This window comes from Natrix helvetica (genome assembly GCF_964273705.1).
Source record: "Natrix helvetica genome assembly, chromosome: 1".
Taxonomy (NCBI): Eukaryota; Metazoa; Chordata; class Lepidosauria; order Squamata; family Natricidae; genus Natrix; species Natrix helvetica.
The window spans coordinates 15606476-15729324 of record NC_138548.1 but is presented as its reverse complement, the minus strand read 5'-3'; the positions used below and the strand labels follow the sequence as shown (position 1 = coordinate 15729324).

At 44.2% G+C, this 122849-nt stretch overlaps 4 protein-coding genes across 6 annotated transcripts in view; 2 read left to right on the top strand and 2 right to left on the bottom strand.

The window, feature by feature from the left end:
- Window positions 1-1407: 1407 nt before the first annotated feature.
- AMH (anti-Mullerian hormone) lies at window positions 1408-21789 on the top strand. The gene is made up of 5 exons (XM_081938356.1): window positions 1408-3126; window positions 9050-9228; window positions 11695-11818; window positions 13288-13471; window positions 20379-21789. Exons 1-5 carry the CDS (start codon window positions 2529-2531, stop codon window positions 21322-21324), a joined length of 2031 nt encoding a protein of 676 aa, XP_081794482.1. The 5' UTR covers window positions 1408-2528; the 3' UTR covers window positions 21325-21789.
- A 4407-nt stretch (window positions 21790-26196) lies between these two features.
- Window positions 26197-62620, bottom strand: JSRP1 (junctional sarcoplasmic reticulum protein 1). 3 transcript variants are annotated; one of them, XM_081959464.1, is made up of 8 exons: window positions 62504-62620; window positions 47556-47803; window positions 39610-39748; window positions 37580-37626; window positions 32751-33090; window positions 31654-31797; window positions 29947-30026; window positions 26197-28635 (listed from the first exon to the last, which is right to left on the bottom strand). In XM_081959464.1, the coding sequence occupies exons 3-8, from the start codon at window positions 39725-39727 to the stop codon at window positions 27961-27963; spliced, it is 1404 nt and encodes a 467-aa protein (XP_081815590.1). In that variant the 5' UTR covers window positions 39728-39748; window positions 47556-47803; window positions 62504-62620; the 3' UTR covers window positions 26197-27960. The 3 variants fall into 3 exon arrangements, with proteins under 3 accessions (XP_081815590.1, XP_081815592.1, XP_081815591.1); XM_081959466.1 differs by having other exon boundaries at window positions 39610-39744; XM_081959465.1 differs by lacking the exons at window positions 47556-47803; window positions 62504-62620 and adding an exon at window positions 47249-47334.
- A 3863-nt stretch (window positions 62621-66483) lies between these two features.
- OAZ1 (ornithine decarboxylase antizyme 1) lies at window positions 66484-76029 on the top strand. The gene is given in 6 exon segments (XM_081937082.1): window positions 66484-66759; window positions 73427-73484; window positions 73486-73572; window positions 73836-74008; window positions 75346-75431; window positions 75561-76029. Coding segments are annotated over 6 exon segments (657 nt in total). The 5' UTR covers window positions 66484-66637; the 3' UTR covers window positions 75692-76029.
- Window positions 76030-77173: 1144 nt separating this feature from the next.
- MYO1F (myosin IF) overlaps window positions 77174-122849 on the bottom strand; it is a 93821-nt gene continuing 48145 nt past the window's right edge. The window contains exons 7-28 of the mRNA XM_081958333.1: window positions 122099-122230; window positions 121122-121256; window positions 120619-120751; window positions 119359-119555; window positions 117900-117980; window positions 115437-115523; window positions 113929-114015; window positions 112417-112584; window positions 109804-109889; window positions 106647-106728; window positions 105261-105367; window positions 104539-104637; window positions 101754-101898; window positions 99128-99242; window positions 98746-98915; window positions 94831-94976; window positions 91880-92026; window positions 86261-86409; window positions 84890-84976; window positions 81701-81914; window positions 79888-80057; window positions 77174-77619 (exon numbers count right to left, since the gene is read on the bottom strand). Coding sequence (XP_081814459.1) covers window positions 77543-77619; window positions 79888-80057; window positions 81701-81914; window positions 84890-84976; window positions 86261-86409; window positions 91880-92026; window positions 94831-94976; window positions 98746-98915; window positions 99128-99242; window positions 101754-101898; window positions 104539-104637; window positions 105261-105367; window positions 106647-106728; window positions 109804-109889; window positions 112417-112584; window positions 113929-114015; window positions 115437-115523; window positions 117900-117980; window positions 119359-119555; window positions 120619-120751; window positions 121122-121256; window positions 122099-122230 — 2814 coding nt within the window. The 3' untranslated portion in view covers window positions 77174-77542. The remainder of the gene's footprint in view (window positions 77620-79887; window positions 80058-81700; window positions 81915-84889; window positions 84977-86260; window positions 86410-91879; window positions 92027-94830; window positions 94977-98745; window positions 98916-99127; window positions 99243-101753; window positions 101899-104538; window positions 104638-105260; window positions 105368-106646; window positions 106729-109803; window positions 109890-112416; window positions 112585-113928; window positions 114016-115436; window positions 115524-117899; window positions 117981-119358; window positions 119556-120618; window positions 120752-121121; window positions 121257-122098; window positions 122231-122849) is intronic.

The following is a 122849-nucleotide window of genomic DNA, read 5'->3' as shown; positions in this document are numbered from 1 at the left end:
CAAAGCTGAATCAACAAACCAGCCCAGCATTTGCCTGAAGGAGACTGTTGAGAAAACTCAGATAGTCGATAGGAAATATCCCTGCCTTGCCCTTAAAGGGATTATCCCCAAAAGAACAGAAATCATGTAGTCACAGGAACACACTGCCTTGCCCTTGAGAGGATTATCTCCCAAAAATAGAAACTGGACAAAGGAAGTACCTCTTTAGGCAGTCTTCAAATCTTTTGTTGGCTTCACCAAGCTGGAAGGAACCGGGAAATTTTTCCAACAGTACGCTGCAGTAAAAATAGTCGAAGCTTTTTTTCAGCCCTAATGAGGTGCTAACAAGTGAAGCATCTCACTCCTTCATTGGGGCTGAAAAAAAAGCTTCCAAAAAGCTACATTTGGAGTATAAGAATCACCCAAATTTTCAGCCTCTTTTGGGGTGGGTGAGTGGGTGGGCAGTGCGTCTTATACTCCGAAGAATACAGTAATCTTAAAACATTCATCTCTAGAGAACTGTTTCTCAACCATGGCAACTTTTAAGATGTGTGGACTTCAACTCCCAGAATTCTACACGTTAGCATTCTGGAAATTGAAGTCCACACATCTTAAAAGCTGCTAAGTTTGATAAACTCTGCTCTAGGCCAAGGCAACTTTAAGGCTTGTGGATTTTAACTCCCAGAACTCTGGGAGTTGAAGTCCATAAGTCTTAAAAGTTACCAAGGTTGGAGACCCCTGTGATAGACTACTTTTAAGTCAAAGAATCTGTTTTACATTGGGGGTTTGCTTTTTTAAGATAGTTCTTTGTGGGAAACAAATACTAACCACCAAGATCCTGGTTCCTTCTCCGCCTAACTGGACTTGCCATTAGCCTCAGATGTGTGCCCAGAGCTAATCAAATGCAGACGGCAGCTTCAAGCTTCCTTGAAATCAGTTGCCAGAAATCTTAGAAGAGCCCAGCTGGATTTTTAGGTTTATAGTTTGTGTTGGGTACTGCTGTAATCAGCAAGGATTCCTGGCAATTAACACCACGATCACATAAACACTAAACCTACAAGACCACAGGGTGGCATTACTAACTCCTGGTGCCATATTCTCCAAAGTAATTTGGCTTGACCAGTTTCCACAAATTCGGTTGGAGTGGAATTGTAGCCCCAGGTGAGGTTCTTCTCCAGAACGGTCCAGATGCTGTCTTTTATACCTTCCCTAAACAATCCCTATTATAGAATTTGGTTTTGTTTGTGTTTTCATGACTGTCAGGGGTTGATATTTTCATTGGCTGTTTGCAACAGTGATCCTTTTTTATGTTCCCCAAAATGATTCTGAAAACGAAGTAAAAAGTAATTTTTCAAGTCAGAGTAATGCAGAATTTGTTCAGGAACTGTGTTTCCCCGAAAATAAGGCAGTGTCTTATTTTCTTTCCCCCCGCCAAAATAAGCACTTGGCCTTATTTTCGGGGAGGTCTTATTATTTTTGAGATGGAGGCAGCGAATGTGGTCACCTCATAGCTGCTGCTGTTCACCCCTGAGGCAATGCACTCGCTTCCAGCCATGCTTCCCAGACTCTGCGCCGTGCTGTTGGCCACTGCGACCGGATATCCCATCACCACCGTCGCCTCCCTGTTCTTCGTTAATGGCTTTTGCAGCAGCCATTAGCATGGCAGAAGGGGCATGGTGGCTAAGGTTGCTTGAGCGGCCGTTAGGTAAGCCCGTTTGGGTTGCATCAGCTCAGCCTTCTCATGAAGCATTGGAGGCAACCACTAAAAGACAGACAAAATGCCTCGAAACATTTCCTTCCCAGATTATTTTAATGGTGTTTGCAAAATCATAGAATAGAATTAGAACAGAATTGAACAGAATAACAGAGTTGCAAGGGACCTTGGAGGTCTTCTAGTCCAACCCCCTGCCTACGCAGGAAACCCTACAACACTTCAGACAAATGGTTATCCAAATTCTTTCACTCCTTAAGATTTTTTTTCCCTCCCATTATGTCCGATTCTCTGATCCTTTAACATACTTCAAGGTATTAATTTTTAGGTGATAAATATTTAAAGGGAGAAATACTTTTCTGCTGATTAAAAAAAACAGCCTTTATATAAGATGATTAAGGGGGGGAAATACATGATAAGCGGACTCCGATACAATGTAAAGACTGAGAGGTACAAATTGTGTGTGAATGTGGGTTTTGCTTTGATCTCTTCGATGGAGGGGGGGGGCTTGAAAAATGATAAAAAGTGTTTACATCAAGGTTGAGCCGGCTCGAATGCCTTGCATTTGCTAAAGCATCCAGACTGAAAAGATATCAAAAACCTGCAAATAGAACAGGACAGTTTCCTTTGAGCCAGCTTGTTGCAAGAATTCTTCCAGATTGGTGTGATCACTCAAGGTCAAATGGTTTAAAGGAGAAAAACTCAGGCCATCTCGCTCTGTGTCTGTGTGATTGTGTGTGTGTGTGTGTATGTGTGTGTTATCCGATGCCTTCACTCCCTTCTGAATTTTCCCTGGGGAATCCTGCAGCGGTGGCTTTAGTTCATCAGGGAAGCAACCATGGAGCTTGGCCTGGCCAGCATCCTCCTCGGTCTCTGGCTAACAGCCGAGTCCCTCTCCTCACCTACAAAGGGAAACCTGCTAGAAGAAAACCCTCCGAGACAACGGGAGAGTCCCAATTTAGGGGAACTGAAATCCCCAGAAGAAGAAGAAGAAGAACACATCAAGGTTGCATTGGATTTCGAGGAAGCCTCTTCAAAAGTCCTGGTGGCTTCCTTGGAGTCCGAAGACACCCCTGGACATCTCCTGCCCCACCTGCCCTTGGCTGAGAAGGAAGTGAGGCCCTTGAGCTTATGGCCCCAACCCAGTTCTCAGCCATGGCTATACGAAAGCTCAGAGGAATCGGTGTGTCACGTGAGGCTGGATGGAGGCAGCTTCTGGGGTCCTAACCATCTGGAGGTGGGGGGCCTTCTCAGCCGTTACGACAGTGGGTTCCTGAAGGCCCTGAGCAGATCTGACTGGAGCAGAGAGGACCTGGAGACCTTTGGCATATGTCCCTCAAGCCCACCTCACAGCCTCCTCGGGTCACTCCAGCGTGTGGCTGATTCTCTGGGTAGGCCTGCTGGACACCGTTTCTTCATGCTGCATTTGGAAGAAGGTAAGTGCAGACAGGGAAGGGTGGAAAAAGACATTGTTATTACCACTATTCCCTCTGTTCTTTTAGAAATATAGAATAACAGAGTTGGAAGGGACCTTGGAGATCTTCTAGTCCAAGCCCCTGCTTAGGCAGGAAACCCTACACCACTTCAGACAAATGGTTATCCAATATCTTCTTAAAAACTTACAATGTTGGAGCATTCACAACTTCAGGAGGCGAGTTGTTCCACTGATGAATTGTTCTAACTGTCAAGAAACTTCTCCTAGATTGCTTCTCCTTGATTAGTTTCCACTCATTGCTTCTTGTCCTGCCCTCAGGTGCTTTGGAGAATAGCTTGACTCCCTCTTCTTTGGGGCAGCCCCTGAGATATTGGAACCCTGCTATCATGTCACTTTTAGTCCTTCTTTTCATTAAACTAGACCCAGTTCCTGCAACCGTTCTTCATATGTTTTAGCCTCTAGTCCTCTAATCATCTTACAATACAATACAATAGCTGGAAAAAGACATCGTTATTACCACTATTCCCTCTATTCTCATTTAGAAATATAGAATAACAGAGTTGGAAGGGAACTTGGAGGTCTTCTAGTCTAACCCTCTGCTTAGGCAGGAAACCCTATACTGTTCCACACAAATGGCTATCCAACATCTTAAATACATCCAGTGTTTGGGCATTCACAACTTCTGGAGGCAAGCTGTTCCACTGATTAATTGTTCTAACTGTCAGGAAATTTCTCCTCAGTTCTAAGTTGCTTCTCTCCTTGACTAGTTTCCACCCATTGCTTCTTGTTCTACCCTCAGGTGCCTTGGATGATAGTTTGACTCCCTCTTCTTTGTGGCAACCCCTGAGATATTGGAACACTGCTATCATGTCTCCCCTAGTCCTTCTTTCTATTAAACTAGACATACCCAGTTCCTGCAACCGTTCTTCATATGTTTTAGCCTCCAGTCCCCTCATCATCTTTGTTGCTCTTCTCTGCACTCTTTCTAGAGTCTCCACATCTTTTCTACATCGTGGCGACCAAAACTAAATGCAGTATTCCAAGTGTGGCCTTACCAAGGCATTATAAAATGATATTAACACTTCACGTGATCTTGATTCTATCCCTCTATTTATGCAGCCTAGAACTGTGTTGGCTTTTTTGGCAGCTGCTGCACACTGCTGGCTCCTATTTAAATGGTTGTCCACTAGGACTCCAAGATCCCTTTCACAGTTACTACTACTGAGCAAGGTACCACCTATACTGTACCTGTGCATTCCGTTTTTGATGCCTAAATGTAGAACCTTACTCTTTTCACCGTTGAATTTCATTTTATTAGATAGTGCCCAATGTTCAAGTTTGTCAAGATCCTTCTGTATCTTAAGCCTATCTTCTGGAGTGTTGGCTATTCCTGCCAGCTTGGTGTCATCTGCAAATTTGATGAGTTCCCCATTTATTCCCTCATCCAAATCATTGATCTTTGTTGCTCTTCTCTGCACTCTTTTTCTAGAAAGCTTTGTTTAGAATTTCTAAAACATCAATGAAGTTTTAGAAATTGGCCTTGAACAGTGATAATGCTTAGTATAAAATGATGAAATAGTACCAAGCGATAGTAATAGTATAAAATGCTATAAAATGATGAAGTGCTTATATAAAGCATCTAGCGCTTTTTCTAAAATTCCTCCTCCTTTCCCTCTCCCTCTCCCAATGTATAGTCCTCTGCTTCAGCAATTCTACAAAATACCCAATTTGAATCCAAAGTATATTAAATCTAAGCCAATTGTTTTGTAACACCATCACTTAGGTAAATATGCAAGCAGAAGATATCAGTATCGATGGGTGGCAAAGGAAAAGGGGAAAATCCTTTTTTTTTTAAAGAAAAAGAGAAAACAATCTGAAAAAAATAGGAAAAGAAGGAAAAATGGTCAGTCTCTTAACTAGGACTGAAATAGCTTCAAGGTACAAAAAAAATCAGATTTCTTGTGGGCACGGAGTTCTTTGGATCAGACCAAATATATTGACTGGCCAGCAGTCTGAATCAGATCCGTCATAGGATTGCTCTTGTCTTACATCTCTCTTTTGGTGGTGGTGGTGGGGATTTTTCAGAAAGGATCAGCTGCCCTTCTGGAAAGTAAATAGGGATCAGCTGCAGAGATTACAAAGAATAAAATATCCATTTCCAGCAGTTGCAAATAGTTTGGGAGAGGGAAACGGAAATGGATCGTCCCAATCACTCTGATGTTCATGAAAGCTTCAGCTGCAACTTTAAATTATTGCCTTCCGATAAAAGAAAATGACCCCTCAAGTTAGATCTATGAAGGCATTAAACAAATCAAGTCTTTTTTTTAAAAAAAAAAGCAATTCTTAATATTTATACATCGGGATGACACAAGACACAGACTTCTTTTCATGAGCAAATGTGAAAGGAAACCTTGTAGGATGGAGCAGACAAGAGTTCTGCTTTTCCAAAAGGTGGGCATAGCAAAAGAGGTGGACTAGATGGCCACTAGATCCCTCTTTTTTAAAAAGTTATGTCTTTTTTTTATAAAAAGTTTTTTTTTAAATTCTCTTACATACAGTTACAGGTATACATTCACAAAATTATTCTTATTTATCTTTATCACTTTTACATATTTATTTTTCCATATAAAAGGTTAAAATATACATTTTGGGATGCTTTGCTTACCATCCCGTACATCTATTATGTATTTTCACAACCCAATATTTCCTTCTTTTCGCCCTCCCTCCCTTCTCTACTTTCTTCCTTCCTCCTCTCCTTTCCCTTTCTTCTTCCCTTGCCTCTCCCCTGCTTCTCTCTTCCCCCTCCTACCCTCTCTCCTTCTCTTTCTATCCCTTCCCTCCTTCCTCTCCTTTCCTCTTCCTTCCTTCCTCCCCTCCCCTTTCCTCTCTTCTCCTCTCCTCCTCTCTTCCTTCCCTTTTCTGTTGTTGTGGTTATCTCTTTTCAACTCTCAACTGGTGTATTTTCAGGATGAAAGTCCCGCAAACCCGGTTATAATTTTATGCTTATCCTTTCCTGTTCCCTTTTCTTCGTTATCATGTCCTAACTATTTCCCCCCCTCTGTTTTATGTCTTTTTCAAACTCTTTGGTATAGTCCACATCTTGCTCTTAGCCAGAGACTTAACAAATCCAATTTGCTACAACATGGGTACAACATGAGGTAAAGCACCCAAATGCACCAAATTACAAATAGTCCTCGATTTATAACAGTTTGTTAGTGACCAAAGTTACAATGGCACTGAAAAAAGTAACTTTTAACCATTTTCCACACATACAACCTAGCAGCATTCCCATGGTCACATGATCAAAATTCAGATGCCTGGTAAGTGACTCATATTTACGACGGTTGCATTGTCCTGGGGTCATGTGATCCCCTTTTGCGACTTTCTGACATGTCAAATCAATGGGGAAACCCGATTCACTTAACCTTGTTACTAACTTAACAACTGCAGTGATTCACTTAACATCCATGGCAAGAAAGCTCATAAAATGGAGCAAAACTCCATTTTGTTAAGGGTGACATTAACAAATGTCTCACTTAGCAACAGAAGTGTTGGGCTCAATTGGGTCGTAAGTTGAGGACTACCCGTATGGCATCTTTGAGGACTTGGACTTGTTCATACAATTGGCTAAGTCAGTGACTGGATTCCCACAATGTGCTGAGTCTATCCTGCTCAGGGGTGGGTTCCTGCCAGTTCTAAGCTCTTCTATAGAAGAGGTTCCACAAATCTTCCGTGCCATTTAGAACCAGTTCCAGCTCCCTCCCTCCACCCATCCGCACATCATCAAGATGAAGAGCGAGAGGAGGAATTCTGGGAGTTGAAGTCCACAAGTCTTAAAGCTGTCAAGTTTGAACACCCCTGGGTTTTTTTTTCTAAAGGGTTAGGGGTTCAAGGGTCTTGTAACTTGACAGCTTTTAGACTTGCACACTTCAGTTCCAGAGTTCCTGAGCCAACATGACTGGTGGAGGAATTCTGGGAGTTGAAGTCCACAAGTCTTAAAGCTGTCAAGTTTGAACACCCCTGGGGTTTTTTTCCTAAAGGGTTAGGGGAGCAAGGGTCTTGTAACTTGACAGCTTTAAGACTTGCGTGCTTCAAATGCCAGAGTTTCTGAGCCAACATTTTGGTTGCTAAGCAAGAGCGTTATTAAGTGAGTTTCACCACATTTTACAAGCTGGCCATGCCCACCCAGTCACATGGCTGGCAAGCCACTCCCACCCGGTCACATGGCTGGCAAGCCACTCCCACCCGGTCACATGGCCAGCAAGCCACTCACACAAAGCAGGCCACACCTACAGAAGAGGTTCTAAAAAAAATTTGAAACCCACCACTGATCCTGCTCCACCTCAGTCTCCCCAAATATCCTGTGTGAATCCACCAGTGTCAGGCTAAACACTCCTCTCAATCTATCTCTTGTTAAGAAGAACATACCATTTTTCCTTGAGATGTAAACTTGGGTCAATGGTTTATTGAACCCAGGAACACCTGCAGGATACGGCCAAAAAAAGCCAACATAGCAGCCACAGTACGCTGACTGAATTTCTGTCCATACCCTGTGGATGCCCAATTCAACTGTTTTCCATTTTTAAAATAAAGCCAATACAACTATTCATTCAGCAACCATTAGAAGCTACTATGATGCTGAAAAAAGTGAGTGAGGACCATTCCTCACACTTATGACTATTGCAGCATCCTCACGGTCGTGTGATTAAAATGTGTATGCTGGTCATATAATAATCCAGAGTTTACATGATTAACATTTGCAACCTTCCCAACCTGGATTCCAATAAGCAAAGTCAGTGGAGGAAGCTGCATTAGCTTCAGGACCACATGGTTCGCTTAAGGACCAGATAATTCACTTAACGACTACAGCAAAAAAAGGTGGCAAAATCAGGCATGCTTCACTTAACAACCCCCTTGCTAACAATGGCACTTCTGGTCTCAGTTGTGGTCACAAACTGAGGCATACCCGTATGAAAAATATTTTAAATGTCAATCAAGGAAGAGCTCAAATGACTGGTTGAAACTCCGATGAGGAAAGCAGGCAGAGAAGAGAGTTGGACAATAGGAGACAGCATAGCTAGCATTTCAGATGGCTTTTTTTAAGAGAATGGATGAATGATGGATGGAAACGAAACAAGGAACGATTCAACCTAGAAATAAGGAGAAAATTTCATTTTTTAAAAAGTTTTTTTATTTTTTCATATTCATAACAAATAACCACATGTATACTGTTACATAACCAACATTTTTTATATTATTAAATATTTACATCAATTCATCTTACCATCAACCCCCAAAAACAATTATTGGCTCTTCTGATCTCCATATACTATATTTGTACCCTATCCATCACTTTCTTCTCCCTCTCTCCTCCTCCTCCCTACCTCCTTTCTTCCCTCTGTCATCTTTCCCTTCTCTACTTCCCCTTCCTCTCTCCTTCTCCTCTCTCCCCTTTCCACTCCTTCTTTCTCTCCTTCTCCCCCCTCCCCAGCACCCTCTCTCCTTTCTCTCTCTTCTTCCCTTACCTCTCTCCTCTACTCCACACTCTTCATCTCATTTACTTGGTGTATTTCAGCCTCTGAGCAAGCTCCATTTTATGTTGATGGTATTTATAATTTCATTTCGATAAACATCTTTAGTTTTAACATATATCCAAGGAGACATTTTCTGACAGTGAGAACAATCAACCCATGGAGCAGAAGTTGCCTTCGGACGTTGTGGGAGCTTCATCACTGGAGGCTTTCAAGAAGAGACTGGACTGCCAGTTGTCAAAAATAGTACAGTCTCCTGCTTGGGGGAAGGGGGGTTGGACTAGATGACCTACATGGTCCCTTCCAACTCTGTTCATCTGTTATCTGTTAAGAAATGGGGGTGTCCCTGCTTTGTATCCGTTTTTTAAAAAATTTCTTCGTCTGTTTTGGTAGTGAAATGGGAAGTCGAGACCAAACTCAGGTTTAAACTGACCTTTCAGAAGGATGTGGAAGAGCCTCTCAGCTCCTTGCAGCTGGTCCTCCTAGTCTTCTATCAAGGAGAAAAGGAACTGGTGCATCACGGGGTCCCAAAGAGATTTCTGGTGGGAGGGACAGGATTACATCAAAAGCAGGTATGTGGGACAATTTCCCTCTCCCTGTGTTATTCCTAATAGCACTCGTTTCCTCCAAGGAGATCAACGTGGCATACACTCCTCCACCCACAATTTCAAGTGTATTTATTTGTTTATTTATATTGATTTATTTCTATATTTATATCCCACCTTTATTATTTTTACAAATAACTCCAGGCAAACATATCCAACACAGACCTATTTTACCTGTGACAACAACCCTGTTTGGTGGGCTGAGAAAGAGGGACTGGCCCTAAGTCACTCAGATGGCTTTTATGTCTAAGATAGGACTACAACTCACAGTCTTCTGGTGATTGGTCCTAAGTCACCCTGCTGTCCTCCATGCCTAAGGCGGGACTAGAACTTACAGTCTTCTAGTGATTGACCCTAAGGCACCCTGCTGTCCTCCATGCCTAAGGCAGGACTAGAACTCACAGTCTTCTAGTGATTGGCCCTAAGTCACCCTGCTGTCCTCCATGCCTAAGGCGGGACTCGAACTCACAGTCTTCTGGTGATTGACCCTAAGGCACCCTGCTGTCCTCCATGCCTAAGGCGGGACTCGAACTCACAGTCTTCTGGTGATTGACCCTAAGGCACCCTGCTGTCCTCCATGCCTAAGGCGGGACTAGAACTCACAGTCTTCTGGTGATTGGCCCTAAGTCACCCTGCTGGCTTCCATGCCTAAGGCGGGACTAGAACTCACAGTCTTCTGGTGATTGGCCCTAAGTCACCCTGCTGGCTTCCATGCCTAAGGCGGGACTAGAACTCACAGTCTTCTGGTGATTGGCCCTAAGGCACCCTGCTGTCCTCCATGCCTAAGGCGGGACTCGAACTCACAGTCTTCTGGTGATTGACCCTAAGGCACCCTGCTGTCCTCCATGCCTAAGGCGGGACTAGAACTCACAGTCTTCTGGTGATTGGCCCTAAGTCACCCTGCTGGCTTCCATGCCTAAGGCGGGACTAGAACTCACAGTCTTCTGGTGATTGGCCCTAAGTCACCCTGCTGGCTTCCATGCCTAAGGCGGGACTAGAACTCACAGTCTTCTGGTGATTGGCCCTAAGGCACCCTGCTGGCCTCCATGCCTAAGGCGGGACTAGAACTCACAGTCTTCTGGTGATTGGCCCTAAGGCACCCTGCTGGTTTCCATGCCTAAGGCGGGACTAGAACTCACAGTCTTCTGGTGATTGGTCCAAAGTTACCCTGCTGGCTTCCATGCCTAAGGCAGGACTAGAACTCACACTCTCCTGGTTTGTAGCTATGTGTCTTAACCACTAGACCATACTGGCCCTCAGTTCTATTTATTTCTCTCTGCTTATATCCAAGCTGTCTGATTTTTATAAACAACTCAAGGTGTGAACATACCTAATATGCTCTCTCTGACCTCAGCCTACCTTGTAGGGTTGTTGTGGGGAAAATAGGGGGCAGGAATATTAAGTATGTTTGCCACCTTCATTTGACCAAAAAGCATGTATGATGATGATATCCTACATTGGATGACTCCAGGACCTCTTTTGCTTCTTTACGTCACATTAAGGCAAGTTAAGATAAACACTCTACAAAATACCAAAAATGCTACATCAAAGAACTCAAGGTAGTGACCCCAATTGTTAAAAGCCCCATATCTTTTAAAATACCATTTACACTTGATTTGACACCCTTTCAGTTCATAGAATGCCCTCACCATCACTCCTGCTACCTAATTTTCCCTCTGTTGAAACCAAGGGCCTGGTCTGAAATTTAAAGAAGTAAAATTCACTCCGAACATGAGTGAATGTTTGGCAGTGGGAGATCCTAGTGGTTGGAGCAGGCAATCATTAAGAGACATGGATTCCACTTCACTGGGATTTTTAAATGGAGACTGGCCTGCCAGCTTTTCGCGGATAATTTAGTAGATTTCTAGAGTTGGTAGAGGGTTGGACTAGATCAGGGGTCGGGAACCTTAAATACACAAAGAGCCTCCTAACCAGAAGCCCCCCACTCAATTCTGGAGCTAATCGGAAGTCCAGTTCCCCCACCACAGAGTTTCCTCCTAGCGTGGCGTCTTTTTTCTTCTACCCATCCTAACTAAAAGCCCTATCAATTGTGGAGCCGACCGGTGACAGGGAGCCACAACAGAGGGATAAAAGAGCCACATGTGGCTCCAGAGCCACAGGTTGCCGATCCCTGGACTGGATAAATATTACTTAACTTGAAGATGTATGTATGGAGTTCAGTTCCCAGAATTCCCCAGCCGGCATGCTGGCTAGGGAATTCTGGGATTTGAAGTCCACACGTCTTAAAATTGCCTGCCAAGGCTGAGCAGGTGCTTTTAGCAGGCCGCAGGAACTAAATAATTCTTGACCTAAGAATGAAGCCTCAAGGGAGTTTCTGCATTTCATGATGGAAAGAAAAGCTTTGAGGTGGGGACTTCAATCAACTAGATGGATGTTGGAGTATGTTTATTTTTTAAATTTTTCCCATCTCAGGTTGTTTGCCTTTCCAGAGAAACCCGCTACCTTGTCCTCCAAGGCGCTGTGATGTCTGGGAAACATTCGCCTGGTGAATTAAGCTACGAACTTTCCTTGGAAATCAGGCATCAAAACAATACAGGTAGGGCAGAGTTCCATGGCGGGTGGGGGCCCTGGGGTGAAATAGCCATAGCACTTAGACTTACCGTATTTTTCGGACTATAAGACGCACCAGTGTATAAGACTCACCAATATTTCGAAGAGGTAAGTAAGAAAAAAAAAAGTTTTTGCCTTCCCTCAGCCCCCAGCAGCCCTCTGCAGAAGCCTGCAGAGTGCTGCTGGGGGCTGAGAGAAAGCAAAAAAGCTTGAGTTTTTGCAAAAAATGCCCTGTTTTTTGCAAAAATGGGATGCGGGGGCAGGGCTTCGGGAGGCCAAAAATGGCTGTATTCGGTGTATAAGATGCACCAACATTTCCACGCTTATTAGGGGGGGAAAGGTGCGTCTTATACTCCGAAAAATACAGTACATACCGCTTCACAGTGCTATACAGCCCCCTCTAAGCGGTTTACAGTGTCAGCCTATTTGCCCCCAACAATCTGGGTCCTCATTTTACTGACCTCGGAAGGATGGAAGGCTGAGTCAACCTTGAGCCTGGTGAGATTTGAACTGCCAATTTTCAGGCAGTCGGCAGTCAGCAGAAGTAGCCTGCAATACTGCACTCTAATCACCTCTTAAATCTCCCGTTCCTCTGTTTGAAAAATACAAATTCTAAACAACTGATCAAAATGCAGTGATTTTTCTCTGGTATAAAATGGAGCCCTTTGAAAGCATCACAGGCAAGAATGTTGGGGACCTCCAAAAGTACTAAACTACAATTCCCAGCAACTTTTTCATTATGTGGCCAATAGTGAGGGATGCTAGGAATTGCAGTTTAATAACATTTGGCATGTACGTTTCCTTGTGTTTATGTGCAGATGGTCCTTGAGTTACGACTATTTGTTTAGTGACCACTCAAAATTATAACAGGGTTGAAAAACGTATGACCAGTCCTTCTACTTACGACCATCGCAGTCATGGTCACATCATCATTCCTTGACATGAAATGGAAATTTAACTTTTCGGTCTAACTTTTAACTCGGGATTTTCCCCCCCAACTTTTCATGAAAGATTTGAGAGCTGCTGTAGGATTAAAGGCCTTGAGCCACATGTAAGATGACAACCCTGACGTACAACATCTGTGTTATACAGAGGTGGGTTCCGGCTTTTTCTACTACTGGTTTGTTCAGGTATGTGCTTTGGGCATGGGCGCACCCTTGATGCGCACTATGCCGCACACGTAGTAGGTTAAAAAATGTTTGTGCATGTGCAGAAGCAAAAAACAAGATGGCACCGCCGATAGAAACGGTTTGGGGGTGTGGCCGGCCAAATTACTACCTACTTAGTCGGACCAGTCCGAATCAGTAGCAACCCACCTCTGGTGTTATATTTATGACCTTTTAATTCATTTTCATTGTTTCTCAGTCCTCAGAAACCTACAACAATAAGAGGGAGGATCTCGTTGCTGGTCCAATAAGTCATTTTCTTTTCTTTTTTTGTATCCTTGCCTCCCAGATGCTGCTGTCTCCTCTGATGAAGCCCAGGATCTTCTGTTTGGCTTTGATGCCAAGTGTTTCACCCGCAGGACCCCGGCTGTCTTGCTGTTGGTGAAACAAAACTTCGGCCTTGGCTCCCACCCACCCTCTTCTTTCCTCTCTGCGGATGGCAAGTTAGATGTATTACCATACCTGAAACCCAGGTAAATAGCATCCTCTAAACTTTGCATCCCATTCCCCGCCTGTAGACAGGAACTGGTAGCCATGAAATCCCAGGCCTGCATGAGAGAACAATTGCACCAATGCTCCCAGGCTTTGCCTCTCTCGGGGTTTGAAGTTTCCTTTGATTGTGTGGGCTTTTTCCTTGCATTTATGTAGAACCTGCCTTTACAGGGAGTTCTCAACTTACGACTGATCACTTAGCGACAGCGCCAAGTTGCAATGGACACACACACACACACACACTGCCAAAAAAAACTTATGACCCAGTTGCAAAGTTTTGAAGGAATGAAAGGTCAGAAAATCATGATGAGCTGCTTTACGACTGATGACTTACGACTGCAATAGGCTCACAAGTTGAGGATTACCTATTATTTTTATGAATAATTTAAGACAGAGAACATACCTAATACTCCTTATTATTATTATTTCCCCCAAAACAGCAACGCTATGAGATGAATTAAACTGAGAAAGAGTGACTGGTCCAAAGTCGCCCAGCTGGCTTTCATACCTAAGGCAGAACTAGAATTCATGGTCTCCTGGTGATTGACTCAAAATCACCCAGCTGGCTTTCATGCCTAAAGCAGAACTAGAACTCATGGTCTCCTGGTGATTGACTCAAAATCACCTAGCTGGCTTTCATGCCTAAGGCAGAACTAGAATTCATGGTCTCCTGGTGATTGACTCAAAATCACCCAGCTGGCTTTCATGCCTAAAGCAGAACTAGAACTCATGGTCTCCTGGTGATTGACTCAAAATCACCTAGCTGGCTTTCATGCCTAAGGCAGGACTAGAACTCATGGTCTCCTGATTCCTAGCCTGGTACCTTACACAAGTCATGTGTAAGCCTGCACATTCTCTACCACTGCCTTTTACACCCAATTTTGTCTGAAAAACAATTACAAGATAAATGGAGATTTTTTTCCCCCAATCAGAATAGCACTGGAAGGGAACTTCTAGTCCAACCCCTGCTTAAGCAGGAAATCCTACCATTTCAGACAGATGGCTATCCAGTCTCTTAAAAACTTCCAGTGCCAGCACCCATAACTTCTAAAGGCAAGCTGTTCCACTGGTTAATTGTTCTCACTGTTAGGAAATTTCCCTTTAATTCCAGGTTGCCTCTCTCCTTGATTCGTTTCCACCCATTGCTTCTTGTCTTGCGTTCTGGTGCTTTGGAGAATAAATTGACCCCCTCCTCTTTGGACCCCCTTCAAATACTGGAATTCTGCTGGGTCAGATGGAATCACTATTCAATCCAGCACCCAGTTTCCAATAATGGCCAGAGAAGTTACTTCTTACATGCTTATGTTTTAAAATGGCCAGATTCTATCATATAGGTCAGGGGCCCAAACTTGGCAACTTTAAGACTTGTGGACTTCAACTCCCAGAATTCTCCAGCCAGCTATGTCAAGTTTGAAGACCTCTGATATAGGTAGTCTTCAACCACAAAGGGCACCAGAATTTCCATTGCTAAATAAGGTAGTTGTTAAGTGAGTTATGCCGGATTTTGTGATCTTTTTTTTTTGCTACAGTTGTTAAGCAATTCATTGCAGTGGTTCAGTGAATCACACAGTCCTTAAGCAAATCTGGTTTGCTCCCTAGGTCTTGCGCAAGGGGGCAGCAACCTGTAGCTCTGGAGCCGCATGTGGCTCTTTTATCCCTCTGCTGCAGCTCCCTGTCGCCGGTCGGCACCACAATTTTGACAGGAGCTTCCAGTGGGGGTGGGGAATTCTGGGAGTTGAAGTCCACAAGTCTTAAAGTTACCAAGTTTGGACACCCCTGCTCTAAGGCAAGGAGCAGGTTTTCCAGCTTGCTCCACAATTGATAGGGCTTTCGGTTAGGACAGGTAGAGGAAAAAGGACGTCGCGTTAGGAGAAGACTTTATGGTGGGGGAACCAAACTTCGGGTCAGCTACAGAATTGAACGGGGGGCTTCCAGTTAGGACCTTTGTGGCTCCCGGTGTTTTCTTTTCTGTGGGAAATGGCTCTTTTGAGTGTTTAAGATTGCCGACCCCTGGTCTTGCTTGTCAGACGCCAGGTGAGAAGATTGCAAATGCTGATCACTCGATTCCAGGATGCTGCAACCATTGTAAATACAGGTTGGTTTCCAAGCACCCAAATTCTGACTACGTGATCGTACTGGGGATGCTATGATAGTCATAAGTGCGAGGCATAGCCGTAGGTCTGGACTGTTGCTAAACGAATGGTTATAAGCCGAGGACGATCTGTGTCTGTTGCCCCAAACAGAGACAGGTAGAAAGGAAGCTACCTGCCCCAAAGGGAGGGCTATCCAGAATATTGCAGAGTTCAAGCAAGGCATTTAGACACTGGTGGGATCCTGCCAGTTTAACCACCAGTTCAGTGATCACGTGCTTCATGCGTGTCAGCAGTTTTAACGAAACTTACCTTCCACGTTACTTCTGGGGAGTAACACAGCTGAGGTGCCGCAATCCGTTCTGCTGCTCGAATCAGCTGAGAGGATATATACAGGCACCGTATTTTTGGGAGTATAAGACGCACCTGAGTATAAGACGCACCAAGATTTTGAAGAGGCAAATTTAAAAAAAAAATGTTTTTCCATTCCGCATACCTCCCAAAAATGGTCCATTTTTCACCAAAACGGGCCTGTTTTTTTTTCCTCCAAAAAAAGGGCATGCATAGCCTTTAGGAGGTTTGTAGAGTGCTTGGGGGGGAGGGGCTCACCAAAAATGAGCAAAAAAGGCCTGTTTTTTTTTTTTTTTTTTAAAAAGGGGGCATGAATAGCTTTTAGGAGGCTTGTAGAGTGCTCCTGGGGGCTGGGGGTGGTGGTGGCAAAATTGAGCAAAAATCAGCCTGTTCTTTGTTCATTTCTGCCATCCCCGGTCCCCAGGAGCACCATGAAAGCTTCCTAAAGGCTATGCACGGCCATTTTGGTGAAGGGGGCAGGGTTTGGGGAAGCAAAAAATGCTGTATTCAGTGTATAAGATACACCCAGATTTTCAGCCTCTTTTTTGAGGGAAAAAGGTGCGTCTTATACTCCCAAAAATATGGTAAGTAAAACACAGGGGCCGGGGGAGGGGGGAAAACTGATCGTCAGAGCGAACTGGTTCGCCCAAACTGGTCTGAACCGACTGAATCCCACCCCTGCATTTAGATCTCAGCGCTAGCTAGAACTGTCTGAATACCCAGCACTTGCTAGAAATATTTTGTAAAGGCCTTTTGACTTTCCTGAAATAAATTGGACTTCTCAGAAGATCTCAGATTCCTGTGGGCCTCTTTAATTGCTTCCAATCTGGCCTGCCCAGAAGTCCGATAAGGACTTCGGGAAACCCTCGAAAGGAACATTGTGTTGCTTTTGAGGGCAGCGACAGCGTAAATAAAGCAGATAAGAGCTGTTTCATCACCATTTGTTTCCAAAATCTACTCCGAGAAACACTGGAATCTTGTCTGTTGGTTTTTTTTTTTTTTTTCCAAAGTTGGAAGAGCAGGAAGTGTCAGGGGTCTTGCTTGCTTAGGGTTCGTGCAGGAAGATGACCATGCTAAAATGTTTGCATAAATGTAATGTGAATATAATTAATTCAGGTAATGACTCTTCATTTAATGTTTGAGGTCTGTGGGCTGAATGCTATCTTGCATTGTCTTGATGTTTTCATCTGTGAAATCAGCTTTGTTTCCTCTTTCTTCTCCTTGAAATGCTTGAGAATTTCTTTCACGTTTCTCTTTATGCACTAAAATTATTTATTATTAGATTTTTAAATCCCTTTTTATTTTATGAGTAACTCAAGGCAGTTAACATACCTAATAGTCCTTCCCCCTCCTATTTTACAATACAATACAATAGTAGAGTTGGAAGGGACCTTGGAGGTCTTCTAGTCCAACCCCCTGCCTAGGCAGGAAACCCTATACCGTTTCAGACAAATAGCTATCCAACATCTTCTTAAAGACTTCCAGTGTTGGGGCAATCACAACTTCTGGAGGCAAGCTGTTCCACTGATTAATTGTTCTCACTGTCAGGAAGTTTCTCCTCAGTTCTAAGTTGCTTCTCTCCTTGATTAGTTTCCATCCATTGCTTCTTGTTCTGCCCTCAGGTGCCTTGGAGAATAGTTTGACTCCCTCTTCTTTGGGGCAACACCTGAGATATTGGAACACTGCTATCATGTCTCCCCTAGTCCTTCTTTCTCTTAAGCTAAACATACCCAGTTCCTGCAACCGTTCTTCATATGTTTTAGTCTCCAGTCCCCTAATTTTCCCCACAACAACCATCCTGTGAGATAGGTTGCGCTGAGAGAAACCCGAAGTCAACAAGCTCCCTTTCGTACCTCAGCTGAAAGTAGAACTCACCATCTCCTGGTGATTGTCCCAAAATTATCCAGCCAGATTTATACTGCAGGTGGGACTAGAACTCACCATCTCCTGGTGATTGCCCCAAAATTACCCAGCCAGCTTTCATACCTCAGGTGAGACTAGAACTCACTGTCTCCTGGTTTCTCTCTTGATGCCTCAACCACTAGACCAAACTGGCTCCATTGGAGATTACAACTGATGCCACTGCTAATATTGTTGCTCTATATAACAATTACCACCCCTCTGTTTGCCACATTTCCCAAAATAAAAAAAGGCCCCACAAGTGGGATCCCTTTGGGATGTTTTTGATTTAATTGAGGGGTTGGGTGCCAGTAACTTTGTCAACCATTGAGGGCATAGAAAGTTTCACAAACTCCTCTTCTTATTTGTATGTCAAGTCCACTGCCCTCTACCTCCGAGAGTTTCAATGAAATCCTTTGTTTGGAAAAAAAAAATGCAAAAGCATTGCTTCCGTTAAGTTTAATGAGAACTGATAGAACTACAGACCCCTCTCACTTAGTAGAAACATACGTAAATAGTTTCTACTTCTACCCTCAAAACGACGCTGGAGGGCACTGCACATCAGAACAACTACACTAGACACAAGAACAGTTTTTCTCCCGAACGCCATCACTCTGCTAAACAACTAATTCCCTCAACACTGTCAAATAATTTACTAAGGCGGCCTGCACTGGTTGCCGGTTGTTTTCCGGGTGCGATTCAAGGTACTAATTATGACCTTTAAAGCACTCCATGGCTTAGGCCCAGGGTACCTGCGAGACCACCTACTGCCACCGGTAGCCTCCCACCGTCCAGTACGATCCCACAGAGTTGGCCTCCTCAGGGTGCCGTCGGCCAGGCAGTGTCGGCTGGTGACCCCGAGGGGGGGAGCCTTCTCTGTGGGAGCGCCTTCCCTCTGGAATGAGCTGCCCCCGGAGCTTCGCATAATCCCTGACCTCCGGTCCTTCCGACGCGCCCTAAAAAGTTGGCTTTTCCAGCAAGCCGGCCTGGCCTGTTAATGTTAATTTTATCTCATTTTTTAAAATGTTGTTGTCCTATTAATTGGGTTTGTTTTTGGGATATGTATCTAATTTCTTTTTAACTTTCGTGATGTGTGTTTTTTAATGTTGTACGCCGCCCTGAGTCCTTTGGGAGAAGAGCGGCATATAAATCCAATAAAACTCAAACTCAAACTAAGACTGTATTACTATTATTATTCTCTTCCTGCCTAATATCTATCTCTTCCCACTTAAGACTATAACCATGTTGCTTGTATCTTTATAACTTATATTTTTTTATTTGTTTTCTAGTATGATTTGATAGCTTATTAGTAATCTTGACTATCACTGAGTGTTGTATCTTATGGTTCTTGATGAATGTATTTTATTCTCCTTATGTACACTGAGAGCATTTGCACCAAAGACAAATTCCTTGTGTATCCAATCTCACTTGGGCAATAAAGAATTCTATTCTATTCTATTCTATTCTATTCTATTCTATTCTTATTCTATTCTTATTCTATTCTTATTCTATTCTTATTCTATTCTTATTCTATTCTATTCAGAAAATACCGACATATTTTTCTATGTAGCGTTATTTCAAGCCAGTCTAATGTAGTTGTGAAGGGTTCCATGGGTAAGATTTGAATTTCGCTTTCCCCTTTCTAATCGGGGTCTCAGTTGCAGAGCTCAGTGGGTTGCTCTCTCTCAGCCTAATGAATTTCATAGTGATATTTTATTGTGGGGATAAAAGAAAGGGAGACCACCCAGTGTAGCCCAAGAAAAGGTAGTGATCAGTAATAAGTAAAGAAACGTGGTTTTATAGCTTAGCATGAAGCGTGAATCTAACTTATTTGTGAGCAATTTGCCATTTGACCTAGGTATCTGTTGTGGCCTGCCAGTGGCCAGCAAAGCTGGTGGCAGATTCGGACAGTGAGGAGGTTGGGGAGGAACATGGGCCAGTCCTGGAGTCTGGGGAAGGCTCTGATGAAGGCTCTGTGTCGGAGGCAGAGAGGGGGCCAGGGCCATCTGACAGTTATCAGCTGCCTTCACAGTCAGATATCAGTGGGGCAGACGAACAGCTGGAGCCTGTTCCCAGTGTGCGCATGCTCAGAGTTACCAGACAAAGTGAACAGTGAAAAAACAGGGGTCGACTTGGGAGTATCCACAGGTGGATGATGAATGGTCCCTCCCAGAGGAAATAAAAGAGGAGCGAAAGGGAAGTGGAGTTTGCAGGAGACAATTAGTTTGCTTAACTGGTTTGTGACTCTCCGAGACTCCTTGCCAAGTTTTGCAGATATCGGCCTGGCAGCTCTCCAAGCCAGATAAGGTCTGTGACTGTAAATCCTCCCTTGAAAGACTTTGCTGGATGTGAATGAGCAGAATTCACAGTCAATTAATAAAAGGGATTGTTGTCAGGACCAGAAGTTTGCTTCATGCTCTTGGGAAGCCTTGGTCAGAACAGTATCCTTGAATGTCTGCAAAATGCATGAACTCAGTGATGAGTTGGGCATATGCAGAACAAGGAGACAGTCAAATAATTTTTAAAATTCTTTCTCTCTCTTCACCAGCTTGCTGAGCTCCGGCGTAGCCCACATGTCCTCGGAGGCTGCTGCCATCACTAACCAAACCAATGCCACTGTGTCAGTGCTCACAAACCCTGGATATTTTTTGGAGACCCTCTCCCAATTTGTCAACAAAGTCCTCAACCCCTCTGGTGAGCCTCCTGTTGCCCAGGGGCACCTCCTGCTGGATTTCGACACAATGGAGGCCCTTCCTCACGAACTGCTCAACTTGTCAGAGAAAGTGGCTTTTGAGCGGCTGGTGCAGTCTGAAAATCACCTCGTGGTCCTTTTCCCCGAGAACAGCCAAGCTTTCATGGAGCGCCAGCTCGGCCAGTGGTACCTCGAGGGAAAGTTGCTTCGGCAACTGTTGGAGAAGCTGCATTCCGTGATCCAAGAGCTGAAAGCCATGCCGTCCTTCCAAGCCAACGCCAACCTCTTCCATACTCTGCTAGCTCTGTGCTACTATCCTTCGAGGGGCTCCGGAAAGTTTCCCACTGGCGATTCTGCAGAGACGGAGGAAACGCAGACCCGCAGAAAAATCCACAGCCTTCTGCTGCTCAAGGCTCTCCAGGTGGTGCGCACTCGTTGGCGAGAGGCCAGGAAGGTGTCCTTACGTGCTAACCGTAGCGCTCAAGTCCAGGATGACTACTGCCGGCTGCGAGAGCTCAGGATAAACCTGGTCTCCACCAGGTACATCATTTTACCGGAGTCATACAATGCCAACAATTGCGTGGGCCCCTGCCAGAGCCCGCTCTCCACCCGCATCCCGGACTACTATTCCCACACCATTTTCCTGCTGCGTATGCACGAACAGGGCATGCCGCTCCAGCGAGCCCCTTGCTGCGTCCCGGTGAAATATTCCAAAAGCCTCATGGTTACCTTTACCAGTGATCAAGGGATGATAGTGAAGGCCTATCCAGATATGGTGGCGGAGTCCTGTGGGTGCAGGTAGAGAAGGGCAGGAGAGTCCTCCTCATCAGGAGGATGGGATATTGGACAGTGTCCTGCTGTCCTGGCCAGTATGGGGTACCATTTTAAACCACAGCACTACAGTAATCCCTGTTCTACCGATGAAATTTATGTCGCTGTGTACATAGCAAGCTTGCAACGTTGTTCTTGCTTTTTATGATGGTAGGGAAAATTGGACTCCTCCAGTTTATTTACAGAGAATCCTAATGAACAAAGTGTAGGATGAGAATTGTCACTCCCCCATCCAGAATCATTTAGAATAGCAGAGTTGGAAGGGACCTTGGTGGTCTTCTAGTCCAACCCCCTGCTCAGGCAGGAAACCCTAAACCACTTCAGACAAATGGCTATCCAACGTCTTCTTAAAAACTTCCAGTGTTGGAGCATTCATAACTTCTGGAGGCAAATTGTTCCACTGATTAATTGTTCTAACTGTCAGGAAATTTCTCAATGGTTCTAAGTTGCTTCTCTCCTTGATTAGTTTCCACCCATTGCTTCTTGTTCTGCCCTCAGGTGTTTTGGAGAATAGTTTGACTCCCTCTTCTTTGTGGCAACCCCTGAGATATCAGAACTCTGCTATCATGTCTCTTTTCTTTTCTCTTCTCTTCTTTTCATTAAACTAGACATACCCAGTTCCTGCAACCGTTCTTCATATATTTTAGCCTCCAGTCCCTTAATTATCTTTGTTGCCCCTCTCTGCACTCTTTCTAGTCTCCATATCCTTTTTACATCCTGGCAACCAAAACTGAATGCACTATTCCAAGTGTGGCCTTACCAAGGCATTATAAAGTGGTATTAACACTTCACGTGATCTTGATTCTATCCCTCTGTTTATGCAGCTTAGAAGAGGATCTTGAGATGGATGTTTATAAGGTCCGAAGGGACAAGTAATGTTTATTAACTGATATGCCCCAACAGGAAGTGTGCATCTCTTGAGTTTTTAAGTCTTCTGGTGGGAAGAAGTAGAAACCTCACTACAGGCGGTCCTCAGTGCAATGGGACTGGGAACTCTTGTTCCTAAGCAACGCAGCCATAAAAAGGAAAGATCAGGTTTCAGCACTGACTTGACAGCAGTTCTGGCTGCCGTTTTAAGTGAATCATGATTGGTGGCTAAGTGTGATGTCACATGGCTGCGACTTGCGACTTGTTTCTGACTTCCTTGTCCACTTCCCTTGTGGGAAGGTTGCAAATGGAGATTGGATGACAGCAGTTGCCATAATCGCAGTGCCAAAACATAGGGATGCTGTAATGGCCAAAACTTCAAGGACCAGCCTAAGTCTCTTCATTCCGCACCATCGGAACTTTGAGTGGTCGCTGAATGAGTGGTCACTAAGTGAGGAATACCTGTATTCTTCCTTTAGGAAGTCAGCTGTGCAGAGCAGTCTCCCAATTAGAGAAATAGAGGAATGAGACAACGAGAGGAACGAAGAGCTAATGCGCGCTGTTAATACCTCTAGTGATCAAGAAAATGAGAATTTCTGGTACAGGTAGTCCTCGAATTATGACCAAAATTGAGCCCAACATTGCTGTTGCTAACCAAGACAGTTGTTAAGGGAGTTTTGGCCCATTTTATGTTCTTTTTTGCTACAGTTGTTAAGGGAATCATTGCAGCTGATGTCCCAACAACAGCTGTCCCAAAGTTGTTTTTTCAGGAGGCCACTCTTTTCTTTTGAAGACGTTTCGCTTCTCGTCCAAGAAGCTTCTTCAGCTCTGACAGGATAGTGGGGGATGGAAGCTTCTTCAGAGCTTCCTGAAACTCCTGTCAGAGCTGAAGAAGCTTCTTGGATGAGAAGCGAAACGTCTTCAAAAGAAAAAAAGAAAGAAAGTCCAGTTGCCTCCTGAAAAAAGCACCTTTGGGATAACCATGACCTGGATGACTGAGAATCTCTACAGACACCGCAGCTGTTAAATGAGTAACACGGTTGTTAAATGAATCTGGCTTCCCCATTGACTTTGCTTGTCAGAAGGTCGCCACATGACTCCGGGACACTGCAACTGTCTTAAATACATGCCAGTTGCCAAGCATCCAAACTTTGATCACGTGACCAGGGGATGCTGCAATGGTGTGGAAAATGGACATAAGTCACCTTTTTCAGTGCTGCTGTAACTTCAAACGGTCACTGAAACGAAGGGTTGTTAAGGACTATCTAAAGTTGCATTTTCAGCAATAGCTACTATTCACCCACATTATTCTGAAGTGGCCCAATTTACATGTTAAGGAGATTGAAATCTTACTCATCTTCTCACCCTCTCTATGCATTGGGAAGCTTATCCAGATATGTTCTTAATACCCTAATATTTTACCCAACAAATTCTCTAATGTATCTTATTCAACACAAGATAAGACCTCAGATCTTAGAGAACCTTCCTACCTTGGACCAAATCGCTCCTTCTTTGATGCCTTTTTAAAAGAAGCTTTGAAGATTTATTTATTCTTAAATAAATAAATCTAAAACATATGAAGAACGGTTGCAGGAACTGGGTATGTTTAGCTTAAGAGAAAGAAGGACTAAGGGGGACATGATAGCATTATTCCAATATCTCAGAGGTTGCCACAAAGAAGAGGGAGTCAAACTATTCTCCAAAGCACCTGAGGGTAGAACAAGAAGCAATGGGTGGAAACTAATCAAGGAGAGAAGCAACTTAGAACTGAGGAGAAATTTCCTGACAGTGAGAACAATTAATCAGTGGAACAGATTGCCTCCAGAAGTGTGAATGCCCCAACACTGGAAGTATTTAAGAAGATGTTGGATAGCTATTTGTCTGAAACGGTATAGGGTTTCCTGCCTAGGCAGGGGGTTGGACTAGAAGACCTCCAAGGTCCCTTCCAACTCTACTATTGTATTGTATTGTATTATTCCAAACTACTGTTTGCTGATATGTATATTTAGCTACTTGTAATGCTAGTTGCTATTTCTTAACTTTGTTTGCAATGGCTTTCTGTATTTTTCCTGTTGTATTCTGATGCTGTTATTATATTTTTCTGCCGCAACGAAAATATTTCAGAGAGTCCTATATTCTACGGGATAATGCTATACGATGTGTAATATTGTTCAGTGAACTGAATAGGCTTTGAAAGAATCACCACAACAAAGCTTCCTCGAAGAAGAAATTGTAGGAAATTGACCCCAGGGATGGGATCAAACATGTCATCAGTCTCAAGTCCCTTCGTACCCACAAGGGATCTCAGTCCAGCCCATCTTGAATTCCATTGATTCTTATCTACCGCCAATTTGCTTTAGCTGTTAGTCGTTCAGATTCTTGTAGATAGCATAATCTTGAAATAAATCCTTACATTCATTTGAACTGCCTCAACTTCCTGATTTCCCCGTGTTTGGCAGAAATAAAGCTTAACAATTTATCTCATTTCAAACGACTTCACTACTACGTATATATTCTTCACATTTTAAAAATACATTTACTAGCTAGCATCACTGGTGGGACTCTTGTCAATTTGGGCCAGTTCAGGTGCACCAGTTGTTAAATTGCTGGCTGGCCCTAGCCCTTCCTGCCCCGCCCCTTTCAGGAATCCCCACACGCCCCATTTTGGCTCCCAGGTAAGTGTAGGGAGGCCTACGAGGCCCAGAATGGAGTGTGGGGCCCGTTCTTGCTCCCAGGGGGGTGCAGGAGGCTGAGTGCTGCCTGTCACACACCCTAGCCTAGGGGTGTCCAAACTTGGCAACTTTAAGATTTGTGGACTTCAACTCCCAGAATTCCCCAGCCAGCTCTGCTGGCTGGGGAATTCTGGGAGTTGAAGTCCACAAGTCTTAAAGTTGCCAAGTTTGGACATCCCTGCCCTAGCCATACCGTATTTCCCCCAAAATAAGACAGTCTTATTTTCTTTTGACCCCTGAAATAAGCGCTTGGCCTTATTTTCAGGGAGGTCTTATTATTTTTGAGGTGCAGGAGGCAGAGAGCGTGGTCACCTCATGGCTGCTGCTGTGTTGCAATATTTTCAGGGAGGACTTATTTTCAAGGGAGGGTTTATTTTAGTGCATGTGCTCAAAAGCCCAATTGGGCTTATTATCCGGGGAGGTCTTATTTTCAGGGAAACAGGGTACCCACCCTGGCCACGCCCATCCAGCTGGTCATTAGGGCAGAGAACCAGTTGTTAAATTATTTGAATCTCACCACTGACTAGCGCCATCCTTTTTGCCGTAAGCTAGTGTTTCTCAACCTTAGGAACTTCCACATATGTGGACTTCAATTTCCAGAATTCCCCAGCCAGCTATGATTTCCCAGGCTTGGGGAAATGGCTACAGCCACATTCGGGGTTCTACAGGGAGAGTCAACAGCTTAGAAAACAGAAACAAAATCTTGAGTACAAAGCAGGAATGTGGGGTGAGAAAACATCTCGGAAATTACCTTTCCTAATCTCAGGATTGACCCTCCCTAGTTCTGGAATGGGACAATTCACCGCAGCCATTCCACCACGGCTGTCTCACTCCGGCTAACTCACCCCGGCTAACTTGACGCGGCACAACTCGAAGTGTCCAATGCTATTCCATCATTTCTTTGATATTAGTGTAACTCTTCTATAGATGTAGAAGAAATGCAATTTTTCCAGAGGTGGTATTCAGCAGGTTCTGACCAGTTCTGGAGAACCGGTAGCGGAAATTTTGAGTAGTTCGGAGAACCGGTAAATACCACTTCTGACTGGCCCCGCCCCCATCTATTCTCTGCCTCACGAGCCCCAGATGATCGGGAAGGAATGGGAATCTTGCAATAACCTTCCCCTGGAGTGGGGAGGGAAGGGAGATTTTACAGTATCCTTCCCCTGCTACGCCCACCAAGCCACGCCCACAGAACCGGTAATTAAAAAATTGAATTCCACCACTGAAATTTTCTTGGACAAATTGTTTCAGTTCAAAGTGTAAAAGTTGCTTTTTACAGCTCAAAAATCCAAAATAATAGCCCAAGCACCTTGGAAAACCAAAGACTGTATTGTGGTCTGTGAATTCCATTTCTTCCTTATGTTAAAACATGAACATATTTAAGCAGTCCACAGCCGACATTTATTTCTGAAATTATCACAACTTTTCCTCAATCTGGCTGATTACTTGCTACGATATCTCTATGGTAACATTGGTATCCTAAGAAGAATCAGAGCTGGTTTAGCTTCACATTGATAGGCTTCATTTTGTGTAACACAGGAAAAAAGTCCATTTCCCCCACAAAATAGGAAAGAAGCAAACTCTGAGGAGCAGTCTTGCTTTTCTCTTGAAAAGTGACCAAAAATAAAATTGAGAAGTCTATTAATCGAGGTATGGGAGTTGCTAAAAACATCTAAGGTCCATTCCAGCATACAATTCTTTTGTTGCACTTCTGAATGAAGAATTCTAGATTTAAACACACAGCTTTGGTATCAGCTCAAAAAAGAAAAGAAAAGAAAACACACCGTTGTGTACAAGAGAGGCAGTTCACACATTCCTGCTGCAAATCTGTGTATAATGAGAGATTAGGCAATAACAACAGTTATTGTGTGTGAAGTTGGCTTGAAACTCAACATTAAGATAATTAAAATCATGGCATCTGGCCCTCTCAATTCCTGGCAAATAGATGGGGAAGAAATGGAGGTAGTGACTTTTTTTTTTCCTGGGCTCCAAGATCACCGCAGATAGGAACTGCAGCCAAGAAATTAAAAGACGCTTGCTCCTGGAGAGGAAAGCTATAGCAAATCTAGACAGCATACTAAAAAGCAGAGATATCACCCTGACAACAAAAGTGTCTCTAGTCAAGGCTATGGTTTTCCTAGTTGCAACGTATGGCTATGAATGTTGGACCATAAGAAAGGCTGAGCGCCAAAGAATTGAGGCCTTTGAACTCTGGTGCTGGAGAAGACTCCTGCGAGTCCCTTGGACTGCAAGGCGATCAAACCGGTCAGTCCTAGAGAAGATCAACCCTGACTGCTCTTTAGGAGGCCAGATCCTGAAGAGGAAACTCAAGTACTTTGGCCACTGAATGAGAAGGAAGGACTCCCTGGAGAAGAGCCTCATGCTGGGAAAGATTGAGGGTAAAAGGAGGAGGGGAGGACAGAGAATGAGGTGACTGGATGGAGTTACTGAAGCCGTAGGTATGAGCTTGAATGGACGCCAGAGGATGGTAGCAGACAGGAAGGTCTGGAGGAACGTTGTCCACGGGGTCGCGATGGGTCAGACACGACTTCGCAACTAACAACAATTTTGTGTGAGGCTCTCACAAATCAGGGACTGAGATAAAGGTTAAGGCTTCCTCTTTGTTATAAAACCAACATTAGCACTTCATTTGGAGATAACTGGTAAAGCACAAATGAAGGAAGGAGGTGCTTTTTTTTTTGAGGTTCTTCAAGGACTCTGAGGGAGTGGTGGAGCAGGTAAGGCTGATCCAGCTAAGTGACTCCTGTTCCCCTCCTGAGAATGGTTGCCAGTGCCACCCCTACCAAAGGGTCACAGCAAGGCATAGAAAAGGCATCTCTTGCTTCCAATCTGGAAGGCGTCAAACCTGCCTCTCAACAGGAGTAATCCCAGCTTCAAATCCGGGTGTCTTTGTGTCCCCGCACTTTCAGAGAAAGGATGCGCCAGGAGAGCGAGAGAGCGCAGCATGTTGCTTGCCACAGGGACCTCAGATCAGCCACTTTTAAATCTCAGTCGTGCCTTTTCCACTCCTGAGATTTGTGCCGCCCAAATGTCTTGGCACTGTCCTTGGGTGGGGGGAAGAAAGGCTTCTGGATCTGCCAGGGCTTCCTGTCCTTCGCCTCCTTCTGCTGCTTGAGGTGGTCTTTCCCTTTGCCACGCTCATCCTTGGGGTGCCCCCTTCTTTTCTCCTGTGAGGGATGGTCTCCCTTATGCTCTTTCAGTGGATGGGCTGTTTCACCGTGTTTGTGGCGATGGGTTTTCTTCCTGTCCTCCTCTTGCTTCTTCTTCCCCTTCCCTTCCCAGAGATGCCTCTTGTCCTGAAGGTGCTTTTTCTCTTCGTCCTCATCCTGAGCTTTGCGTTCTTTCCGGCTTTTATTCTTGGAAGGTGTCTCTCGTTGGATTTTCTTCTGGGTTTTTCTGAGGTCCACCTTTGGGACCGGTTTTTCCTCTGTTTCCTCCTCTTCTTCTTCCTCTTCCTCTTCAATTTCTACTGGTTCGGTCTCTTCTCCATCTTCCCCATCCTCTAAAGGGCCTTCTTCTTCTTCTTCCTCCTCTTCCTCTTTTTCTTCTTCCTCGACTTCTAAAAGTTCCTCTTCTACTTCCAGGAGTTCGTCCTCCTCTATCTCAGGAGGTTCATCCATGTCCGACCAATCAAACCACCGTTCGTAAAACCACAGCTCCTCCTGGAAAGAAAGAAAGAAAGAAAGAAAGAAAGAAAGAAAGAAAGAAAGAAAGAAAGAAAGAAAGAAAGAAAGAAAGAAAGAAAGAAAGAAAGAAAGAAAGAAAGAAAGATTCAACCGTCTTCATAATGGTACGGTGGCTTCAAAACTATCTCCTGGCCTGGGATAGTTTAATCTTAAGAGTAATACAAGAGGACTCTTCACATGCTCTTTGAGTCCTCCTGGAGCCATTTTACTCTAGTTTAAAGAAAAGAAGGACTAGGGGAGACATGATAGCAGTCTTCCAATATCTCAGGGGTTGCCACAATGAAGAGGGAGTCAAACTATTCTCCAAGGCACCTGAGGGTAGAAGAAGAAGCAATGGGTGGAAACTAATCAAGGAGAGAAGCAACCTAGAACTAAGGAGAAATTTCCTGACAGTTAGAACAATTAATCAGTGGAACAGCTTGCCTCCAGAAGTTGTGAATGCTCCAACACTGGAAGTCTTTCAGAAGATGTTGGATAGCTATTTGTCTGAAGTGGTGTAGGGTTTCCTGCCTGAGCAGGGGGTTGGACTGGAAGACCTCCAAGGTCCCTTCCAACTCTGCTATTGTACTCTATCCTATCCTATCCTACCCTATCCCGTGTCTTGTTTCCTATAGTAGTCAGGTCAATGTTTCTGGAAAAGCCAAATTCTACGAAAATCTGCCTACTCAAAAAGCATTGTCTTACTGAAAGCAAGTGTGAAAAGCAACCATTTGTATTTGGCACTGACACTCTACTGCTGGAACACGGAGGGTTCTGTAAATTCATGGTTACTTTAATAGCACAGGCTGTTGAAGGCGGGCAGGAGAGAGGGGAAAACAGGTTCAAGGGGAAAACCTTAGCATTCTCAGGACTATCTCTGCCTCTAAAGGATACGGGCAGAGGTGGGATTCAGCTGGTTTTCTCCGGTTCGGGTGAACCGGTAGCAGCGGCTGCAAGAGGCACCGCTCACCCGCCCCGATGTAATGCGCGAGCACTACACATGCGCAGAAGCAGTGTGCATGCGCCTATGAACATGTGCATGCTCACATTTGTGAACCGGTAGGGAAGGTAAGTGTATCCCACCTCTGGATACGGGGGAAATGAGGTGGGGGGGGGGGAGAAAATGTTAAGCAAAGATTGCCCATCACAAAACAGCTCAACAAAGAATGAATTCAAGTGTGTGTCTCTTAAGCAATTCCAGATGTATATAAACCTAAGGCTAACTTTTTAAAGTAGGTGGGGTTTTTTTGCCCTCTGATGAAATGAGTTTTACTGTGGACTATTTTGCTCTTCCCACTTTTAACTCACCTGTTCCCCAGGACTGCTTTCTTGTGTGGTCCAGGCACTCAGCTCGGCCTCAAGAACAGCCCCACCGTATTCTATTACCTCTGCAAAGAAGACGAGATGGTGAATGAACAAGCTTTTCTTCCCTGCATATGTTTCTGGGCTTGATTTTATCCTGTCTTTATTAATTTTATAAACAAGGCAGCAAGCATGCTTCGTACTCCTTCCTCCTCCTGTTCTCCCCACAACGACAGCCCTGCCAGGGGAGTTGGGCTGAGATAAAATGACTGGCCCAAGGTCATCCAGCTGGCTTTCATGCCTAAGGCAGACTAGAACTCATTGTCTCCTGGCCTCCAACCTGACGCTTTAACCACTAGGCCAAACTGCCCCCTACATGGTCAAGATGCAGTGTGGAAGGCTATCCCATACTTTGAGGATGGAACTCTGGAAGATCCAAAGGCACAGTGGCAGTGGGGTAGCCTAATAATTTTAGATGTTGGAATTATAGTCAACGACCGTTATCTTTATTTGCAACTAGCAGATAACCTGGTGTTGCTCAGGTATTGAATTATAGGGGGGAAATGTCCTGACCAAATGTAATTTCTAATGTTGGATTTTCCCTCTTATCAGAGGGAACCACTTGTGGAGTACTTGAAGCCGTTACTAAGGCAACTCCACTGCACTGCACAGCAGAAGCTATTTTATGGCACAACAGGCTGTATCTTAACAGAACCTGAATCCAAAATGCACACTATCACGGTCAAAAGTACCCAGCCACAAGTCTTAAAGTTCCCAAGTCTGGACACCCCTGCTATAGATGGTTACACATTCTCTTTGCCAGCTTAGGAGGTTTCCTTTTAACCCTAAGGCAGAGGTGTCAAACTCCGTCCCGTGGGATGCTTAGATCTGGCCCATGGGGCTGATCTGAAAACAGCAAAAGCCTGGCCCGCGGACCTCCTGAGCTCCGTTTTCACTGGCAGAGGGTTGCAGGAGACCGTTACAGCCAAAAATAGAGCTTGGGAGCCCATTTTCGCTGGCAGAGCACTCAGGCCTCCACAGGCGCCCCCGACATGAGCTAGAAATGCCCCCCCCCCCAGGTCAAATACAATCCTGCATTCAGTTTTGGTCGCCATGATGTAGAAAAGATGTGGAGACTCTAGAAGGAGTGCAGAGAAGAGCAACAAAGAAGATAAGGGGACTGGAGGCTAAAACATATGAAGAATGGTTGCAGGAACTGGATATGTCTAGTTTAATAGAAAGAAGGACCAGGGGAGATATGATAGCAGTGTTCCAGTATGTCAGGGGTTGCCACAAAGAAGAAGGAGTCAAACTATTCTCCAAAGCACCTGAGGGCAGGACAAGAAGCAATGGGTGGAAACTAATCAAGCAACTTAGAACTAAGGAGACATTTCCTGACACTTAGGACAATTAATCAGTGGAACAACTTGCCTCCAGAAGTTGTGAATTCTTCAACACTGGAAGTTTTGAAGAAGATGTTGGATAACAATTTGTCAGAAGTGGTGTAGGGTTAGCAGTCTAAGGAGCGGGTTGGACTAGAAGACCTCCAAAGTCCCTTCCAATTCTGTCATTCTAATCCTGATGCGGCCCTCAATGAAATTGAGTTTGACAACCCTGCCCTAAGGCATGATCTCCAATGGAGGCAGCAGCTAGAAGAGGTGTGAAGGAGGGTGGGCTTTGTTGGATCCATGAGAAAGTGCTCTTCTCTCTTACCTTTGACCACCTGGCAGCTCACACTGAGGAGAGCCAGGAAAGTTGCCACCAGAATGCATTTGTTCAAAGACAGATTTTCCCAAGGCAGCGTGTCCTTAGCAGCTCGGCTTTCTGTCTTTCGCTTCACAGAGACAAACTTCGGTGCTTCAAGCAGAGAAAAGGGAGAGCATTAGCAGACCAAATTGGCTTTCCCCACAATAAGGCTTTTGCCACCAGTGTTTTGAAGTTATCTTTGCAACAAACACAGGATTGGAATTCAGGCCAGAGCTATGGAAAGATACATCAATTCCCACCATGGAAAAAAACAATGGAAACAGTAACGGAGCTGAGAGAGTGGGCAAAATTAACTACTCTAATTAAGGAAAAGAACGTACCCAGCTTTGTTTCTACTTGGAAATCACTTCTGGACTTTATGCTTGAGAGGGAGGAAGAGAGAGAGGTAGAAGAAGAGAGGGAGGGAGAGAGAGGGAGAGGAAGAGAGGGAGGGAGAGAGAAAAAGAGAGAGAGAGAGAGAGAGAAAGAGAAATAGAGAAAGAGAAAAGGAAAGGGAGAGTGAGAGAGAGATATGAATTTCTTTCTTTTTCTCTCTCTGTCCCCCCATACAATACATCATTTTATAAACCTCCTATCATCAGTACTTACCTTTGTCCCTACAAATTGTCTCCTACAAATCAATCTTCCCAAGTAAAGCCTCCCGCAAATCTTTAGCCTTCAACTCCTAGAAATCCTGCCTGTGATGAAAATTGTTGAGAATTCTGGGAGTTTCCCCCAGGTCTGCAAAGTTGTCCAGATCTGGAAAAACTGCTCTAAACCAAAAAAAAAAAAAAAATCCTGGAGATGGAAATCCCCACCCTACAAAAAAACCAGGGTTAAGCCTGTTCTTTCTCTTTTGCCCTTGGCACCTCCATGGCCTCTCCAACTGTAGAATCCTGGCAGTGACGTCAGGAGTTTCCCCTGTATCTGCCGGCAACAGCCAAGCCGCGTCTGATTGGTTAAGACGCGGCTTGGCTAAACGCGGGCAATCCCTGCCTTCTGATTGGCCTCTCTGCCTATTCTACACCAACCTAATGCTTTATTGGCTCAGAGAAAAGGCATACCTGCTAGGTGTGGTTTCTCGGCTGTCTTTTCTACCCGGCCCGCTTTCTCCACCTGCGGTGCCTTTTCGACCCTTGGCCCTTTCTCTGCCGCCTTTTCCAATACTGGTGGTTTTTCTACCCGTTGGGCTCTCTCCACCACCCTCTCAGCCCTCAGGACTTTTGCGGCAACTTGCTCGGCCCGAGGCAACTTGGCAGTGGCCATTTCAGTCAACAGATGCTTCTCCGCTTCGGGTGATTTCTTAGGAAGCCCAGATGGGGTGGCTTCGCTCATGCTATCCACAAATTCATCAAGATCTTGCTCAACCACGTGGAGCGTGTCTTTTTGTTCCTCCTTTAGACCCTGAAAGAGAATAGAGACAATGAAGAGGGAGTCAAACTATTCTCCAAGGCACCTGAGGGTAGAACAAGAAGCAATGGGTGGAAACTAATCAAGGAGAGAAGCAACTTAGAATTGAGGAGAAACTTTCTGACAGTGAGAACAATTAATCAGTGGAACAGAAGTTGCTTCCAGAAGTTGTGAATGCTCCAACACTGGAAGTCTTTAAGAAGATGTTGGATAGCCATAGCAACTGAATAACAGAGCTGGAAGTCTACCCCCCACCCCCCGATTCAAGCAAGAGATACTATACCCTTGTGGCACGCGTGCCATAGGTGGCACACAGAGCCCTCTCTGCGGGCCCACCAGCTGTTGCCCAAGCTCCCCTCCACCGCACATGTGCTCGTGCCTCCCACCGGCCAGCTGATTTTCGGGTCTCTGCCACGCATGCGCAGGGAACGACCCGTTATTGGTCCCACGAGGCCGCAGGGAGGCCAGTAGGCCCAAAATAGGGATGTGTGTGTGTGTTTGCATGTGCATGCATGGGGGAGGGCACGAGAGTTGCGCACACATGTGCAGGGGGGCAGGGAGCGGGGTATCTTGCACGCATTGCAATATGGATGTGGGCCCGTGCTTACGGCACGTGACGACTAAAAGGTTAGCCATCAGTGCTCTATACCAGGGGTCAGCAAACTGCGGCTCTAAAGCCGCATGTGGCTCTTTCCTCCCTCTGCTGCGGCTCCATCACTGGGCGGCGCCACAATTTTGAGAGGAGCTTCCGGTGGGTGGGGTGGGGAGAAAAGCGCAGTGTGCCAGGAGGAGACTCTATGGCAAGGGGAGGGTTTTCCAGTTGTCTCCACAATTGATAGGGCTTTCGGTTCTGACAGGTAGAGGAAAAAGTACGCCGCGCTAGGAAGAGACTCTATGGTGGGGGAACTGAACTTCCGGTCAGCTCCAGAATTGAACGGGGGGCTTCCGTGAGGACCTTTGTGGCTCCCGGTGTTTTCTTTTCTGTGGGAAACGGGTCCAAATGGCTCTTTGAGTGTTTAGGTTTGCCGACCCCTGTACTAGATACAATACAATAGCAGAGTTGGAAGGGACCCTGGAGGTCTTCTAGTCCAACCCCCTGCCTAGGCAGGAAACCCTACACCACTTCAGACAAATGGCTATCCAACATCTTCTTAAAGACTTCCAGTTGTTCCACTGATTAATTGTTCAAACTGTCAGGAAGTTTCTCCTCAGTTCTAAGTTGCTTCTCTCCTTGATTAGTTTCCATCCATTGCATCTTGTCCTGCCCTCAGGTCCTTTGGAGAATTGCTTGACTCCGTCTTCTTTGTGGCAGCTCCTGAAATATGTAAACACTAGCTTCTCTCCCTCCACTCCCCCCCCCCCCCCACCGGAAGCTCCTCTCCAAAATTGGACTCCTCCAGTTTATTTACAGAGAATCCTAATGAACAAAGTGTAGGATGAGAATTGTCACTCCCCCATTCAGAATCATTTAGAATAGCAGCGTTGGAATTCTTCCAAGACTCTTTGAGTGTTTAAGTTTGCCGACCTCTGGCCTATGCCATTTCCGGCAAGTGGTAGTCCAATCTCTTCTTAAACCCTCCAGTAATGGAGTACCCAGAGCTTTGGGAGGCTAGCCATTCCACTGATCGTTTTCACTGATAGGAAATTTCTCCTTATTTCTAAGTTGATCCTCTCCTTGACTAGTTTCCATCCACTGCTTCTTGTTCTACCTTCAGGTTGCATGAATTCAGTTAGAGAGCCACCCAGCTTTATAGCTGAGTACGCATTTGAACCCTTGTATTTCCAAATCCAATCCCACAATCCAGTTCTGTGCAGTTTCTTTCAGTGAAGAAAATAATAGAAGAGTACTTTAGTGTAACAGGTATGCAGGAAATTATCATTATTAATGCTACGTATTATTATTATTAGTACAGGACAAAGTGATCTTGCATGAGAGATTCCGAGAGAAGGTCATGCTTTGGTTAAGCATTTTCAAATTCAAGAAGTCAAGGAATAGGTTTTCTTTGTATATTATGGATTGGACAATAAGGATCTTTTTATGTGAATTTGTTGGTGGATCTGCTTCGTTGGAATGCCAGTGTCCTTGGCTACTTTTTCTGTCTCAGATAAAATTCTCTGCCTTGTGAGCTCTTCTCTATTTCGACTGCCTAGTGTGTAAGAATTGAAATGTTTGGTGTTCTGACCATCACCGAGTCCAATATTTAAAGTCAGGTCAAGGAAGGTCGGCAGTTTGGCGGTTCGAATCCCTAGCACCGTGTAACGGAGTGAGCTCACGTTACTTGTCCCAGCTTCTGCCAACCTAGCAGTTCGAAAGCATGTAAAAATGCAAGTAGAAAAATAGGAACTGCCTTTGGTGGGAAGGTAACAACAGTTCCGTGAGCCTTCGGCATTTAGTCATGCGGCCACATGATCACGGAGACGTCTTTGGACAGTGCTGGCTCTTTGACACTGAAACGGAGATGGGCACCGCCCCCTAGAATCGGAGAGGACTAGCACATATGTGCGAGGGGAACCTTTACCTAAGGAAGTTACTATCAGCTCCTGTTAACACTGACTGCTGTACTCTGTTAAATTCCTGTGTTTACCTCAACTTTAAATGCTTAACTTTTCTTCATTGTGAAGAAAACTGATATCTGGATCATCAAGTAAAATGCACCATGAGAGTTAATTCTTCGTTGCCCACAGTGGAAGGAAAAATACATACATTTTGCACCTCACCAGGCAGTGGTGGGATTCAGCCAGTTCGTACCTATTCGGGAGAACCGTTGTTAACTTTCTATGCAGTTTGGAGAACCGCTTGTTGGAAGAAATTTGTTTTTATTTTTTTCCACTTTACAGGGCTAATCTTGTAAGGAAGGCAGGAAGGAAAGATGCTGGGTGTTGTTTCTAGCCTAATCTTTATTGTCCTGCTTACAGAAACTGCCTCTCCGGTTAACCGTGATTACATTGCAACAGCTAAGGCGAAGCGCCTATTGACGTGAGTGTCGTTGAGTTGGCCACACCCAGCAAGTCACATGACCATTGAGTCACGCCTATGCAGCTGGTCATTAAGGCAGAGAACCGGTTGTTAAATTATTTGAATCCCACCACTGTCACCAGGTCTCCTGTCTATTTAAGTTTTAAATATTGGACAAGTTGGGTTCTCTCCCAAACTTTCCTACGGCAAGTACCTTTAGGAAATGCTTTAAATGTTCATAAAAATACACCCAGTAAACATTTTAAAAAGAGACAAAGAGGGGCTTTTTCAAGATTTCTATAACCAGTACAAGAAGAAAGACAAAGTTGCAAATGACTTGGTCAAATGACTGCAGTTGGTCTGTATGTGTCCATCAGCACTCAGCTCGGGAGGACGGTTTGTCCCCAGCTGGCCTGGAGATTTAGGAGTTCGCTTGGCAACAATATTTGGACCAACTGACAATGGTTCCTGTCTTTTTCAGAAGTTTAGAGTGAAGGTCCTGAACCAAACACAAATGATCCACTTGTGCTAGCCAGAGATGCAAAAAACCAGAGTCACTCAACAATGAGATGGGTGGCATATAAATGTAAAAATTACATAAATAATTTAAAAAGCTTTGGCGGCTCAGAATCGCTGGGAGGGATACCAACTGACTCCCGTGTCTTAGCAAGAGGTTGTTCTGATCTAGCTTTTCCCAAAAAGCACGGAGAAGATTCCTGGTCCCGACAAAACCCCTTTTATTAAACGAATGTGAATTCCTCTCATTCACATTCAGCAAAGGCCTGGCAAACAATCTTTCAAAGGCGAATTTATGACCACAGACCTTATCTAGCTTGGGAAGCTGCCATGTAAATATTTTCCAAACGCAGTGCTATGCAAGGAAAGACTGGGCACAGAGTCTCTGAGATTCACGGACAGATCTTCACACTCCTGAAACGAATCTAACGAATTGTTTCCCGCAAAAGCCCTTTTGCTCCTCTTTTATTTCCTATGGGAGGGGCCATTCACCGTCCACCTGTGGCTTTACTCCCAAGCCGACCCTGGTTTCTTAGCTGTTCTTTTCTTCTGGCAGCTCTGTGCATGCGCACACTGGGAACAAGCTCCAGCTGTTCCTCTGCCTCACTGCTGTCTAGCTCCGAAGGCAGCTGAGAACTGCCAGATGACCCTGGCCCCATCTCCCTCCAATGCAGAGCCCTCGTCGGAGCCTTCCCCAGACTCCAGGACTGGCCCATGCTCCTCCCCAACCTCCTTACTGCCCAACTCTACTGCCAGCTCTGCTGGCCGTTGGTGGGCCACAACAGAGGTCAAATTCTCTTGCTCTCATACTCTTTCCCAGCTGTTTTATTTGGATAGAGTTAGTTGCCCATCGCAAAAACGCTGTAATAATCATTCAGTCTGGAAGCAAATATCAGGAGTTGGAAGCAAACATGTCTGGTTCAGAGTCTTGAAGAGATACCTCAGGGCCTAGAGACAGATGTGTCCCGTGAAGCAACTTTTAAAACATGCTCCCAATGCTCTGCTACTTACGTTTGGGCTGCCGTTCACTTCTTCTTGACTGGCAGGTACCTTGGCATCTGTTAAAACACACCCATCCCTGCATTTATTCATGGTTTTCATTTATTGTGCTTATATTTCACTTTTCTATTGTGAGCTCAGAGCACTTTTCATTGTGTTTCTTCATGCAAGCATGAAGAGGCTGTGTTTTTGTACCCTCTCAATAAAGGGATGTTTATATAAACACACTGATAACAGACTGGTTTACATTCTCCTTGGGTTCTGATATCTTAGAACTTAGCCTCATAGCACCTGAAGGACCTTGGAGGTCTTCTAGTCCCATCTGCTGCCCAAGCAGGAGACCTTATACTAGGGGTGTCAAACTGGATTTCTTCGAGGGCTGGATCAGCATTGTAGTTCTCCTCTGCAGGGGGAGAGAGAGGCAGTATTCTGCTGGTTCGGAATGGTTCGCCCAAACCGGTAGCAGAAATCGCGGCCGGCTCTGCCCACCCACCCCGGTTACATGGCGTCCCATTTAAGCACTTTTTTTTTAGCCAAAGCACCTGCTGAGCGCATGTGCAGATGTGCTCACATTTACAAACTGGTAGGGGAGGTAAGTGAATACCACCCCTGGGCAGGAGGGGCCTCCTGCAGCACCCTGCCAGCCAAACGGGGCATGGGGAGTCCGTGCGCCCCCCCCCCTGCACCTCGTTTTCATCTTCCATGGCCGCCTGCAGCACTCTCCCAGCTGTTTTCGTCCCTGTTTTCTGTCCATTTTTTTGGTCTGATTTTGGCCAGAAGAGTGTTGCAGGAGGCCATGGAGGGTGAAAATGAGGCACCGAGTCCCCACACGCAGCCTGTTTTAGCTGCCAGAGGCACCAGAGGCCGGTCCTTTAATATTTCCAGGCCGGCCCCACGGGCTGGATTTAAGCACCCTGCAGGCTGGATCCAGCCCATGGGCCTTGAGTTTGATACCCCTGCCCTATACCATTTAACTGGCTGTCCAATGTCTTCTTAAAAACCTCCAGTGATGAAGCACCCACAACTGGAGGAAAGCCTTCCCAATGATGAATTATTCTCACTATCAAGAAAATTGTCCTTAGTTCTATTTTGGATCTCTCTTTGATAGGTCTACCTTTTAAACTAATACCTACCTATTAGTTTTTGTTCTGACTTCAGGTGCTTTGGAGAATAGCTTGAGTCCCTATTCCTTGTGGCAGCCCCCGAGATATCGGAAGACTGTGATAGCCCCTCCAACAAAGGTTCTGATAAAGTTCAATGGGAGAAGCTGCATCTGCTTAATGACCACCTGCTTCGCTTAACGTCTGCAGTGATTCACTTAACAACCATAAAATCGGGCATAAGTCACTTAACAGCCACCTTGCAGAAGTTCTGATCCCAAATTGTGATTCTAAGTCAAGAACTACCTTGTCTGGAAAAAGAAACGTGCTGGGCCCTGTTCTAACTACGGTATTTTTCGGGCTATAAGACGCACCGGAGTATAAGACGCACCATGATTTTGAAGAGGTAAATTTAAAAAAAAAAGTTTTTGCACTCTGCAGGCCTCCCAAACCTTCTACACACCTCATTTTTTGGGAGAAAAAAAGGCATGCATAGGCTTTGGGAGGCTTGTAGAGTGCTCCTGGGGGCTGAAAGGGGCACAAATGAGCAAAAACCTTTTGCAAAAATGGGCCGGTTTTTGCAAAAAAGAGGGCGGGGCATGCAGAGGCTTTGGGAGGCTTGTAGAGTGCTCCTGGCGGCTGGGGGGCAAAAACAACCTGTTTTTGGCTCATTTTTGCCCTCCCCAGCCCTCAGAAGCACTTTGCAGGCCTCCCAAACCCTCTGCATATCCATTTTTGAAAAGGGGGCAGGGTTTTGGTAGGCCAAAAATGCTGTATTCAGTGTATAAGACGCACCCAGATTTTCACCCTCTTTTTTGAGGGAAAAAGCTCATTTTATACTCCAAAAAATGCAGTAAATACATTTGAGAAGTAAAGTTTTCCTTAACAGCCATGATAAAGCAACAAGGCAAACCTCAACCCACATGCCAAACACGGCTCTACCTTTTTTATTGCGTTCTTTCCGATGATTGTGAATGCCTTCCTCCTCGGTGAGAAGCTCTTTCACAAAATCTGGGCCTTCTTCACTTTGTTCCAACTGCTCCCAAGGACCTGTGGCCATATCACTCCCTTGGTATTCTGGCTGAGCAGATAGAAAAAATAACACTCTCAGGCCTTTTAGCATGATTAAGATCTATTCAGTTGATATTTTAAAGCCAACGCTACATAGTTTTGCTCATCTTAAAAAATACCTAGAGATGAAGTTCAGCCGCATGTTGGATGGCTTGAACACTTGCAATCTTTCCTACTGTCCATTGGAACATAGACAACAAGATAGCAAGACAACATTGAGACTTTGGGAACGGAGAATGGTGTGCCCAACATTTCTAGATAGTGCTGAGTGCTGGCCAATCACCAAATGTGTTGAGTACTCTTTACATGCCATGGAGATCTGCTTGCTTCATTGGTCAATAGGCATTTCCTTCCTTGACCGTGTCAGCAATGGCAAAGTTTGGAAGCGAATGGGCACTGTGTCAATATCAATGACAGAATAGGACAGGACAGGATAGAATTCAATTCTTTATTGGCCAAGTGCGATTGGACACACAAGGAATTTGTCTTTGCTGCAGATGCCTGCCGGAGAAAAGCAATTTGATATGATCATGTTCTACAAGCAGCACCCCACATTGTAACCTTCCATTTTAATATAAATAGCAAGCACCTGCGTGAAAGGCCAAAGCAAAGATGGCAAGTGTCAGGCCTGTAGTTATGTTCCTTTTAGGATCTTTGGCCTGCCACACTTTCTATTATTTCACTATGCTGTTTCATTAGTGTAGTAATTGGAAGGGGGGAATAGAAAGAAGTAGAGTTGTGGAATGTATTGTTGTCATTCCTTTATAGAAGCCCAAGGTCATCTTTTGTCTCCACACCTCTGCACCTGACCGGAACCAGCTGGGTGGAGATGCCAACGTGGCCGAGGAAGATTGGACCATGTGATGGATTTATGGGTGTGGGGAAAAGATCATGAACTTTCAACTGGGTGGAATCCCAGGAAGTTTTCAGATTTGGGATTCCACAGATGTGCCAACACGTCTGTCTTATTAAATTGGAACTTTAAGGATAGCTCTGCCTTGGACTCTGATTTAATTCTGCATGATATTTGGAATGCTGACAGCAAGATACAATAAATATATTTTTTTTTTTTACAATAAGCAATAATTAAACTTTGGGCATTGCCCTTTCTCTTTTTCTTCCATTTCTTTTTGTCTTTATTCAAAATCTAAAACTGCCTTTGGAAAAAAGGCTTTGGAGAAGAATTTTGTCAGGTTTTTAAATAGCAATTGAGTTTCCCTCCCTAGAAATGCTTCATTCACACTTGGATACATAAAACCCAAGCCTCGCCTGCACAGTCACCCTTAAAGCCTCCGCGCAGTTTTCTAAGAATAGGGATATGAAATCTAGTATGCTGGCTCGCTTCCAGTCTGGGAAATGCCATTCTGATTTGGCGATCTATCAAAACATTAATCAGCCCAGCACCGTTTAATAAAGACGAGGTTGTGTTTTTTCCCCTTTTCAATATTTAAGCTGTGCAACATAGGTGAATCTGAATGGCTCTTTAAATTTATTTTTAATCCCACCTTTATTATTTTTATAAATAACTCAAGGCGATGAACGTACCCAATACACCGCCCCCTAATATATTCCCCACAACAACCATCCTGTGAGGTAGGCTGGCCTGAGAGAAAGTGATTGACTCAAAGTCACGCACCTGGCTTTCATTCCTAAGGTGGGGCTAGAATTCACTGTCCTATGTTGATTGGTCCAAAGTTACCCAACCAGCTTTCATGCCTGAGACGGGACAAGAAGTCGGTATTCTGGTAATCGGCCAATAGTCACGCAGGGAGCTTTCATGCCTTAAATTGCAAACTAGAACTCACAATCTCCTGGTGCCTTAATTGCTAGGCCAAACTGACTTTCCGTTATTATTAGTCTTGGTACTTTGCTCAAGACTAGACAATAAATTCCAAATTTGCAACTACATCACGGTAGGTTGTAACCTTAGTCATCAAGAAGACTCATCCCCAGAAACATGTCACTCACACTTGCTAAGGCCTTGCCATCCAATTTAAAACTGCAAATATCCCTGGGTTCCAAAAACGCACCTGGGAAAGTTCTAGTATGAAAATGATATGTTAAAACTTTGGGTAAGCTAAGAACCATGTTCCTTAAAGACTAAGTCTGGCCAAGATTGTAAATACACAATCACACACTCCATGCTAAATCAGTATTATGTATTTCTCTATAACAATGGTGTGAAACTCGATTTTATTAAGGGCCGTATCAGGGTTGTGTTTGACCTCAGGGGGCTGGAGTGGGTGTGGCCAGGGTGGGTATGGCCATCTTGACATCACTTGTGTTGGGCAGGGGGGCGCCTGTGATAGCGTAAGTGTTCTGCCAGCAAAAACGTGCTCCCAAGCTCCATTTTCGGTCGCAACAGCCTGCAGCCCTTTCACTGGCAGAGGGCTGCAGAAGATGGTCGCAGCTGAAAGCAGAGTCTGGGAGGGCTGGGCATGGCCCTCCCGTGCTCCATTTTCACCATCAGAGGCACCACGGGCTGGTCCTTCACTGTTTCCAGATCCGGCCCACGGGCCTTGAGTTTGACACCCATGGTCTAGAACAGGAGTCTCCAACCTTGGCAACTTTACGACTTGCGGACTTCAACTCCCAGAGTTCCTCAGCCAGTGCAGTGAATCCTGTGAGTTGAAGTCACAAGTCGTAAAGTTGCCAAAGTTAGAGACCCCTGGTTAGTGGTGGGTTTCAAAATTTTTTAGAACCTCTTCTGTAGATGTAGACTGCTTTGTGGGAGTGGCTTGCTGGCCATGTGACTGGGTGGGAGTGGCTTGCCAGCCATGTGACTGGGTGGGAGTGGCTTGCCGGCCATGTGACTGGGTGGGAGTGGCTTGCCGGCCATGTGACTGAGTGGGCATGGCCAACTTGTAAAATGTGGTGAAATTCACTTGTTTAGCAACCAAAATGTTGGCTCAGAAACTCTGGCATTTGAAGCACGCAAATCTTAAAGCTGTCAAGTTACAAGACCCTCGCACCCCTAACCCTTTAGAAAAAAACCCCCAGGGTGTTCAAACTTGACAGCTTTAAGACTTGTGGACTTCAACTCCCAGATTTCCTCCTCTCGCTCTTCATCTTGATGATGTGCGGATGGGCGGGGGGAGGGAGCTGGAACCGGTTCTAAGCGGCACTGTAGATTTGTGGAACCTCTTCTACAGAAGAGGTTAGAACTGGCAGGAACCCACTCCTGTCCCTGGTGTAGACTGTCAAATCATAAAGTTGCCATGAATTGAGAAATATAGTACTGGTATAAGAGGAGCCTCCTGAGTGCAGTATTGCAGGCAAACTCTGCCCACAGTCAGGAGTTCAATTCTGACAGGGCTCAAGGTTGACTCAGCCTCCCATCCTTCCGGAGTCTTTAAAATGAGGACCCAGATTGTTGGGGGCAATATGCAAATAATACTTAATATTGTAAACTGCCCATAGAATGCTGTAAATGGGACTTTCCATATATGGGGACATATCTAAGTCCAAATGCTTTCTATGCTAGTATTAGGAAAGAGCTATTGCATTTCTGTCATTAGAATATCTCCGATCAGACCTGTCATATCTGAGGCGAAGGCTACAGAATTACACTGACTGAAAGCGGCCAAGGTCAAAACACTAGAAAACACAGAACTGCATCTATTCTGTATGTTGGCATACAGAATACAGAATAACAGAGTTGGAAGGGACATAGGTTATCTAGTCCAACCCCCTGATCAAGCAGGAAATCCGATACCATTTCTGACAGTCTCTTCAGATGAAGCACCCACCCACGTCTTCTGAAGACAAGCTGTTCCATTGGTTGATTGTTCTGTCAGAAAATTTCTCCTTATTTCTAGGCTTAATCCAGTGGCGGGATCCAGCCGGTTTAACAACCGTTTTGGCGATTGTCTGCTTCGCTCGCGCGCACGCTCTAAGCACACGCAGAGTTTTAACAAAACTTACCTTCCAGGTTACTTCTGGGGAGTAACACAGCTAAGGCGCGGCAATCACCTCTGCTGCTCAAATCAGCTGAGAGGATATAGGTAAATAAAGTGCAGGGGCGGGCAGGCAGACGGGCCCACCTGATTGTTGGAGTGAACTGGTTTGCTCCCCAGCTGATCGTTGGAGCTACCGGTTCGCCTGAACCGGTCTGAAACGGCTGAATCCCACTCCTGGCTGAATCTCTCCTTTTTTTTTATTGAAAAAGTTTTATACAAACAAATTTTCCCCCTTTTAACCCCCCCACCATACAATGTGAATCTCATACAGATGCTATGCCCCCTCCCCTCCCCCCAACCCCCCAAAAAATTTCTCATTCAAATATTATACTAAATACTTTACCCCCTCCCCTCCCCCATCTTAAAATAGATTACTCATTCACATATTATACCCCCTCACCTCCCAACTAAAATAATATAAGTTTCTCTTAAAGTAACAATAGCCCATTAATCCCATCTTCTAAGTTAATTAAACATATATAAATCATAATATAAATTTCTCTTAAAATAACAATATTTCATTAATCCCATCTTCTAGTTTAATTATGCATAGGCTGAATCTCTCCTTGATCAGTTTCCTTCCTTCCTTCCTTCCTTCCTTCCTTCCTTCCTTCCTTCCTTCCTTCCTTCCTTCCTTCCTTCCTTCCTTCCTTCCTTCCTAGCGAGGTCAAAGTTTTACTCCTCTCTGAGTCATGAAAACTGGGACAGTCATTCTTTCCCAGCTCTAGATTCTGAAGTCAAAAAGTATCTGTCCATCAACTCACCCTGGGCAAGAATGATAGATGACAGTCCATAAACTCCAAAGAAGAGGCTTCATCCTATAATGGATTGATATAGCTTTGTACATTTATTTGTCACATCTATCTGTCTGTCTGTCTGTCTTCAAGTCCTCTTAACTAATGTTTATCGGCTTTATTTGGGTGTCCTTTTCTTTTAAAGAACTTTAAGGCACTTCTACAGATTTCACATGCTTCTAAACTTCTGTAATATCTTTGGAACATTTTCCAAGCCACCCTGAAAATTCCGATTGAAAGATGAGAGGTAAACGTAATTCAATTAAATTAGCATTAAATTAACAAAACAGATAACTTTCCTCTCCTCCATGCCAGGGATTGTGTTGAGGAAAAAAATTACATAAAAACATTCTTTACGTATTTACCAAAACAAAACGCAGTATTTAGCTAATGTTCTAAATAAAAACTTGGAGCAAAACGTATTTTTTAAAAAAGAAAGATGGTGTTTTACACATGCCCAGACAAGAACTTTGGCAAACTTCTAATGTGAAGTAGTTCCAGAATGACGAAACAGCCAATGAGAATATCTCCAGGTACTCCAGATTAACAGAGTTGGAAAGGACCTTATAGGTCATCTAGTCCAACCCCCCGCTCAAGCAGGTGACCATACACCATTTCTGACAAATGGCAGTCCAATCTCTTCTTGAAAGCCTCCAGTGATGGAGCTCCCACAACTTCCTTCAGAAAAGATTTCTAGCAGACCGTAATGCATTTCATGTAAAGCTACTGTCTTTTTTGGGTTTACTATAACCGTAGACACCTCAAATTACTGGCTTTATATTTGCAGAACCAGTCATATTAGAGTGGGGTATCATAGAGAAGAAAGAGGGCGAGTTTCAGGTTTGGGAGAGGTTTTTTTTGCACCCTGGTGGGCTTATGGACTATCAGCCTAGAGCAATGCGTTGAGGATTCCTAGGGACGGGATCTAATTGCTTGTTAACACTTCGATAATGCTCTGGAATGATAATTCGTTGGCAGCCTCTTCTGTGAGAAATTAGTAATTAGGTCCTGTTTGGAGGATTAGGGAGGGAATTCGAGGGCAGGGAAGTCCAATCTCACCTCACCAGGACATTCGTCTTACAGAGTATAAGACAGAAAAAGAAGGTCCACGTCTAACCATCGTTGTGGTCCTTAATTGGAGCCAACCAATGAAGGATTTCAAAAGCACAGATTGAGTCTTGCTGATCCTCTCAGAAGAATGAAGATCCTTCTCACACAGGGGTGTCAAATTCAAGCCCCCCCCCGGGTATTTAGATCTGGCCCGCGAGGCTGCCCAGGAAAAAGCAAAGGACCGCCATGCGGGGCTTCTGCCGGCAAAAATGGAGCTTATCTGGGCTGTCCGCAGCCCTCCCAGGCTCTGTTTTTGGCCGCAACGGCCTCTTGCAGTGCTCTGCAAGCAAAAACGGAGCTCCCAGAGTGCTGCCGGAGACTGTCGTGGCCAAAAACGGGGCCTGAGGGACTGAGGCACCCCCTGAGCTCCGTTTTCACTGGCAGAGGATGGCAGGAGGCCATTGCGGCCGAAAACAGAGCTCGGCAGCCCATTTTCGCTAGCAGAGCGCTCGAGCCACTACAGCCACCCCCAACATGAGTGATGTCAAGCTGGCCACACCCCTCCTGGCCACGCCCCTCCTGGCCCACGATGTCAAACACAACCCTGATGCCCTCAACGAAATCGAGTTTGACACCCTATTTTAACACATCCCGAATAAGACCTGTCCACCATCTAAGAATTGCAATCAGGGGTGGGTTGCTGCCGGCATTACTGCTGGTTCGGTGTGTGCAAAAATTTTGCATGCGCGGGCACGCCAGAGGTGTGTTCCGTGCTTGTGCGCATTTGCAAATAAAAAAAGGTCTGTGCATGCGCAAAACCTTAAAAAACGGGGGGGAATAAAGGTTTGGAATGAAAATTGTCCTGCGCATACGCAGAACTGAAAAACAAGATGGCGCTGCCATAGGAGAACCAGTTCGGGGGCGTGGCAGGCCTGGGTCGCTGGGGCGGTTCCAGCGACCCAGGCTGCCAAGTTACTGCCTATTCAGCCGAACTGGTAGGAACCCCCCTCTGATTGCAACGCGTATACAGCTGTATGCTACTATATTGTCAGCACCAGTCATTCAAATTATATGTCTGGGAACTCTATGCAGTTCAGTTTCGGTGAAGAGGAATGTCACACAGCCACAGGTGAGAATCCTAAAAGGGGTAGAGGGTAGGCGTTTGGAAATATCAGAGGGACCGCTTTTCAAATCGGTTGAAATCAGCTGTATAGGGCAGCTTTGTCCAAGAGTAGATCTCTCTTGGCAGGGACACCTCTGTCTGCTAGAGCTACAACCAGTTGTAATTTACATTTAGGAAGCAGCTTTGTGAGTCTGGGGGTGGTGGGGAAGACACAGCTGCTTGGACTCAAAAAGTGAGTCTCTGCAAGTCTGCAGGCACTTTGTCTATGCAACAAATTGCTTTCAGGGGATTTGCAAGAGTCCCTGCGGACAATGGATCTCTATAGAAAGACATACAGCATGCCAGCAAGGCTCCCTGCTACACGCAAGTCCATGCACTGTCCATCATAACAATAGCCTTTGCTACTAAATATGAGTAAAATACCACCTGCCTTTTCTCTCAATCCATTAACTGGCTTGCAAACAGGCAGGTTTCCCCACCCATCCCCTCCCCGAACTGTTCGCCTGCTTCTTCACTTTTATCCAGCAAGGGAAAGCCCGCTAAAAGACCTACGGTTAGTGTATTTCAATAATAAAAGAAAATACCTTTCCACCTTCATCGCTGGGTTTAATTTCTCACATAAACCAGCAAAGGGTAGCTCTCAGGGAGACGAAGTGGGGGATTTTCAGAGGCTGCTGCTGACTCAACATCAAAGAGTCATCCAAAAATAGTTTCCTTTCCTATCCAGGCAAAACCATGCAAGGCAGCCGAATTGGACTACAGCCTAACGTTGCTCTCCGTCAGCCCCCCGGGGACTGCAGAGCCCAGCATGTAGATGGATCCAAACGGTCATCAGCAGTTGAGGCTATGAAGTTTTTCCCCTCCAAAACCTACATGCATAGGTAGAGGTACCTTTTTAAAGCCAGGATCCCGAATCTTAGAGGCAGGTGCTCGTCCGCGGCATACCAGGGTTCAAAATCGCACCGTCTAGTCTTCGACTTGTCGCCGGGATTAGTTGCCTTCTCCTTTCCCCCTCTTCAATCCACACAGCTGTAATATACAGCAACAGGTGTTGGATCCTTTCCGAAGAAAATATTAGCCAATCAAGGAGACGCTGCTGCTCTTTCTTTCGTATGCTAAGACCAGGAGGTTGCTTTGCCCTGTGGAGGAGGTAAGGACAGAAGGCAGAAATACTTAGGCACAAAGCAGGGGCCAATGCTTCTTAGTGGTGACAAATCTCAGGAATAATAACAGACTTGGAAGGGACCCTCGGAGGTCTTCCAGTCCAACCACCAGCTCAGGCGGGACATCCTATGCAAGTAGTCCTATGCAACTTTATTATTTATTTATTTATTTATTTATTTGTTTGTTTGTTTGTTTGTTTGTTTATTACATTTATATGGCCCCTATTTGCCGTGGCGACTCAAGCCGGCTTACAGAATATAAAAACCACATCTAGAAAGAGTAAAACTAATTTTAAAAAAAGCACATAAATTAATTTAACAAAATCACACACCACCCCAGCGATAGCCGATCACACAAGCCATTTAATGGGCTCCATCCCGTTCTGGGTTTCCCAGGCCCGCTGGCAGAACCAGGTCTTCAGCGCCTTCCGGAAGAGATTTAGAATGGGGGCTGTCCTATTCTCCAGGGAATGATGTTCCAGACAGAGGGGGCCACCACAGAGAAGGCCCTTCTTCTGGGTCCCACCCAGAGGTGGGTTTCAAATCCCGGGGCTACTGGTTTGCTCGTGCGCAGAAGCGTCCAGGCGGGTGGGCGGTTTTCCGAACTGGCCATAACATAACATTAGCTACGGGTTCTCTTGAACCCGGGCAAACCCGTTGCAGCCCACCCTTTGTTAAGATCTGAATTGGTGAGCAACGGGTATGTTCACTGTATGGTGATTTGCCTGCCTGCTGAGGAGATCATGGATATCCCATTCTGGTAGGGAGGAGCCAGCATTACCAATGATGTGAAGGAAAGGAGCCTAAAAGATGAAGATTGCTGGAGATAGAATAATGAACTTTAGGACTGCTAAACGTTCTATGCTTTCTAAACCAGATCGATAGGTAGATCAGAGCAGCCTTTGCAAGAGATGAGATGGAGGCATTAGAATAATGTTTCTCAAGCTCAGCAGCTTTTAATATGTGCACTCCAGAGGGTCAACGTCATTGCCCAGAGGATCATTGGTTGCCCTCTCCCCTCCTTGGAAGAGCTTCATAGCTCCCGCTGCCTTAAAAAAGTTCAAAACATTCTTAAAGATCCATCTCATCCTGGGCACCCTTTTTTTTTTTTGAACTATTACCATCTGGCAGACGGTACAGGATAATAAAAACAAGGACAAATAGGCTGAAAAACAGCTTCTATCCCAGGGCGGTAACTATATTGAATCTACTGCATAGTGCAATATTAATGCAGTATCGGGCGTTTTCAATTCAATTGAATAGAATGTGAAGGATGATATGTGGTTTTGTTTCATTTTTATAGTTTTCTTATGTATGCTGTACACTGAAGGTGGGGGGGGGGGGAAGCGGTGGCTCAGTGGCTAAGACACTGAGCTTGTCGATCAGAAAGATCGGCAGTTTGGCGGTTCGAATCCCTAGTGCCACCTAACAGAGTGAGCTCCTGTTTCTTGTCCCAGCTTCTGCCAACCTAGCAGTTTGAAAGCAGGTAAAAATGCAAGTAGAAAAATAGGGACCACCTTTGGTGGGAAGGTAACAACGTTCCGTGAGCCTTCAGCGTTTAGTCATGCCGGCCACATGACCACGGAGACGTCTTCAGATAGCGCTGGCTCTTTGGCTTTGAAATGGAGATGAGCACCGCCCCCTAGAGTCAGGAACAACTAAGCACATATGTGCGAGGGGAACCTTTACCTTTACACTGAAGATGGCATTTAATTTTGTTGTATGAGGTGCAATGACAATGAAGTAAACTAAACTAATTTCAGCTCCCAAACCCTCATCTTGTCCAAGCATGAAAATGCTGAACTAAATGAAAACAACAATTATAACCCTACTAAATTCATAGAACCAGTGTGTTAGATCAGGGTAATGAGAGGACTCCGACTGAAGGCAACAACAGCTCTTTATTATCAGACAAGTATGTACAATCCAGCAACTGTGAGGTCTGACAGCTCCCTTTTTATAGGGAGCTGTCAGGCCTCTCAACCAATCAGATCAAACAAGGTTTCCCGCCTAAATGGAGGACTGGAGTGGAAACCTCTGTAGTCAGTATGAATATCTAACACAGTGGGCCACAAAGCAGGAAAACGCCATCTCAGCCATTGGGTCCAACTCCTTGTCCTCTGTTGGCATCCACATGAAGGCATCCATAACAGAAGGCTGTTTGAACATATTCTAGGCCACCAGCTCCACTGTCAAACTGCTTTTGCTGTTAGGAAGTGGCTCAAATGGAATTTATTCCCAGTTTATGCTGTGTTTTATGTCCTGCCCAGCAGAGAAGGGCTCATACCTTTCACTAGGACATCTCATGGGTATTTAAAGCATGCTATCATATTCCTCCTCAGTTTCTTCTTCTCAGGGCTGAGGAAAACAGCCAGCAATCTTGATCTCTTCTCACAGGACTTGGTTCCCATTCCGTAATCATGCTTCTTGCTCTTTTATGAACCTGTTCTACTTTGACCACACTTTGTGAAATTGTGGAGGCCAGAACTTGATGTAGTCTTTAAGGAAAAATCTGACCGGGCTAAAACAGAAAAGAACTGTTAGTTCCCAATATTTGGAAATGAAATATATTTTTGCTGAAATACCCTGAAAATATCTTTGACTTGTTGAGATCCTTTTCATAAATTGAGCAATGTTCAATTTACATGCATATAAGTCACTTTGGTCTAGTGGTTAATACCTCAAGCTAGAAACCTGAAAACTATGAATTCTCGTCCTTCTTTAGGCATGAAAGCTGGCTAGGTGACTTTGTGCCAATCACCAGGAGACTGTGAGTTCTAGTCCCACCTCAGGCATGAAAGCCGGCTAGGTGACTGCCAATCACCAGGAGACTTTGAGTTCTGGTCCCATTTTAGGCATGAAAGTCTGCTGGGTGACTTTGTGTCAATCATCAGAAGACTATGAGTTCTAGTCCAGCTAGGTGACTGCCAATCACCAGGAGACTTTGTGTTCTAGTTCCGTCTCAGGTGTGAAAGTCTGCTGGGTGACTTTGTGCCAATGATCAGGAGACTGTGAGTTCTAGTCCAGCCTCAGGAGTGAAAGCTGGCTAGGTGACTGCCAATCACCAGGGACTGTGAGTTCTAGTCCCACCTCAAGCGTCAAAGCCAGCTAGGTGACTGCCAGTCACCAGGAGACTTTGAGTTCTGGTCCCATCTTAGGCATGAAGGTTTGCTGGGTGACTTTGTGTCAATCATCAGGAGACTATGAGTTCTAGTCTCGCCTTATGCATGAAAGCCAGCTCGATGACTTTGGGCCAGTCACACTCTCTCAATTCAACCCACCTCACAGGGTTGTTGTTGTGATAAAACCAGGAAGAAGAAACAGTATTATGTATGTTTGTCGCCTTGAGTTATTTATGATAGCAGTGTTCCAATATCTCAGGGGTTGCCACAAAGAAGAGGGAGTCAAACTATTCTCCAAGGTACCTGAGGGTAGAACAAGAAGCAATGGGTGGAAACTAATCAAGGAGAGAAGCAACTTAGAACTGAGGAGAAATTTCCTGACAGTTTGAACAATTAATCAGTGGAACAGAAGTTGCCTCCAGACGTTGTGAATGCCCCAACTCTGGAAGTTTTTAAGAAGATGTTGGATAGCCATTTGTCAGAAACGGTATAGGGTTTCCTGCCTAGGCAGGGGGTTGGACTAGAAGACCTCCAAGGTCCCTTCCAACTCTACTATTGTATTGTATTATTGTATAATAAAAACAATGAAGGTGGGATCAAAATTCAATCAATAAAAACAATAAAAGTCAGATGCAAGAAGCCTGCATGCAGCTCCACAGCACATCAAAGTCACTTTATGGATATCTGATGACAAAGGGCAAAACATTTCCATTCACTTTTGGGGGCTTTGGGGTAGTTTTACGCATAGAAATGAGATTGCTTTTGTGAGTCCTTATTCTTCCACCCTTCTCTTAAAATTTCCCCAGAGGTGATCATCACGCCAAAAAATGTGATCTGTGCCTTTTCCAATGATGTCAGAAAGCTGGGATACGACTTCCAACAGATCAAATATACTTGGCAATGGGAAACTAAGGCTTGGGATAGAAAAGGCCCTATCCCCTACTAACCGAGAATTGGTGCTTTCCTATGACGTTGAGCAGTTCTAGAAAGAATCATTTGCAGTTGCTTTAATCAACATTTACCAACTGAAATGCCTTCAGCCTCATAAAAGTCGTTGCCAAAGTTCTGGATCTTTTAATTATCTTTGTAATATTTAAAATAACTGGAAAATATTTTGACTACAGTATAGCCTTGCCCTTTTAATTTAATGATCATGTAGCGTCCCCTACTGGTGGGACTATGTCATTGGATTTTTCAAATATATTCCATAGGCTCTCCAAGTTGCTTGCCTAAAGGTAGCATCTGGATAACAAATACCGTATCAAGCAAAAAGGAAGATCATTTGGTCAGCCTTCTTGACCGCGGTGAGAATCATATTCCTAGAGGAATTATTGATTCTGTCATCTGCACCTCTCTGTCTGGTTTGGTTTAGCATCCCAACAAGACAGACTTGGACTTCAGAGGATAATCAGAACTGCAGAAAAAACAATTACTGCCAACCTGACTTCCATTGAGGACCTGTACACTGCAGGAGTCAAAAAGTGGGCCGTGAAAATATCTACAGACCCCTCGCATCCTGGACATAAATTCTTTCAACTCCTACGATTTATACTGCTATTGTTTCCTGATTGCTTATTTGTACTTTATGACTATCATTAAGTGTTGTACCTTAGGATTCTTGACGAATGTATCTTGTCTTTTTATGTACACCGAGAGCATCTGCACCACAGACAAATACCTTGTGAGTCCAATCACACTTGGCCAATAAAGGATTCTATTCTATTCTATTCTATTCTATTCTATTCTATTCTATAGCACTTAATTCGAAATTGTATCGATACGTAAAAGCATACACAAATATTATAGGCATCCGTGCTTTTGATGGCAGGGTATGCAACTGGGAACTTAGTTGCAGAGAGTAAAATAGCACTACGTCACTGTTTGATCCAATCCAGAATTGTTTATTGCTGACAATTGTTTTCCATGCCTCAGGCAAAAAGAGATTTCCCCCAGACTGGATATGGCACCACCATCTGTCTCAAAACGTGTGAACTGCTCTTGATCTACACTTCATTCTCTCCCTGGGAGGTATTTCATTTTTCATTTTTGCATTTAAATTCTCCAAAACCTAATAGGTGATTCCCACCCACCCCCCGTCTCCGATTTCCGGATCTTCTGGGATGCCGCTATTGGTACACCAAGTCCTCAACTTACGACCACAATTGAGCCCAACATTAGCATTGCTAAGCAAGGCAGTTATTAAGTGAATTGTGCCCCGTTTTATGACCTTTTTTACTACAGTTGCTAAGGGAATCATGTGTTGTTAAGTGAATCTGGCTTCCCCATTGACTGTCAGAAGCCATCTGAGAAGCTTACAAGCGGTGATCCTATGACCCCAGAATACGGCAACTGTCTTCAGTACATGCCAGTTGCCTGCTCCTGGATTTTAATCACATGACTGTAGGGATGCTGGAATGGTTGTAAATTCGACGACCAATCATAAGTCACTTTTTTCAGTGCCGTTCTAACACTGACTGGTTGCTAAACAAATGATTGTAAGTCAAGGGCTAATTGCACCACAGTGGAAAATAGCATGTAAAGTCACCCACATTTTTACAATTCATAAACCTTAGCATTCTCTGATTGGCCTAGATAGTTTTACTGTCTTTCAGGCCTCAATCTGGCCACAGGAACCGTGGTGGCGCAGTGGTTAGAATGCAGTATTGCGAGCTAACTCTGCTCACTGCCAGAAGTTCAATTTCAATTGGCTCAAGATTGAGTAAGCCTTCCATCCTTCCGAGGTTGGTAAAATGAGAACCCAGATTGTTGGGGGCAATATACCACTTTATAATAACAATAATACCACTTTATAATGCCTTGGTAAGGCCACACTTGGAATACTGCATTCAGTTTTGGTTGCCACGATGTAGAAAAGATGTGGAGACTCTAGAAAGATTGCAGAGAAGAGCAACAAAGATGATTAGGGCACTGGAGACTAAAACATATGAAGAACGGTTGCAGGAACTGGGTATGTCTAGTTTAATGAAAAGAAGGGCTAGGGGAGACATGATAGCAGTATTCCAATATCTCTGGGGTTGTTAATCTGTTAATCTATTTGCTGTTTATTCCCAAAAATATTTTTAAAACTTATTTTGCTAAAGATTGAAGGAGAGTCACTCAATACTATTATATATATATTTATGCAGGTCTTGGCGTATTTGGGTCTTTTCCCATGTAAGATTGAGAGTATCTTGGCGACATTTCGACGAGATCTCACTCGCCATCTTCAGGCTGATGTCTTCGGCTTCGTGCTTGTGCAAGCAAAGCGTGATCGGATACAATGCAAAGGCTCAGGATGTTACAACGCAGCCAACCCCCCAGGAGGTTTCAGCACAGGACTCAGGATATCACTACAATAGAGCTCAGGATGTCATCACACAGCCCATTACCCAGGTTGTTACAACACAACAGAACAATAGGCACACAGCCAGTACCTCAGTCACACAGGATGTTACGAAACATCTGACTAATCTGCAAACATCAACTTCATCAACTAATCAAGATGTTACAACACAGCCAACCAATCCGCCTACAGCAACTTGAAATAGATCTATAGGTCTCCCTTTATTTATTTATCAGCACAAATGCAACACAAATGTAACAAGGCAACATAAAAAATGGCTTTCTGCCTGGATGGCTCCTAGGGTGAGCCGAAAGTCAGAAAAGGGAAGCAGTATGCTCCCTCTCATATTTGGGCATGCCAGGGGTTGTGACACAATACATACCTATTTCCCTGGCTTAGCTGATAAAGGAGGAGAGCCTGTGGCTTAGTGGCTAATACAACTGCCTAATATGTAATACAGCCCAGGTTCAATTCCCAGTAAAGGTATGGCTAGCTGATGAGAGCTAAATAGCTTGAAATAGATCTATACTAGTGTCCCTTTATTTATTTATCAGCACAAATGCAATATATATATTCTTCTGAAGGTTTCTTATATATGAAAAGTAATTAATAAGCAATTTCAAAAAGTGCTCAGGGAAAAGAATGTGAATCCTGTGTCCATAATGGCTTTGAACACAGTTTGGGTGGAGAAGGAGTTCCCTCATCTTTCAGAGATCTAAACCCACTAGACACCTCTCTCTTGTGGCCTCTTCATGTGGAACAACTGCCTGGGCCACTTGTGGATAATTCCAAATCCTCTCCTTCTTCCGAGAGGAATTTCAAAGAACTGCTCTGTTCCCAGGTCTTCATTCCATCAGAGTCCTCAGTTTGTCATTTCTTCCCTGGAAGTCTAAAGTTCGCCTTAGCGCAGTAATGGCTAACCTTTTTGTTGTCGCGTGCCAAAAGCGTGCCCATGCACCCAAAATGCAATGTGTGCACCCCGCATGCCCCTGCATGTGACCCCTCTGTGAGAGCCCACCCTCCACGCATGCATGTGTGACCCCCACACTCCCCTTACCCTCCTGCGCATGCACGCACAACACCCCCCACATACGCCCCCCGCATGCACATGTGACCCCCCCACATGCGTGCACTCTTGCGCATGCACAGCAGAAACCCAAAAACCAGCTGGCCGCTGCAGAGAGAGCTCTGCCTGCCACCTGTGACATGCGTGCCATAGCTTCGCCATCACGGCCTTGAGGGATATGTATATAAACCGGGTGGGGTAGGGTTATATATATATCCCTCTTCACCCAAGTGCCTATTAAAGAAGCCTTGACAGCTATCCAAAACAAATACAACCCCCCCCCCTCCAAGCACATCCTGGACCTTACCAACCACTGCCTAGGCAGAGTTGGAAGGGACCTTGGAGGTCTTCTAGTCCAACCCCCTGCTTAGGCAGGAAACCCTATACCATTTCAGACAAATGGCTATCCAACATCTTCTTAAAGACTTCCAGTGTTGGGGCATTCAACAACTTCTGGTTTTCTGCGTTTTGAATTCTAAACAAAAGTATGATTTGGGAGGAAGGACTTTGAAGGTTGGACACTAGAGGGAACAAGAAAGAAAACTAAAGATTGAAATTGAAAGAGAACACTTCGGTTTGACTTACTAATACAGAATGGAGCACAGTATTTTAACACTGGAGGTTATTTGTGAACATTGGATCCGGAAGTTAATTATAAAGTTGTTTGCTATTATAGACAGACTGTGTTTAAAAGATTATGTGGAAGAGGAACAGGTTTTACTGGACGAAACCGAGACTGATTTGAAAGTGGATTTAAAAAGGACAGGATACAAGAAAGATAGAGAAAAAGATCCTATGCAGAATATACAAATGAAACCAGCTGATGTCTTAATTGACATTAAAAGATTGACCTGGATAACTTGCAAATCTTAGGAGATATGCGGATGCTATTATTAGCAAGCACTTAGGAACTTGCAATATGTGCAACTTGCAGATAACCCTTAGGTAGGCTTAGCATCAATCAAATGTTATTGAACTGAAGCTTTCAGGTTTTTTCATGGTATTACAGGTAGTCCTCGACTTACAATGGTTCATTTAGTGACTGTGCAAACTTACAACAGCAAAAAAGCGACTTGAGACCATTTATCACACTTACCACCTTGCAACATCCCCATGGTCATGTGATCAAAATTCAGACGCTTGGCAGCTGTCTCAGATTTATGACGGTTGCAGTGTCCCAGAGTCATGTGATCCGTTTTTGCGACCCTCTGACAAGCAAAGTCAATGGGGAAGCCAGATTTACTGAACACCCCTGTTACTAACGTAACAAGTACAGTGATTCAATGGACAACTGTGGCAAGAAAATCGTTAACAACTGCCTCACTTAGCAACAGAAATTTGGGGCCTCATTGTGTTCGTAAGTCGAGGACTACCTGTATATTTGTTGCTTTTCCACTGCTTCTCGATAGCAGATTTGCAGCACAGGAAATGTAGAATTCATTCCAATGCTTTATTACAAAGAAACCCACCACATCCTGTCCACATTTAAGACAAATCACAACAATATATGCATCCTGCCTTTTACATATTTGTTCTGTTTACTAGGGGTGGGCTTCAAAAATTTTAACAACAGGTTCTCTGCCCGGTTGCTGGGTAGGTGTGGCCATGGTGGGCGTGGCCTAATCTGCCTCCTGCACCATGGCAGGGGGACGTTTTCACTTTCCTCCAGCCTCCGGGAGGACGAAAACAGCCTCCCCGGGCTCCAGAGGGCCTCCGGAAACCAGAAATGGACCCTTTTGCGGCCTTCCGGAAGGCCTGTTTTTTGCTCTCCCTGAGCTCTGGGGGCTTTCTTCAATCCTCCGGGAGTGTGAAAACTGCCTCCCCGGGCTCCGGAGGCTCCCTGGAGGCCGGAAACGTTTTTCGCCCTTCCTGAGCCTCCGCGTGAGCCCTGCACTTACCTGGCATCCAAAACGGGCTGTGTGGACACTCCCGGGAGGAGAGGGGAGGGGTGGGCTGGGCCAGCCATGAGTGGGATTTGGGGGTGCACCGAACCACGCAGACTCTTCGCTAGAGGATCACCTGAACTCAGAGCAGCCCATCACTGCTGTTTCCCTCTTCACTGCCTCTCCAGCTGTCTCTTTCCAGTTATCACCCTTAAATACACCTGCAGTTGGGAACAGCTGTTTCGTATATTTAACAACAGCAAAACCTTGGGATCCCAGATTGCAAAACAATTTAACAACTTGCACCCTCTTGCCTAGTCCTCCTATAATAATAATATCCACATTCTTATATTTTATTGCAACAAAACAAATTAACTTGTAATAAAATATTTAATAATAGGATTTATGAAATCAGCTTAAAGGCACCGCTTGCCAAAAGATTAATAATTATTTTATATTCGTCTCCTTCCTCCTCCAAACTGACATTGGCATTGCTGACGTTCCTTAGGAGTCGGGTACACATGTATTTATTCAACACAGCTTGAAAATTCCTCTCTGAAACTGCTTTCTAATCCTTAATGCATATTATTAAAAACAGCAGGCAGCAGGCCTTTTTTTTAAAAAAAAATGTCAGCAAACGAAGCTAGAAAGCAAGGCTGTAAATCCCCTACAGCTCTATTGTGCTGGAAAATATTCCTTCTACTCCTGAAAAAGCTACAGTATAGGAAAGTACAGTAGTGAAAAGCTACAGTATAGGAAAGATTCAGGAAAAAACAACAACTAATGAACGTGGCAATATTCTGCAATTTCAGAACTACTGCAGAAAACACTTTAAAAGAATTGCGCCTGCAAGTATATTTAAAAAAAAAGGAAAAACTCCCAGCAATGCTTGCAACAACTGATACAAGAGTGAACAGGAAATGCGTAGGCATGGATGGGGGTGATGAGATGATTAATATCACTGCAGACATCAAAAGCAAAGAAGCATGCACATTTTAACCAAATTGTTCTTTGGTCCCTGGTATTTCTGGTGAACAGATTGTCCCTGCTGAGATTTAAAACAAAAAAAAGATGAAAGGGATTTAAAACAGGGAATGAAGGTCTCATCTGGATACCTTGTGGAATTACCATTTTCATCCAGGGCCCCAGAACATTCAGAAGACCATCGGGGCGGGGGGGGGGGGAAGCATGGCATTGTGCTGTACCCTAGAGCCCCCGGGATGCCCCAAATCTCTGTCTGGTTATGCTCTTATTGGCACTCCTCAGATACAGGCAGACTTTATGCTACAGGTTGAAATTTGGAGAATCCCACACCTGACCAGTTAAACTGACCACCAGGAGGCGCTGTGTCCCAAATTCCATCTTCATTGGGGGGGACACAGCGCCTCCTGGTGGCCAGTACAACTGAAATTTTTCTTAAAGATAAAGGTTTCCCCTGCCCCATTCATGTCTGACTCTAGGATCGTGCTGGCGAACTATGGCAAGCGTGCCATAGGTGGCACACAGAGCCATATCTGAGGGCACACGTTGCCCTATGCCAGCTTCAGCACGCTTGCACACACTGGCCGGCTGATTTTCGCCCTTCTGGAGGGCCAGGGAAGGCTGTTTTCACCCTCCCCGGGCTTCAGGAAAGCCTCCGGAGCCTGTGGATGGCGAAAAACTGGCTCAACAGAAGTCTGGAGGCTTCAATGAGGCCTGCCCACATGTGCTGGAGGGGGGCAGCGCGAGGGGTTGTGTATGCATGCGTGGGGGGAGGGACATTGTATTATGGGTGTGGGCACCTTTTGGCACCTGAGCAAAAAAAAAGGTTCGCCATCACTGCTCTAGGAGATGGTGTTTATCTCCCTTTCTTAGCTGAGAGAGCCAGGCGTTGTCCAAAGATGTTTCTGGGGTCATGTGACCGGCATGACTATACACCAAGGGGCATGGAATGCTGTTATCTTCCCACCAAAATGGTACCTATTTATCTACTCGCATTCGCATGCTTTTCCAACTGCTTGGTTAGCAGGAGATAACTGAAAATACCACATACAATATACCCTGTAAAAATTAGAAAAAAATCCCCCCAACCTCCAAGAGGATGCGTATCGAAACCAGGTAAATTCTTGCCCAGGAGAGCATGACATAATATAACATCTGTATGTCTCCACGCTGAGAATTTAAGGGAAGATGGACTCTCTATATTGTTCTTACACTGTTAGTATAACCTAGAAAATTGTGGACCATCAACAATATTAACTGAGCCCCCTGTGACCGATTCCAAAACTTCAAATGAACAACACAGCTTTAATAGTTGCCCATATCACATTACTAATGGATGGCAAAAGCATTTCCTTGGCCTACTTTAATCCTCAAACCACAACACAGTTGTGGGAGGGGGAGAGAGAGATGTGTGTGCTCTTCTATGTCTTATCGCTATCTATACTTCATGTTAAAAACAGAGTTTGCACTCCTAAATGCATAACGAGGACTGTGTTTAACTGGACCACATCCCATTTAATATTTAATTCCAAGAATCTACGATATCAGGAGATGCTACATTATCCACCAGCAGAACCATAATTGCCCTTGCTCTATATGTTTTATAGGGATTATCTTCGTTTTCTATTTGTGTTTCTTGGAAGAGGGCCATGTCTGTGTTACTGTCTAATAAAAGTATGGAAACATAATGGCTCTTGGATCCCAATGGAAAGCCAAATGGGTCACTGAACAGCCAATCATAGGAAGACATATAAACCAGGGGTGAGTTCCGGCTTCTTCTACTGCTGATTCGCTCAGGGACACGCTTTGCACGTGCGCAGAAGCAAAAACAAGATGGCGGCACCTAGGGCGCTGCCGATAGAACCAGTCCGGGAGCGTGACAGGCCGAGTTACTACCTACTCAGCCGAACCAGTCCGAGCTGGTTGGAACCCACCTCTGATATAAATGATCCCACACAAAAAAAATGCCTGGCTTTGGCCTACCACATCAGCAATGGACAATCCTGAATAGGATTCGCATCTCACCTGGCATCTACCGTGACTCTCTGTATAAATGGGTGACCATAAGTGTGACTGTGGGGTCGCATGTCAAACTGTAGGTCACATTATGACCGGTTGTAAGCTGTGGGCATAAACCGGTCAAGTATCTGATTTTCTTTCATATAAATAATGCTGTGCTTCAATGGCCTAGACTAAGGGTGTCAAACTCAATTTCATTGAGGGCTGCATCAGAGTTGTGTTTGACCTCGGGGAAGCCTGGGGCATGGCCAACCGCCGCCCCGTAGTTCGACATCACTCGAGGCCCCGTTTTCTGCTAGGACGGCCTCCTGCAACCCTTTGCCAGCGAAAATGGAGCTCAGGGAGGCTCCGTTTATGACTGCAATGGCCTCCCCAAGCTCCATTTTTGCTGGCAGAGGGCTGCGGTAAACTGTTGCGGCCAAAATGGAGACCGGGAGGGCCGCACACAGCCCCCCCCCCGAGCTCCGTTTTCGCTGGCAGAAGCACCACAGTCCAATCCTTCACTGTTTCCAGAGTGACCCCACGGGTCAGATTTAAGCACCCCATGGGCTGGATCCAGCCTGCAGGTCTTGAGTTTGACACCCCTGGCCTAAGCACTGGTATATGAACATAGATCTTTTTAACATTTATATTTCATTGTGTTCTACTAATCTAGATGAAATGTTAATATATATTGTTAGTCCATCTATAATATTCCATACACTAAATATGGATTTATCTTTTTAGGATATTCCCACCCAGTAATTCTCCATGGACTTTACAGTTTATGAGAAGTTGGAAAACCATGTATTACAACACACTTTGGAATGCTGAGAGAGGCACAATGGTGTTGGTAGATGAGATAGTGCTTCACATATTTACAGTTTCACATTCTTGGTTCTTGATTTAGCGTATGTCACAGAGATTTGTTCCTCAAATCAGTAAAGTAAAACCAACCTTCACTTTCTCATGGCTTCATAAGAAACTCAGTGCTTAAACCATAAATTACACCAAACTAATCAGACTGGGTTCTCACAGCACATTGGACACAAACTAATCTTTTTAAATCAGCAAGTCCTGCCAATCCAGAGGCAATTATATGTTCTGTAAACTTGTTTGGCTTCTTTATGGGGTTCTAAACAACGAGGCAAGAATCTCACAGCAATACACAGAGATGTAAATGTCCAAATAAACAAAGCAAGTAAATTGTAGTTTGGATATTTGCCCCATGTCTTTTTTTTTTTAAAGAAGCTGGTAAAAACCTGTTTGATGCCATACATAACAGCACAAAATAGAAACGACTACTATAGAGGGAAAATGCAAGGATAAAAACTGAGCTGGCCAAACTGCCCATCTAGATTGTATTATATAACTTAAGTCAAATGATTTAATACGCTCCAGGAATCCGTGGACATCAGTCAGTGCAAGCACAGCAGGGCGTAGCAGGGTTAATTTGCAGCCAAAGCATTTTATTTTTAACAAGGCAAGATAGGAACTAGAGGAAAAATAAAGTGACTGATAACTGAAGCCAGTGTAGCAGCAATCATCTGATGAGTCATAGAATTTTCTCTCCTGACCCAACAATTTCAATTCAAAGTGCTCTTTTATAATTCGATGCCCCAAATGTTTAGTTTGAAGCAACAAAAATATATCACAACCATGTTTGGATTTAGCTAAATAGATCCTCCTGCAATGTTCCCCCACTCAACGATGCACACTTTAATACAAAAAAAAAGAAATTTTACAAAGATACTGAGAAGCTAGCACAGATATCGGTTGGACTGCACATCAAACTACCGGTATGTCATAAGGTGATTTGTTTAATTTTACCTTAGTTTATTATATTTATTTATATTAGCTTTAGGGTGTGAACCTGCCCACCAGGGCTTGTAAACTTTGCTTTTTGTCATAAACCATAGGCCACAGGTTTTGCACAAGCAATTTATGGTTTGTCATATGTGAGCCCAGCCAACTGTAGTTTATTTTAAAAAACCACGGTTAAACCAATAATGGGTTAGCATAATACATGAATCCAACCGAAAATGACTTGATGGCATATAAGATTATGTTTTCAAACCTTGAGAAGGAACTTAACATTATATTACATAACATACATGCTTGATTGCTTATCCAGCAATCAAGGTTTTTATATATTCCTTCATATATGACGGTAAACATTCCCTTCAGTCAAGCTCAACAACTGTATGTCAATCTAACTGTGTTAACACAAGTCTAGGAAGTCCCTGACTTACAACCATTTGTTTAGTCATCATTCAAACTTACAATGAGACACTGGAAAAAGAGAAGATTGGTTTGGTACTTGCAACAAGCCTAGCATCCCAAGGTCAAGAGGTCAACATTTGGGTGCTTGGCAACTGGCATGTATTTATTATGATTGCAGGACCCAGGGTCACGAGATTGCCCTTTGCAACTTTCCTAGCTAGCTTCCAACAAGCAAAGTCAATGGGGGAAGCTGGAATTACTTAATGATGTGAATCACTTAACAAGCATGGCAAAAAGGTCATAAAAGCAAGGGTGTCTTCTTAACAATCACCTTGCTTAGCAATGGAAATTGTGGCTCCAATTGTGGTCATAAGTCGAAGAGTACATGTATGGAAGTGGTTTTCCATTGCCTTGTTCCAATCCCCCCCTTCCCCTGCAATTTTCACTCTGGTGATCTCTTATCTGTAATACTATTTTGTTTAACTACTTGTACTGGTGTTTGTTTTGTTTGTTTGTTTTGTTTTATTGGATTTATATGCCGCCCTTCTCCCAAAGGACTCAGGGCGGCATACAACATTAAAAAAACACATATCACAAACGTTAAAAGGAAATTAGATAAATATCCAAAAAAAACAAACCCAATTAATATGACAATAACATTTAAAAAATTAGATAGAATTAACAGGCCAGGCTGGCTTGCTGGAAAAGCCAACTTTTTAGGGCGCGTCGGAAGGAGGTCAGGGATTATGCGAAGCTCCGGGGGCAGCTCATTCCAGAGGGAAGGCGCTCCCACAGAGAAGGCTCTCCCCTTGGGGGTCGCCAGCCGACACTGTCTGGCCAACGGCACCCTGAGGAGGCCAACTCTGTGGGATCGTACTGGACGGTGGGAGGCTACTGGTGGCAGTAGGTGGTCTCGCAGGTACCCTGGGCCTAAGCCATGGAGCGCTTTAAAGGTCATAATTAATACCTTGAATCGCACCCGGAAAACAACCGGCAACCAGTGCAGGCCACCTAAAAGGGGTGTAACATGGGAGCACCTAGGTACCCCCATGACAACCCACGTGGCCGCATTCTGGACCAGCTGAAGCCTCTGGGTGCTCTTCAAGGGCAGCCCCATGTAGAGAGCGTTGCAGTAGTCCAGGCAAGAAAGGACGAGGGCATGAGTGACTGTGCACAGAACATCTCGATCCAGGAAGGGGCGCAACTAAAAGAAGTTTAATACTTCTTGCCTTGGTTGTAATAAAATATGATTAAGATTATGAATATACCATTTTGAGATAGAAACACTAAACTAAATGATCCATTGCTTGGATAAGTAATGAGGAAATAATTTGCCTTAGTAAATGATATTGTGTACATATTCCCTCAATGTTTGCTGTTCTTTAAGAAGATAGAACTGAGTTTAAAGTAACTCAGATATAAATACTTAATACCGTTGGGATTTGTTTGTTTTGACAGCCTTTCCTGTTGAAACTGGAATTGCAATAATAGACTCGTATGATGCAATTCTTTGTCCCTAAATGTAGATTAATACAACAAAGCTGAAAGGATATGAGAGTATTATATTATGTTGTTAATATAACAAAAGCAGAAATGAAATGAGCTTAATATTTCTTTTTCCAGGCAAAAGGAATGCTTATCTTAATGTTCACCCATGCCACATCATTGCAACCATTTCTATAGAGTGAGAACAACTTAAGCTTTAGGCACAGCAGAGCTGGTGAATGATTGGATGAATAAAAGACATCAATATGGTGGAAGCATCCAGAAAAGAAAAAAGTACATTGCACAAAACGTCCTTGCGAGAGCATTACTCTATATTCAGTGAACATAATACATAAACTGAGATTTCAGCAGCAGACTTTATTAGACTACAATACAAAAAAGGGAAAATGTTTTGATCCAAAATTAAATATGGGAGAAAAAAATCCAACTATTTATTTTTCATTCCAAGGATGCTTCTTTTCAATGTAAAATGGGATCAGAAGTTCTGTGGATCCACATTTTGTGTAAACTGAACCTAATTAAGCATTACTGTATCACCTATACAAAAAGGACTACGGGAAATAGAGTATATTTTTTTATTATATGCATTCTTACTTATAGGCCTACCAAATTCCTAAGGACTTTTGACAATGTACAGATAGGATAGGATACATACAATACAATATACAATCAATAAAATGTAAATTGTAAGCCTTATTGAAAAGTGGAAAATGTATAAAACTTGAACCACGCTTTCTGACACTATGGTGTCCCTGTGGACTTTGAACAGAGAATGTCTTTAGCATCTCAGAAATATCCACACCACCCCTTTTTTATCATGCTCTCTGAAACAAGTTTTACTAGGGGGAATCAATGACTTGTAAGATGTTTTCTACCACCGGGTCCATTTTCCTTTTAGGGAACAAAGAATAGAACAATTACCAAATTGCCTGAGGCTGTTTCATAGTAGGGTTCTTTATATTTCATAAATTCATGTTTAATGGTTTGGGCACTCTAGTTCTGCTGATGATTGCATTTGTGCTTTTTACAGTTGCATCACATTGTTTGCTCACATTCCGCTTGTTATTGACCAAGACTTCTAGATCTTTTTCATATATATTAATAATGAGTATGGTTTACTCTCCGCCCCATACTGATGCATTCGATATTTCTTATTCAGATACAGCCATTGGATTTTATCTTTTGGAAATTCATTTTATTTGACAAAACATCTCTACGGGTATGGGAGCTTTGCAAAAATTTCATTTATTAAAAAATATAGTCTTTCCCTCTTTCTAAATTATTCATTAATATGAATACTGAATGGAACAGGAGGAAACTTAAAATGGATGGCTTTTTTCTGATGCACTTTATTTTCACATTATAATTATGAATTAAAGGAGAATCTGCTTCATGAGGATTTTCAAAGAAAAATTATTTCTTTAAAAAATAACAAGATAATTTAAATATCATTATGATTATCAGTTTAGGGTATCCTATAATATAAGGGCTTAGAGGAAGAACTGTATCCTGGGGCCACTAAAGATTGGAAGGTTAGGGAATTTATACCTAAATTATTTCTTCAGGAACTCAAGGCAGTATACGTAGCAGACTATTGAAAGGGTCGGAGGGGGCAAAATTGAAAAAAGGGGTTTTTATTGTATTCTGGACTGCAAAATATTATTTCCTCTGCCTTTTCTGCCGTGGCGTCTGTCTCCCCTCCCAAAAGTGAGGTCAGCTCTTATTTTCCAGAAGTCCCTCAAGACCTGGCTTTGTCGTCAGGCTTGGGGGTCTCGGGGACCGGTGAGACGTTGAGGGGCCCCGTTCCTCGTACGTGCTCTTTAAAATTTTTTTAATATATTTGGGTAAGACATGTTTATTGCTTTATACTTTTTTTTTTGCAGGGTCACTTTTTGTGAGGTGGACGGCCATATAGATTTGATATTTTTGGGAGAGTTCATAGAGAATAAACAGCCCCCTGGGGTTCCCCTTTTCACTCTTCCGCCATTAAAGCCTTGACCGTGCGCAAGTTCCTCAGCTACCTTGTCCCCGCTTGTCGTCGTCACCTTCCAGAATGGCATCTTTCACAACCAATGGAGTGCCGAACTCTACGTTCCTTAAGCCAATGAAACTTTCCACTTGGATCAGCCTACTGTGCCCCTAACGAATAATGTACTAGGGAGTGCGCACGCGCCATCTTAACCAATGCTTTCCCCCACCATTTTCTTCGTCTCGGCCCATCGGCCAATCACAAACGCTTTCTTCCCCATTGGCACCGCCTCAAAGGCGAGGAGGTCGGAAAATACTGTTTACCTCAGAGGAGAGACCCGCACGACCGAACGGTGGAGAAGAAGAAAAGGGAGGGTAAGGGGAGGGGGCGTGGCCTTATTTTTCACGAAAGCATTGGCGAGGCAGCAGATTCGAAGTGGGAGGGGTGCCGCTCTAAGCAACCGGAAGTAGGCCGGGCTTTCGTTAAATACAAGTGGGCGCCGCTTACGCAATCCTACGCCACGGATGGGCGGGGCTATCTCCGCCCACTGCCATATAAAGGCAGTTGGCCGTCCTCCGCCGCCCGCCATTTTGTGCTGCCGAAGAGAGGAGAACGAAGGAAATCCTTGCCAAGGGGTAGCCGAGAAGGAGGGGGCTGGAAGGAGGAGGAGAAAAGGGCAAAGACCCGACCGGGGGTTCGGCGATCAGGGGGCGGCCCGGATGGTGAAATCCTCCCTGCAGCGGATCCTCAACAGTCATTGCTTTGCCCGCGAGAAGGAAGGAAATAAAAAGACCAGTATCGTCACCATGCCTACCCTGCCCACCAACGCCGCTTTGAGGAGGTGAGAGGAGAGGAGAAACAAAAAAGCAAAAACAAACGGCCAAAATAACGCCTCACGCTCCGCGGCCTAGTTCCGCGGCCTCGCCCTGCGAGCCCCGCCCAGGCACGAGGGGAGGGGGCGGAGCCGGCGGGACCACGCCCCCTTTCTCCTAGCAACGCGTGGGGTGAGGGGGAAGAGTGAGCCTTCGGAAACCGAGATCGCCGGGTTGTCCCCGCTTCACCACCAGGACTCGGTTCTCCCCAAAAAAACCCTACCTCGTGTGGAGGAGAGATGCGCGTCTCCTGCGATCCTCCTCCATCTGGTTTCCCTTAGCCTTACAAGGGGAGGCTAGTGGGATTGGCGTCCAGTTGCCTGTGTTCCTTAAGCCTTGCTGCCCTAGGCCTCGTTTTGAAGAGCTTCCAGAAACGGCTCGTGGGAACAGGACGGGCCCGAAAGCCCCTTTCCTTCTTTGCAGCCGAAACTGGCATAAAAAAGGGGAAGGAAAGAAAAGAGAACCGAGAGTTGCGCTTCTTAAAAGGTTTTCTATATAGGAACTCCATACTTCCTGCTAGCTGTGCGCTTTTTATTAGCTACTTTCCGACCAGAACAGAAGAGTAGTAAGAGGGAATCGATTAGATAGAGATTGGATAGGTAGGTAGGTAGAATAGAGATAGTTAGATATAACATAGATGATAAGATATAAGATAGATAATAGAATAGAGATAGCTAAATAGCTAGATATAAGATAGATAATAGCTAGATAAATAGAATAGATAGCTAAATAGCTAGATATAATAATAATAATAATAATAATAATAATAATAATAATAATAATAATAATAATAATAATAATTTATTAAATTTCTAGACCGCCCCCTCTCTCTATGATAGATAATAGATAGAATAGAGATAGCTAAATAGCTAGATATAAGATAATAGATAAATGGAATAGAGATAGCTAAATAGCTAGATATAAGATAGATGATAGATAGAATAGATATCAACGGAAAGTGTTTTACTTTCCCTCTTCTTCCCTAAATAGGGTCTAGGCTGGTGGAGGCCTTATTACTGGATGTGCCCGCCTTCCAGTCTAGTCCCCTGCTGGTAACTTGCCTGTTTCCTTAGCAAGGTTTTTTTTCAGAAGTGGTTTGCTTATTCTTCCTTCCTAAGTCTGTGAGAGACCTGGCCCAAGATCACCTCCTGGTCTTGTACTTAAGGTGGGACTAAAACTCAAGTGTCTCTATTTCTACCCTGGTTGCTACCTACTCTTCAGTATAGAACTGGCTCGCTGCCTAATTATTATTTGGGTTTTAAGGAGAAAAGAAAATGAAAAAGTCCTGATCAGTCCCTCATTGAAGAGAAAGAATGACTCATTTTACCCAATTAAAAAGTATGTGCAATTCCATCAATAAAGCAAGGATGAAGCAAAATTGTATTGAAGCCATAAAGCTTTTTTGGGGGGGGGGAGGGGGGTCTGGCTTCCTTTTCTTCCAGTTGCATAAAGTAGAGAAATTTTAGATATATATTTCAGGAGAGAGAATTGGAAGATAGCAGGCCTTTATTGATAAAATTAGTTGCTGTCTTGTCTACTCTCTTAATAGTAAAAAAAGCTTGTTCCTTATTTCATAGTTCCTGGGAAAGATCCTCTGTAACCTATTCATATAATATCCATTGCTTAGGGGGAAAAGGTCTTATTTGAGGTGATGTCTGTTATGTGAAAGTGTATGTGTATTATAAACAAGTTATTACCGTTTTCTCAGTTCCACAATCTGTTGGGTGCTGAGCATTAACATATATGAAGAAGGTCCAACAATCAAGTAGTAGGAAATGTGTATCTTTTCAAGCCTGAATAGATGCCCCCCCCCCCCAATGTTTTGCTGTATGTCCACCTTCCCTGTTGTACATGAAATAAGTCCTATCTTCATAGAGGGGAAGAATCTTTCCTTTCTCCCAGCTAGTATGCAGCAACAAGATGACAGAAGGTATTCCTAAGTACACATGTATATAGATATGCAGATCATTTTCATGTGGGCGTTTCCTGCTTCAGATCTTGCCTTTCAAAAAATAAAGGTTTTATTAGAAAGGGAGTTATCTTGTTTTATTTCTAGATGAAAAACTGTACCTTTCCCTCCCCAAATGTCCTCCTATGCATCCATCCAATCTGCTCCCCTTTAGATGAATTGTGGGCACTGTAATGGAACTGCTGAGAAGTAACAGCAGGGTACAGTTGATCCATTGTAAGATAGAAAACACTTGATTGCAGGCTTTTCTTGCATTCAGATTTTCACATAGCAGACTTGCACTGTTCAATAGAATAAGGATGGGAGAAGTGTATATGTTTTATTGTATACTTTCCAAATCTGACAGTGCTTCCTTGGCAATACGAATTGTACATAAACTCGTTTAGAGAGTATCTGCGTAAGAGAAAAGCTGTTTGAATTTATAGCTAGAAGTATCCTGAAATGTTATAGGCAAGCAGTTTGTTTAAATTTGAATTTATCTTTAGCAGATGTGCCTTTGCTTGCAAAATGGGTGGCATTAGGCTGATCAGCTTTGCAGTTAGAAACAGAAACTAACAGTGGCCCCTGAGAGTCATAATAATGGTTACAGGGAAAATGTTTTGGTTTCCCACAGTTGTTTTGAAGAAGGAAACCGCAAAACTTTGCTGTAATATGAACTATAGAATTAAACAAGAAATTGTTCACACTCCAGAAAGAGTCAAATAAAGTAATTTCCAGCCATCCCTGTATATACAATATGGCTTCACTTACTTTACATCATTCCCCCATTGGGGGAAAAAACATTTGTGAATGGCTGTATGGCACAGAATTTTCTTCAGTAATTGATCTGCCTATGAATAATTCTTCCAGCTCTAACTGATACTTTTTTTAATGTTTTCTGAATTTGGATTCATATATGCTAAGCAATTTTTAGCCACAACTAGAGGGCTTCATTCAGTACACTACTGTGTCAAACCAAACTGCATATTATGGCTTGGTACGAACGGTGAACTTAAGTCAAGTTCACAGTATTTCATTAGTGCTATGCGGTCAGGAAAAAAGCTGCTTCAAGGAAAACCCAGCGATGTGGAAATGGGGATCACCTAACCAAGACAAAGGTCGCTTGCAGTGTCTGCTCAGCTGAACCAGACTAGCTGAGACTGTAATTGTTGGTTGAGATAAGCTTAGTTTTTTTGCTTTGTGCGCACTTTTTTTTCCTGATATGAGAAGATCTTCACTGTAATAAGGAAATTCCTTTGATGAGCCAAGGAGGTTTTGCATAAGGTATAAAAAGAGGCTGGCCTCTTGATATAACACCATTCACAGAATTCCACATCTTGGCCCCCAGATAATGAATTATGTATAATCCTCAGCCATCATGATCAATAATTGTGAATAATGGGATATATATATAGGCCAACATCCAGAGCTTCCTGTGGTTGGGGAATTGTTGCATTAAAATAGAGCCTGTTTCAACTTTATGCACTTCATCTAAAAATTTCCTTTCTCTGTTCTACCTTTATCATTCTCAGTTGTACATGATGGAATAAGGGAAACATTGTGAATGAAAGTTGTTTTTTCCCTTTGTGAGTCTATGTAAGATGATCTTGAGAGAACTCTAAAGTGAATTGTCTTTAGCAGATAGTTGAATTATGTACTGTGATAAAAGTAAATAATTGAATTAGCATCCCCACTAGCCAGGTCTGAATTGCCTTTTTAAATCTGATCAAATGCCATTTAGTGTAGTTTCTGCCTGTTGGATTTGCAGTAGACGAATGATGCTGATATTTCTCCCAAGAACTAGCTGGGCCTTATTCTCTAGACCTGGCATTGGCAGCGTTGATTAATGCTACAGCACGTAAAATAATGGTGCCAACAGAACCTTAGACAGGCAGACTGAAATGAATGGCCACTATCTTTTGAGATTTCAATGTATGAGATCTTAAGGATATGTTTAGCAAGTTTTTTTTTTTAAAATACATGGCTTAAGTGCTTCAGCAAGAACTACCTGCCATTTCTCTACATGCACTCTTAGTTAGATTGAAACAAAGCAAGAAAAAGAATCATTCTTCAAAGTATGCAAACCAGGCTGTTTTATTCATAAACATTTCCCACATAATGGAGAATGGGGCTGGTATACTTAGTTGAATGGTGTTTATGAGCACTCCATTTGGCTTAGTTTTTGTGGAGAATAGATATCAGATGAAATACCCAGTGAAGGCATAATGTATCCCATGAAAAACTTTGATTCAGAGCTATTGAAATGGCCTCAGACACAATACAGCTTTTGAGTATGGAAGATAATGATTAGAAAGTAGGGTTGGCCTGAATCTATCTTGCATAAGACAGTTCCCCTACCATAATTTTTTTGTTCACCCATGTATGTTAACATTTTGGAAACAAAAGAATGAATTCAGGATTTTTGAGAAATTAAGCTCTAATTTAAAGCAAGGTCCAGCTAGTTCAGCATTTTTTTTAGGATTCCATTAGCCAGCAGGTAGTTCAAGCTACCCGTATGACGGAGTAAAATGCTGTTTCATATTGCAAGAGTAGCAGTGTTAAAGCTTAATGCCTAATTTTTCTGAAGCTATTCTTTTGGGATTCATTGATTATTTAATTGCTAAAGTATGTGCACTACCCTTCAAAATAAAATCCCAATTTAAAATTTAAAAGCAGTCGTCAAAATACATACAAAGCAGGAAACCTTAAATTATTGTGAGTGCACCCTAAAACCGTGTTTTAACATTTACTCAACCAGTGCAGGGTGAAATTTGCTTTGCCATGGCCTACTGCACGTTCATTAAAAAAATCTAGCACATAGCAAAAACCTCAGTTGTGTGCAAGGTGCAAGAAAGGGGTTCTTGATTGGAAGGTGAACCAACATATTTGTTTTGCATTTTCTTTTTTCTTTTTTTGGAAAACCCCCTGCTATATATGGCAGAAAAATCAGTCTGTTAAAAGCGTTTATTTTAGGAATGCTAATTGGATGCCTAGTGCTAAAAGATTTCAGGATTTTTAAAGGGTGTTCAAAATGGTGGATTTTTCCCCCTTCTGTTTTGCAAATGGCTGCTGGCAGGATGGTTATGAGAATTTCCCCGAGGGAGACCTTGATCTGCTGCATCTGCTGTGGTGACGCAACCCCAGTGAGCTTGCAGAATGAAGGATGGTGCAGAGGGAGGGGCCAGCAGGAACAGCAGTTGCTGTGGTTGGTGTTAAAGGCAAAATAAGTGCTTTCAGTTAAGTTGGGTGCTGAGACACAAAATCACCTCTGCAAACAAACGCTGTACTGTACGGGATTCTTTCTGTTTAAGTTGCGTAATTGAACTACCGTACAGAATCCTTACAGAATATAATTGGAGCAGACCCAGACATTTTTAAAAATACCTTTATTTCTCCATTTAAATGAAAACGATGGAGCATCTGATAGGTTGCCAACCTACCTAAGAAAGAATGGAAGTTTTTTGTACTATGGTAGCAATTAGGGTCCTAAAGGAAGCATCTGATTTTTCTAACTTAGAAGCTATAAATTCTATAAATTCCTAAGAATGTTTTACTTCCAAGTGGCAGCGCTTAACCTACAACCTAAGAACAAGCAAGCAAAGACTACTAGACTGAAGCAACTGTTAACGTGTAGTGGAACTGTTCGGATGGGACTTTTAAGTCTGGAATTATATGTTTGCAGGAAATTGTTCTTTTTCTTAGTTATTATGATCTGATTTTGAGGCAAAATGTATTTACTAACAACTTCTATATTGGCCAGCTCAGATCATTTCTGGTTATTTAAAATAATAAAATAGAACACCAATCCAAAACTACATAACAAAAACCAAAAAACCCTCACCTGGTCACTGAGAAATCAGGATACCACCAACCATTTCCCCCAAAGCTTTATTAAATAATACTGTCTTTACCCCTTGTGGCGCTGATACATTCCATAATGGGGCAACCATAACAGCTATCTTTGGGTTCATGCCTACTTGTTGCAAAATGGAACCCTACTAAACTCCTCCGTCTAAATGTGCACTTAGGTTAGATAGATTCCACTTACATTAACTGGTCTCTGAAGCCATGGAGCCTTACAGCTCAAACCCAGCGCTTTGAATTGGATTCAGACTTGTCAGCAATCAACTGGAGGATAAATGTTACATTGCAATACTATTCTTGCTTGCTAGCGTCCCAGTTGCTACATTTCTACCAGTTGTAGTTTTCTACATCATTTTCAAAAGCTATTAGAATGTGTTACTGTAATCTAAATGTAGATTTGCCGTTCTTTTTTTTTTTTTTACCACAGTCTCTGAATATAACGATTATGTAATGTAAATGTTGCATTGCAACACGTAAAGGTTCTGTGCTTATCAGATCTACCAAAACTAAGAAGAGACTTTGCACTGAAGTCTGCCCCACTTGATATATATCCAGGTGTGATTCTGGGGACAGCTGTGCAGTTCCTGGAAGTTAGATGTTCCATGTCAGCCACTGGAAACAGAGGAGGAATGATAGGGAATTTCATCTCTGTTTGCTGATGGGATTATCTAGACATCTCCAACTTTAGGCTTTCTAAGTGTCCTGGCTTATAACTTCTTGCTGGCTGGGTGTAATGGGCTATTTTTCACCATATTTGATCATTAAAAATTTTTTTAGTCTGCCCTTGAATATTGACCTCAATAATGTTTCTGTCTTCCTCTCAGTTCCAGGGTGTCTTTCAGTTGCTGTAGTAACCTGGGTCCAGGGCCTCGGTGGTGCTCCTGATGTCCCTCACCCACCCCTGAAGATCCCAGGTGGGCGAGGGAATAGTCGGAGGGATCACAATCTTTCAGCTAACTTATTTTATTCTGTAAGTACATCACCTCTTTATAAATGGAGATTGATACAGTTTGAATTGTGGAGGGCTTGAGACGTGTAAAGGAATTGGAAGAGGGTGGTTTCTGGATTAGCTATTAAGAGCAATTACACAGATTTGTACCTATCTGAATATTGGGCCTGGCAAGTAAGGAACAAATCTTGTGCTGTTGAAAAATGTGGAGTGCATTGTTCGATCAATATGCTTAGGGTTCAGGAGATCTACAAATAAATCTAAATTCTGCCTTGCTTTCCTAGGATAATCGGCTGAATGTAACAGAGGAAATAACATCAAGTAACAGGACAAGAATCCTGAACATCCAATCCAGGCTGACGGATGCCAAACACATCAGTTGGAGAACTGTGTTGAATAACAGCAATTTGTATATCGAACTTCCCAATGGTTCTTTGCCGGAGGGGAGCAAAGACAGGTAAAGCAAAATAGCTGACTTTGAAATATTCAACATTATGAAATAGAGCTGTTACTGTTAAGAGGTCAACAGCACATTTCATAATCTCAAGTAATGTAGTTGTGGATCCACAGCTGCAAAATGCTATGTTCTTGGTATTAATGCTTGCAGCTGTGTTCGTGCCCAGGTCAAATGCTTCCTGTTTTTTTGTATTCAGTTCATACTTTTCCATGATCACATTTCATGACTCTAGAACAGTGTTTCTCAACCTTGGCAACTTGAAGGTGTCTGGACTTCAACTCCCAGAATCCCCCAGCCAGCATTTGCTGGCTGGGGAATTCTGGGAGTTGAAGTCCAGACATCTTCAAGTTGCCAAGGTTGAGAAACACTGCTCTAGAAGATATTTGTGAAGGAGGTCAAACTTTAGATCTCGATAGATTTGAAAATTAATTAGTGAAACTCGCTGTCGGGTGATACTATTTGTCCTATTTAACTGAAACAGTATTGAATAAATGATCAGTGCCCTGTGGTGTTCAGGAGCACGAGAGAATGATGCTTTTGAATTCTGAAAACTATTTTTCACCAACTGCATTTGAAAGTGTGTTTTGCTGTTGGTGTTTGAGCAGGTGCTTTTTGCTTTGTAATCATGTGTAAAGCTAAAAGAGCATGAAACTTAAAATTGGCCCCAGGATTATAGAGCAAAAATCACATAAACTTACAGAGCAGCCAGTGGTGAGTTTCACATTTTGTTACCACTGGTTTGCTGTGTGCGCCCGCTCCCACTCCTCACACACACGCACCCTTTCCACATATGTGCCTGTGCAGGCACTTTGCTTGCGCATGTGCCTTCTGCACAGACACCTGGCCTCAAAAATGTGCCTAAATAGGACGGCATAGAGCCGGGGTGGGTCCACCTGCGATTTTCACTACCGGTGTGGGTGAACCAGTCCAAACCGGCTGAATACCACCTCTGGCAACAGCACATAAGACAGCCCTCAAAAATTTGAGCAAAATAGAATGAAAAATGCATCACCACATACACAAGCTTACCTTCACATTGTAACTACTCTTAAAACTATAGCTAATAACTTATCATTTATACAACTAGCCAATATTAAGGCCATGATCTGAGCTCTAGTTCACAAATGAGCCAGTTTTTTCCAGCTGCATTTGGGAGCTTAAAATTCTTGGCTTATCTGTGAGTATATATGGTAGGTGGTAATTGATTTCCTAATATACAATGTTCTTTTTTATCTTTTAACCTTTCTCCTATCACGGATCTTCCGCTAGATAAAAACCATACTTTTGAAATACCTCTGAGGGGGTGGGAAAGTGCCTCACTCTCTTCCTCTCTTTAGTTTTGCAGTTCTTCTTGAGTTTGCGGAAGAGCAGCTTCAAGTAGAGCATGTGTTCATTTGTTTCCACAAGAACAGAGATGACCGAGGTAAGGAAGACTGGGATGGTGCCAGGGTGAGCAGAGGCTGCATGCCTAAGAGGGTAGTGGAATGGGTGGTGAGTTTGCTCGCGTGTTAGCCTTGGAATTTGTACTAAACCTCTTGTTTTCCCCGCGTAGCTTCGCTGCTCCGTACCTTCAGCTTCCTGGGCTTTGAGATTGTGAGACCAGGTCATCCCCTTGTCCCCAAGAGACCTGACGCTTGCTTTATGGTGTACACCTTTGAACGAGATTCTTCTGAAGAAGACTAGATTGCAGTGTTTGCCTTTTAGAGCTTGTTCCTTGTCAAAGATGTCTGTAGGAATTTTGTCAACATCTTATGCATCAGCATACATGCACACACATAAAATGACTTGCTCTTTGTACGAATTATTGTGACAGCTGCTCTGGTGGTGGGAAAGATGTTGAAAATTTCCAACTGTTGTCATCTTTTCTCTTTTTTTCCCCTGGACTTGTCCGCATGTTGTAATTGTGCAAAAATAAATGCTCACTCCAAATTAGCAGTATATTTCTTGGAAGTTTAATATTGTGTGTTTGTGATACTGAAGTATTCGCTTTAATTCTAAATAAAAGTTTATATTTTACTTTACTGCTGGTTTTACTGTTTCAAAACCTTTTCATTTTAGAAAGGAATTGGCACAAATTGCTACGTAATCCTTGGATTGTTATCTTTCATTTGTACTAAAATCTAGTTACTCCTAACTAGCCTGGTCCATAGCTGCAGGTTAAAATATACCGTATTTTTCGGAGTACAAGACGCACCAAGATTTTGAAGAGGAAATTTTTTAAAAAGTTTTTGTACTCTGCAAATCTCACAAACCCTGTGCACGCCTCATTTTTTTGTGAAAAACGTGGCATGCAGAGAGTTTGAGAGGCTTCCAAAGTGGTCCTGGGGGAGGGGGGTAAAAACGAGCAAAAAACAGCCCCCTTTTTTTGCAAAAAAACAGGCGTGCATAGGTTTTGGGAGGGTTGTAGAGTGCTCCTGGGGGACGGGGGGCGGGGGGCAAAAACGAGGAAGAAATGGCCAGTTTCTTGCTCGTTTTTGCCCTCCCCAGCACACAAGAGCACTTTGTAGGCCTTCCAAAGCCTATGCACATCCATTTTTATGAAAGGGGCGGGGTTTTGTGATGCCAAAATGCTGTATTCAGTGTATAAGATGCACCCAGATTCTCACCCTCTTGTGGTGAAAAATGTGTCTGGCAGGCTTGAGGCCCTATCCCATGGGGGGGTGGGGATAGGGCCTCAAGCCTGCCAATATCAGGAACATGCATGCCAGCTCGGAGGATGATTCTATAGAGACAGGAAAGTTAGATGCACAATTTGGGATGCAACAAGTCTCCAGTGGTTGAATTCCTCCTCTGCACTGACTTAATTGCATTACTATTTTTAAATATATTAAGACATGTATTAATCTACCCTCTAAAGGCTTGTGGAAGTGAGTGTGTCTGTGTTGTGTATGACATTTTTTATTTGGGCTTGAATTTATTTTCCCAGGAGGCAACTTTTGAAAAAAAAAAGGACATTAAACTCATGGGATGAAATAATGGAAACGAAGAAAGACATTTAATAGAATTGCTTCAGTTTAATACCTCCTATCAGCAACAGTATTGCAAATTATTCAATTCATCTGGATGCCCCTTCATAAAGCTGACTTTATCAGCCTTCGCAATAAACAAAAGCTCTAACATTTAATAAGTGCCATATTGAGAAACCAAAGAAGACAAGTGGAATCCTTGTGTTTTAAAATTTGGCATTTTATTATCTGTAATGCCCCCAACAAGATTGCATCAGCTGTCCAGACCCAGCAAGCAGTACCTCCCACCTGCGTTCAGTTCCCGGCTAATTATTTAAAATACTTCTACATCCTCAACGCTTTTCTTAAATAGCATCTGAGCACCTTATAAAAATCATACAGGAAAGGTACCTGGTCTATTCTCTTCACTGAGGTTCTTAAACAACAAGGTTGCTGTTTTGAAAAAAAGCCATTTAGAAACATCTAGGCAAGAGTTTCTTGGTGCTTAGCCCGACTTGCCTCCGTGAAATGGCTCATTTACCCGTTCCTATCTTGCCTCTTACTTCCTGTTTCAGATTGCTCTTTCTGTTCAGATCTTCTCTACGTAATTCCCAGGAAAAAGTCCTTCTCGGCCATGGAGACGACCCTTCCACCATCCACAGCTATCTATAAAACCGAAAACAAAAAGCTACATTTAGAGTAGAAGAGCCACGGTGGCGCAGTGGTTAGAGTGCAGTATTGCAGGCTACTTCTGCTGACTGCCGGCTGCCTGCAATTTGGCAGTTTGAATCCCACTAGGCTCAAGATTGACTCAGCCTTCCATCCTTACGAAGTGTGTGAAATGAGGACCCAGATTGTTGGGGGGGAAATAGGCTGACTCTGTAAACTGCTTAGAGAGGGCTGTAAAAGCACTATGAAGCGGTATATAAGCCTAAGTGCTTTTGCCATTTCTTGAAGTTGAGCATCTGTGGAAGACTTGAGATCTTGAAAAGAAATGTCCTGTTCTTTAAAAGCTTCCGGTGCTATGAATTTCAGAGTTTGGGAGGAAACTTTTATACAGGTTATAACGTTATAATGAAACTGAAAAAAGTCACTTATAACATCCTCACACTCACAACTGATGTAGCATCCCCAGGGTCACATGCTCAAACTTTGGTGGCTTGGCAACCAGCATGCATAGCAGTCCTCGGCCTATGACCACAGTTGAGCCCCAGATTTATGTTGCCAAGTAAGAAATTTGTTCCATTTGTTTTGGCCCATTTTACACATTTTCTTGCCATATTCGTTAAGTGGATCACTGTAGTTGTTAACAGTTGTTAAATGGATCTGGCTTCCCCATTGACTGTTTGTCGGAAGTTCTCAAAGGGGGATCCCATGACCCGGGGAGTCACTGTGACCATCATAAGTATGAACCAGTTGTCTAAGCATCCGAATGTAAATAATGTGACCATGGGGATGATGCAATGGTCATCAGTGTGAAAAATGGTCATAAGTCAACTTTTTTTCAGCGCCGTTGTCACTTCGAACAGTCACTAAATGAACTGTTGTAAATCGGGGACTACCTGTATTTACAATAGTTGCAGCAGCCTGGAATCATGAGATCACCATCTGCAAAAGAGGTGGTATTTATTAGGTTCTGACCAGTTTTGGAGAACCGGTAGTGGAAATTTTGAGTAGTTCGGAGAACTGGTAAATACCACCTCTGGCTGGCCCCGCCCCATCTATTCTCTGCCTCCCAAGACCCAGCTGATCGGGAGGGAATGGGGATTTTGCAGTAACCTTCCCCCGCCACGCCCACCAAGCCACACCCACAAAACCTATAGTAAAAAAAATTGAATCTCACCACTGATCTGCAAACCTTCCCAACTGGCTTTTGACAAGCAAAGACAATGGGGGAAGTTGGATTTGCTTAGCAACCATGGGATTCACTTAATAACTGCAGTGATTTATTTAACAACTGTGGCAAAAAAAAAGTCATAAAATGGACCACAACTAATTTACCAAATGTGTTGCTTAACAACAGAAACTCTGGCCTCAGTTGTGGTTATAAATCAAGAAATAAAGATAAAGGTTTCCCTCCGCACATATGTGCTAGTCGTTCCCAACTCTAGGGGGCAGTGCTTATCTCCGTTTCAAAGCCGAAGACGTCTCCATGGTCATGTGGCCGGCATGACTAAACGCCGAAGGAGCATGGAACGCTGTTACCTTCCACCTAGGGATTTAAATCGCCAAACTGCCGATGTTTCTGATCGACAAGCTCGGTGTCTTACATTGAGCCATCGCATCCCTATACATCAAGAACTAGCTGTACTTAAAATGTTTCTGTATGCAACCCAGATAGATAAATCCCACCAAAGAATGTTGTGTCTCTGCAGAATTTTCATCCCTCCACAAATCTATGCAGACATATTCACCCCACTAAATTTGCAAATAAAAGGTAAAAGTTCCCCCTGTCCATCGTCTAGGGGACGATGTTCATGTCCATTTTTAAGCCAAGGGAACCAGCGTTGTCCAAAGACACTTCCGTGGTCATGTGGCCAGCAGGACTATACGTCGAGGCGCACAGAGCACTGTTATCTTCCCACCAAAGTGATACCTATTTATCTACTTGCAGTTGCATGCTTTTGAACTGCTAGATTGGTAGGAGCTGAGGTAAGTAATGGGAGCTCACTCCGTCGCACGGTGCTTGGGTCTTGAATCTGGGCTATCTGATTTCCAGCTGACAAATTGAGCATCTTTAACCGCTGAGCCTTCGCGCCCCACTAACTTTGCAACTACTCGCACCTTAAACCATTCCCATGTTAAGCTTAACAGAAAGTCCTGGATTCCCACTTACGATATTTCCCAGCCGCAAGTGTGGGGATTTCCATTTCCCTGCTCACAATAAAACGATTGGTGTGGTACGACAACTGGGCCAGAGCGAAGTTCCCTTACCTTCCATCAAGAGATCTATGATATCGCCCACATTGAAACTCAGTTCGTCCACATCCTGGCTAAGATACCGGTACAAAGCCCGACAACGTGGTCCGGAAATCTTGGGTTGTGGTTTGGGTCTTCCTGCAGCAGGAGGTGGCCTTTGGCTAATGCTTCTTTTCCTTTGTGTCCTGATACGTTGGAAAGAAAAGTGAACAAGTTACCCAACATATCATCCAAGCTTAGTTGGTGTATTGCTCTGTCTCAGACCAGCAAGGTTGGATCACAAATATTTTGGGGTTCAGATGCAACAACCACAGCCGTTGTGACTATTTTAAGGCTTTTTGGAGTCCCTGATGCTAGCAAAGATTTCATCACCTGACTTGCTAATATCATCAGTTGTCAGAGTTTGTTGCAAAAATAAAATTCAGAAAGCACACACAGAGAACTGATTCAGCAGGATTCATTTAACTTCTTTATATACATAATAACACATGGCTAAATGTACAATACCAACAGCAGATTCTTCCAACGTGGTAGAGAGGAGAGATTGTAAGCAAGTTCAAACACAGGCAGGCTATATAGAGAATGAGTTTCTTTTAGTTTCACTTCAGAGCAAAGTCACACCCAGGCTCCAAACGGTTTCAGCTCCCACTGGCTGACCATGTTACTAAGCCTTATTCATTGGCTGACCTTGTTACCATGTCTCTGCCGGTTCATGAATATTCTGAAATCAGTACACTGATGAGATCATCTAATTGGGTAATGAAGCATCTGTAAGCAAATACCCAAGCTCAGAGAGCACCAATTATTCTCTAGTTCAACCCTGAGCTACATTCTATCAATATTTTAAGGTTTCTTTCCCCAAGGTACCATGTTTCCCCAAAAGTAAGACAGGGTCTTATTTTCTTTTGACTCCCCAAATGTTGCCTGGGCCTTATTATCCGGGGTGGGGGCTTATTGGTTTGTGGTTGCTGGGTGGCTGCTCTCTTGCGAATGGGCACCCAAAGAGCCAGGCACAGCCTCAGGGGCAAACGGCTGTTGTGACAGCGCAACACAGCACCCATGCGGTGACCACGCTCATGAACAGCCGCCCAGCAACCCCCCCTTCTAACAGGCAGAGTGCCACTCATTGACCCAATAATATCCCAAAGGCGCTCTGCCCGGCTGGAAAGGGACGTTACGCAAGCGCTTGTTCCACCCCCAGCTACGTCCCCAACAACGCTCTATGGTTGTAGGCTGGCTGTTGGAAGACTCTGGTGGGACAGAGAGTCTCTGGCAGCCGGCCCACAACCATAGAGCATAGTCCCAGAGCGGCCGCTGCCAGAAGACTCTGCAGCGGATCTCCGGAGTTTGGAAGCTGGTTTTGCTCAGAGTGCTCCGGCGGTGGCAGCGGCACCCTGGTCCTGCAGGGAGAGCTGGGGCAGAGCATGGTGAGGCTGGGAGGCACGCAAGCTGGGGGCTGAACAGATGCTCCCGCAACCAACTCACTGCAGGACAACTCCCTGCGGGACAAGAATTACACTAATATCAAAGAAATAGTGGAATAGAATAATTAAAGAAAGGATCCAAAAGGAGGGGCAGAATAAAATGTGAATGGCAAAAATGAAAACGTGTTTTATTTACTCTAAATAATTAAGTAGAACTGTTACATTGTCTCATAGCAAGCTGCCCCACGGTGAGTCAGCCGTGGCGAGTTGTTCTGCAGGAAGTTGGCCGTGGCGAGTTGTCCCATTCCGAGGAAACGGAGACGGGCAACCAATCTCTAGAGTTGGACACCACTGGACAGTGGAAATCTTTAGCTTTTTTAAAAAAAAAACAAAGTAGTACGTACCCAGCCATGCCCTGGTCAGGGACACTGAGGAACTCCATGTTTTGATCTGGGGGTACCCTGGCCTTTGGCCGCCGTGCCATATTTTGTCTCGGAGGTGCCGTGGCGGGGGGACCTGGTCCAGGCCTTTGGGGACTGTAGTAGGTGTGCTCCTGTTGCCTGGTGTTGTAAGGAAGTTGAGTGGCTCCATTCCTGCAGATAACTGATTGATTTCCTCCTAGAAGGGGTCCAAACAACAGTCTTACTAAACCATCCACTTTTTACCTATAGTTGTTCGGCAGATAAGCCCCCCCTTATTCCTCCTTTAGACTCTGCAGGAGATCTGGGATATGTTTTGGGAAATGTGCTTTTATAGGGGTGTTAATTCTTAAAAGTTTTAGAGGTCCCTCAAATTCTTAGAGATCCTAAGACCACGCAGGCTTAAAATTATGAAAGTATGTAGTTCACCATGTTGGGTGAATTTTAGCTGCTTAAACTTTTTACATCAGTGTTTCTCAAACTTGCTAACTTTAAGATGCATGGACTTCAATTTGAATTTCCAGAATTCAAAAAGAGGATTTGGGGAGTTGAAGTCCACACATCTTAAAGGTGCCAATTTTAAAATCTGCATGCTTCTCTCTGATGCATCGACCTAGAAGGAGACGATACCATTCTTTATATACATTTTAAAAAGTCATAGAGGCCACAGGACACCGCAAACAGGCATAACCACTTTATAAGGCCTTGGTAAGGCCACACTTGGAATACTGCATTCAGTTCTGGTCGCCACGATGTAAAAAAGATGTGGAGACTCTAGAAAGAGTGCAGAGAAAAGCAACAAAGAGGATTAGGAGACTGGAGACTAAAACATATGAAGAACGGTTGCAGGAACTAGGTATGTCTAGCTTAAGAGAAAGAAGGACTAGGGGAGACATGATAGCAGTGTTCCAATATCTCAGGGGTTGCCACAAAGAAGAGGGAGTCAAGCTATTCTCCAAGGCACCTGAGGACAGAACAAGAAGCAATGGGTGGAAACTAATCAAGGAGAGAAGCAACTTAGAACTGAGGAGAAACTTCCTGACAGTTAGAACAATTAATCAGTGGAACAGAAGTTGCCTCCAGAAGTTGTGAATGCCCCAACACTGGAAGTCTTTAAGAAGATGTTGGATAGCTATTTGTCTGAAACGGCATAGGGTTTCCTGCCTAGGCAAGGGGTTGGACTAGAAGACCTCCAAGGTCCCTTCCAACTCTACTATTGTATTGTATAAATGCAGCCCAGTGTTCAGCTGGCCAGTTGCCAAGTACCCAAAATGCACTCATGTGATTGTGAGGGGACAGATGTCAGAACATCAGCACCGGGTTGTAAGCACCTTTTGAGAGGCAATCTATCATAACTTTGGTTGCCAAACAGCTGGCTGTAAATTGAGGACAACTGTATTATCTCTTGATGTTTCTGGTACATGTTTTGTATCCCTTCATCAATACTCTCTGCATTCCTCTATGCCCAGCTGTTTGCTAAGATTTAGGATAAAGGGTGAACACTCCCCCCCCCCAAAAAAAATAAAGTAAATTCAGTTGTGTGTATACCTCCACCACATTTCCAATTCTGAGGGGGGCTGAGCGTATAGCCATGACATCACAAGAAGACCAGGACTGGATGTTTTAGCTTCTATTATTTGTTCTTGGCATAATCTAGTTTTTGGTCTGCTTGTTTTCCTACTTTAATAATAACTGTAGGAGATGTCCAGGCTGAGACCGAGCGAGGAGTCAAACGTGTCATCAGTCATGAGTCCCTTTGTGCCTACTTTAATAATAGCTGTAGGAGATGTCCAGGCTGAGATCGAGGGAGGAGTCAAACGTGTCATCAGTCATGAGTCCCTTTGTGCCCACAAGAGATCTAAATCCAGCCCATCTTGAATTCCTTTTACTCTTATCTCCCGCTAATTTCCCCTTGGCTGTTAGTAGTTCAGATTCTTGTAGAGAGCTTAAGCTTTCAATACATCTTGATACCTATTTGAACTGTCTCCTGATTTTCCTGGCATTTGACAATAGCTTCAAACACCGATTTTTAAATTTATGTTCAACAATAAAAAAAAGGAAGCCTATTACTCTAAGTCAGCGATTTGTTTCTGCATATTAGTGAGGTCACGTCGGGTACTCCGGGGTCACTGCAAAGAGGCTGGGAGGTTTGGCTGCTGGGAGGTTTGGCTGGGAGGTTTGGTTTTCTATTCCTGGCTAAACCACATTTCCATTCTAGTCTCTCAAATGTTCTCCTTACTTCTCTCCTGTCTAACTCTCTCACAATAGTCTTAGAAGTTCTAGGCTACATAAAGAGAGGGATAGAATCAAGATCACGTGAAGTGTTAAATACCACTTTATAATGCCTTGGTAAAGCCACACTTGGAATACGGCATTCAGTTTTGGTCGCCACGATGTAGAAAAGATGTGGAGACTCTAGAACAATGGTTCCCAACCTGTGGTACCCCTTTGGTGGTCGAACGACCCTTTCAGAGGGGTCGCCTAAGACCATCGGAAAACACATATTTTTGAAAAAATACGGAAAGCATAAAATAATTTTATGGTTGGGGGTTACTACAACATGAGGAACTGTATTAAAGGGTTGCGGCATTAGGAAGGTTGAGACCCACTGCTCTAGAAAGAGTGCAGAGAAGAGCAACAAAGAGGATCAGGGGACTGGAGGCTAAAACATACAGTATGAGGAACGGTTGCAAGAACTGGGTCTGTCTAGTTTAATGAATAGAAGGACTAGGGGAGACATGATAGCAGTCTTCCAATATCTCAGGGGTTGCCACAAAGAAGAGGGAGTCAAACTATTCTCCAAAGCACCTGAGGGTAGAACAAGAAGCAATGGGTGGAAACTAATCAAGGAGAGAAGCAACTTAGAACTAAGGAAAAATTTCGTGATAGTGAGGACACTTAATCAGTGGAACAAGTTGCCTCCAGAAGTTGTGAATGCCCCAACACTGGAAGTCTTTAAGAAGATGTTGGATAGCCATTTGTCTGAAATGGTATAGGGTTTCCTGCCTAGGCAGGGGGCTGGACTAGAAGACCTCCAAGGTCCCTTTCAACTCTGCTATTCTATTCTATTCTATTCTATTCTATTCTATTCTATTCTATTCTATTCTATTCTATTCTATTCTATTCTATTCTATTCTATTCTATTCTATTCTAAGTTGAGCACAGTCTTCCTACCTCTTGGAAGTGGCGCAGCAGCTCGGGATGGTGGTGGGTGCTTGGGAGGACGTCCTCTGCTTTGCTGGATTTCTTTCCGTGTTGGCTCTATAGGATGAGAAAAAAAACATGAAGGAAGAAAGGGTTGAAGGTGGAAGTTCTCCGAGGGCATCCTTTAACCTGGTGCTAACCTTTGAGTGTCCCCAACAATACCGCCTTTGCAGAGGCACAATTTGAGGCCAAGAGTGAAAAAATGTTTTTCAAGTACTTTAAGTGTACAGATAGTCCTCGATTTACAGCCACAACTGACACTAGCATTTCTGTTGCTGAGCAAGGTGGTGGTGAAGTGAGTCACACTCAATTTTATGATCTTTTCTGCCACGGTTGTTAAGGGAATCCCTGCAATTGTTAAGTAAACTATGCTATGATTACATGATATTATAATACAATATTGTATTATTAATACAATAATATTATTAATAATATTAATGTTGCCTTTGTGTGTTTGTTGCAAGCTGGCTAGGATGGTCGCAAGGGATGATCACGTGACCTCTGGGCGCGGCAACTGTCATCACAACATGCCGTTTGCCAAGTGTAAACTTTTTGATCACGTGACCCTGGGTACGCTTATCACACACACAACGAATCAGGGGTTGTGTGTGACCTCGGAAGCCTGGGGGTATGGCGTGGCCGGGAGTGGGTGTGGCCATGGTGGGCGTAGCCATGCTAGGCATGACATGGGACTTGTGTCGGGGGCACCTGTGATGGCCAGGTACTAAAGCAGGACTTCCCTGAGATCCTCCTTCAGGCTCATTATAATCTCCTTCCTTCCTTCCTCCCTCCCTCTCTTTTTTCTTCTTTTTCCTTCTCTCTTCCTTCTCCTTTCTTCTTCCTTCCCCTCCCCTTATTTTTCCTTCCTTGCTCTCTTCCCATCTCTCCTTCTTTTTCTTTTTCTTTTTCTTTTTCTTTCCTCTTTCCCCTTTCCTTTTCCTTTCTGGCATGCTCCTTTTCTTTTCTTTTTAGTTTTGATAGCCCGCTGCCAGTGAAAATGGAGCTCGGGAAGTCTGTGCGTGGCTCCCCGTGCCCCGTTTTCAGACACGACGGCCTACTGCAACCCTCTGCCAGCAAAACGGAGCTCGGAGAGGGGGGGGGATGTGTCCGCCCCGAGCTCAATTTTCGCTGGCAGAGGCACCTGTGAGCAAGTCCTTTGCTGTCTCCAGGCCAGCCCTGCAGGTCAGATCTAAGCACCTTGTGGGCCTTGCGTTTGACACCCCTGTTCTAGGAGAAGTTAAACCAAGGCATTATTGATGCTGGAAGATTCTGCTGACCAGGTTCCTTCATTGGCCCGCTCCTGTTGGCCTCTCAGACAAGACCCATAAGCCTGACACTTACTGGAATTCTTAGGCAGCCCACTCCCAATGCTGACACAAAGACTCTTTCCGGATGATTTGAGAAAAGCCACTTTGCCTGGACCATTCATAAAAGTCACTGTCCGGGTGCCGCCTCCGCCCCAGCCTTCCTTCTTCACACGGAATTGTAGTCTGAAATAAAGAAAGAGGAAGACAATCCAGGTTACAACACTTAAGACAAGGGTCAGCAATCTTAAACACTCAAAGAGCCCCAAAGGTCCTAACCAGAAGCCCCCCCCCCCGGTTCAATTCTGGAGCCAACTGGAAGTCCGGTTTCGCTAGAGTCTCCTCCTAGTGTGGTGTCCTTTTTTCTCCTGCTATCCTAACCGAAAGCCCAATCAATTGTGGAGCTGAGCGGAAAACCATAGAGCAGGGGTGTCCAAACCTGGCAACTTTAAGACTTGTGGACTTCAACTCCCAGAATTCCCCAGCCAGCTCTGCTGGCTGGGGAGTTCTGGGAGTTGAAGTCCACAAGTCTTAAAGTTGCCAAGTTTGGGCACCCCTGCCATAGAGTCTCCTCCTGGCGCGCCCTATGCCCCTTCCCCTAAACCGGAAGCTCCTCTCAAAATTGTGGTGCCAACTGGCGACAGGGAGCCGCAGCAGAGGGTTGAAAGAGCCCACATGCGGCTCCAGAGCCACACGTTGCTAACCCCTGACTTAAGGTTTGCCATGGTCTTAACATGGGGTGGGGCAACTTTTAAACTCAAACCCTTCTAATCCTATATTTGGGAGCTGACTGAGCTGCCATTGGTGATTTCATCCAGGAGAGCCAAAATGGACCAGACGGCAGGGCGAGCTTCAAGAATGACTCGATTATGCAAATCAGAATTAAGCCACTGTCACTGGAGATGGCGAGGGCCAAAAAAGACACAGCTTTAACAGGAGATTACACAAATGTATGCATGAGTGAGCCATAAGTGATTAGCAGTCAACATTATTTATATACAGATAGTCCTCAACTTACAACCATTCATTGAATGACTTTTTGAAGTTACAACAGTGTTGTGGCCCAGCAGGAGCCGTTGGAGCTGCAACCAGACTCCGACAGCGAGGGGCCTTATGAGTCGGCTCTGAAAAATGTGGAGGACCCTGGACAGGGTTCCGACTCTGAGCAGGGATCAGAGAGGCTGGTTGGCCACCAGGAGGCGCCTGAGGCATGGAGCAGCGGTGAAAGCCAAAGGGAGTGTGCTCCTGATGTCATGCCTTGGAGCAGTGGGGAGGAGACAAGGGAATTGGTCCTGGACGCTTGGCAACTGAGGGCTGATAGAAGTAAGCACAACTACGCAGATACAGAAGATAATTGGACCCAGGTGGTTGTAATTAGGCTCCTCTCAAGATAGTATATAAGGAGTGACTTTCCTGGAGGCTGGTTGCAGGATTCAACTTAATTACCAACACTGGAGAAGCTCTCGCCTGTTTCTTATCTTGGAAGTCTGGATTGCTGCCAAGGTCTAGTCAGTGTGTTAATTTACTGTGAATAAATCGTCTAGCAGTATTCTTGTCTTGGAGTGCTTTGGTGTACAAAGAGGGGCGTCAGAACACAACAGTATTGAAAAAAAGGGACTAATGACCATTTTTCACACTTATGACCCTTGCAGCATCCCTTGTGTGCACATGATCAGAATTTGGAGGCTTGGCAACTGGCATGTATTTATGACGGTCGCAGTGTCCCCGGAGTCACCTTTTGCGAACTTCTGGCAAGCAAAGTCAAGGGGGAAGATAGATTCACTTAACAACCATGTTAACTCAAGAGCTGCAGTTATTCACTGAAGAAGCGTGGCAGGAAAGGTTGTAAAATGGGGCAAAACTTACTTAACAACTGTCTTGCTTACTAACGGAAATTTTGGGCTAAATTGTGATCATGTCGCAATTTAGAGATCATAGCAGAGATTATACTGCCTGAGACTTCTCAGGAAACAACAAGTGAATGAAGCACTGCTGGTGACCTTCTACCGCTGCACCATAGAGAGTATTTTAACTTACTGCACCTGTGTGTGGTTTGCCAATTGCACAGAGGCAGATAGGACAGTGCTCCAGAGGGTCAACATCTTTGCCCAGAGGATCATTGGTTGCCCTCTCCCCTCTTTGGAAGAGCTTTATAGCTCCCGCTGCCTTAAGAAAGTTTAAAACATTCTCAAAGATTCATCCCATCCTGGGCACTTTTTTTTTTGAACTATTACCGTCTGGCAGACGGTACAGGATAATAAAAACAAGGACAAATAGGCTGAAAAACAGCTTCTATCCCAGAGCAGTAACTATATGGAATTCTACAGTATAGTGCAATATTAACACAATATCGAGTTTTCAATTCCAATTTTATAGCATGTGGTTGATGTGTGTTTTTATTTTTATCGTTATAATGTACACTGAAGATGGCATTTAATTTTGTTGTACGATGTGCAATGACAATAAACTAAACTAATAAGTCAAGGACTACCTGTACTTTTATTTCACTGGTGGGAACAGTGGAAGGTTAATCACCAGAGGTATCTGTGGTGCAGTGGTGAGTTCGGGATCCCCTTCCAACCGGTACGGTTGGAACACGCCTGGTGTCGCCCACATGGACGTGTGCGGTGTGCGCTTGCGTCGTACCTGCTTGCAACGCCTCCGCAAGCCTCTGAGACGCTCCAGCTGCTTGGCGGTACACATCATGCGCATGGGCAGAAACGCCAAAGGCTTAAAGGACAGGTAAGGAGCTTGGGCGGGCAGGTGGGCCCTCCGGAGCACCATACCGGAACGGTACCCGGTGCTCCGGGCAGGCTCCGATATGCCCGTGCGGGGCGTACTGCCTGCAATACACCACTGCTGTGGTGGCCCCATTAAAGTCAAAGCCACTTGAATCAAAACTCTGCTTCTTGTTTACCTTGACATCTGCAAGGGGGATCAACTAAGTCAAGATGACCGCATTTCGACCCTTTATGTCTCTTCCTTGCAGATGCCTTTGCCTCAGGGGTGGGATGCTGCCAGTTTTGCTGCCGGTTTGCTTCGCACGTGCGCAGCTGACTGCAAATTGTTCTGCGCAAGCACAGAACACACAAAAAAAATGACTAAAAAACAAGCCGGCAACGACAGCTGGGACCAGGACACCGGTTCGGGGGTGTGGCCAGACTGCCATCCCTACCGGTTCGGCGATCCAGTCCCAATTTCCACTACTGGTTCACCCGAACCAGTACGAACCAGTAGCAACCCACCTCTGCTTCGCCTGGAAAAAAAAAAAGGATCGCTGGATTAAATGGCTTTCCAACTTGCTACAGGAGGTTTTCTTTTTAGATTCGCTGGAATGAATTAAGGAAGGGGATTTCCAGGAAGGTAGAAGTGCATTCCAGAGGAATAAGTGTTTGAATATTATTGCAGGCAGTCCTCGGCTTACAACCGCAACTGACCCCAACATTTCTACTCTTAAACAAGACAGTTGTATTAAGTGTGTTTTGCCCCGTTTCAGGACCTTTCTTGCCACAGCTGTTAAGTGAATCACTGTGTTAGGGTTCTAAATACCTTGCAGAAATAAATCATTGTCCAAGGCAAAACATCCTTAAAGGTCCAATTTATTCTACAGGCATGTTAGCACCTCTATGGAAAAATTCCAACTCTGATGTACATCCTGGAATTCCACCCAGTTGAAAGTTCATGATCTATCCCCACACCCACAAATCCATCACCGCTTCCAATCATCATCTTCCACGCTGGCATGTACACCCATCTTCTTCCGGCCAGGTGTCGAGGTACGGAGACAAAAGATGACCTTGGCTTCTATAAAAGAATGTCAACAATCCATTCTACAATCCTACTCCTTTCTATTCCCCCCTCCCAACTACTACACTATTGAAACAGCATAGAAAATTATAAGAAAGTGTGGCAGGCCAAAGATCCTAAAAAGAATATAACTACAGGCCTGACACATTGCAGTTCTCAAGTTAGTAGCATGGCTGTTAGGTGGACCTGACATCCCCATCGACTTTGCTTGTCAGAAGGTTACAAAGGAGATCACATGACTTCAGGACACTGCAACCACAATAAATACATGCCAGTTGCCAAGCCTCCAACTTTTGAACATGTGACCATGGGGTTGCTGCAACGGGCGTAAGTATGAAAAATGGTCATATTTATGTCTCTTTTTTTCAGCGCCGTTTCAACTTTGAGTGAGCAAATGGTTGTAACTTGACAACTACCTACTGTATATGTGTGAGAGAAAGAGGGTGAAGACATCCCCTCCCTAATAAGTCACAAATTGTAGAAGCAGATAGTGGAGTCCGCCATCTGGCAAGACTTTGTCTATAGGTATAAAAATAATAAAGAGCTCGGCTTGGAAGAATAACCACGTGCCATTCTTGGTTTTGGGCCTGACACTCAGGGGGCTTCTGACTTTCAATCCAGTTGCTAAGATTACTGTTGTGGCCCAGCAGGATCCGGTTGAGCTACTGATGGACTCGGATGGCGAGGAACCATAGGAGTCTGCCCTGGACGATGTGGAGGACCCTGGGCAGGGTTCAGACTCAGAGCAGGGACCAGAGAGGCTGGTTGGCCACCAGAAGGCGCCTGAGGCATGGAGCAGTGTGGAGGATCAAAGGCAGTTTGTCCCTGATGCTAGATTGAGAAGGGCTGAGAAACAGAAACAGCAACTCCATAGGCAGGCTCAGAGAAGATGATTAAGCACAGGTGGTTGTGGATTGGCCCCTCTCAAGAGAGCTTATAGGTGAGGTGTTGGGAGGGGACATTTGCAGGAAACAACTGTTCGAATTAGTAGTTAAGAAAATCTATGTATTCTAGCCGTGTCTGCTTGTTGGGACTATCTGCGGTGCTTCATTTGAACGTGAGTTGTCTGGGCCCTCAGCCAAAGGATTGGTTATCTCAGTAATTAAACAGTGGCAAACAGCCAAGCCTGTGTTCTGGTTTATTCACAGGTGGGGGGGGGGGGTCGTCAGAACAGATTACTATACATATAAGGGTTTTTAGCAGAACCTGAAGACCAGAGGTGATATTTCCTGACAGAACAATTAATCAGTGGAACAGCTTGCCTCCAGAAGTTGTGAACGCCCCAACACTGGAAGTCTTTAAGAAGATGTTGGATAGCCATTTGTCTGGAACGGTATAGGGTTTCCTGCCTAGGCAGGGGGTCGGACTAGAAGACCTCCAAGGTCCCTTCCAACTCTGCTATTGTATTATTGTACATTCAGCCGGTTCCGAACCTGTAGCGGAAATCGCGGGTGGGACTGCCCACTTGCCCCGTTTCTATGCCGTCCTATTTAGGCATGTTTTTGAGGCTGGGCGCATGCATGGAAGGCGCCGTGCACACACAAAGAGCATGCACGGGAGGCCGGGCGCATGCGTGGCAGGGGTGTGTGTGCCCGCAAACCCACCGCTGCTGAAGACTGATGAATCTATAGTTAAGAGAATGGCAGGGGAAAAAAAGGGAGGCGGGGGGGGGGAAAACTACCAAGCACATTTCTGGCTCACGGTTGCTGTGGGAAACGGCTGTGACTGAGAAGCTGAGGGAGGTTTTAAATTGTTTCCCATTGTCGAGGCAGGGAGCTGCTTTTGCTCTGACTGGCCCGTTCTTGGCTAATAAATTAGGTTTCCAAGCCAACCCTCTTGGTCTGCTCACGTGTCGCTGAAATGGAGCTGGAGTTTCCCTCTGGTGGCTTCCTCGTAGCGTTTGCACAGCAGGCTAATGACTTCTGTCTTGAAGATGGATTCCAGGAGCGTATCTGCCTCGGCTTCGTGCAGGATGAAGAAATCATCCTGCTTTGTGCTGGGGTGGAAAGAGTCAGGAGGGAAAAAAAATTAAAAAGGAAGGGATGTCAGTTCTCTGAAGAGAAGGACAGATGCCTCGGAGACCCCGGGAACCGGAAATAACGCTCGTGCCAAAGAGGGACCTCAGTGGGTTGTCAATTTTGTTACTACCGGTTCAGGCGCTCTCTCACACGCGTTCGTGCGTGACACTACTGCCCATGCGCAGAAGCGTCCGGGCGGGTGAGCGGAGCCTCCCATCACCACTACTACCGGTTTGGCTGATCTGGGCCGAACCGGCAGCAACCCACTTCTGACCAGCAACTACAAAAATCCCTTTTCCCCAAGCTCTTAAGACGAAGGTTTTTTTTAGTCCTCTGGCCCAATTATGTGTCGCAGCTGTTAAGAGTCTGGAAGAAGCAGTGGAACCTGCAGACGTTGCAAGGAGGTGGGGAAAGCACCAAGAAAAGAGTTGCAACAGGAAAGAAATCCCAACTTTGACCTTGGATGGGGGTGGCACTTCCCCATTCAAGAGTGAGATGTGGTAGACATGCTCAAAAGCCAAAAAATACTGGATGAAAATACACACGGTTGGAAAAAATGATAAAGCAGCACATAGACTTGAAACAAGAGATATTCGTGTTGGGCATTACATGGGGAAAATGTGATAAAAAGACTATATATCTGGTTTTACATATACTAACTGCAACCAGAATTGCATTTACACAGCAGTGGAAAAACGAGATTCGGTCAGATGAGAAAGTAAGAAAATATTAGAATGCACAGAAATGGATACCGTGTTTTCCAGAAAATAAGACAGGGTCTTACTTTCGGAGAGATCTTATTATTTTTGAGGTGCAGGAGGCTGTGAGCATGGTCACCTCATGGCTGCTGCTGTGTTGCAATATTTTTTTGGGGGGGGGAGGCTTATTTTTGCGCATGCGCTCAAAAGCCCGATTCGGCTTATTATCCAGAAAGGTCTTATTTTTGGGGAAACAGGGTAGAGTAACACTCACTATTAAGGATAATGAAGAAACTAGATATTTTTTGATATGGGATGTATTTTATCAACAGCTAGACAGTAGAAACAGGAGTCAGAAAGGAGGAGATATATAAAAAAGGAAATATTAATGTGAAGAGTTGTTAAAGAAGATTGTTATTGTTATTATATTATTATATTTTTAATATTATGATGAGGAATACAACAATAAATATGTGGATTATGATTATTCAAAAATAACCATACCCACATCACACACACTATTCGATGGAATTTGAATGATGTAAATAAATCGCTCTCACAGGGAGGGGCTTCTCCAGGTGCTGTCCACTAGGCAATGCCAGCGGGCGGCACCAAGGAGTAGGGCCTTCTCTGTGATGGGCCCAACCCTCTGGAATGACCTCCCCCCTGATATTAGAACCACCACGGACTTCTGCTCCTTCCGACAAAAATTGAAGACTCACCTGTTCCGATTAGCTGGCCTGGCATAATTATAACTGTTATAACTGTTACCTCCTGGAAATATATTTTTAACTGGTATTTTAAGGGTATTGTTTTAAATTTAATTGATTTTAGGGGTTTTAAAGCCATATTTATATTCTTGCTGTACAGTTCTTTTAATTCTTTTAACCTCCTCCATATTTATTCATTTATTCATCTGTTTATCTATTTAATGAATCTTACTGTGGATGATGTATTTGCTGTGTGGACTGTACACCGCCTCGAGTCCCTTTTGGGAGAGGGGGCGGTCTAGAAGTGCAAATAAATAAATAAATAAATAAATAAAATAAAATAAATAAAACAGGAAAAAAAAAATAAGAGTGATGTAGAAGATGGGGATTCTCCTGCAGTGGACAGCTGTGGCCAGAAACAATTTTTGTCCTGTTTTATCTGTTGTGTCCTTTCCTTCCCTACAAGTATCCCCGATTTCACTATCCACAATTCCTTCACAGTTTAGGTCAGTTTTTCTCAACGGTTGCAGGAACTGGCCATGGCTAGTCTAGTGAGGAGAAGGACCAGGGGAGACATGACAGCAGTGTTCCAATATTTGAGGGGATGCCACAGAGAGGAAGAGGGTCAAGCTATTTTCCAAGGCACCTGAAGGCCAGACGAGGAATAATGGATGGAAACTGATCAAGGAGAGATTCAACCTAGAAATAACGAGGATTTTTTTTGACAGTGGGAACAATTAACCAATGGAACAGAAGTTGCCTTCGGAAGTTGTGGGACCTTCATCACTGGAAGCTTTCAAGAAGAGACTGGACTGCTATTTGTCAGAAATAGTGTGACCTACAAGGTCCCTTCCAACTCTGATAATCAGTTAATTTCTGCTTGAAGATGTGTGGACTTCAACTCCCAGAATTCCCCGGGAGTTGAAGTCCCCACATCTTCAAGCTCTCAAGGTTGAGAAGCACTGGCTTGGGAGATGGAGAAGTGGCGGGATGGTTGGATGGGGCAGCTGTTTCTCCAACATTAAGAATGGCAGGGGGCCTAGGAATGTCTATAGGGGCGTTTTAAGAGTCAAAATGGTGGCTGTGAGCACACGCATGAAGCTTTTCCATATGTGCCACATGCAGGATTTCAACCCATGGCCTTTTCATACATACCTGCTGGGGTTTCTCTAGCACAGGGGTGTCCAAACTTGGGAACTTTAAGGCTTGTGGACTTCAACTCCCAGAATTCCCCAGCCAGCCATGCTGGCTGGTTAATTCTGGGAGTTTAAGTCCACAAGCCTTAAAGTTCTCAAGTTTGGACACCCCTGCTCTAGCAGAAACCATTTGATGCTGTGGCCTTGCTGCCTTTTACAAGATGGGAACGCAGCTCACCTGAGGGACACCCGGTTGACTCTTTGGAGCTCCAGTTGCTTCTTCAGCACCTCCCGGATCTGGCCTTTTTCAGGCCCCTTTTTCACTTTCTCTCGGCCAATCAGATACAGGTGTTTGGGGGTTAAGATTAAGTCCCGCTTGATGGGCTGCGCAGACGAAAAATAAGAGGGTGAAGTCTTACAATCTGCTCAAAGAAATGCCTTTGGTGTTGTTTTGGTTTTTTTGGTTAACTACGGAATTTTAGAAAAATAAAATAAAATACAAAGAACCAGGAAAAAAAAAAAACCGGTTTCAAGGGAAATTAGAGAAAAAAGCAAAATTACCGTATTTTTTGGAGTATAAGATGCACCGGAGAATAAGACGCACCAAGATTTTGAAGGGGGGGGGGAAGGTTTTGCACTCTGCAGAGCTCCCAAAAACATTTCACGAAAATGGGTCTGTTTTTTGTAAAAAAAAAAGGGGGGGGCATGCTTAGCCTTTAGGAGGCTTATAGAGTGCTCCTGGGGGCTGACGGGCCCCAAAAACGAGCAAAAAATGGCCTGTTTTTTGCTGATTTCTGCCCTCCCCAGCCCCCAGGAGCACTTTGGAAGCCTCCTAAAGCCTCTGCACGGCCACTTTGGTGAAGGGGAGGGGGTTTTGGGAGGCCAAGAATGCTGTAAACAGTATATAAGACACACTCATATTTTCACCCTCTTTTTTGAGGGAAAAAGGTGCGTCTTATACTCTGAAAAATACGGTAGGGGTTATAGACAAGAAGGGACAAGGAAAGTAGAGGTAGTCCTCCATTTACAACTAATTCATTTAGTGACTGCAAAGTTACAATGGCACTAAAAAAATTGATCCGTGTCAATTCACACTTATAACTGTTGCAGCATCCCTATGGTCACCCGATCAAAATTTGGACGTTTGGCAACTGGCATGTACTTATGACAGTTGTGCTGTTCCTGGGGTCATGTGAACATCATTTCTAACTTTTCCCATCTGGCTTCCGACAAGCAAAGTCAGAGGGGGAAGCCAGATTCCCTTCATGGCTGCATGATTCGCTTAATAACTGTAGTGATTTACTTAACGACTGTAGGAGGTTAGCATCCACCCCTCTCCTAGAAGAATGAAATATCCTAGGAAATATTGAAAAGGCAGAATGTTATATTTCCCTGGAGAAGAAATGGAGAAACATTTCATTCATTTCATTTTATTAGATTTCTAGACCGCCCCCTCTCCCCGGAGGGACTCGGGGCGGTGTACAGGTATAAATTTAAAAAACCCATCCAGACAATAATATACATAATTAAAATTAAATTAAATAACCCCTGTACAATTTATAAAAATTAAAAACTAGCCCATAAAACCAATCATAAAATTTAAAAACCAAAACTGAGGTGGGAAGGCTGGAATTAGGCCAGGCCGGCTAGCTGGAACAGGTGGGTTTTTAGCTTCTTATGGAAGGAGCGGAGGTCCGTAGTTGTTCTAATGTCAGGGGGAAGGTCATTCCAGAGGGTCAGGCCCATCACAGAGAAGGCTCTTCCCCTAGGCGTCGCCCGCTGGCACAGCCTAGTGGACGACACCCGGAGGAGTCCCTCTTTGTGGCCGAAGGGATGTATGGGGCAGGATACGATCCCGCAACATGTTTTTAGGCAAGAAACAGAATCACTTTTAATAGCCCCCACCTTTGTTAATGGGCCATTAGGGGTCCTGAGCTAGTCTACTCTACATAATAAAGATAGGATTAGCCTTCTACAGAAACTCACCACATGGCATCAGGGAACTCAACCAAGCTTGGGACTCAAAAAGACACACAACCAGAAAGTTAGCTAAGACACTACCACCACCCCGGCCCCTGGGAGTCTCACAACCAATTAGAATACATTTCTTACACAAGAACAGGAAATAGAGAGGTGGGGCTGAACAAAGAGCATAAAAAACCCAGGAGGAGCTCTCAGCAAGCTCTCTTTTCTCTCTTTTCTTCTTCACCCAACATCTGGAAGCATGTGATCCTCCCTTTTCTGTTCAGGAGCTCAAGCCATGTGATCCTGTCCACCATTAAACCATCTTTCCAAGCAGCCTCCATGTTTCCGGTGTCTTTTCCCCCACTTGGAACTGAACCCAGAAGGACATTTCTTCCAACAAGACTATGGCAAAAAAAAGGTCATAAAATGGGGCAGGACTTACTTAACAACTGCCTTGCTTAATTGGAAATTTGTGGCTCAATTGTGCTCATAAACTGAGAACTACCAGTGTAGGAAAAAAAATAACTTCAGTACTGATAGAAGCATAAAATATAACAACCATTTGAACTCAAATAAATCATATTGTCAGCCTGACTGCCTTCCCTTCCCTTCAAGCTTGCTGCCAGCTGCCATGGAAACAGAAGGGGGGGAGCAATGTATATTTGGGAGGGGAAGTATGCAGGAGGTGTGAGATTAATTTCTGAGAAGAGATGGGTCGTTTCACATCTTCAAGGCCAACCGTCCTGGGATAGGCATGCACAAAGGAGGATCGGTGCACCTGGAGATGTTCCCAAAACACCTTCCTGGGCGATGATTGGTTGCCTGGCTACTGGGAGTGGGTGGGCTCTGGAGTTATTTTCAATTTATCTTTTTGTGTGTGTTCACTTCAGACCTTGCCTGGGCTTTTGCTGCAATCGGTTCTTTCCTAGTAAAAGTACCTTTTCTCTGACTCTATGGAGTTAAGTTTTTTTCCTGGGGATTGATTGGAGGCAGAGGTGGTATTCAGTTGCTTCGGATTGGTTCACCTGAACTTGTAGAGGAAATTGTGGGTCCCTGGTGCCATGTGGTGAGTTTCTGTAGAAGGCTAATCCTATCTTTATTATGTAGAGTAGACTAGTTCAGGACCCCTAATGGCCCACCCCCGCCCCAGCTCTATGCCCTCCTATTTAGACATGTTTTGGAGGCTGGGTGCATGCACGGAAAGGCATGCAAGAGCAAAGTGCATGCATGGAAGGCTGGGCGCATGTGCAAAAGGGGTGTATGCGTCTGTGAAGTGTGCATGCGTGCACGTGAAACCCACCGCTGATCGGGGGCAGCCCTGACATGTACCCTTAAAAAATGTTTTTGAAGCTGTTTCAATATTTTGAAATGTTGAAATTATATTTGGGTTGGCGGAAATACCATCCCAAGGAAACATAAACTGAGTTTTGAAACATACACCAACAATAATAGAAAAAGAAAGGGAGAGAGGAGGAGAGAATGAAAGGAGGACGGGGAAAAGAAGGAAGAGGTAAAGAGAGAAGGATGGAAGGGAGAGAAAGAGAAGGAGAGAGGGTAGGAAGGGAAAGAGGAAGAGTAGAAGTAGGAGAAAGGCAGCGGTGGATTCCTGCCAGTTCTAACCTCTTCTATAGAAGAGGTTCCACAAATCTACCGTGCCGTTTAGAACCGGTTCCAGCTCCCTCCCCCCGCCCGTCCGCACATCATCAAGATGAAGAGCGAGAGGAGGAATTCTGGGAGTTGAAGTCCACAAGTCTTAAAGCTGTCAAGTTTGAACACCCCTGGGGTTTTTTTTTCTAAAGGGTTAGGGGTGCGAGGGTCTTGTCACTTGACAGCGTTAAGTCTTGCATGCTTCAAATGCCAGAGTTTCTGAGCCAACATTTTGATTGCTAAGTAAAAGCGTTGTAAAGTGAGTTTCACCATATTTTACAAGTTGGCCACGCCCACCCAGTCACATGGCCGGCAAGCCACTCCCACAAAGCAGGCCACACCAACAGAAGAGGTTCTAAAAAAATTTGAAACCCACCACTGGAGAAAGGTAAGGAAAGAAGGAAGGGGAAGGACAGGAGGAAGGAAGTAAGTAGAGAAGGGAAGGAGGGAGAAAAGAATGGGAAAACAAGGTGGAAAAAGAGGTCCCATATTGGAAGCTTTTGGTTCTTCAGCTCCTGGTAGACGACCAACTCCATCTTACCTTAAACCGCCTGTCGTACTTGGTGACTGAATCGGCAAAATCGATTCTCTCCCTTCGGCCCAAAAACTGGCGCAGTTCTGGTTTGTCTTCCATGCCCAGATAATCACCCACGAAATTTCGGTTGATGCTGTTTCGTCGCCTCTCTTTGAAGTTGTACAGGATATCGGATGCTTCATGAAGAAGGGATAACGGGGGAAGAGCAGATCATGAAGTGCAGTAGACATGGGCGGTTCTGTAGAGATCGTTACGACTGATAATAACGTTATTGATTATTAACACGAGGGAGAATGTGCAATCCACGCCCATTCGTGTTGTGGGGTGGCCAGGCGTGGCCTCACTAGTGGAGTACCATCATATCCTGAGAACAAGGACCCCCCCCTACCTTCTTCTCGCATCTGCTCATATTTCCTGATGGCGATGTGACGGCGCCACGCTTTCTGGATGACCCGGGCGTACCCGTCAAACTTTCGTTCCCGCATCTCCTCTAGGAGGAAGAGCTGGCAGCAGAAATAATAATCATCATCATCAAATGAAGACAGGAAGAAGAGAAGGGCAAAAAAACCTTCCCTTTATGCTTTTAAAAAACTTCTCCACCAGTCCTATTGGGTAGGCTAGACCAGGGGTCAGCAATACGCGGCTTTTGAGCCGCATGTGGCCCTTTCATCCTTCTGCTGCGGCTCCCTAATAGCTCAAAATTTGCGTCACAATCACCAATGTGTGATACCTGCTGCCATACGATTTATTGAGCTTTTTGAACCCCCAGTAGGCCAACTACGGATAAATCCAAGAAAAGGAAAGTTTCAGAAGAAAGCAGAACGTTTAATTCAACTACATATGTTAGTTTTGTGGCTCCCACTGTTTTCTTTTTTGTGGGAAACGGGTCCAAATGGCTCTTTGAGTGTTTAAGCTTGCTGACCCCTGGGGTAGACCAAGAATACAACTCCACAGGAAGGCTAAATTGAGATTTTATTGAAATAGCTTTTATTGAAATAGCGATGATAACCGAATCTTGCAACCTGGACTGTGCTATCCCTTCCAGGCGGGGTATTCCCTTCCCTTCCCTACTGGTTCGCAAATGTGAGAGTGCGCGCAGGCGCTCAGCCTTCTGCGCTTTTGGTGAAAAATGGGCCTAAATCAGGGTTGAAATCCAGCAGGTTCTGACAGGTTCTAGAGAACCGGTAGTGGAAATTTTGAGTAGTTCGGAGAACCAGCAAATGCCACCTCTGGCTGGCCCCAGGGTAGGGTGGGAATGGGGATGTATCCTTCCCCTTCCCCCACCCACAAAGCCACACCCACAAAATCGGTAGCCAAAAAAATTGAATTTCACCACTGGCCTAAATGGGATGCCATAGAGCCGGGGAGGGTGGGTGAGGTTACCCGCGATTTCCGCTACCGTTTCGAGTGAATCTGGGTCATGGATAGGCACACACAGGCTTAACAGTCACAACAGCTCTTTATTAAGTACAAGTGAGAACAATCCAGCGAAGGTTGAGTCTCACAGCAGCCCTTTTATAGGGAGCTGTCAGTCCCTTCGACCCGCCGGAACAGAGGACCTTGGTGGAAACCACTGTAGTTAGAACAAGTATTTAACAGAATCGATCCAAACCGGTAGAATGCCACCTCTGATCCACTCCCTTCAGATGTGAATTAGGGAGGTGACCCTTTCCAAATATTATCTGCCTGTTGTGGACTGAAGATAAGAGGGGCCCTTGGTGGTCTCTGAGCTTAGTTGTTTTCTTGCATACGTTTTATTACCTAAACTAAGTAACATCATCCGTGCTGAGCTACAGATACAGATAGTCCTCGACTTAAAATTGTTCATTTAGCGACCGAAGTTACAATGTCACTGAAAAAAATTACTTACGAATGTTTATCGCACTTCGGACAGCATCCCCACGGTCACATGATCAAATTTTAGATCCTTGGCAGCCAGTTCATATTTATGACGGCTACAGTGTCCCGGGATCACGCGATCCCCTTTTGCGTCCTTCTGACCAGCAAAGTCAATGGGGAAGCCCGATTCACTTAACAACCGTGTTATTAACTTAATGACACCAGGGATTCGCTTAACAATTATGGCAAAAAAAAAAAGGTTGTAAAATGGGGCAAAATTCACTTAACTGTCTCACTTAGCATCAGAAATTTTGGGTTGAAGTCGAGGACTACCTGTATTCAACAACCCTGAATACAAATATTCTCCTTTATCGGTACTTATGCTTTTCCCTTTGTCACTTTAGTAATGAACTTTGCATATCTCCATCAAGGTTTCCTTCTTTACCCTCAACCTTGCAATTCAGCTTATGGATTATGTTTTTTATGTGACATCAACAAAGCAAAAGGACCCTGTTTTTCAAAAGAGCTAAGGTTGCCTAGCTTTGTTCTGGCCTAGGCTTCACAAAATCACGAAGCAGACTCCTTGTCTCGACAAAACCCCTTTTTATTAAGCGAATGTGAATTCCTCTCATTCACATCCAGCAAAGTCCCAGCAAACAGCCTTTCAAGGGTGAATTTACAACCACAGACCTTATCAGGCTTGGAGTGCTGCCAGGCCGGTTTTCTTCCAAACACAAGGCTGTACAAGAACATACTTGGCAAGGAGTCTCTGAGAGTCACGAACAAATCTACACACTAATTAAGTGAACCAATTGCCTCCTGCAAACTCAACTCCCCTTTCACTCCTCTTTATTCCCTATGGGAGGGGCCATTCACCATCCACCTGTGGCTTTACTCCCGTCGGCCCTTGTTCCTTAGTTGTTCCCTTCTCCTGGCAGCTCTGCACATGCACACACTGGGAACAGGCTCCAGCTGTTCTTCTGCCTCACTGATCTCTGACTCTGAAGACAGCTGATAACTGTCGGACGGCCCTGGCCCCCTCTCTGCCTCCGACGCAGAGCCCTCATCAGAGCCTTCCCCAGACTCCAGGACTGGCCCATGTTCCTCCCCAACCTCCTCACTGTCTGAATCTTCTGCCAGCTCTGCTGCCCCCTGGCGGGCCATAACATGCTTACCGACTCTGGATTCTTGACGAAAATCTTTGTGCGGCCCATCTGGTACTGATCCACATCCATGTTGACGGACCTTAACAAGTGCTGGACTCCTTGGCGTTCATCACCTCGCCACCTTGGCCAAGTTTCTGTGGTCAGGATGGCATACCTTAAGAAAGGAAGCACATGTATGTGCTCAGATAATAACCTGAAAGTGATGCTAACATTTGAGGAGTCCATAATTGTAAACATAACCCGTTTTCTTCAGGGTCAGGAAGGTCCATTTAATTTTAGTGTGCGGGATGTGTGCCGATATGATGCTGGAAAAATGCTGTTTCTTTCCCCCCATTCCACTTTCTCTCTTTCAGAAAAAAAATCTAGTTTTCTTCTCTTGTTTTTTCCCAAACCCAAGGATTTAAGTATCTCAGAAAGAGTGGAAACCTCAATTCCTGGCCATTGGCCACTGTCAATTCTCCATTCTCCATTCCTGGCCATTGACAACTGTCAATGTCTGTCATCCATTCTTAACCATTGACAACTGTCAATCCTCCGTCATCCATTCCTGGCCATCGAAACCTGTCAATTTCTGTCATCCGTTCTTAATCATTGACAACTATCAATTCTCCATCTTCCATTCCTGGCCATTGACAACTGTCAATTCTCTATCATCCATTCTTAGCCGTTGGCAGCAGTCAATCCTCCGTCATCTGTTCCTGGCCATCGACAACTGTCAATTTCTGACATCCGTTCTTAACCATTGACAGCAGTCAATCCTCCATCATCCATTATTAGCCATTGACAGCAATCAATTCTACACTATGCATTCCTGACCATTGACCAAAGTCAAAGTTCCCTAATCCAGTCCTGCTGTTCACAAAAATAATTACCTGGAGGGAAGATGTGAATGGCTTAGTACAGGAAAGTGTCCATAGTTCCCCTAATTTGAGTTAGGGGGTGAAGGTGAAGAATTTGAATTGATGAATGAGTCTCTTTTTCCTCCCAGCTAAACCTGGCCAAAAGGTTGACTATTCACACACTCTACCCTACAGGGATTAGCTCAATCGTAGTAAGACTGAGTAACTCTTGGTTTTAGGTTTCCTTTATCCAGTTATTTCCCCCCCCCCCTTAGTTCTGGGTTGTGCTATTCCAGACAAAACTGGTTCATAATTTAGGGGTCCTCCTAGACTCACAGCTCCTGTTGAAGGAGCAGGTGGCAGCTGTGGCCAGGATAACTTCTGCCCAACTGCATTCTGTGTGCCAGTTGTGTCTCTTCTTAAACCAGAAGGCACTAATCATGGTCGCTCATACTTTGATCATCTCCTAAGTGGATTACTGCAATATGTTGTTTTGGAGACTTAAGTTGACCCTATCTTCTTTGTAGCAGCCCCTTAGTTATTGGAATCTCATCTCTAGCCTACCTAGCCAACCTATCTATTCATCATATCATCTATTCATACCCCCTCTCTCATATCTATCTATCTATCTATCTATCTATCTATCTATCTATCTATCTATCTATCTATCTATCTATCATCTATCTATCATCTATCTATCTATCTATCTATCTATCTATCTATCTATCTATCTATCTATCTATCCTCTCTCCCTCCCTCTCCCCCTCTCATCTATCTATCTATCTATCTATCTATCTATCTATCTATCTATCTATCTATCTATCATATCTCTTTCATTCTATTCATTCTCCCTCTCTCTCATCTATCTATCTACCTCTCATCATATATATCTCTCTCATCATCTATTCACTCTCTCTCTATATATATCAATTATCATTCTCTCTCATCTCTCTCTGTCTGTCTATCTGTCTCTGTGTCTGTGTCTGTGTCTGTCTCTGTCTCTCTCTCTCTCTCTCTCTCTCATCATATCTCTCTCATCTATCTATCTATCTATCTATCTATCTATCTATCTATCTATCTATCTATCTATCTGTCAAGCTATCTATCTATCTCTCATCATATCTCTCATCATTTTTTAAATTCTCTCTCATATCTCTCTCATCATCTATTCACTCTCTCTCTATCAATTATCATTCTCTGTCTCTGTCTGTGTCTGTCTGTCTGTCTGTCTGTCTCTCTCATCAGCTCTCTATCTATCTCTCATCATATCTCTCTCATCATTTATTCATTCTCTCTCTCATCTATTCACTCTCTCATTATTCTCTCTCATCTCTCTGTCTCTGTCTGTCTCTCTGTCTCTGTCTCTGATCATATCTCTTTCTCATCTCTCTCTCTCTCTCTCTCCATATCTCTCTCATCATCTATTTATTCTCGCTCTCTCTCATCTATCTTATCATCCATTCACTCTCTATCAATTATTATTCTCTCTCATCTCTCTGTCTGTGTCTGTCTCTCTGTCTCTGTCTGTGTTTCTCTCTCTCTCATCATATGTCTCCTATCTATCTATCTATCTATCTATCTATCTATCTATCTATCTATCTATCATCTATCTATCTATCTATCTATCTCTCATCTCTCATCATATCTCTCTCATCATCTATTCATTCTCTCTCTCTCTCTCATCTATCTCTCTTATCATCTATTCACTCTCTCTCTCAATTATCATTCTCATATTTCTGTCTCTGTCTCTGTCTCTCTTTCTCTGTCTCTCTCCTGTCTGTCTGTCTGTCTGTCTGTCTGTCTGTCTGTCTGTCTGTCTATCTATCTATCTATCTATCTATCTATCTATCTATCTATCTATCTATCTATCTATCCATCCATCCATCCATCCATCCATCCATCCATCCATCCATCCATCCTCTAACCAGTCTGATAACAACAATCTAACATCTTACCTTTGCAGGAATTTATGAAAGATTCTGCGATATGCAAATCCAGCTCGGCGGACTCGGATATTCTCCTTCAGTCCCAGGTACTCCACTTGATGCTTCACCCTGCAAGATGCATGTGTAACATAGCAGTAGGATGTACCTCTCAAGGACATTGATTTTATGAAAACCGCTAACGAGGGAAGACGTCTTAGAAATGGGAGAGGCCAGGCCAATTAGCAAGCCTAGGTAATTCTCAACTTACAACTTTGCTTTAGCAACTGTTCAAAGTTACAATAGCACTGAAAAAACACTGGCAAATAATTGATCCTCACCCTTATGACCATGACAGTGGTCACATGATCAAAATTTGAGTGCTGAACAAGTCTCGTGAATTTACAACAATTGCAGCACCCCAGGGTCACGTGATCACCATTTGTGACCTTCCCATCTGGCTTCCGGCAAGCAAAGTCAAAAGATTCGTTTAAGGACCAATTGCAGGATTTACTTGAGAACTGTAGTGTTTCGCTTAACACCTGCAGCAAAAACGTTTGTAAAAATCAGGTGTGGTTCACTTAACGACCTTACTCAGCATCGGAAATTCTGGCCCCAGCTGTGGTCATAAGTCAAGGACTACCTGTCACAGAATTGATTCCGATCTTAAATGCATTTTAAGATTTAAGTTTTGCTTTTGGTCCGCGGTTTTGATATGGAGATTTGTGCGCCATTAGTAACTTCTTTGCTCTTACCTACTCTCTTCCCAGTCTCGTGGCCTCTTCGTCTCGTTGGGCTTAATGCAACGGATGTAATGAGGTGTACACTTCATCAGTGTGTTCACAAGATCATTGGCTTGTTTCTGGGGAGATTCAAGATCCTTAGTGTTTACCCAATCTGTTCCACCGCATTTTGTTTCAGATCACCAAGAATAAAGTACTTTCCAAAGAATAAAGGGCCTCCCAGAATTCTCCTTTTCAAATCTTAGTTCCATAGCCTTTATTGTCATTGTGCATCATGTATACAACGAAATTGGTTTAGCCTCTACTGGTGCAATCCAATAGAGAATAATCCTTATACAAGTAATGGGGGGCGGACGGCAGGGGGAACTAGCCAGACCTTTCCATATGTACGTGGAGTGATGGTGATTGTGTTTAGGAGTCTGACAGCCCATGGATAGAAGCTGTTTTTAAACCTGTTTGTCTGGCTGGCTAAGCTTGGTGGGGAATGGAAGGATTTATACTCCTTGCAGATAGCTGGTCATTTGCAACCTTTTTAGAGTGTCCTTGAGGCCACCTGGATGTTCCTCTGTGTCCTCAGGGTCACCAGAATGGTGCAAATGGGTGTGGAGCCTTCTGGGGACTGTTGAAAGGACTGTGTTGTAGACTGGAGATAGGCGATGAATCCTTCCATTCCCCACCATCCAGTCAGAGCTAAATAAGCTCCCTGGATGAGAAGTGAAACGTCTTCAAAGGAAAACCAGAAAGTCCAGTTGCCTCTTGAAAAAGCACCTTTGGGACAACCATGACCTGGATGACTGAGAATCTCCATAGACAAACATACTCCCAATTTCCCCACAACCACCTTGCAAGGTGGGCTAGATTAAGGAGGAGTGATTGGCCCAAAGTCACTCAGTTGGCTTTCCTGTCTAAGGAAAGACTGGAACCTCACAGCCTCCCAGTTCGTAGCCTAATGCTTTAACCACTAGACCTGTTGATTGACAAGCTACAGAGATTGCTTTTATTGCCCTTAATTGCTTCCTAGCATCAGTTGTTGGGGAACAAATTAAAAAAAAATAGCTCTAATCCAATGGAAATTTTTATTTTATTTATTTACTTACTTACTTACTTATTTCATCAAGCATGAATTAAATAACAGATACTAAGCATACTACATAAAATTATCTGCTACACTGTCTAAATCAGTGGTAGTCAACCTGGTCCCTACCGCCCACTAGTGGGCGTTCCAGCTTTCATGGTGGGCGGTAGGGGTTTGCTGTAACTCTGCTTTATAAATTTTATAAATTTTATAAATCACCATTGCTGTGGCACCGGTGGGCGGTTAGAATTTTTTACTACTAACAGAGATACAAAAGTGGGCGGTAGGTATAAAAAGGTTGACTACCCCTGGTCTAAATGTACCTTAATTTTGGATCCAGCTGTAGTGGGCCGTCCTTTTTTGTCTGCATCAAGTTTTTCTGGGAAAAGCATCCGGATGAAAGCACTAAAAAAAAAAAGGGAGGGGGAGTAGGAAAGAACTAGAATTTTGGAAATGGACATGTAAAAATAAACCACTGATGCAGTGTGTGATTGTATTTGTGGTGGTATTCCCCTGTATCTAAGGGGCAGAAAGGGATAAATTCTCCCTTGCTTTACCTTCAGACTAACCCTGAATAGGCTACTATGGATAGGATAAAATAGGATAGGATAGGATAGGGTAGGATGGGGTGGGGTGGGGTGGGGTGGGGTGGGGTGGAGTGGAGTGGAGTAGAGTAGAGTAGAGTAGAGTAGAGTAGAGTAGAGTAGAGTAGAGTAGAGTAGAGTAGAATAGAATAGAATTCTTCGTTGGCCAAGTGTGATTGGATACACAAGTCTTTGGTGCAAATGCTCTCAGTGTACATAAGGAGAATAAAATACATTCATCAAGAACCATAAGATACAACACTTAGTGTTTCCAGTGCGTAAGCTCTCAATGTACATACAACAATAGTGATAAGTAACAAAGTTATAGCCATAAGGAGATAAGAAGATAGAGAATGGGGAAGATGAGAATAATGATGGTAATACTGCCTTTTTAGATAGTTTGACAATGTTGTGGGAATTAGCTGTTTAGCAGAGTGATGGCATGGGGGGAAAACTATTTGTTCTGATGTGCAGTGCCCTATAGCGTATAAATATAGCCATATATTTATCTACGATCCTCTTAATAAGAGCAAAAAAGGCCTTGTTGCCTAAGAACTCTCGTTGCTTTCTGAAGGCTGAAAGAGCATTGTACCACAAACCCCATCACTTTAGTGTTATTGTTGTGGCTTTGATACGCTTATGGTCAGGGGTGGCTTCCAGCAGGCACGACTGCCGGTTCAGTTGTGCGCGCATGGTGCGCACATGCGCAGTGCAATAAAAATTGTACTACGCATGTGCAGAAGCAAAAACCAAGATGGTGGCACCTATGACGCCGCCCGGAGAACCGGTTTGGGGGCGTGGCAGGCCTGGGTTGCTGCCAGTTCCAGCGACCCAGGCTGCCAAACCACTACCGGTTCAGCTGAACCGGTCCGAACTGGTAGAAACCCACCATTGCTTATGGTACATATTAGTATATGCACAGAAAAAGAGGATTTATCTTATTATGTATTATGTATTGCAGGATTTATGCTTTTAAACGCTGGTTGTATTTTGTTCTGTTTCCATTTGCTTTTAATTGTTAGCTGCTCAGGGTCATGTATATGAGATGGGCAGGCATAAACGTTTACTGAATAACTAAATAAATAAATTGGAATACCCTAATAGACTGCTTTTGCCAATCTGACCAACACCGTTTCTCCCCAGAAACATTGCTAGTTGTATGTATGTATGTATGTATGTATGTATGTATGTATGTATGTATGTATGTATCAGTGGTGGGTTTCAAATTTTTTTAGAACTTCTTCTGTAGGTGTGGCCTGCTTTGTGGGAATGGCTTGCCGGCCATGTGACTGGGTGGGAGTGGCTTGCCAGCCATGTGACTGGGTGGGAGTGGCTTGCCAGCCATGTGACCAGGTGGGAGTGGCTTGCTGGCCATGTGACTGGGTGGGCGTGGCCAACTTGTAAAATGTGGTGAAACTCACTTAACAACACTCTTGCTTAGCAACCAAAATATTGGCTCAGAAACTCTGGCATTGAAGTGTGTAAGTCTTAAAGCTGTCAAGTTACAAGACCCTTGCACTCCTAACCCTTTAGAAAAAAAAACCCAGGGATGTTCAAATTTGGCAGTTTTAAGACTTGTGGACTTCAACCCCCAGAATTCCTCCTCCAGTCATGTTGGCTCAGGAACTCTGGCATTGAAGTGTGCAAGTCTTAAAGCTGTCAAGTTACAAGACCCTTAAACCCCCAACTCTTTAGAAAAAAAACCCAGGGGTGTTCAAACTTGACAGCTTTAAGACTTGTGGACTTCAACTCCCAGAATCCCTCCTCTTGCTCTTCATCTTGATGATGTGCGGACGGGCGGGGGGAGGGAGCTGGAACCGGTTCTAAACAGCACGGTAGATTTGTGGAACCTCTTCTATAGAAGAGGTTAGAACTGGCAGGAACCCACCCCTGGTATGTATGTATATATGTAGTCATGTTTATATTGTGTATATTGGAGGTGGTGACCCTTTGAGAGCTGTATGTAGCGAAATTTCATTTTAATGTATGCCGATCCGTGTACATTTAAAGTGACAATCAAGTTATTCTAAGCCTAAGTCTAAAGGTGGCTCAGTGGCTAAGACGCTGAGCTTGTCAATCAGAAAGGTCGGCAGTTCGAATCCCTAGTGCCATGTAACGGAGTGAGCTCCCATTACTTTTCCCAGCTTCTGCCAACCTAGCAGTTCGAAAGCAGGTAAAAACGCAAGTAGAAAAATAGGAACCACCTTTGGTGGGAAGGTAACAGAGTTCCGTGCACCTTTGGTGTTTAGTCATGCCGGCCACATGACCACAGAGACGTCTTTGGACAGTGCTGGATCCTCGGCTTTGAAACAGAGATGAACACCGCCCCCTAGAATCGGGAACAACTGGCACATATGTGCGAGGGGAACTTTTACCTTTACCTTTATATAGTGTATTTTGGAGGTGGTGACGCTTTGAGAGCTGAATGCAATGAAATTTCATTTTAATGTATGCCTATTAGTGTACATTTAAAGTGGCAATAAAGTTATTCTAAGTCTAAGCCTAAGTCTAGTTGTTTATCTAGCCCAGATTTGGGGATTTTTTTGCCTGTTTAAATCAGGATTCCCGATTTGATTTGTGTCAGAACTACGATTCCCAGAATTCCAAGGTAGCATCTCCTGTCCTAAGTTCCAACACATCTCATGGCACCAGCTTAAGCAAGTCTGCTTTGTAAGTTGTTGGAATAAAATTCCCATTCTGACTACTCTTGGCCATGTTGCCTGACGGGAGTTGTAGTCCAAGCACACTCTGAACTTTTCTGTTTTCCTTCATTATGTGCTTTTGTTTTGGGGGTAACACGATGCCTGAGAGAAGCTTATAACCAAGTATAAAAAAGAAAGAAAGAAATATACGACCAAGTGAGGTTTGGGGAGGAAAGCAAGAGAAAGAGACTCACAATTCACTGCTTTGCATTAGTTCTATCAGGTCGGTGAAAAGCACATCCCGATTGCGTTCACAAAAGCCGTTCACGTCATAGGAGACCTGTGGTTAGGATAGGCCCACGGTTAGCATTTTTGCCATGTGTAATTCCTGCTAGGCATCTGTGCTCTCTCACTGCTTTCTTCAAATAAATCTCCCCAGTCTAGCAACTTCTCCACCATACAGGTAGTCCTTGTCTTACAACCATTCATTCAGCGACTGTTTGAAGTTGCAATGGCACTATAGAAATGGACTTATGACATATGGAGCTATGGTGGCACAGTGGTCAGAGTGCAGTACTGCAAGCACCTTCTGCTGGTCACCAGCTGCCAGCACTTTGGCAGATCGAATCTCACCAGGCTCAAGGTTGACTCAGCCTTTCATCCTTCCGAGGTGGGTAAAATGAGGAGCCAGATTGTTGGGGGCAATAGGCTGACTCTGTAAACCGCTTAGAGAGGGCTGTAAAAGCACTGTGAAGTGGTATACAAGTCTAAGTGCTATTGCTATATGACCATTGCAGCATCTCTGAGGTCATGTGATCAAAATTTGGTCTCCTGGCGACCGGCATATATTAACAATAATTGCAGTGTCAGAGTCCTATGATCATAACAAGCAAAGTCAGTGAGGGAATCCAGATTCACGTCACTATTGCGTGATTCGCTTAACAATCTCAGTGACTCACTTAAGAACTGTGGCAAAAAAGGACATAAAATCAGGTGTGACTCACTTAACGACTTCCTTGCTTAGCAATGGAAATTCTCGACCTGATTATGATCATAGGTCAAGGAGTTCTGCCTTTGTTCTTCTAGTGTGTGTGCAGAGATAATCCTCACTTAAAGACCACTCGTTCAATGACTGTTCAAAGTCACTATGACTCTGAAAGAGGAGAATTATGGCTGTTTCTCATAGTTGGAACCATTGCAGCATCCCATAATCACGGGATCACCATTTTTGACTTTCACTGCCAGTTTCTGCCATTTTTCCTTCTCTCTGAATCTGCCTCCCTTTAACCTGATTTCTGATTGGCCAGAGATTCATCCATTCGGAGGAGTGACTTTGCAAAATGTTCCTCCTTGCTTCGGACCATTAAAGCAGCTGCCTCCTTAGGAAGTCTCAGCATGGCAGAACAACTTCCTGTCTGCGTGTAGGTCTGTGCGTTTGTGTGTTTTGGCACATGTGCTGCATTTGCTGGGACTCTCAGCACACATCCAAGTCTTTGAAGTCAAGGGGTTCCCAAGGATGTTGTTGCTTTAATGAACCCAGAAAGGATGCTTTGCTCATGGAAAGATGCTTTGTGAAGCCCTTCTGCAAATACTTCTTATATGTGGGTCCCTGGTGCTCTCTGAGCTGGGTTGTTTCCTTGCAGACGTTTCCTCACCAAACTAGGGAGCGAATGAATGAATGCTTCTGACAAACGAAGTCAATGGGGAAGCCTGCAGGAGATTGCAAATACTTCTTATATGTGGGTCCCTGGTGCTCTCTGAGCTGGGTTGTTTCCTTGCAGACGTTTCCTCACCAAACTAGGGAGCGAATGAATGAATGCTTCTGACAAACGAAGTCAATGGGGAAGCCTGCAGGAGATTGCAAATACTTCTTATATGTGGGTCCCTGGTGCTCTCTGAGCTGGGTTGTTTCCTTGCAGACGTTTCCTCACCAAACTAGGGAGCGAATGAATGAATGCTTCTGACAAACGAAGTCAATGGGGAAGCCTGCAGGAGAATGCAAATGCAGCACATGTGCCAAAACACACAAACGCACAGACCTACACACAGATCTCCCAATTGTGATTCACTTAATGACAGCAGCTGGCACTGCTGCAGCTATGAGATTGTCACACTTTATGGTCATGTTGCTCAGCGATGAGTTCCCAAACCCAATTAGCAAGCACTACCTGTACCTACATACATACGAATATAGATGATCAATTTAAACATAATTTTAACTGACCCGAATTCAGTTTAAAACAGAAACATACATACACAGAACAACAGAGTTGGAGGGGACCCCAGAGGTCTTTCAGTACAACCTCCGCTGAAGAGGACACCCTATATCATTTCAGACAAGTGGTTGTCCAATCTCTTCTTAAAAACCTCCAGTGAAGAAGCACTCACAACTTCTGGAGGCAAGTTGTTCCATTGATTAATTGTTCTCACTTCACTTAGTTCTAAGTTGCTTCTCTTTTTGATTAGTTTCCACCCATTGCTTCTTGTCCTGCCCTCAAGTGCTTTGGAGAATAGCTTGACTCCCTCTTCTTTATGGCAGCCTCTGAGATATCAGAACACTGCTATCATGTCTCCCCTGGTCCTTCTTTTCACTACACTAGATAACCCAATTCCTGCAACTGTTCTTCAAATGTTTTAGCCTCCAGTCCGCTAATCATCCTTGTTGCTCTATCTCTGCACTCTTTCTAGAGTCTCGACATCTTTTTTATATTGTGGCAACCAAAACTAGATGCAATATAAGTATGTGCAACCCACAGCACATCAGTAGAACAGAGTTAGCAATTTTCAACCCAGAAACTGGAGGAGCCAAACTGAAAGGAATAAGGAAGAATAAGGCACAAGGAAGGAAAGTGGGGAACTCGGGAGACCTTGCCAGCATAGTGGTGGATGATGAATCCTGAACTGGAGCCATTGAAATGCTCGTGGGTCCCCACTCCGGACTGGAGCTTCTGAAGCAAGGTCTGGTCGGCCCCCTCGCCCTTTGCATACACAGTAGCGCAAACATCATCCAAGATGCTCATAATTCCAGGAGGATTCTGGAAGAGAGAGAGACAAAGAGTAAAGGATTGAAAATGTGGCTTCTCCATCCCAAAGGACCTTTTTTTCAAGAAGTAACTGGGCTTTCTTTGTTTTTTCTCGAAGAGGTTTCGCTTCTCATTCAAGAAGCGTCTTCAGTTCTAAGAACCAGTTCTTCAATTAGAACTGAAGAAGCTTCTTGGATGAGAAGGAAAATGTCTTCAAGGAAAAAGCAAAGAAAGTCGTGTTGTCTCTTGAAAAAAAGAACCTATGGGACAACCATGACCTGGATGACTGAGAATCTCCAGACACTGGGCCTCTCCATCCTGTTCAAGAGGACAGGTTTGTTTGAGTCCAAACATGGCAAATTCAAGTGGCTTTTTAATTGGTTGAAAATTGTCTTATTAAAAAATGGGCGAAAGGGGCTACTGTTTTTATAACTCCACTTGTATGCATTTGTTGTTCATTTTCAGATAGAAATGGTTTTATTTTTCCCAGCTGGTACCAAAAATCTTTAAAGACTTCTCTCACTATTGTAATTTATCTGCCTTTTGTATCATCTTAATTCTGGGAGTCGAAGTCCAGAAATCTTAAAGTTACTGAGGTTGAGAAACACTGTTCTAAAGCATTAAAAATGTATTTCTTTATAAAATTTATAGGCCGACCATTTTGCCTCAAGGTAATTCTGAGGTAAAAAATAATAATAATTCCAGCCGGGAAACAAAGCTAAATCTATGCTAAGCACACCCAGAATCGCTTTGGATAGTGAGATGGGTAGCATATAAATTAAATAAAGGTATACATAAGTAGAAGTCTTCAAGGTTTCTTTTTTAGAGAGTAATGCCTGCCATCTTCCTAGAATGCTCCAGAACAAAGCATAGCTTTGTTTTAAATGAATTTGAGCGGAGAAACATAGAAAAGTTTTAAATGAATTTTAACTGAGAAAAAGGCATGGATGTTTCATTATTTTATTGAAAAAACAAGGCCTTTTAAGAATTTAATTCAACTGGAATGAAGTAGAAGCACCATCCCAGAGGTGGGTTGCTACTGGTTCGTACTGGTTTCGGGCCAACTGGTAATGGTATTTTGGCCTTGGCCTTGATCGTCCAAACCGGCAGTGACCTAAGCTGCCCCCTCCACCCCGAACCGGTTCCCTGGTCGCTGATGCCGTTGCTGGCATCTTTTTTAGTTAATTTTTAAAGTTCTGCACATACGCAGAACAATTTATAGTCAACTGTGCCCGTGTGCATTTCTGGCACATGCGAACTGGCAACAACCCCGGCAGTAATCCACCCCTGCACCATCCCCAGCTCAACTCCCACGCCTCAGCGAATCCACGGTCTCCTCCTCAGCCCTTCCCTTACCACTTTGTTTTCAATGAGATCGCACACAACTTTGTTGTTGAAATATTCAATTGGGGTCCACTTGATACCTTCCTGCACATACTCTTCCTAAGGCAAGAGGAGAGATTGCTTTTGAAGAAGCAACTAATGCACATTGAAAGAACAGTAAAAATAATAATAATGAGGACCTGGTTAAGAATACCATTCTGTACCTGTCTAATTAAGGATACCTTTTGGATCTGATAATCTGCAGCTCATAGATCAGAACAGAATAACAGAGTTGGATAGGATTTTGGAGACAGCCCAACCCCCTTGCTCAAGCAGGAGACCCTATACCATTTCAGACAAATAGCTGTCCCATCGATTCTTAAACCCTCCAGGGACAGAGCAATCATAACTTCCGGAGGCAAGTGGTTCCATTAATTGTTCTAACTGCCAGGAAATTTCTCCCTAGTTCTAGGTTGCTTCTCTCCTTGTTAAATTCCCATCCGTTGCTTCTTGTCCTGCCTTCAAGTGCTTTGGAGAATAGCTTGACTCCCTCTTCTTTGTGGCAACCCCTGAGATATTGGAACACTGCTATCATGTCTCCCCTAGTCCTTCTTTTCATTAAACTAGACATACCCAGTTCCTGCAACCGTTCTTCATATGTTTTAGCCTCCAGTCCCCTGATCATCTTTCTTGCTCTTCTCTGCACTCTTTCTAAAGCAGTGTTTCTCAACCTTGGCGACTTTAAGTCCTGTGGACTTCAACTCCCAGAATCCCCCAGCCAGCTGGCTGGGGGATTCTGGGAGTTGAAGTCCACAGGACTTAAAGTCGCCAAGGTTGAGAAACACTGCTCTAGAGTCTCTACATCTTTTTTTAGGTCATGGAGACCAAAATTGAATGCAATTTTTCAAGTGTGGTCTTACTGAAGCATTATAAAGCGGTACTAACATTTCACATGATCTTGGTTCTGTTAATGCAGCCTAGGACTAGGGCAGGGGTCGGCAACCTTAAATACTCAGAGAGCCACAAAGGTCCTAACCAGAAGTTCAATTCTGGAGCTGGTCGGAAGTCCCGTTTACCCACCATAGAGTCTCCTCCTAGCACGGTGTTCTTTTTCCCCTATCAATTGTGAAGCTGACCGGAAAACCTGTCCCTTGCCATAGAGTGTCCTCCTGGTGTGCCCTGCTTCCCCCACCCCTAACCAGAAGCTCCTCTCAAAATTGTGGTGCCGACTGGCAACAGGGAGCCGCAGCAGAGGGATAAAAGAGGCCACCTGCGGCTCTTAGAGCCACGGGTTGCTGACCCCTGGACTAGGGCAATTTCCCTGAACCTGATGCCTTCCTGATATGGTGGAACTAAAACTCCTGGAGTTCCCAGTCAACCTTTTATGAATTCATGGAAATGCTATTCCCAAACATCCTAAACTGGAGATATAGATGCATGTCCAGGTTAGGATAGGTTGTGTCAGAAGTGGCCGATTGGAGACCTAGTCACAGAATCCACAGCCCACCCTCAAAGTGTACCTTCTCCCATACCAAACTCACCTGCTCTGCTTTAAGTGTCAATTCAATGAAGATCTGTTGAAGTTTTTCATTCACAAAGTTAATGCAGAATTGTTCAAAGCCGTTTCTCTGAAGATCGGGGGAATAGGAGGAGGCAAGGGAAAGAGAACAGTTTTGAAAAGGGGGCAGTTAGCTGACATGCCACCAAGTTCCAGGTTTGGATAAAAGAAATGGGGGGAACTGTGTGGATCCCAGATTCCAAATCAGCCTGACTCAAGCCAGCAAAAGTACACGGGAAGCTTCCCATTGCTAAGAAGTTATTCTTTCATGACAGAGTCAGTATGGTCTAGGGCAGGGGTCGGCAACCTTAAACACTCAAAGAGCCACAAAGGTCCTAACCGGAAGCCCCCCACGTTCAATTCTGAAGCTGACCGGAAGTCCGGTTCTCCCCACCATAGAGTCTCCTCCTAGCGCGGCGTCCTTTTTCCTCTTACCTATCCTAACCGAAAGCCCTATCAATTGTGGAGCCGAAGGGAGACAGGAAGCCGTAGCAGAGGGATGAAAGAGCCACTTGCGGCTCCAGAGCCACATGCGGCTCCAGAGCTGCAGGTTGCCGACTCTTAGTGTAGTGGTTAAGGCACCATGCTGGAAAGAAGGAGGCCATGAATTCAAGTCCAGCTTTAGCCATTTAAGCCAGCTGGGTGACTGGCCAGTTATTTGGACCAGCCTACCTCACAACATTGTTGTGGGTAAAATAGGAGGAAGAAGGTGTGTTTGCCACCTTTGGTTGTTTCTAAAAACAATAAAGGTGGGATACAAATAAATAAGTAAAAAAATAAATGACCAACAATGAAAATTGGAGTGGTGGTCCCAAAATTTTCAGAGCTTTTCTTGGTTTCTGCTTAAACATAACAAACGACTCATATTCTGCCAGCATCTCCTAGTTGAGAGATGTGTATAATATTATGCGGATTAGGTGAAATTGATCTTTGATTGGGCCTGTGTCTTGCCGAACAAAATGGGCCAAAACTTACCAATTCTTTTCCTGACAGAATTGCAATGGACAGGGAATGCCGTCTGCTGTATGTACGTGACTTGAGACTAGTAATGCTACCCAAACCTTTTTACTTTACTAAAAACTATTACTTGTAGTCCTCACTTAACAACCTTTCATTTAGTGACTGTTCAAAGTTATGATGGGACTGGAAAAACTGACTCCTCACCGTCCTCGCACTTATGACTGCCACAGCACTGTCTTGGTTACACGATTGTAATCCAGGCGCTTGGAAACTGACCCAATGTCCTGCTGTCATTTATTTATGGCTCCTTAGCTATTAAACAAGGTGGCTGGCTGACTAAGACGCTGAGCTTGTCGATAAGAAAGGTCGGCAGTTCGGCGGTTCAAATCCCTAGCGCTGCGTAATGAAGTGAGCTCCCTTTCCTTGTCCCAGCTTCTGCCAACCTAGCAGTTCGAAAGCACCTAAAAAATGCAAGTAGAAAAATAGGGACCACCTTTGGTGGGAAGGTAACAGCGTTCCATGCGCCTTCGGCGTTTAGTCATGCCGGCCACATGACCACGGAGACATCTTCGGACAGCGCTGGCTCTTCGGCTTAGAAACGGAGATGAGCACCGTCCCCTAGAATCGGGAACAACTAGCACGTATGCTGGCATTACTGCTGGTTCAGTGCACATTTTTTTGCGCTCATGCGCTCGCAATGCGCACAATGTTGGAAAAGTAAAAAAAAATACATTTTTGCCATTAAGATTGTTCTGTGCATATGCACAGAACTGAAAATCAAGATGGCGCTGCCAAAGATAGAACCGGCTTGGGCACGTTCTATCTTACTACCTACTCGGCCAAACTGGTCCAAACTGGTAGGAATCCACCTCTGTGCGAGGGGAACCTTTACCTTTTACAATACAATACAATAGTAGAGTTGGAAGGGACCTTGGAGGTCTTCTAGTCCAGCCCCCTGCCTAGGCAGGAAACCCTATACCATTTCAGACAAATGGCTATCCAACATCTTCTTAAAGACTTCCAGTGTTGGGGCATTCACAACTTCTGGAGGCAACTTCTGTTCCACTGATTAATTGTTCTGTCAGGAAATTTCTCCTCAGTTCTAAGTTGCTTCTCTCCTTGATTAGTTTCCACCCATTGCTTCTTTTTCTACCCTCGGGTGCCTTGGAGAATAGTTTGACTCCCTCTTCTTTGTGGCAGTCGCTGAGATATTGGAAGACTGCTATCATGTCTCCTCTAGTCCTTCTTTTCATTAAACTAGACATACCCAGTTCCTGCAACCGTTCTTCATATGTTTTAGTCTCCAGTCCCCTAATCATCTTTTTAACTATTAAAATTAACAATGAATATTTTGTCTTTTAGTTTTGTTTACTAAAGTAAGTTAAATAACACGACCAACTGGACAATGGTGTCTTTGGGGTACAGAAACATTTTGGAGTTCAGAATTTTCTTGGAAGCCACTGGCTTCTCAGTGACACAGACCTACCTTGAATATTTCAAAACCGTAAATGTCTAGGACACCAACACTGTATTCTTCTTTGGGTTTCTGTATGGCTCTGTTGATGGACTGGAAGTGAAGAGAAAGCAATTACAATGACAGGCCTCCAGTCATATTCCTTTTAGGATCTTTGGCCTGCCACACTCTCTATTATTTTACTATGCTGTTTCATTAGTGGGGGAATTGGGAGGGGGAATAGTAAGGAGTAGAACTGTAGAATGTGTTGTTGTCAAAATAAGACATTCCTTTCTAGAAGCCCAAGGTCATTCTTTGTCTCTGCACCTCTGCACCTGACCAGAACTAGATGGGTGGAAATGCCAGTGTGGCAATGGAAGATTGGACCATGTGAAGGACTTGTGGGTGTGGGGGCAATCGTGAATTTTCAACTGGGTGGAAAACCCAGGAAGCTTTCAGATTCGGGTTTTCCTCAGATGTACCAACATGTCTCTCTTAATAAATTGGAGCTTTGAGGAAAGATCTGCCTTGGACTCTGATTTAATTTTGGATGATATTTGGAACGCTGACATACTAGTTGCAAAAATATAGAATTTTATAGGCCACATAACTTCAATGTTGGGATTGAGTGATAAACATATACTACCATCTGGTGGAAAAGACACCAAATTCCCAATGTAAACAAATCAAAGCAAAAAGGCATATTTCCCTCTATTTCTAGCATTCAAAGAAATTTGGGGTGTTAAACAGGCCACTATTTTTCTGAGAAAAGTTTAGCCCTTCTCCATCTGAGAATCTTAGCCCTTCTCATGCTGGGTACGATTGTAACACGTCCATCTTTCTGAGTTGGAACCCCATAGAGTTGGAAGTGACAAATCAGACACCCAGGGTGGGCTGCTACAGGTTTGGCTGGGTTCGGGAGAACCTGTAGCTAACATTATGGTCGGTTCGGAGAACCTCCAAATCCTACCCCTGGCTGGCCCCGCCCACCCCTCTCCTCCCAGGAGTCTCCACGCGGCCCGTTTTGGATGTGAAATAAGTGCAAGGCTCGCATGGAGACTTGGGAAGGGGGGGAAACGGACCTCCTGGAAGTTCTGGAAAGCCGGAAGGGCCTCTGGAGCCCGGGGGTGGCAGTTTTCGCCCTTCCAGAGGCTTGAGGAAAGCTTCCAGAGCCTGAGGAAGGTGAAAACACCCCCTCCCATGGTGCAGGGGACCTACTAGGCCAGGCAGAGAACCCGGTTGCTGGAATTTTTGAAGCCCACCCCTGCAGACACCATTGTATTCAACATTTTCCAGTGAGTCCAGTTCTGTCTTATGGCTGAAAACACCATAGAGTTGGAAGTCATAAACTGGACACTATTCTTGTTCAACCTGCTGCAGAAAGTCCGTCCCACTCAGTTGTTAAAACAGAAATGGAATGAGCCAACCAGACATCAATTTGTTCCCCACTCCAAACCAAAGGTTCCCCCCAGCACAGAACAAGGTTGCATACCTCAACGAGGAAGTCAAAGACCCGGGAATATAGGCCTTTGGCTAGAGCATCGCGCGTATAAGATGCTTGTTCTACATTGAGGGTTACGTTAATGGACTCTGACCGGCCACCCCATTTGCTGTCCATTTTCCGACTGGTGAGCTTCTCATCTAGGCGGTCCTTGTCAATTCCCAAAAGATAGGCAGGAAAAGCTAGCACTGGAGTGGGGAAATGGAAAAAGACTCAATACAATAATACAATACAATAGTAGAGTTGGAAGGGACCTTGGAGGTCTTCTAGTCCAACCCCCTGCCTATGCAGGAAACCCTATACCATTTCAGACAAATGGCTATCCAACATCTTCTTAAAGACTTCCAGTGTTGGGGCATTCACAACTTCTGGAGGCAAGCTGTTCCACTGATTAATTGTTCTAACTATCAGGAAATTTCTCCTCAGTTCTAAGTTGCTTCTCTCCTTGATTAGTTTCCACCCATTGCTTCTTGTTCTACCCTCAGGTGCCTTGGACAATAGTTTGACTCCCTCTTCTTTGTGGCAACCCCTGAGATATTGGAAGACTGCTATCATGCCTCCCCTGGTCCTTCTTTTCATCAGACTAAACAACCGTTCTTCATATGTTTTAGTCTCCAGTCCCCTAATCCTCTTTGTTGCTCTTCTACGCACTCTTTCTAGAGTCTCCACATCTTTTCTACATCGTGGCGACCAGAACTGAATGCAGTATTCCAAGTGTGGCCTTACCAAGGCCTTATAAAGTGGTATTAACCCTTCACGTGATCTTGATTCTATTCCTCTATTTATGCAGCCTAGAACTATGTTGGCTTTTTTGGCAGCTGCTGCACAGGTCCTTTGGCATCTCTGGAGAACAGGAGATGTCATCATCTATATAACATTTGCTCATGTTTCAATGCCTTGAATTAGGGACATGTGTAGGGAGTAAAGAAAGTGACCTTGATGGAGATACATAGGATCTGTTAAAATCCAGAAGAGATAATATTTGGAAGTATTTCAGACAGATACCTCCCTAATTCACTGGAGTACAAATAATCCTTGATTTACAATAATTCACTTAGTTAAGACATAGCCTTTGATTCCCCCCCCCCCCTAACTTTTTCTTCCTTTCCTGGTCTTAAAACAAGTTTTTGTAACCATCAGCACATATTTTTTACAAGCTCATCTTTATGGTTCTTCACATTACCATCGACCATGTCAGAATTAATATTCACAGATTAATGAATGTATCCCCATTAACTGGTAGCTACTCACAGTCTGAATTCTCCACTTGGGCGTAGTTCCCTTTCTCCTCAAAACTGATATTCCCTAAATGGAGAATACCAGCTACAATCTGTAGGACAAGTTGCTTATCTTGGCCTGTGATGCCAATCACATCCATGGCATTCTGGAGAGAGAGGGGGGAGGGAGGGAGAGAGAGAGGGGGGGGGGAGGAAAAAGAGGAAGAATGGAAGGGGTAAGAAGGAAGGAAAAGAAAAGAAAGGGAAAGAGGGAAGGGAAGAGAGAGGAAAAAAGAAAAGAAAGGAAGGAAGGAAGAAAGAAAGGAGAGGGAGGGAGGGAAGGAGGAAGGAAGGGAAAGAAGGGAAGGAAGATAAAAAGAAAGAAAGAAAGAAAAAGAAAGAAAGATTATTTGTGAGGTTCATGTACAATGTTTGACATGACTGAAAATATTAAATTTATTGGCTAATAGATTCTGGGCAGCATTCAAAACATGAAAAAACCCTAACGATGAGTTTTGTAAAATAAAAGTCCCTTACCATGGTCTCATGGAATTCACTCTGATCATCTGTGCCATCCACTTTGTAGGTCTCTGACTGGCTTAAATAATAATAATAATCTGGACTCATAATGCCCAGGTTGTGTTTCTGATCTTGGGAAGCACCTTCAATAAGCTACAGAAAGAAGTAGATGAAGACATGAGGCTGATGGATTACCATGTTAAATTCTTCATGGTCAGCAACTTTTTTCAAAGACTGCAGACTCTCCAAGGCCATTTCATGGAATCCAAATTGTAGAGAGGCAATTAGTGGGTTCAGAAACAAAAATGAATGGGACCCTTGATCTACCTAGACTGTCTTTTTCTGATATTCTCTCTCTCCTGTCCCTTCCTCCTTCCACCCCTCTCCCTCCCTCTCTCCCCGTCTCCCTCCCTCCTTCGGTCCCTCCCTCTTTCTCTCCCCTCCTCCTCCTCCTCCTCCTCCTCCTCCTCCTCCTCCTCCTCCTTCCTCTCTCTCTCTCTCTCTCTCTCTCTCTCTCTCTCTCCACAAAGAGTTCTCATTGGAAGTTCAAACTCAACTCATACAGAACATTTTGGAAACTGGGCAGAGGGTCATCTCAAAAGATCTAAAAAAATTGCACAGTGTGTATTGACCCACCCAATCCTGTTTCAACAATTCAAGAGATGCTGTTCAGATCAACTTTTTAATCTACCGGTAGACCTCAATTTGGAACCAACCCTGGTTGTATTTCTTCTCTGGAAGAAGGGCTAAACACATCAATCATCGTTTTTGTCTCCAAAATGTTACTTTATAATTTAAAAGGGGGGAAAAAAAACCAGACCAAGCACTGAAAATATACGACGAACAATCTTTAAAATAAATAAATAAACCACCCCAAATTTACTGCTGGTTGTAAATCAGTAGTAGCAGCATAGGTCACATCCCAATGTACAGGTGGGTTTGCACAAGCATTTTGGTGGCAATGGCCATATGTATCGGTGATTTTTTCCAATTACCTGGTAATAGATGTGGAAGTTCCTTTCGCTCTCGTTTTGGCTCACCACTCGGGATTTTTCCAGCAAGAAATTGGAGATTTTTCCTCCGTCGGGCTCACCCCCGCGACTGAACTGGATCTCAAAGTATTTCCCCTGATATGAGACAGTGGAAGTTGCAAATCCAGTGGTGCAGATGCTTCAGCATCTCATGACTTACTGACCACAAGGGGGCAGCAGGACGTAGGTTCAAAGTTGAGGTTTTCCTTGCTTTTACCTGCTCTTTGTCTAAGACAGCGTTTCCCAACCTTGGCAACCTGCTGGCTGGGGAATTCTGGGAGTTGAAGTCCAGACATCTTAAAGTTGTCATGGTTGAAAAACACTGATTTAAGAGATTGCACATCTGAAACCACTTCGTTCTGCTTATCTTCCCCGGGGGAACAAAGCACATCAGCTTGTTAGTCTATTACGTATTTCCTGTAAATAAAGGTCCTTACTATTTTTATTTTTATTTAGTTAGTTTGTCAAATGTGTACAGCAGAGGTGGGTTCCTACTGGTTCGGACCGGTTCTGGCGAGTAGGTAGTAACTTGGCCTGCCACATTCTCGAACCGGTTCTTCTGGTGGTGGCGTAGACACTGCCATCTTGTTTTTTGCTTCTGCGCATGCGCAGAAGCATTTTTTCTGTACTGTGCATGCACGAGTATGCACGAAGCGCATGCGCAGTGCATCCCTGAATGAATGGGCAGTAGCAGCAGCTGGAACTCACCCTTGAT

What these genes read in the sequence shown, in the direction of transcription:
- AMH (XM_081938356.1), top strand. Translation starts at nt 2,529, where the DNA reads ATGGAGCTTGGCCTGGCCAGCATCCTCCTCGGTCTCTGGCTAACAGCC. An exon ending in CAGGCATCAAAACAATACAG is followed by an intron (nt 11,819 to 13,287) that starts GTAGGGCAGAGT and finishes CTTGCCTCCCAG; the next exon opens with ATGCTGCTGTCTCCTCTGAT. An exon ending in TTACCATACCTGAAACCCAG is followed by an intron (nt 13,472 to 20,378) that starts GTAAATAGCATC and finishes TCTCTTCACCAG; the next exon opens with CTTGCTGAGCTCCGGCGTAG.
- JSRP1 (XM_081959464.1), bottom strand. Translation starts at nt 39,727, where the DNA reads ATGGCCACAGGTCCTTGGGAGCAGTTGGAACAAAGTGAAGAAGGCCCA. An exon ending in CGAGAAACCACACCTAGCAG is followed by an intron (nt 31,798 to 32,750) that starts GTATGCCTTTTC and finishes CTCTGCTTGAAG; the next exon opens with CACCGAAGTTTGTCTCTGTG. An exon ending in AAAGCAGTCCTGGGGAACAG is followed by an intron (nt 28,636 to 29,946) that starts GTGAGTTAAAAG and finishes CTTTCTTTCCAG; the next exon opens with GAGGAGCTGTGGTTTTACGA.